The sequence below is a fragment of the Magnolia sinica genome, chromosome 17 (assembly GCF_029962835.1).
Source record: "Magnolia sinica isolate HGM2019 chromosome 17, MsV1, whole genome shotgun sequence".
In the NCBI taxonomy this organism is placed as follows: domain Eukaryota; kingdom Viridiplantae; phylum Streptophyta; class Magnoliopsida; order Magnoliales; family Magnoliaceae; genus Magnolia; species Magnolia sinica.
Window position 1 is genome coordinate 38,664,685 of NC_080589.1, and position 144,179 is coordinate 38,808,863.

At 38.9% G+C, this 144,179-nt stretch overlaps 2 protein-coding genes, 1 long non-coding RNA gene and 1 other non-coding gene across 4 annotated transcripts; 1 reads left to right on the forward strand and 3 right to left on the reverse strand.

Moving 5' to 3' along the window:
* Positions 1–2,563: 2,563 nt before the first annotated feature.
* Positions 2,564–2,670, reverse strand: LOC131231990 (small nucleolar RNA R71). Its single transcript, XR_009164601.1, has one exon. It is a non-coding gene; the product is annotated as a small nucleolar RNA R71 (small nucleolar RNA).
* A 30,796-nt stretch (positions 2,671–33,466) lies between these two features.
* LOC131230634 (protein trichome birefringence-like 10) lies at positions 33,467–59,613 on the forward strand. The gene is made up of 4 exons (XM_058226525.1): positions 33,467–34,557; positions 41,523–41,912; positions 50,723–50,881; positions 58,449–59,613. Exons 1-4 carry the CDS (start codon positions 34,163–34,165, stop codon positions 58,804–58,806), a joined length of 1,302 nt encoding a protein of 433 aa, XP_058082508.1. The 5' UTR covers positions 33,467–34,162; the 3' UTR covers positions 58,807–59,613.
* Positions 59,614–73,091: 13,478 nt separating this feature from the next.
* On the reverse strand, positions 73,092–74,228 carry LOC131231612 (uncharacterized). Its single transcript, XR_009164464.1, has 4 exons — positions 74,063–74,228; positions 73,846–73,976; positions 73,689–73,764; positions 73,092–73,609 (listed from the first exon to the last, which is right to left on the reverse strand). It is a non-coding gene; the product is annotated as an uncharacterized LOC131231612 (long non-coding RNA).
* A 41,612-nt stretch (positions 74,229–115,840) lies between these two features.
* On the reverse strand, positions 115,841–127,899 carry LOC131230926 (SWR1-complex protein 4). Its single transcript, XM_058226951.1, has 17 exons — positions 127,792–127,899; positions 127,628–127,717; positions 127,180–127,245; positions 126,601–126,660; positions 126,149–126,205; positions 124,572–124,701; positions 124,355–124,422; positions 124,111–124,203; positions 123,613–123,660; positions 123,218–123,370; positions 120,094–120,204; positions 118,811–118,906; positions 118,320–118,391; positions 116,596–116,659; positions 116,461–116,495; positions 116,257–116,341; positions 115,841–116,018 (listed from the first exon to the last, which is right to left on the reverse strand). The coding sequence occupies exons 1-16, from the start codon at positions 127,897–127,899 to the stop codon at positions 116,261–116,263; spliced, it is 1,332 nt and encodes a 443-aa protein (XP_058082934.1). The 3' UTR covers positions 115,841–116,018; positions 116,257–116,260.
* Between the last annotated feature and the right edge of the window lie 16,280 nt (positions 127,900–144,179).

The window sequence follows — 144,179 nt, forward strand, 5'->3', positions numbered from 1 at the left end:
TGGCGCGTGTAACGGATGGAAAGTCCATTTTTACGGACCGCTGTGGGCCCCACCGGTAGCACGTTCGTCTGATCCAAGCCATTCATCGTGTAGACGGGTTCAAGAGCTACAAACCTATGTTTACAGTTTGTGCCCATACATGCACACGTGTGAGATACAGAGGCCACAAGTGGACTGTCCTGTGACGTTCAAAATTGATTTTATTGTAATTTCTTCTATGGGTTGCGTCAATGGATGTTTAAAACCATCCATATCTGACCGAAATTTCGTCGTGCATCCAATGGACGAGGTGGATTTCTCCGAAAATGCTTATGTGGGGCCCACCGAGCATCGTCCGCGAAAAGCCGACTTCCGGGAGGTTGTGGCCCACCATCTTCGATCAGATGGAAGATCTGATCCGTCCATCATATAGAACAGCCAAAAACGTCTCAGGAGACGTTGATTTTACAGAAAAAATGCAAAGAATGAGGGACTTATGCAGGTATAGAAGTTTGCTGCGAAAAGGGCTTTCGCTGTGCATACGACAGCTTTCCAAACCCGATTTTCTCCATTCCAGCCACTCCAGCAGCTATAAGAAAGGATGCAAAACGTAGAGAAGAAGGGAGGAGAGCCAGGGAACAGATCCAGAGAAGAGAAAGAGAAGAAAAGAGAAGAAAAGAGAAGAAGAGAGAGAGGGATGTTTTCCTTGTATCAATTTTATTTTTCTTTCTTTTTATTTGAATTCATGGATTGCTAATCTTCTAGCTAGGGCTGAGATGAAGCCCCTAATTTGAATAACCCTTGTTATGTGTTGATTTAATTGATTTGTTTCTTTCTCTGGTGTACTTGACTGGAATTTCCGTACTTCTCCATGCTATGAGTTTAACCAAAATCTAGTTATGGATATTGTTTGGAATATTATTCTAGGCGCTTGTGTCTGACCATGAACAGGTTCCTATAGAGGAAGAAACAGGAATCTACATCTCTCCATGCATGACCATGGATGGAAAGATGTGATCCATATGCTTTAAGGAATTAGACATTCTGTGTGCCCGACCAAGGACATAGAGTGCGCTTTATTTATTTTGATATCAATCTGAATTAGGATGAATCAACAGGTAAAACAAGGTTTATGATAATTAAAGGTGGATTCGAAAGTCCTAGTCTTCTCCTTGATTGAATTTTCCTCATTATTCTCGGTTATTTTTCTATTGATTTTTGTTTAGTTTACTCAATTATTATCTCAAATACTTGTTGGATTAGTTAAGAAGAGTCTTTAATTTTGAATTGTGACAACCAGTCCTCGTGGGAACGATCTCGTAATACGTACCATATCTACATCTGATTCGTATACTTGCGAGTTTAAAATCATTTAAATTAGGTTGATTTAAATAAAACATCAAGTTTTTGGCGCCGTTGCCGGGGACTGTTTCGGTCCAATTGGATTTAGGATTCTCTCTTATCATAATTCATAGTCTTAGGTTTTTTTTACTAACTTTAGGTTAAATTTTTATTTTTAGAAACTAACCTATTTCCTGTTTTGTAGGGACCTGACATAAACTACTAATTTGGTAATCTCTTTCCAAATTTTTTTTTCTAATTTCTATTTTTAGAATTAGGGTTTTATTTTTTTTTTAGAAATTTTCTATTTCTAGGCTTTCTTTTTTTTTTTTTTTTAGAAATTTCCTATTTTTTAATTTTAGATTTTGATTCTTCTTTTAAGTAACTTTCTATTTTCTAGTTTTAGAAAATTTTTTTCCCTTTTTAGAAACTAACTTAGCTTTTATTTCTAAGATTGGAAACTTTCTTTTTTAGAAATTAACCGTTGCTTAGGATTTTTTCTAGCATTATTTTAGAAAATTTAATCTATTTTTGTTTTTTTTTGTTTACAGGAATTGAGGAAGGAAGCTGCTAAATAACATTGTCTTCAAAAGGAGGAGCTCTCAAATCTTCAGACATTCATCATCTCCTTTTCCCGGGTTCTTCCTTCCAATTCTCGTTTACATAGCTTTTTCTTGTTTTAGGAATTCATAACTTTTTCTTTTAGTTTTATTCATCTTAGGTTGCATCTTAGTTTAGTTTTCTTTCTTATATTGCAATAACATAGTTTATGCTAGGACGTAGATCTCTGAACATAGAGCTAGCACCTTTTGATCCTGAAATAGAAAGAACCTTTCGTAGAAGATTTAGAAACATCCTATTTGAAATGGCGGAAGAGAATGGAACTAAAGCTCTTAGAGATTATTCAGCTCCTGTCCAATTCAATGTGCCGTCATGTATAGTGTTGCCTGCCACCACGGCAGCACACTTTGAACTTAAACCTGGGGTCATACAACTGTTACCATCCTTTTATGGTTCAGATAAGGAGGATCCATATCATCATGTGAAAGAATTCTTAGACATTTACTCCACCTTTAAGTTCCAAAACTTTTCAGACGATTCGATCCGTTTGCGCCTTTTTCCTTTCTCTTTGAAGGATAAGGCGAAAGCATGGTTGAATTCTCTAGGAGTTGGGTCTATCACTACATGGGATCAACTGTTTAAGAAGTTCTTAAACAAGTTCTTCCCGGTTCACAAAACTAATGCTCTCCGTAGAGAAATTACAAATTTCACACAAAAAGAGGGTGAGCACTTTCATGAATGTTAGGAAAGATGGAAGGATTTACTTCTTAAATGTCCACACCATGGTTTTGAAAAGTGGCAACAGGTTTAATACTTCTATGATGGTCTGACACCCCAAAACCGTCGCATGGTTGACGCCACCAGTGGAGGGTCATTCATGACCAAAAGTGATGTCGAAGCTTGGAATTTCTTTGAAACCTTGTGTGAAAATTTTCAGCAATGGGACTACTCAAATAGAGGTGAAAGGAGTCCCCAACCACAGAAGAAAGGTGGTATATATGAGGTAGGAGTCACGCCAGATCTTTATGCTAGGATTGATAGCCTGACAAAGAAAGTGGATGCTTTAATGTTAAACAATGGACCTCCACAAACAACTCAAGTCGAGTCATGTGCCATATGTTCTAGTCTCGCCCATCCTACGCAGTCTTGTCCATCTAGTTCAGCATTTCCAGAATTTCTCTTTGAACAAGTGAATGCTATGAACACCTTTCGGAGAACTGAGAATGATCCTTACTCAAACACCTACAATCCAGGATGGGCTAGACATCCAAATTTCTCTTGGGCAAAAGGACCACAACAAGGAGGAGCATCTGGAAATCCTCCTATGCAATCTTACTCCCAAGTTGGCAGTCAACAATCTCAGCAGTTCCCACAGTATCAACAAGTGCCTCCACAATCTAGAAAACCATCTCTTGAGGATACACTCAATCTTTTTATGCAGAGTTCACTTCAATTTCAAAAAGACACCCAACATACTTTACTTGCTAACCAGCAGAGTTTACATGCAAATGCGCAATCCATTGCCAAGCTGGAAGTACAGTTGGGTCAACTTGCTGCCACATTGAGTGAGAGAGAGAAGGGCAAGTTCCCTAGTCAACCTGTGGTAAATCCAAAAGGACAGTATGAGTTAGGCTCTAATTCAAACCAAGAACAATATCATGAACAAGCCAAATCAATCATTACCCTTAGGTCTGGTAAACAAATCGAGAACAAAGTAGAGATGCCTAGGGAAGAATCAAAGTCTAATACGGAAGATCAAAATGAAATGGAAAGACATACTAGTGCATCCAAAGTCCAACAACACTCTGACTCTCCAGGAACCACTCATGTACCATCTTATCTGCCCAAAGCACCTTTTCCTCAACGTCTGGCACCGGTTAAGAAAGGAAACAACTTTAATGAGATATTAGACATGTTTAAGCAAGTCCAAATCAACATTCCGTTGCTTGATGCTATCAAGCAAGTCCCTGCTTACGCTAAGTTTCTTAAAGATTTATGCACTCAAAAGCGTAAGATGAATATTCATAAGAAGGTCTTCCTTGTAGAGCAACTCAGCTCCATGATTCAAAACAACACTCCTCCTAAATTTAGGGATCCAGGAGCTCCTACCATTTCTTGTGTCATAGGAGAGCATAAGGTTCAGAAAGCGTTGTTTGATTTAGGGGCCAGTGTTAATTTGTTACCACATTCAGTCTATGAGCAGCTAGGACTTGGTAAGCTGAAACCAACTAAAATAACATTACAACTAGCTGATAGATCTATCAAGGTGCCCCGTGGTATTATTGAGGATGTGCTAATCCAGGTTGACAAGTTTTATTTTCTAGTGGATTTCATCGTTCTAGATACTCAGCCTGTCCAGAATCCTACAAGTCAAATCCCGGTTATCTTAGGACGTCCATTCTTGGCCACATCCAATGCAATCATAAATTGCAGGAATGGAGTTATGAAGTTGTCCTTTGGTAACATGAAGATCAAGCTCAACGTTTTCAATACTGGACAACAAATGTCAGACTCGGATGATATATTTGAAGTGAACATGATTGAGAGTCTAGTGCATGACTCTTTCCTTGAAACTTCCGAAGACGCTCTTGAGACTTGTTTAGCACATTTTGGCAGAGATTTTGACATAGAAAGTTCCATCCAGGAAGTCAATGCATTGCTTGACTCTAATCCAAAAATGAATACAACAAAATGGAAAGCTAGAGTGGAACCTCTTCCACCTTCTGAGTCTAAACTGGTCCCGTCTATCGAGAAACCACCCGAAGTCGACCTTAAACAATTACCTGAAACTCTCAAGTATGCATTTTTAGGACCTTCTAAAACCCTGCCTGTCATCATAGTTGCTGACCTTGATAAAGAACAGGAGGGTAAGTTGCTTAATGTTCTTGGAGAACATAAGACAGCTATTGGGTAGACAATAGCGAACATAAAGGGATTAAGCCCCTCGGTGTGTATGCATCGTATTAATCTTGAAGAGAATGCGAAAACATCGCGTGAAATGCAAAGGAGGCTTAACCCTAACATGAAAGAGGTCGTTCGGGCTGAGGTGCTAAAATTGTTAGATGTTGGTATCATTTACCCCATTTCAGATAGCACATGGGTCAGTCCAGTTTAAGTTGTTCCTAAAAAGTCTGGGATTACGGTGAAAAAGAATGAGGATAATGAGTTAGTACCAACGTGCATGACTACGGGTTGGCGAGTTTGTATTGATTACCGTAAACTGAACCTGGTCACAAGGAAGGATCACTTTCCTCTTCCTTTCATAAACCAGATGCTTGAGAGATTGGCAGGGCATAGCTATTATTGTTTCCTGGATGGTTATTCCGGGTATAATCAGATTCCCATTGCTCCCGAGGATCAAGAGAAAACCACATTTACATGTCCTTTTGGCACATATGCCTATCGGCGTATGCCATTTGGATTGTGTAATGCGCCTGCGACCTTCCAACGATGCATGATGAGTATTTTTTCAAACATGGTTGAGCGTTTTCTTGAGATTTTCATGGATGATTTTTCAATTTTCGACTCTTCATTTGATGAATGTTTATACCATCTATCTCTTGTCTTGGAAAGATGTGAAAAAACGAACCTGGTATTGAATTGGGAAAAGTGTCATTTTATGGTTCAAAAAGGGATTGTACTTGGGCATGTTATTTCAAGTAAAGGCATTGAAGTTAATAAAGCCAAGATTGATTTAATTTCTAGTCTTCCTCCACCCAGAACGGTTAAGGAGATTAGATCATTCTTAGGGCATGCGGGATTCTACAGGAGATTCATTAAGGATTTTAGCAAAATTTCTCGACCCTTATGCAATTTACTAGCTAAAGATGTTGCTTTTGTCCTTAATGATGAGTGTCGGCAAGCTTTTGATAAGTTGAAGCATTTACTGACTTCTGCTCCAATCATCCAACCACTTAATTGGAGTTTACCTTTTGAGCTTATGTGTGATGCTTCGGATTATGCTGTTGGAGCCGTCCTAAGACAGAGATTGAACAAAATGCCTCATGTCATTTATTATGCTAGTAGGACTCTAAATGATGCACAGCTCAACTACTCTACCACTGAAAAAGAATTGTTGGCAGTGGTATTTGCTCTAGACAAATTCAGGTCGTATCTCATAGGGTCAAAGGTTATAGTGTTCTCAGATCATGCAGCATTGAAATATCTTCTCTCTAAAAAAGACGCTAAACCTCGATTGATTCGGTGGATTCTCTTGCTACAAGAATTCGATATTAAAATTCAGGATAAAAAGGGTTCTGAAAATGTGGTAGCCGACCATTTGTTTAGACTTGTCTTAGAGTCCATAGTGGATCCTTTGCCAGTGAATGAGTCTTTCCCTGATGAACAACTTCTAACTATTTCTCAATTACCTTGGTACGCGGACATTGTAAACTATCTTGTTACAGGTCAACTTCTTTTCATTGGACTAAATAAGATAAATCCAAATTTCTTGCTGAGGTTAAACATTTCTTTTGGGATGACCCATACTTATTCAAAATTTGTCCTGATCAGATTATTAGGAGATGTGTGCCTGAGAGTGAGTTTCATAGTATAATCTCCTTTTGTCATGATCATGCCTGTGGTGGTCATTTTGGTTCAAAGAAAACAGCTGCGAAAGTCTTACAAAGTGGATTTTATTGGCCTACACTGTTTCGCGACACCCATGCCTTTTGCTCAACATGTGATAGATACCAACGTACGGGTAATATTTCCCACAGGAACATGATGCCACTTACCAATATTCTCATTGTTGAAATATTTGATGTTTGGGGTATTGACTTCATGGGCCCATTTCCCCCGTCATTCGGTTATGTGTATATCCTTGTGGCCGTCGACTATGTCTCTAAGTGGATTGAAGCAATGCCATGTAAAACGAATGATCACAAAGTTGTGGTCCGTTTCTTAAAAGAGAATATCTTTTCTCATTTTGGCACTCCTCGAGCTATTATAAGTGATGGGGGTACTCATTTTTGCAATAAACCGTTTGAATCTTTAATGAAGAAATATTCCATCACTCATAAAGTTGCAACGCCATATCATCCACAAACAAGTGGTCAAGTTGAGGTATCAAATCGGGAGATTAAACAAATTTTAGAGAAAACGGTTCACCCTGATCATAAGGATTGGTCGCAATGGTTGAATGATGCTCTTTGGGCATATCGTATGGCTTTCAAAACTCCGATTGGAATGTCTCCGTATAGGTTTGTATTTGGGAAAGCCTGTCACTTACTTGTGGAATTAGAACATCATGCTTATTGGGCCATCAAAACTTTTAATTTTGATTTGCACAAGGCCGGATCACACCGTAAACTTCAACTCAATGAGTTAGAGGAAATTCAAAATGAGGCATATGAGAATACAAAATTTTCTAAAGAGAAGACAAAAATCTTCCTTGACAAGTCGATTCTTCGCAAGACATTTGAACCGAACCAGAAAGTATTATTGTACAATTCCAGGCTATGCCTCTTTCCTGAAAAACTACGTTCGCGGTGGTATGGTCCTTATCGAGTCGTAAAAGTATTTCTTCATGGAGCAGTTGAGATTCAAAATCTAACAGACGGGAATATCTTCAAAGTAAATGGTCAACGGCTGAAACCATATTTAGATGATTTGGTGAACAAAGATGTGGAGGAAATTTATTTGGCGGACCCAGGTTATCAAGATTGATTAGTTCATGGTCCACTCTTGTCTGGCTGAAGACGTTAAACTTAGCGCTTCTGTGAGGCAACCCAGTTTTTCATTCCATTTCACTTTTCTCATTCATGAGTTCAATGTTTGTGGGTAGCATTGCTGCAAACCCTCACGAGACTACAACTCGTCCACTAAGGGTAACCTAGGGGTTTAAAGGCTTGTTGCATACGCTAAATGCAATCAAGAGCACCTGCAAAAGTGGTATAGATAGGATTTTCTTTTTACATTTTTATCATTTTGCTTTTATTGATTTCTCTCTTATGCTAGCTCGCTCTTACATGGATATTTTTTTTGGAAAGCCTCTAGATTCTTTCATACATGTACTATTTGTCCATCACTCCTCTTTTATTTTCGTTGTCCCATATGCATTTCATGCTTATTTCTTTTACATTGAGGACCATGTAGATTTTAGGTTGGGGGTGGGCGATTAGATTACCTGCGATCAGATTACCTCATCAGTATTTTCTTGGTCTTGAGCACAAATTGTGAAAAATTTTTAAATTTTCTGGAATTTCTTATGCATCTGAAGTGATTGTGAAGGATAAGGGTGATTTTAACATTGCGAGGTATAGAATGTTGGTAATTTATAACTCTTGGATTCAGCCATCCGTTAGATTTCATAGTTAAGTTTAAATTGTTAACCCATGATTAGAACTTTTAAACATTGATTGAGTCATGATCTCACATATCACATCTCGGTTGCACATTAAGGTTCCGTTTCAACATTGAATGATTAACTTGGTAATCACTAAGCATGAAAGGAACTAGCCTGAAATTTTTAGCTTCAGTCTATAACTAAGAATTGAGAAAAAGCGTAAGTCATATAATCTTCACCATAGGTTTGCTCCCTATAGGTGTAGATTCGATTCCCTATGGTTGTCATTTAAAAAAGTTAGGTGACAAGTTTTCGCCATAGGTTTGCTCCCTATAGGTGAGGACTTGATTCCCCTCTTTGGCGTTATTATTCATAAAGAAAAGCAAAGGCTAGTAGAATGAAAAGTTAACCTATCAGGCAAGTGTTGGTTTCAGATGTCATGCATTCCGTTGTTAATTACTAATGATATCATGAAATTGACAATTGGATCTCTTAATGATAATAAGCCGAGATTACACTATACACTCATGGAACTCAATGTTTAGAATATTCTAATTAATGGATTAATATTTTGAAATTGATTATGAAGTTTACCGTGAGCTTGATTCTAGAAAGAAAAATTCTGTGCACCATTCATGAATCTTAGAATTCTCGCACCTCGACGATATGTTCACAAGTCACTCGGGTTCACAGGAATTCTCAAGTATTTCTGAAATTATTTTTCGCATGTTTTGCTCGGGACTAGCAAAATGCTGGTTGGGGGTTGTGATGAGGGTCGAATATTACATATCAGACCCCAATTATTACCTGATTTTACGTATATGATAATGCTCAACGGAGTATTTTAATTATATTTTTGTTGCAGGATGAAATCAGGAGCGTTGATGGAAAAAGAGTACTACAAGCATGAATTTGACACTCCGAAGTCACCAGAGCAAGGGACGCACTCCAGAGAACTAAGACTGAAGAATTTACATGCCAGGGATCCGAGGAAATCAAGCCATTCACATTAAAGAGGCCCGAAATTGGTGCAGAGTGCAAGATCACATGGTTCCCGCCATCCAATTGGCTCGAAACTCCATATATGGCCTGGAGGCCATAAATAAACCGTACATATTAAATTTCAACCATTGGATATCTCGAGAAGTGGGCCAACGGACAGATCAGCCCATTAATCTTCAATTTTAGGCCCACCTACAATCTGGATATACTTCAAAATTGACCCAGACGGTTTAAATAAGGTGAGAAATAGGATGGATGGATTGGATTTCTCTAAAGAATCACAGTGGACCCCATATGTATAACGTATGTACATAGTGCACATGTGCACTGCCCGGGCACCGAACGCACCTAAGTCGGTCAGCGCTGCTGACCCGACTTCCTTTTTCAAAAATGGCAGTTGCCGTTTCTGGCGCGTGTAACGGACGGAAAGTCCATTTTTACGGACCGCTGTGGGCCCCACCGGTAGCACGTTCGTCTGATCCAAGCCGTTCATCGTGTAGACGGGTTCAAGAGCTACAAAACCATGTTTACAGTTTGTGCCCATACGTGCACACGTGTGAGATACAGAGGCCACAAGTGGACTGTCCTGTGACGTTCAAAATTGATTTTATTGTAATTTCTTCTATGGGTTGCGTCAATGGATGTTCAAAACCATCCATATCTGACCGAAATTTCGTCGTGCATCCAATGGACGGGGTGGATTTCCTCGAAAATGCTTATGTGGGGCCCACCGAGCATCACAGCGCCGGACGTGTGAAGGCTTACGCACGTCCGCGAAAAGCCGACTTCCGGGCGGTTGTGGCCCACCATCTTCGATCAGATGGAAGATCTGATCCGTCCATCATATAGAACAGCCAAAAACGTCCCAGGAGACGTTGATTTTACGGAAAAAATGCAAAGAATGAGGGACTTATGCAGGTACAGAAGTTTGCTGCGAAAAGCACTTTCGCTGTGCATACGACAGCTTTTCAAACCCAATTTTCTCCATTCCAGCCACTCCAGCAGCTATAAGAAAGGATGCAAAAAGTAGAGAAGAAGGGAGGAGAGCCAGGGAACAGATCCAGAGAAGAAAAGAGAAGAAAAGAGAAGAAAAGAGAAGAAGAGAGAGAGGGATATTTTCCTTGTATCAATTTTATTTTTCTTTCTTTTTATTTGAATTCATGGATTGCTAATCTTCTAGCTAGGGCTGAGATGAAGCCCCTAATTTGAATAACCCTTGTTATGTGTTGATTTCATGTTGATTTAATTGATTTGTTTCTTTCTTTGGTGTACTTGACCGGAATTTCTGTACTTCTCTATGCTATGAGTTTAACCAAAATCTAGTTATGGATATTGTTTGAAATATTATTCTAGGCGCTTGTGTCTGACCATGAACAGGTTCCTATAGAGGAAGAAACAGGAATCTACATCTCTCCATGCCTGACCATGGATGGAAAGATGTGATCCATATGCTTTAAGGAATTAGACATTCTGTGTGCCCGACCAAGGACATAGAGTGCGCTTTATTTATTTTGATATCAATCTGAATTAGGATGAATCAACAGGTAAAACAAGGTTTATGATAATTAGAGGTGAATTCGAAAGTCCTAGTCTTCTCCTTGATTAAATTTTCCTCATTATTCTCGGTTATTTTTCCATTGATTTTTGCTTAGTTTACTCAATTATTATCTCAAATACTTGTTGGATTAGTTAAGAAGAGTCTTTAATTTTGAATTGTGACAACCAGTCCTCGTGGAAACGATCTCGTAATACGTACCATATCTACATCTGATTCGTATACTTGCGAGTTTAAAATCATTTAAATCAGGTTGATTTAAACAAAACATCAGAACTTATGCTCTTAAATGATTGATAAATAAACTTTTTTATTGATTACTTGTGTGATTCGGCTCTAGGTTTTCAAAATTGCACTCTCGCTCCTTTAGATTGTACTCATTCATACTTGATTGCACAAAAGACTGTTTTCTGAAAGTGATTTGAACATTGAAGATTGAAGATCACTTCACGCATATTTTACTCGAGAGTAACAAAATGCTGGTTGGGGTTGTGTTGAGTGTGAAATATTACATATTTCTCCCTATTTATACCTTGATTTTATAAACATGATAGTGCTTAATTGATTTAATTATGCACGTTTTCATGTGCGAGGTGATTTCGAGAGCTTACGGTGAAATTGATACCAAAAGGAGGATTTATGCTCAAAAGATTACTAAATAAAGACTTGAAGATTTGGAAGTCATTGATGAAGAATCCACATGCCAAAGACCTAAGAAAACTAAGTGATGAATGAAGAGAATTAAATATTTAAAGTGAAGAAAAAGAATCATAAAATTGTCCTGAAAACAAATATATTCTTGAAATTATCCTGAAAAAGTATATTATGAAACTCTGGTTTATTTTGAGAAACTGCACAGAGTGCGTAAATTTGAGGCGGTTTAAACTCTGAGTATATTTTAGAAAACTACTCAGAGTGTATAAATTTGAGACGGTTTCTATATTTTTCCATCTCAGTGCAAAAGTTGGAGTTCCACAACTATAAATAAGATTTCCTAGGATACTCCAAAGCATCTTCTAGGATTTGAAAAAGTCTTAGGGAGCATACACAAGGGTGGAGCAGCCGTCAAAGAGTTTTTCTTCTTCCCTAGTTTATTTTTCATGCTTTGTTTAAGAGATTTGGTTTCAATCATGTCTATGGTGGGCTGGGCTAAGACGTGAAGCTTATAACGTGTTTAAATGTTTATTTTGCTTTGATTCTTATTCTTATTGAACTTAATTAATTTTTAGTTTGATATTAAGGGAATATTTTTAGTTTTTTATGATTTCTTGTGACTCAAATTACAATAGATGTTATGATAGCTTTGGATATCTTCTTTTCTTGTTTTGAGATTGTGAGATTGGTAAATCGTGTTGTTCACCATCGTCTCCTGGGCATAATAGGGTGATGGAATCCCTTCCAATCATTACAATTATCCTCCATTGAGAATTAGGTCAATGAAAAGTTCATATTTGATTTAAATTGCTTTATCTTCCAATTGTGTTCCTTGAATCAAGTAATGTAGTATCTTGATAGCTACAAGTGGATCCTTGACACCTTAGTTCCCACCTTTAAATTTATAAGTTTTAATAAACATTATTCACCATTACTCTCAATTATTCAGATTTCAATTTAGATCTTTTTCTATTTCTAGTTCTAGTTCTAGTTAATTTCAGAATACATGAGAGTTTAGTCCTTATGGATTAGACCTCAGTCTTACCAAGTAATTACTACATCGCAACCCTACAGTTGGGGTTGTGAACACTGGGGTGCTTCAGGAAGCTGCCTCAAATGGTTCAGCCTGAGGTGCTCATTCGAATTCGGCCTCGAGGGAAATTGTCGACCTTGAGTCATCCCCAGCCCGCATTAAGGAGGAACTGGTAGAGGTCGCTGCATCTGTGGAGCCGAATGTAGCGGTGAGTAGTACTTCTGGACGCCAGGCTCTCGAGGTGGCTGGGGTGTCTACCTTAGCAGCTCCCACACCCCTCCCTCATCACATGGCAGTGCTGCTTGCTAGAAATATCACCACATGACTGAGAAGGAGGTTGGCTTAATGCTCTTCCTACAGCCCGAACCCTTGTTAGGCGGTGTGGCGTCGATGTTTACCAAAAATATTTTTTGTATATATGTTCTCCCTTTTTGTTAGCTGACTCCTGTTGTTTTTTGTTGTTTGCAGGGCACCACCAAAGTTCTCACCTCCCTCCATGTTATATGTTATGATGAGAATTATTTTGTCAATATATGTGCAGATTATGAAATGTAAACATACAAAATATAAGTCATGCCTTTAAGTACAAAATCGGGGTCGGATATACCCAGGTGTCGGATTTCGGGCCATGACAATCTATGTAGATACTTCCTTTCACAAATGTGGTGTGATTTGTAATGGTTTATTTGTGCTTGATTGTAATTATTCATATGATTATGTTGTAGATGCCTTTTTTATTTCAGCCGATACTGACCTACGCATTTGGCATGCTAGATTAGGTCATATAAATTATGATAGAATTCATAGACTTGCTAAAGAATGCCTCTTAGGTCCATTCACAAACGTAGTTCTTCTTACCTGTGATCATTATCTGAATAGGAAGTTGATTAGGAAACCATTCGGAAAAGAAATATGTGCTTCAGCTACCTTAGAGCTAATCCACTCTAAAATCTACGAACCCCTTAATGTTAGGATATGATACAATTAATCCTATTCATCAAATTTATAGACAATTACACACGATACAGTCATGTGTACTTGATATTGCTTAGATCTGAGGCACCAGAATACTTCAGAAAGTATATGCTTGAAGTTAAGAACTAGTCCAATAAAAGGATTAAGATCTTACGGACATATCACTAACACAAATATTTGTCTGAGCACTTTTCAAGCCTGTGTGAAGAAAAAGGTATTCTTAAATAATTGATTGTTCCTCACACTCCATAACAAAATGATGTTGTAGAGAGAATGAATAGAACCTGACTCGACATGGTGAGATTGATGATGGCACAAGCCAACCTTTCCTTAATTTTGAGGGGATGCACTGATAAATGTTGCTTATATTCTCAATCAAGTACCTTCTAAATCAGTTTCAACAATCCCCTATGAGCTGTGGTGTAGTAGAAAACCAAACTTAACTCATCTGTGCCCCTGAGGATCAGCTAGTTTCGTTCACATCCTATCTCAGAAAACTAAGAAATTTGATCAAAGATATCTGAAGTGCATTTTCATCGGACACCCTAAGCACTCCAAGGGTTATGTTATAATGCATGAACAAGAAAACTATGGAGCAATTGAAATGGAGTTACGAGATGTCGATTTCATCGAGAACAAATTTTCGAACAGGAAGAAGTCTCAGGACACTCATGAGTTCTTTGAGATGATAAACTCAAACTCTAACTTAGTCCCAGTCACTCAGCCATCACTCAATGAGGACAGGGATATTGATCACCCACTTATCAATCCAGCAGATCCAATGATCGTCAAAGACTGTGAGAGGGATCTTCTTTCATCTGGCTGATTTAGATATTTTTATTTAGATCCATCTTATTCAAGTTAGATTGGCTGTAAAAATCGGGTGGGCTCGAAACATGATGTGAGTTAGCCTCTAATCCACCAATAGAAATCTTAATTAGAGCTTAAATTAAACTTATTGACTCTTAAATGCTGATTTGATTATAGGAAACTTATTTTCTTCAAATTGCATAACTCAAACTACTTTCAATCAAGTTGCACAAAAATGAAAGTGAATTCCCTCTCCAAGGTGATGATTTCTCCCTTTAAGATTACTACCCTCTTATTAACATCAATACAGTCACAATTCTACATTAATCGTGATTCTCGTACTAAATTCCGTGTATTGACAAGTGTTATATCTGATAGATTCATTATTCAATTCAATCATAATTAATTCATGTTATATTCCCTTACGAAATATTGATAGAATTTGTGGCATCTTAAAGGATGAGGGTGATTTTCCCTACATACATGTGAAATCTAACTTGAAAGGAAATTTTGAATAAACCGAATGGGCCAACTATTTGAAAGGCCCATTCTCTTCCATAATGGGCCGACTATTTGAAAGGCCCATTCCTATGTATGAATGAGCTGACTATTTGAAAAACCCATTCTTTACTTAAATGAGCTGACTGTTTGAAAGGTCATTCTCTTGCTTAATGGGCGGACTCTTGCAATGGCCCATTCTTTTACTTAATGGGCCAACTGTTGGAAAGGCCCATTCTCTTGTTTAATGAGCTAATTGTTGGAAAGTGCCATTCTCTTGTTTAATGGGCCGACTGTTGGAAAGGCCCATTCTTTTGTTTAATGGGACGACTGTTGGAAAAGCCCATTCTTTTACTTAATGGGCCGACTATTGGAAATGCCATTCTCTTGCTTAATGGACCAGCTGTTTGAAAGGTCCACTAAGCAGTTATACCTTAGTACATTCTATGAATTGAAATGCATATATAGCCTTTTGGTATAATACTTTACTCATCTAATATAATGGTATGTAATCTTAGAGGGAATCCTCTCTGATTAACCACTCATTTTGAATATCCAATTATGTACACATGACACGGGTATAAATATAGAGAGAAGTGACTATAGCATGGATCATGAAGTAGACACAACCAGAGGTGAAGGAGAAACCCTTGGGGAGGATTACCCTCAGGAGGTAGCAGAGCTTTATGGAGTTAATCAGTAGATTACAGATGAATTTTATTGATTCCTAGCAAGAACATTTTCAGTTTTGTATTAATCCCCATTTGTGTGGATATGGATTTGGTACTACTTAGTTGTGATGGATTACCATATTTTGCTTATCTCTTGCACTCTGATTTGTTTATGCCAAGTACCTCGTCATTTAAAATTAACTCTCAGATTTTTGGGAATTTGGGCTTATACTTAAGTTTTAAAAATCGGGGTGTGACATTAGACTATATCCTTTTCAGTGTAACTGACACAAGTTTAGGGCATATTAGTGTTTAGGAAGATGAAGTACATTATACCAGTTGATGAAAACTTGGTATATTTGTTCTCTCCTAAGGTTATGCGCTTCACTGGTCGCACATTGTATTTCGTAGTATGAGGACTTCTAACACAGCTTGAATTTTGGTTATTAATTAAGTTGATGCCCAACTTGTTTGAATAGGAAAAGTAACTGTAACACGTGTTGTCCGAGTGGGCTCCACCTACTAGGAGATTGAGATTATGGGTTGTGGTGGTTTTAGGGTAATTTCCTACCCATTACTCAAGCAATTTTCAAACTGCGGGAACAATTTCTCATGTAGTTTATTACTCTGGTAGTTTCTAAACTGCATGAATAATTTCTCCTGCAATTTGATAACGGTCATGGCTGCATTTCTATAAGATGTGTCAAGGACTCGTGACCAAAGCATTGATTTTTTAGCACCAATCCATATAGTGTAGAGTGATCAATTAAGAGAGGGAATTCAAGCTCCATCTTTGCCACACGATTTACAGTGTGGATTTTATTTGAAGAAGAGTGTTCCTTTTGACCTTTTCTTACGCCAGTGAAAGCGATATAACCATCTTTCGATGATGTGAGACACATCTAGGGAGATCCAACAACTGAGCTTCCATCTTTCGTTGCTGTTAGATCCAAGGAATTGTTTTGAGGTAGTTGATTCCTAAAAAATTGCGTTTCTATCATTAACTGATCAGTTTGGAGGCCACAACTAGGAAGGTTATGATCATCTTGGCCAGATTTTTAGTCATCATCCATCCATGGGAAAGTGTAATAGAGTAATAGTTTAGATTATGGAAGCACTAGCCCCACTTTGTTCAAGTTAAAAGCCTGGATATGTTGTTAAAAGCACCTGTATAGCCCCCAAGCATTGATGTTTATATTATATCTACTCAGATCATCCATCCATTTCTCTAACTCATCAAAGAGCTAATTTTAGTGAAATTATGTGGATTGTCTACCACGATGCGTTCGGAAGCTTGGTAGAGCTATAGAATTATGGCTAAGTCCAAGAGGAGGGGATCACCTTGACTTCTATTACACAAAAAATACATCTAAATGCCCAAGAACCGAATGCCCATTTTCTATAAAAATATTTTTAACAACTATAAAATGGTTAGTTAATGGTTCCATCGATAGGATCGAAAAGGTCATTTGATAGGATCAAAAGGCCCTTCAATAGGATTAAACCATCCTTCGATCTTATCAAGAAAATCAAGAAAAATTTTGTATGGTTGTTGGATTGTTTCTTCGATTGTATCGAGCGATCCTTCGATTGCATAGAAACCAATCGATAGCTTGTCGATGGGATCAATGACCACTGAAAAACTATTGTTTTGGGTCGTTTGATTTACAATAGCTTTGTACCTCTTCAAAGCCTAACTAAGCATGTTCATTAGTGATCTAAGGCATGGATTAGATGAGTCAAATGTTTAGCTATGGGGATGATTCATCTAGATGTGAATTGTTTTGAAATGTAAAGGGTCCAAGGTTAGGTTTACCAAGGCACCTCATGGTTTACCTGTTGTATTCAGTCTTGATGCTTCAAGTCCTCAAGTCTTTGGTCTTTAATATCTACATATGGAGGCCCAACCTACTCAAGACACCCTAGCTTACGTCATTAACAAAACTAAGGCATTTGTAACAGCCCGACCAACATAGTATGATATTGTCCGCTTTGAGCTTGCGCCCGCACGATTTTGTTCTCAGGGTTTCCCCCAAAAGGCCTCATACTATGAAGGTGCCAACTCCACATGTAACCACCACAACTTCGAACAGGGCTTTCAATGTGGGACAACATTCCACTCTCACTGTATGCACATCAGCACAGTAGCCTGCCAACTACTGGTAGCTCGCCCAGGCCCTTAATGTCACGCCCCGAACTCGGAAACCGGGCTCACAAAATTCCCGATCGCCGAATCCGGCGCCGACAGCCTCCATAGAACCCCATTTTCGGATCCCGGCACCCATTCACCAGGTTCCGATCCTGGAATATTACAAGGAGGATTTCAAGTCATCAGTCTGATTCATAATGAGCATAACAAAAGCATAACCCACAAACAATAACCACAAGAACACCACCACAAAATTCACTAAGATCAAAAACTTTTGAGTACAATGCGATAGAAAAGGAAAATACAATACAACAAAAGAAACCAAAACTCCAGAAGCTCGGCTGCACGCTCCAACTATGGCCAGACTATGGCTGCGACTGCGTCCTGGCGTCACCTGCACGCATCAATCGTGCATAAGCTTATAGAAAGCTTAGAGGGTGGTGTGAGTGTGTGCGCAATATAAGCGTGCTCAAAATGCAAGGTCAGAGTGATGCGGAATCATGGTGATGAGTACATGAATGCAAATTGCCGTACCAAGGCTATGCGGTGCAAGATACGAATGCTATCGGCCATACACGGCCATGCGATGCAAGATACAACTCAAGCATACCAAACCTCAACATGTATCAATATAGTTCTCATTCTGGATAATCACCGGGGTTCAATACACTCCAAATGGCACTGTCGCTCTCCTAGCCGCACAGTCCAAATGAGCGTAAGAAACCTCACTATCCGCCTGACCAATAGTCTGCCAATACCTATCCGGCACGTCGATAGCGGACCCATTCGCGAGCTGGTCAAACTCAGCCTAGTATTGCCCCCTACCCTCGGGAGAGTAAGGCCACACTCCTTTCCAACCGACCATGACACAGTGGGAGACGCGGCCTCCTGGTATTCGGCCCTCGTGCGCTCATATATCCACTCGGTCTCGACGTTGGAGTCATCCTCTGGTACCATCGGGTTTAGGGATTTTCACTCAGGGACATCTATGGTGCCCGTATGCTAGAATCAAATATTTCCTGTCCAATCCCGCCATCCACGATGTCTCTGGAGGCTATGGCCCTGATGTCGCTAGGGCATATAGTAACTATAATCACACAAATGCAAGTGCATGAGTCACATTATCAGTCATGCAACAATCTGTATGTACCATGCACTTATATGGGGCAACTCCGCCTATCAGGGAGCCCATAAACAGTCTGCCCAAAGGCATATGCTATGATCGGTCACTCCTCACGTCAGGCATACATATGATGCGAATGATCATGAACCATGGATCTATACTAAACATGCATATAGGGATGGGCTCTGCGTATCACAGAAATGGGCCTAGACGGCCTGCAGAGTATAAGTATGAACCTATCAGTGGCCTTAAGGAGTGTGACAATGCGGACATTTAACCAACATTGTCCTTACAATGTGGACGTCAAACCAACATTGTTCCCAAGGCTTAGCCCGCCATAAAGCACCATTACACAAACCATAGGAAATCACACATTGCAATGGACTAATATACATCTCATTGGGCCTCGACCCATAGTGCTCAGATACATCAAATGGGCCATCTCATATGGGCCTTATATAAGTCAGGTGGGCAGCATTAGTGGGCCTTATGTACATTGCAATGGGCCATAACCCATGAGCCTTTGAAAACTTCACAATGGGTCTCGTAACATGGCCCTTATATATATCAGAGTGGGCCTCGACATCGGGCCACCAATACGTCGAATGGGCCTAACCTCATGGGCCTTATATATATATCAAGGTGGGCCTCCCCAACGGCCAGAAATACATCAATATGGCTCCACCACATGGGCCTAGGGCCCACCATAATATTTATTTGAAATCCAACCTATTCATAAGGTCACTTGGACCTTGGGTAAGGCCCACTGAAATGTTCATTTGGAATCCAACTTATTCATAAGGTCACACGGGCAAGGGAGGAGGGGAACAAAAATTTTCAGCTTGATCTGGAACTTCTGTGGACCCAGAAAGGGTTTCAATGGTAGAGTTCAATTCACACTGTTTCTTGTGATGTGGGCCGCCCGAGCGTTGGATTGGCCTGATTTTTGAGGGGGGTACATGTCAAATAGTGGCCCACCAAATGGACGGTGTGGATACAAAATATACATCATGGTGGGGTGGAAAGATGGTGGACTTTTGGAAAAAGAGGGAATGGGTGAAGTACTTTGAGGTATGGTTGCATTTATGGTTAATTAGAGGGACTAATTGTGTAGAGATTCCCTCGAAATCCGCAACGCGCGGTGTTTCTTCGGAATAAACGCTGATCGGCATCTTCTTACCTGGGTATCGGTTCGGTGCGCAAGTCACGGCGTTGGAACCGCGGCGACGACGCGATCGTCAAGACATAAGTTTCAGATCGAGCCGACGTCGGTGCGCGGGACCTGGCTTAGGATCGTGCGCAAACACCGAATTCGGTGCGAAGGTTGCCGAAATTTGACCGGAAGGACCGCGGAAGCCAACGGAATGGTACGGATTAGGACACGGGTCTTACACTTAAGCCTCGCCCACATCAGCGTCCTCCCATATGTGCAACAGTGACGGGGCATCGCACTATCCCCCACCAAGGACAGAGCCGTCCTCAGCTCTGATACCATTTGTAACAGCCCGACCAGCACAGTATGATATTGTCTGCTTTAAGCTTGCGCCCGCACGGTTTTGTTCTCAGGGTTTCCCCCAAAAGGCCTCATACTATGAAGATGCTAACTCCACATATAACCACCATAACTTCAGACAGCGCTTCCGATGTGAGACAACATTCTGCTCTCACTGTGTACACAGTAGCCTGCCAACCACTGGTAGCTCGCTCGGGCCCTTAAGCCCCACCCACATCAGCGTCCACCCACATGCGCCTGCCCACATGTGCAATAGTGACGGGGCATCACATTAACAATCTCCCCTTTTGTCAATTACGTGACAAAAACTTAGACCTTGTCATGGTCTATACCAATGATAATCTAGAATAACTAATATAATTACATGTCAAATATAAAGATTTACAACTCTATTACAAATAAGCCATGTGGACATTGTATTTCTCTCCCTTAAATGGTTTATTATCTCCATCAATTCCCTACAACAACAAACAAAAATTGTAAAACAAAATTCAACTTGTTTTGGTGGGACTTGATCTTTCTCCCTTGATTTGTCAGTATTTGACAATGACTTAATTTCATAGATATACCAATAAGTACAGAAAATGAAAAGCTTGATAAGTTATATATTTTGTTATAAGCACATACTGACTAGGGAATGTAATAGAGCATATAACATTAAAATATGGAGCATGCATATTATAGTAATTCAAACGATGTACCATTTGAAATATCAATGACCAGTGATAGCCTAGCAATAAACATATGATAGCAACAATAATGTTAAACTATCAAAACGTAAATAAGGCTATAATCCCCGAATCTTCCTATTAAGCACAAAAATGAGGCTTAATCTTCAAAATTTTCTATTGGGCTTACTCAAGATGTTAAACTTCTCATATTTATTTATAAAGCCCATAAGGACTTTATAAGCTCACCTATCTAAGGTGTTATGGTCTCTCAAGTCTTTAGGTAGGAAAATCACAGTGGAGGCCATTAGAACACGTAAGTGTCTAAGGTTTTCATCACCAGAGGAATATCTTAAATTAGATTTGAACTCCTTCATATCATCCCATGTTGCTATCATAGTCTAGCCTTTGGATCTTACTTTGCTAATGCATTAGGAGGCAACAAGTCCACAATCATCATAGTTGTGATATTGGATATCTCTAGTATTCTTGAAGAGTTTACCTATGCGCTTCTCAACCATTTTAACATTTTTGTCACAATTCTCCCCTCTATTAAACTTGAGGAATTTCTTGAAAATTTTAGACAATTTCTCTTTCTCATCCTCATCATCACTATCACTTTCAATTTCAACAATCTTTTGCCTATGTGGATGCCTATGTGAAGTTTAAAGGATGAATAGTTTCTTCTTACTAGAGGGGGTCTTAAAGTGTAAATCATATGTTTGTTAGGAACCTATAAGTTCTTCTACTTTCATCTCATTTATATTCCCATACTCTTCTATTGATGTAACTTTGGAGTTAAATCTTTCTAAAATGGACTTAAGTATTTTCCTACATATATGGCCTTGTGGTATTCTCTCTCCTAAACCCCACATGGAGTTGTAAATATCATTCAATTTGAAATAGAACTCCATAAAAGTTTCAGACCCTTCCATTTTAATATTTTGAAATTAGGTCATTAAGAGTTGAAGCTTGGAGCGCTTTATGGTGCCAGTTTCCTTGTAGGTGGTTTCCAATGTGTCCCATGCTTCCTTACCCATTTCATATGTACATATGCATTTAAATTCATTGGGGGAAACAGCATAGTAAATTGCATTGAGAGCTTTGGGATCATAAGTATATTGGACCCTCTCATCTACACTATATTTGAATTGGTCTTTAAGAGTACTAATATTTCTATAATCAAGTATGACTTGTTCTATACGTATAGTCCATCATTATTTGACAATAACCTAAACCATAAGGTCAAGGGATTTCAAGAATACCCCCGTCATAGCCTTCCAATAGGCATAGTTAGACCCATCAAAATATGGTAGTCATGCGATGGTACTCCCTTCATGGTTAGACATTATTATAGGGAAAAATGGACCGACCTATGGTTAAAAGTCAGGTTGGAACCCTACAAGCTCAGTCAAGCGAAAGACGACACGAAGCTCGGATCCCACAAAGGCCCACTTCCTACTTGCGGTCCATGGCAGAGTAACATGCCCGCAAGAGCACCATCTCCGTCAACTCCAAGATCTCTAGAGTTCATCAAGAGCTCCTGTTCTTCCGCTTAACTAGGAAGGCAGGTCGGCACGACCCAAGTCAGAATAACCTAGGTCGGCACTAGGTCAGTATGACTTAGGTAGGCATGACCTAGGTCTGCTAAGGCCACCTCGGCCTCCTACTCTCATCCAAGAGAGATCCGTCTAAGGTCTACTCCCAAGATCCTGGAGGATATCTTTGACACGATTAGGATCCTGGGATCTTCGCCGAAGATCTCGAAGTATCCTCCTACTAATCTAGGATCCGATTTCGCCTACAATACTGCCCACCAAAAAGGAAGATTCGTTCCATGCTACTGTCTCTCATAAGTTATAAATATAGAGGCCTCTAATGGTGAAAGGTACGCAAAATCTCTCACCCAAAACCCATCAATACTACTAGACCCAGATTCCTCGCCTAACTTTGGCATCAGAGGGTCCCCTGCTCTAGCTAGGGTCTTCTTTGGCTTCTTCCTGTGCAGGTACTCGAAAGTCTAAAAAGGGTGGATAGAATTTTTGCATCAACAGACATAATTCTAAAACCTTTATGGATGTTACTCTAGATGGTTAAGTCCTTGAAGAGCAAACTGCTTTGATACCAATTGAAATTGTATGGATTGTCTATCACAACACGTGCGAAAGCTTGACAAAGCTATAGAATTATGACTAAGTCCTAGAGGGAGAAATCACCTAGGCTTTTATTGCACCAAAAATCCATCAAAATGCCCAAGAATCGAATACTAATTTTATTGAAAAATATACTAATTCTTCGATCGCGTCGAGTGGTCCTTCGATTCCATTGAAACCCATTGACAGCCTGTCGATGGGACGAAGACCACTTGAAAACTGCTGTTTTGGGTTGTTTGAATTACAATACCTTTATATGTCTTCAAAGCCTAACTAAACATGTTCATTAATTGTCTAAGGCTTAGATTAGATGAGTCAAATGTTTAGCTATGGGATGATTCATCTAGAGATGAGTTGTTTTGGAATTTAAAGGGTCTAAGGCTAGGTTTACCAAGACACCTCATGAAGTGGAATCTAAAGGGTCTAAGGCTAGCCTAATTAAACACGTTCAGGTTTAATATGTAAGCATTTATATCAGGTAAGTTCAGATCATAGGAGTGGAAAATTAACAACTAGCACAAGTGACTATGTGATGGAGAGATCAAGTATCATTTGGCTTCAAAATTACAATTATCACTTAAGTAAACAAGCAAGTAGAAAGCTCAAGGGGAAGAAGTCATCACCTTACATGTTGAATCGCCTACCAATGTTGTCAGGAGGTGTGCGCACCCTTAGAATCTTCCCGAGATAAACTTAGGGACTGTTTATTAACGCTGAATTTTTGTACTTAACGCTGAATTTGGAAAATGTTCCATGTTTAGTGGTGTTTGTTAACGCAGAAGAAGGAAAGTGCTACACCATTTAATGCCAAAATTTTTCTGTGATAGGAGTCTAGCTTAATGGGGAATCAAGAATGTGCTCCATAATTTTTTTTAATATGCAAAATTGTCCTTTGTGACAAAGATTTTCTCCCTTACGTTATACACATCCCAACTTTTAACATGTGGCACTTATCTGAGCCCACCATGATTTATGTGTTAGATCCACACCATCTATCAACTTTTCTATATCATTCTAAAGCATGATCTGAAAAAAGATACACATCCAAAGCTTAAGTCAACCACACCACATAAAGTAGTGGGATAGGAACGACTACCGTTAAAACCTTCCTGATGTCCACCGTGAAGTTTATTTGCCATCAAATCTCTTTATAAGGTCACACAAACCTAGATGAAGGAAAAACACAAAAAATCAGCTTGATCAGAGCCTTATTTGGCCCCAAGAAGTTTTCAATGATAGGCACCCAATTCCCATAGTTTCTTGTAGTGTGGCCCACTTAAGCCTTAGATTTGCCATGTTTTTTGTCTTAATTTCTAAAATAATATGAAAAAATGAATGGACGGTATGGATAAAACATATATACCATGGTAGGCCCCACAAAGCCCTTAATTATCCATATTTAGGTTGATCTTGGTAGGGTAGTATGCAATCCCCTCCCAGATTTAGGATGCAAATTATGTGCAAATGCCTTTCGCAGGAAGTTCTTGTGCTGGAATCTTAGGTGTAGCCCACCATTATGCTTGTGATAAATCTAATTTGTCCATCCATGTTTTGAGATCATTTTAGGACTTAAGATAAAAAATGAGGAGGATGCAAGACTTATGTGGGCCGCACTAAAGGAAAAGGTGGGTAGGTAAATTCCTATTGTTGAAACCTCCCCAGAGTCGACAATGATGTTTACATGCCATCAATACTGTTCGTATTGTCATTCCTAGTGAGATGAACTCAAACCACAAATATTAGCATGATCGAAAACTTTTGTGGCCCCATGAATATTTTAATTATGGGCATCCAATCCTCACATTTTTGGCCCATTTGAGTATTGGATACGGCTCATTTTTAACACTATGTCCTAAAATGATCTCACAAAATGGATGGACGGCGTGGTTTTTACACAAACATCACGGTGGGTGCCACCTAGATTTCCAATAGTGGACTTCCTGGGAAAGGCTTTCCCATGAAATCTGGCTCACACCTGGGGACATTGTTTGGCCGGTGACGGTGCCACTAGCCGGGTGGCTAGTGGTTGGTGCTCTATGGGCCCACCATGATGTATGTGTTTCATCTACGCCATTCATCCATTTTTCCATATCATTTAATAGATCATCGATATAAAAAATGAGGCATATATAAATCTTAGGTGGACCACAACAAAGGAAAACAACGGTGATTAAGCGCCCACCATAAAAAATCTCTTAGTGACCACTGTAATGTTTATTTGACCTCAAACCTGTTGATTAGGTCATACACACCTAGATTGAAGGGAAAAACAAAAATCAACTTGATCCAAAGCTTTTGTGGGCCTAATAAGTTTTTAATTGCGGGCAATCAATCAACACTGTTTCCTATAATGTGATCCACTTGAGATTTGGACATACCTCATTTTTGGGGTCATGTCATAAAATGACATGTAAACATGGATGGACAAAGCGGATGAAATGAATACATCATGGTGGAGTCCACAGAATATTGACCAATAGCCATTGGCTAGCGGCAAGGTAACTAGCCAATTTGCCTCCCCAATCTGGGGGAGTGGATTTGGTGCGACCCCGGATCCACTGAGGTGGGTGGGACCCTGACTGTGGGGCCTACTGTGATGTATGTGACTACATCCATACCGTCCATCTATATTGAAAGCTTATTTTAGGGCATGATCCAAAAAATAAATCAGCTTCAAATCTTAGATGGACCTTTGCATAGGAAACAATGTTGATTAACCATTTAAAAATTCTTTTAGGCCACAAAAGATTTTGATCATGTTGATATTTGTGTCATCTCTCTGTCTAGCTGTTTGTGACCTTTTCAATAGGTTGGATGACAAATAAACATTTCAGTGAAATTCATGGAGTTTTTAAAGGTAGGGATTCAATCATAATTGTTTCATATGGGTAAATGTGTCAAATTAATATATTTCAAACATTTCAGACGTTAGTTAATAAACAAGTTATTCTAGATTCACTATTTGTTTTCTGACTTCAAATTCATATTTCATATTCAAAATTCAGATTTAGACTTCGAATTTTAGATTTAACGAGCAAGCCCTTAAACTCGACTCGCCCTCAGCTAGAATAAAGTGAAACCGAAAATGTGATATTAGGCTACATATTAATTAAGATTAGGAAATCAATTAACCAACCAAACCTTTAATTAGAACTCCAATACAAGTTTGAGAGAGAAACGCACCTAGTTGCTTTGGCTTGAATCAGCTCAACCCCCAACACGACTCCAATACCACTTGATCGAACTTAGCTAAACTAGTCTGAACCCAGTCGCACTAGGCTGAACTTGGCTGAATCAACCTACCACCGCCACTTCTCCTTCTCTTTTTTCTCCCCCTTGTTATTACTTCTTCCTTTCTTTATGTCTGTCCTCACTCGTGGCCAGAGATGGATGCTAGGTTTAACTCAGTCGAACGAGTCAGCAAGTCCAAACCCAACTAAACCCGATTCTCTCCCACTCTCTCTTCCTTCTCAATTTTCTTCTTCTCCTCACATTCCCCAATCAACTTGCTGGATTCAGGCCCGATCCAACTGAGTAGATTCAGTCCTCACTCACTCACTCTCTCTTGTTTTCTTCTTCTTCCTCTTTTTTTCTGATGTATTGTCCCACTTAGGACTGGGCATATTCTACCCAGTCGGGACTCATCTTGAGTCAAAGGGTAGCAAGTCGACACAACGAATCAACCCCACCAAGTCGATCTCTCTCTTTCTCTCATTCTCTTTTCTTTTCTCCTTTTATCCTTCCATTTTCATTTAGAAGGTTACGAGGGGTGTCCAACAACCTCTCTTGGACCACACCGGAGCCTCAACTCAGCTAAAGACTCGATTGAGTTGAGCCAGTGAGTTGATCTGACTCGGTCGGGTTAAGTGGAGTGGCAACCAACACGGATCTCTCCCTCTTTCTATCTATTTCTTCTTCTTTTTTTCTCCTTTCTACCTTCATTCTTTCTTTCCTTCTTTCCCAGCATAACTAACTATCTGTCCCAACTCAACTGCGAGTCGAGATGCCTGATCGACAGTGAGTGCAACGCTACCACCACCTGCACTCTCTCTCTCTCTCTCATTCTTCTCTATCTTCCCTCTTTTCCTCCTCCTCTCTTTCTTTCTTTCTTTCTTTTAACCATGGTCAGCAAGAGCTCCAACACGACCAGCACTCACCCTGACTCGAGATGACTTGGTGTGGCTCGAACGGGGAGGAAGAAGAGAGCCATTAATGGCATTTTCTCCACGAGCACTTCTAAATTCATTTTCTTTCTTCCGAATAGTCCGGATGGACTGTAGGGAGCTTGTAGGAGTGGCCCTTTGAAGCTTCGTGGAGATCTGGGTGGTGGTTTCGAAGCTTGGAGGTTACAGTGAATTATCAAGGTATTTTACAAGAAGACGAGGACAACCAGCTGTTGTCTAATCCTTACAAGCTACTTTGAACGGTAAAGATTTCTCAAGGACGTAGGGTTATGATTGAATAATCCCCTTTGATGCAGATCGTTAGAGCAGTAAAAATTGAAACATTCCATTTCCAAAAAGATAGTCGCACGCAGCGCCCTGTTCGTCCGAAAACACATGTATATACACACGTATTTCATCTCACATGAAGTGCCAGAGTTTGAACGGAATTTCCCATCCAACAAGATTGATGGTTCAGATCTCTCGGATAGACAGCAATGGTGGGCCACCGATCACAAAATACAGATGGTTTTCATTTAAACACCCACTTGGTGGAAAACTGAAGAGAGAGAGAGAACTCTATTGTTTTGAAAAATTATTGAGTTCTAGTCAGAAGCAATGTCCAAGGAAGATAGATGGCTTGGATCCTCCAAGCCGATCATGATGGTGGGTACATTTGTTACAAACAGACGTTGTTCGTTTAAACCGAGGATTTTGACCGTATTGGCCTAGTTGATGGTCAAATTCCTGAAAGAGGTTCCACCTTCCAAATATTCCAAGGGTGGCCTTCTGACAAGCTTTGGAAAATTTTTCGGACCAAAATGCCTTTGTCCTTAGTTTAGTAGTTGTATGGTTTTTGAGTGAATAAGAATTTACATCGTATTTAATACCACGAAAGTGATGTGGACGGAAGCCTTTTTGGGCATGGGCAAGGCCCAAGTCATGGGGCCACATTGATGTATGTGTACAATCCATGTTGGCCATCCTTTTTGCCATGTCATTTTATGGCTAGGGCCTAAATATTAGCCTGATCTAGAGCTCGTGTGGGCCACATAATAAAAAATAATGGTGACAATGGCACCCACTGTTGAAACTTTTCAAGCTCACTTTGATGTTTGTTAGAAGTGGACACTACCCAAGTCAGGACTTTTTAGGCCCACGACAAGCTGACCGACAAGGTGGACGGAACATATCACCCATTGTGAGCCTGACTCCTATTATTTAAAATAATTAAGTTATTAATTACATCAACCTGACAACCATGACCCTTACCATATTACAATCACAACCCATATAACATGACAACCACGACCAATACCCATATAAGATAGGATAAGGGCCGTGGTTGTAATGTGATAAGGGTCGATGTTTTTATGTTATATGGGTCGTGGTCGTCATATTATATGGGTTGTGGTTGTCATGGGCGTAAGCAAGGCCCAACTCGTGAGGCCCACATTGATGTATGTGCATAATCCATGCCACCGATCCTTTTTGTCGTGTAATTTTAGGGCTAGGGCACAAATATTAGCCTGATTCAGAGCTTGTGTGGCCCACATAATATAAAATAATAATGACAATGACACCCACTGTTGAAAATTTTCAGGCTCACTGTGATGTTTATTAGAAGTGAACACTGACCAAGTCAGGACTTTTTGGGCTCACTGCGAGCTGGCCAACAAGGTGGACGAAACGGATCACCCCATTGTGGGCCTCGACTCCTATTATTTAAAAATAATAAAGTTATTAATTACATCAACCTGATAATCATGACCCTTATTATATTACAACCATAATCCTTACCACGTTATAACCACGACCCTTACCATGTTATATGGGGTCGTGGTTGTCATGTTATATGGGTCGTAGTTGTCATGGGTCGAGGTTGTCATATTATATGGGTCCTGGTTGTCATGTTATATGGGTCGTGGTTATCATGTTATATGGGTCATGGTTGTCATGTGACGTGTGGAGTTCATAAGGGTCGAGGTTGTCCTGTTATAAGGGTCATATCATAATTTATGTGTCAAATGTGATCCGTCCATTAGATTTAGAATTTAATTTAATGTCATGGGTCAAAAAATGAGTTATATCCAGAAAATTTATGGCCTCCTAAAGGTTTTTAATGATAGGATTTCAATTTCTTTGCTTTCTATGGTGTGGTCCATATAAGCTTTTGATATGCCTCATTTTTAGGCTCATTCCTTAAAATGATCTTTCAAAATGAATGGATAGCGTGGATAAAATATATACATCATAGTGGGCCCAATAAGACCATCCATCTCTACATAGGTTCAGTTATCCTACCCGTGTGAGACCCGTATCCTTGATCGTACTACTCCATAGGCTTCCGCAGTCCTTCCCGTTGAACAGCGACCCGTAATGCGTAGATAGCATTTGCACGCATCTCTGAGTCGTACCCTGTCAATCTGAGTCGGCTCAACCCGAGACTTGTACCCTTGCGACTGCGCCGTCGCCGCGGTTCTGACGTCGCATTTCGCAAGCCGATGCATTACTAAGACCAAAAGATGTGGGTCCGCGTTCAGTTTGAGGAAAAATGTCCTATGAATTTAATCAAGCTGATATATGTGTTTTTCATTCGGCCATGTCCTCATAACCTTATCAACAGTTTGGGTGAATGATAAATAAATATTACTACAAGCCCTGAGAAGGACTCAACGTAGAATGTATGTCATTATCCTCATTGTTTACCGCGGTGTAGTCCACCTGAGCTCTGGATATACTTGGATTCTAGGATCACGCCTTAAAAGAAGCCCGAGAAATGGGTAAGACACATGCATCATGGTAGGCCTTACTCTCTGCGCAGACTTACTCCCCGTAAGCCCGCACGCCCACCCCGGTATTTTACTGCCCAAGTATTTTCGGGATGTTTCTGCCCATTGTCTTTCCACGTTCCCCCACACCAACCGACAAGAGCGGAATATAAAACAATTTGATACTCTGCCATTAGTAATGGATGATACGCAGACACTCAAAATTTACTTAAGATTTGCATGCTTAAATTACAAGTCAATCAAAGTAGACTCTCCAGACTATGGTCTCAATTTAGATGTCCAATAAAAAAGGAAGCTTTTTTGATAATCTAACCATTGGATTAGCAACATCTATTGGACAGTTAAAAATCAAAACATTCAATGGTCCTATTTCAGCTAACAAGTTTTCACGAATCAGCGGTCAGGATTGTTCAACCAAATCCGATTTCAGTTACGTGACTTTTCCCAGTTGAGCTACCCGATTTAGTCGTTTCAATTTGAATTAAGTTATGCCACGTGTACAATTTCTGAGTTCGAGCGTATCACATGCGGCTGTCCGAGTATCACATGAATCTCCAATGAAAACGACACGCCCTATCTCTCTAGGTCGTGTAGAGACGGTTACAGGATGCCGAAAGCGACAGTTTTGGATTTGTTAGATTCTGGAAGCGGATTCGTTGGGTGTGGTCTTGCTAAATCACATCAGTCATCCCTTTCTTAATTTCCTGTCATCTGGACCGCTCGTTTTTGGAATTTCTTGCCCCCCACTTCCGTGCTTATCTCGTGAATCCAAAACAAATACTATTTGGGACCATCCAAAATTGTACACCTCCGGCTCTTGATGCCATATTCGGATTCAAATGGCAGTCCAACCGTAGAGCTGTCCAGATGATCATGACCGAATTTGTTCATTTTTTTATTGTCTTCTTGTTGAATGGTTAGGATCTTCTTAATGGGGGTGATTGGCTTGTCGAAGTGGGGCCTACCATTTTTACCTGCAATGAGGAGTCCAATGGAGTGCTTTTGAAAGGTATGCCGCAGGACTCCACAATTGGGGCTGGGTCATCAGAACCGATCAGGAGGTGGGGCCACACATTATGTGGTCCATGTGGCAAAACCACACCGTTCAAATGATAATATTTTGTCCATTTGGGGAGAATGTGAATCATAACTGTTCTTCCTCCGGTGGGACCACTGTCATTGAACCGAGTATAAACTCAGTGGGACCACTGTCATGTATGTGTCTTATCCACGCCATACGGATTGGCTGCTCCCTCTGCCACTAGTGGCTAGTAGTCGGTGCTAATGTGGCCCCAATGGCTAGTGGTCGGTGGTACTTGGGCCCCACCGTGTTGTATATGTTTCAGCCATGCCGTCCATATATTTTTCTACATCGGATATATCCCAATCTCAAGTGGACCATATTAATAAAAACAATGTTGATTGATAAAAACTTTTTAGGGGTTATAAAAGTTTTGTTTCAAGTTGAATTTTGTTTTTTTCCTTTCTTTAAGGTCCATATGACCTGATCAACCGATTGTATGTCAAATAAACAGTACAGTGGGCTTTAAGAGAATTTTAATGGTGGATATCCGGTCACTATTATTTTCTTATGGTGTGGTCCACCTTAGATTTATATACCTTTCATTTTTGGGATCAATCCTTAAAATGATATGTAAAAATGGATTAACAGCATGGATAAAAGACATACTTCATAGTAGGCCCCGTAGAACACCAACCATTAGCAACAAGGCTAGTGGCAGGGGTAGCCAATCCATTTTCCCATTTTATCAGAAATCGGATAAACTGTGTTGGGCACACTGAATTCATATAATTTATCAACTCTGTTCATCCGTTTTCACCAATCATTTTAGGGGTGGAGCCCAAAATTGAAGTATATCAAAAGCTTTAGTAAACCCGCATTCACCTATCAATTTAAAGGTTGAGCTCAAAATTATAGTATATCAAAAGCTCTAGTAAACCATATCAAACGAAACAGTGGAAGGAAAAACACAAATATCAAACATGAATAAGACATATAATTTCCATTGTTTCCCGTAGATCAACTCAATCTTTTAAAAATGCTTAATTTCTGAACTCTTGTCTAGAGATAAGTTGAAAAAATTGATAGAGGTCATGAATAAGATACATACATCACGAGTTTACTCCGTGGGCAATCTGAGAACGTGACCACCAGAACCGTTGATTTTCATACGATGGCCTATCCATCGTGAATGGTTCTGAAACATCACATGTGCCTCAAGGTACAAAGAACTGTAGTTTGTTGTACACCGGAGGTACAGGATACCAGGAGTTGCTCCCGTAGCCGTTCATTAGTGGGGTACAGCATGAAAGTGTCCTGACCCAAATATTAGGATATAGCCAAAGCATTCATAAGTGAAGGCCGTGGGTCATTTTCCTTTATTATCATTCATCTTCCGGGTGAATGTGCAGCCCCCTCATGAGTCACGTGTCAGTCTTTTGGGCCAGGATATGTTTCCGATATCCCCACTCGATGAATGGCACTGATCACTCACGCACCGTAAATGGATAAGCCTGATTTCTCATATAAGTGTGGCCTACCAGTCTCTGCAGATTAAAGCTCCGTCGGAAAAAAAAAAAATACAGACGTGAGAAGGTTGGAGGCCGATTGCGTACCAAGTAAAATTTTTGGTCCCACTACAATGTATGTGTCTTATCTACGCCGTCCATCCGTTTTTTCAGCTTATTTTAGTTTGATACTTACGAATTAAAATATATCCAAAGCTCAGGTGGACCACACCACAGGAGCAGTAGGAATAATGACTTTAACCGTTGAAACCTTAGGCCCTGTAGTGATGTTTATTTGTCATCTAATCTAACCTGTTTATAAGATAACCTAGACATGAATGAAAAGAAAACACAAATATCAGCTTGATTTAAAACTTCAATGGTTCTGAAAAAGTTTTCAATGGTAAGCGTTCAATTCCTACTGTTTTCTCGCTATGTGGTCAACTTGAGATTTGAATATAGTTATATTTTTCATACATGGTCTAAAATGAACTGATAAAAGGGATGGACGGCGTGGATAAGAAACATAATACATTACGGTTGTCTCCACGGAGTTTATTCGGTACACTACTCAGTCCGCTTCAGCAGATTATAGCCCCGTCGACAAAGAAAATAAAGATAAAAATAAAAATTCAAACGTGAGAAAGTTACACTTTTGTGGCCTTTACGGAGACATATACCTATACGCCTGTCACACCCGGCTTTTAGTTTTTAAAACGGGGCGACGCCGTTGGGTGATCATAGCCGTTGGTACGGTGAGCCGCACCGTGGATGGATCATTTCAAAAGAATATAATCAAAAGGATAATCATAACCGTTAGATTTGTGTCCTCCAAATAGAGAGTCAAGAGAGGCGTAAATCAATGGTCGACATTCAACTGAAAAAAGTCAGGAAGATTGATCCACACGTGAAGGGAGATCAGCCGATGAGGTGCCCATGTCCCATTGTACGGAGTTGGAAACCGAGAATCATGTGCATATCCTCTTCCCGAGTTTTCTACGCTTCACTCCTGCGACTACTCAGAATCTGTGTCTAAAATGGAGTTCTGGATGAATATGCTCGTTCTTGCTTCCATGACAGTAACAGACAACCTCCTCTCTTTTTCTCACTCCCTTCTCTCAAAACCCCGCTAAATACTCTCTCTCTCTCTCTCTCTCTCTTAAGGACTAGTGAAAGCACACCTCAATGAATGCTATTATTGCTTGAAAACCTCCAAAACCCCTCTCTCTCTCTCTCTCTAATAAAACCAAGATAAACGAAAAGAATTTCTTCCAAGAAGTCTCACTCCAAATCCCATTTTCTCTCCTTCTCCAAATCATTCAAAACCAATCTCCCCAAGACCCCCATAACCCCTTCCAAAATCCATTTCCTGAAATGCCTCTCTTTCCTTCTCTAATGACTAAAAATCCACCTCCCCAGAACTCCCTATCTCTTCCTCTTAAACCCATTTCCAGACATGCTCATTTCCTCTCCTCCTTTAACTAACCAAACCCATCTCCCCAAATCCCTTAGATTCTCCTTCCCAAAATCCATTTCTAGAAATACCCCTCCATTTTTCTCCAAGTACTAAAAACCCATTTACCCACCCAAAACCCATTTCCAAACAGACCCATCTTCCAGACGCCTCAGATTCTCCTTCCACACCTATTTTCAGAAATACCCCTACCTTCTTCTGTAATTACCAAGAACCCATCAACGCCTCATGCCATGGAGCTCTTGAACAAACTCAAGAGACTAAAACCCGTGGAGCCATTGGGTATTTTGGGCTTTTTCTTTGTGACCATTTTCTGCTTCCTCTGCTGCTTTTTTTACTTAGACTACAGGGTCGTCAGCAGAGGATTCCGGCTTCGAGCACAGTCGCAGCAGCAGCTGCGTTTCGGGTTCGAAGATTTGAATGTGAATCGGCGGCCGGGGTTCTCCAGCGGAGAAGGGGATGGGTGCAATTTGTTTGAAGGGGAGTGGGTCTGGGATGAGACGTATCCATTGTATCAGTCGAAGGATTGCAGGTTCTTGGACGTAGGATTCCGTTGTTCGGAGAATGGAAGGCCTGATAAATTCTACACGAAGTGGCGGTGGCAGCCGAAGCATTGCAATCTGCCCAGGTTGTTCTTCTTATTCTCTTCTTTTGATTTTCTTTAGGGTGTCTTTGGATACGTAGATTCTATTTGATAATTTGCATGGTCACTCTTGAAAATAAGATTAAAAAAATGGGGTGCTTTTTTGAATAGCAATTGGAATCCTCAAATTCATTGGGCCCGTCTGGGAGCTTGGATTTAGAATGCATTGGAATCCAAATCACAATTATGTTGGGATCAAGGTGATTCCGAATTCTCATTTGCGTTTGGTTGAAATGCACTGGAATTCAAATATTCTATTTGGGAGCTTGTATTAGGAGGGCAAAGGAATTCTTTGGTATATTCATAGGACTTAGATTTGATTAACTAAATTAGTTTTCATATCCCAAATATATATATATATATATATATATATATATAGAGAGAGAGAGAGAGAGAGAGAGAGAGAGAGAGAGAGAGAGAGAGAGAGAGAGGAATGCTCATCTGCACACTAGTTCTCATGAGTTCTCGTGAGAACTTTTTCAGATCTCATCTTCCATGCTATCAGTGCAAAATCTAAACCGTCCATGTGATGCAGCACCCCATGAAACCCCTAAGGCCCAACTTTCACCCTGATCCAAAACTTTGGTGGGTTATGGCAAAAGGAAAGAATTTCCTCTCTTGATTTGCCTCTCTTTTGTCATGGCCCACCAAAGTTTTGGATGCAAGTAAAAGTTGGGCCATGGGGACTTCATGGGGTGCGGCATCACATGGACCATTTGGACTCTGGGTTCATATCACAGGTGATGAGTTCTGAAAAAGTTCTCACGAGAACCCGTTAAAACTGGTGCGCAGGTGAGCATTCCTCTATGTGTGTGTGTGTGTGTGTGTGTGTGTGTGTGTGTGTGTGTGTGTGTGTGATATTTGATAGAATGATTATAATAAGCCCATTAAAATATATACTTTAGCGAAAAAGGAGGAAATTCTTAGCCTTGGGTGGGCCACAAATGCATGGATCACAAACAAGTGACTCACAAACGTTTTTAAATGTCGATTTAGATGTCCGATGTTTGGATGGTTCAAATCATTCTATTGATGTGATTTTAGTGTTGCAGCTGATAATTGAATTGTTTTGGGGTATCATCAGCGTGTCATGTGTCTAATGGATTAGTAGCTTAGAGATGCCTTTGTTACATGTGCGACTCTTTTGCCCTTAAAAAAGAAGCAAAAAAGGCATTTCCTTTGCATTACATCGGAATCTCAGCATTTTGCTGAGATTTCAAAACACACCAAAACAGAAGATTTGAAATACCTCTAATTCCATTTACCTCAAAATCCAAGGTTGTCAAATGCAAAAAACAACTATTTGAATTTGAAATACATCCATTTACCACCAAATCCAAGGTGCCAAACGAGGTGTAAATGATTGTCAACTTCTTTCTTGTGCTAGAGAATTTTGACCATTGAAATCCGTGTATCCAAACAGCTCAACTGTCTTGTTAGTGGAAAACAAGTTCCATTTCTGCGTAGATTTCGTTGTAGCTAAACACACTCTAAATGTTGTCTTTCTTCTTAGTCGAAACAAATTAAGCAGGTTTGTCACAATCTTTCAATTGGTAAATTTGTAAAGGTATCTTTCTATTTGGGAAAATTGTTGGATATGCTTTATTTTCATTTTTATGGGTTTGTTTTGAAGACACTCTATTAGTATTTGTTACCTGATACAAAGTTATAGGTTGAGACTTTGTTACTTATAAGAGTTCTCCCCCAAACACCAACTGTAAGAAAGTTACCTGTAACTTTCGTACATTTTACTCAAGATACAGGCATCCAAATGGCCCCGAAAAATTCATTAGCATATTGCAACATTGCACTGTATGTGGTGTCTAAATTATCGGCGATATTATCGAATTACGCCGATAATTTCGGTATCGCTGGAGTTCCAACACCGAAACTCCCTTTTTTCGTTTCTCTTCCTAATATCGCCGATTTTTCAACGATTTTATCGATTTTTTTGGCGAAAAGTCCAGTTGTCAGCGAGAAATCGCGGGATAACTATAGGTAGTGTTCGCAATATTGATATTATTGGCCAATAATATCGTTATCGCATGCAAGCAATACGAAACCCCTAGAAATCACTCAGAAATTTTTTAAAAATAAGGATTCTTTGTATCCTGCGATATATCGCAGGATATCGCACGATTTTTGTCGATACATTCACATTTCGACGATAAAAGGGCCTGAGATGCTGGGTAACTACTGAAAAATTGAGAGAAAAATTTAAAAATAAAAATAAAAATCTTTAAATCGATGTGAGAGAAGGTGTTTTGGTGCCTGTAGAGAAGAAGATTGCGTAATTGGACCAAGAATTTGGTGGGCCACTCCATCGATTGATAGCGGTGCGCCATAATTGCATTTTCCTTTTTCTTTCTTTTTTTCCAATGGATAAAGATTTAACATAGTTTTCGGCGAGAAATCCACAAAAATCGTGGAGATTTGGTATTCCGGAAGGACTGGAACCCTCTTTCTTCAAAAATGGCAATGGAAACGAAGAAATTTCAAGGAGATTTGGGGTTCCGGTCCCGGAACCCTCTTTTCTTCGAAAATGACTTCGGCCGGTCTTTGTAGTAGGGAAATCCGATCCCTTTTAACCTGGAGTTTGGTCCATCGTGATGTATCTAGTCTATCCACGCCATCCGGTATCTTTAAATGGGGTATCCAATCCCTGACTTTGGGCCCATCATGAATGTATGTGGTTTATCCACACCATCCATCAGTTTTTGCAGCTCGTTTAAATGGTTGAGCCTAAAACTAAAGCATATCCAAACCTTAAGTGGACCATACCATAGGAAACAGTGGGAATAATGATTTCCACCGTTGAAACCTTGCTAGGGCCCACAGTGATGTTTACTTGTTATCCAGCTTTTAATAATACCACAATAACATGGATGAAGGGAAAACACAAATGTAAGCTTGATCCAAAACTTCTGTCGCCCTCGGGAAATTTTCAATGGTAGACGTTCAATTCACATTGTTTGCCGTGGTGTGGTCCATTTGAGCTTTGGATAAGCTTTATTTTTTGGGTTTAAGCCCTAAAATTATATGGTAAAATGGATGGAAGGAGTGGGTAAAATATATAAATCATGGTGGACCCCACAGAGTTTACTTAGTACGTTTGGTGCAATGGGTTACACCGGACGGATATGGATTCAAAAGCCTTTTCTACGGATTTCCTGCGCTGGAAACCTGTTTGGGGGCCAACGTGATGTTTGTGAGAAATCCATACCGTCCATCTGTTTTATGAGTTCATTTTACCATATGAGACCAAAAGTGAGCAGGATCCAAGACTCAAGTGGTCTGTACTAAAGGAAAACGTGGTTAGGGAAATTCCTACCTTTGAAACCTCCCTGGGGTTGACACTGATGTTTATGTGCCATCCATACCGTTACTCAGATTGCATGGGGAAATAAGATTGCATACTGAGTTACTCAGTACGCTCTTATTGTACTGAGTAAACTCTTTTAGGCCCACCGTAAATGTATCTAGTCTATCCACACCGTCCATCCGTTTTTCCATCTTATTTTAGGGGTTGAGACCAAAATTTAAGCATACCCAAAGATCAAGTGGACCATACCATTGGAAACAGTTGACATAATAACTTCCACCGTTGAAACATTTCTTGGGCCCACAGTGATGTTTATTTCTCATCCAACCTGTTCATAAGATCACACAGACATGGATGAAGGGAAAACACAAATACAAGCTTGATCCAAAACTTCTGTGGCCCCCAAGAAATTTTCAACGGTATATGTTCAATTCACACTGTTTCCCATTGTGTGTTCCACTTGAGGTTTGGATATACTTCATTTTTAGGCTCAAGCCCAAAAATTATCTATTAAAATGGATGGATGGAGTGGATAAAATACATAAATCACGGTGGACCCCACAGAGTTTACTCAGTACACGCTTAGCATACTAAGTTACTCGGTACGCAATCCGCTTCCTTTTAGCGTGGTGTGCGGGTGCGAACGTCAATGGTGTGTGGATGTCACCAAGTTCTGTGGACCCCACCATGATGTATGTGTTATATCCACATGGTCCATCCAGCAAAATCATTTTAGATAGTGAACCCAAAATTGAGGTAGATCCAAAGCTAGGGTGGACCACACCGCCAAAGGCAGTGGGGACAATGATTCCTACCGTTGAAACCTTCCTAGGCGCTATGGCCCACAGTGGTGTTTATTTGTCATCCAAGTTGTTCATAAGATCACGCAGAGATGGATGAAGGTAAAATACAAAAAATGACATGGATCCAAAACTTTTGTGGCCCCTAATGATTTTTCAATGGTAGGCATGTTTAATTCACATTGTTTCCTGTGATGTGGTCCATTTGAGCATTGGCTATGCTTCATCTTTGGGATCAAGCCTTAAAATTATCTTGTAAAATGGATGGATGGGGTAGATAAAATGCATAAATCACAATGGGCCCCACACAGTTGACTCAGTACGATAAGCGTACTGATTTATACAGTGCGTATGTGTCACTTGTTTGTATCCGTGGATTGATGGGTCGATGTTATATGGGGCCATCATAATGATAAATATTTTATCAATGTCGTCCATTTATTTTGATAGATAATTTTAAGGCATGAGTCCAAAATGAGACAGATCTGCATGACTGCATCTCAAGTGGACCACACTAAGGGAAACAGTGGTGATTAAATGCCCACCATTAAAAACTTCATAGGGCCATTGTAATGGGTTTTTTTTTTTGCCATCCAATCTCTTGATTAGGTCACATAGATCTTGATGAAGCGAAAACACGGTTTAGATTATGTTAGAATTTGCCACATGTACCATTTTCAAATGTTGGGTATCAAGTGTCATATGCAGCCAGAGTATCAAATACCACACAGATTGGATAATCTAATTCATCCTTGATTTGGCATCTTTGAGTTCATTTACTTTTACATGTCTTAATTACTGTATGTCAGATGCATTTGTATTATATAAACTCATTTTGGTTACTATTTGAGTGATTTCTTACTACAACACATGCCTTTTGGTCCCCATTAAATGGAATCTTCTAATTTAATGCATTCTTTTTGCAATTTTTTCATTCCTGAATATGTAAATATGTGTATTTAGGCATGTCCTGAAGTTTCACTAAAAAATTCCACCATTTTCTCCATGTTTCCCCCTTTTTCCCTACATTTCCAGTTATCGACGATATTATTGGCGATAACAATATTATATCTTTATCTCCAGCCAACGAAACTTCTAGCGATACCGGCAACTCGAACACTGACTGTATGATGGTCTTTTCTCTCTTTATGAATTTTCGTTAGGGCAATTTTGTAGATTTTTTTTTTCCTTCTCTTCAATCCTTGTATGCTGTCAAATTCATGTTTCCAATCAATAGTACCAGCTAGAAATCCACAAGAAGAGCATATCAATATTGATGAGTCTATATGCAGCTAGGAGAGAAAAACATATTGATATTAGTGGGTGTATGCGATTGCTAAGTACCCTTGCCTTTGAACTTTGAATTTTGTCAAACTAGTGGCAGTGAAGGGAAATTTGTCTACTCTCTTTTTGTCCTGGAGAGTATGCAGTGCCAAACACAAATGACTCCATTAGTTATGGGGCACTCAATGTCCGCAAATGTGGTTCGTGTGTGCAAATCTAGACCATTCATTTGTTAGGCCCAACCATGGATAGGGATACCCTTAAAATCACACTCATCTTGTAATGATAGCCACTGATTGAATGAATTGTAGCTAGGGTCATAATGTATTGTGATTTGTGGCATATAACCCATCCATTGTAGGGACCAAAAGATGAACAGTCTAGATCCTGCACATGATGCCCACTGCCAAGTACACAGATTCAGCGCTTAGTAACCAAGATATCTGTTTTTTGTCTTGGGGTGGTTCCCCATTTCTGTATATTGGAAGTATGGGCATGTTCTTCTTCTTCTTCTTCTTTTTTTTTTTTTTGGTTTTTTAATAGAGTTCGGTCGATTTTCTTCTTTAGAAGAAAAATAGAGCTTCCTTTGGGGCAGCGTGGGGGGTAAGTTGGAAAAGGATTAGGTGCATTGGAGAAATCTTGTGAAGGAAAAGGGAATTTGGCAGGTGGATGTTTGCTTCTTGTTATTATTTTGAAGGATTCTGTTTAGCAATAACCTTTTTTTTGTTTCTTGATGGTAGCAGGTGTCTAAAAGGTCCTTTCTTTTCCTTTCTTGCCTCATGCCATGGTATTTTATTTGGAATTTTTGTAGGTAGTTTTAGTAATGAGTAATGACATTCTTGTATTAGAAAGTAGCACCTTTTGTTGCTGTTTTACTTTATTTTCGTGTGAGTTTTTGAACATTTTCGGATGCTTGTCTGCATTGAGGGGTATATGTCCCTTTATTTTGATACTTTTCATAATAGTAATACATTCCTCTTTGGAGGCTTCTTGATTCTATATTTATTTAATTTCATGTTTATTTACTCCTAAATTTGTAAAAGCTTCGTTGTCATTGTTCAGATTTGAAACTCCTATGGTGTTATTTCAGAAAATTGTTGGGATTCTCTTTTTCTTTGTTTCGATAGTTTTTTTTTTTCCCCTCTTGTTTTTCCATTCAAAATCTAGGAAAAGATGGAGAATTTCCATTATATATATATATATAGAGTTTGGGGAACTTTTCGTTATTTTATGAGCTGGATGTGCTTGAAGTTTTGTGGCTGCTCTCTGATATTCTTTCAAATATTCCTTTTTATTGCCATCAATCTTTCTTTTTTTATATATCATTCTCTCATGCATACCCATGTAATTATCAAATGATTTTTCTCTTTTATGTTTGCTTTCTAATCCCCATTTGAACTTCCCAATACTTGTAATGGATGGATATACTAATTTCAATTACCAATGCTTTCAAAAGAAAAACATTCCTTTAATTTTAAAACACTTAGATGTTTTCAAAACTCAAAAGGACTTAGTTGAATCTCCTGTTCGTTTTTCTTTTAAAGGTTTGATGCAAAGACAATGTTGGAGAAGCTGCGGAACCGGCGAATGGTTTTCGTGGGTGACTCTATTGGAAGAAACCAGTGGGAGTCCCTTTTGTGCATGCTTTCCTCAGCAGTTGTTGACAAGGATTCGATTTATGAAGTGAATGGCAGCCCGATCACAAAGCATAAAGGGTTCTTGGTATTCAAATTCAGGGATTTTAACTGCACTGTGGAGTACTACAGAGCCCCATTTCTGGTACTGCAAAGCCGGCCTCCAGCTGGAGCTCCAGAGAGGGCGAAGACCACACTAAAATTGGATGTCATGGACTGGACCTCTGAACAATGGAGGGATGCAGATGTGCTAGTTTTCAACACAGGACACTGGTGGAACTACGAGAAGACCATAAGATCGTAAGTTACTTCTCTACAGATTGATAAATTCAGATTCTTCACCATTTTTACTAGGCATGTTCTGGAGCAAAGTTTAAGATTCAGTGTAGGAGCACATCCCAGTCAACTTCAAACTGATTCGTATTGTGTGGATCGACTGTTTCAGCATAGCTTTTAAGCAGTTTTTGTGCAATATCAGTAACACATATAGAAACACATGTATAAATGGGTTAGCAAGCCAGTAGGTATTGGGAGATGTGGTATGTGCTGGGTGGTATCTAAAATCATGATCTTGAGCAATACTCACTGTATGTGAACATTTCTCACCATTAGTCATTAGAAGTGGGCTCTACTCTACCTTCTTCATAAGGTGGCAGGATTAAGTGGTTCAATTTCCCATTATTTGGACAGTGATAAGGTCCATCAGCAATGAGCTGTATCTGCCGGTGTTTCCAAAAATATGGTTTACCCTTTTTCATGTATATTTATTGTTTGAATGAATCCATGAAACTACAACTGATATGGAAGCAGTGTTTTTAGTAATTTTTGGGATCTTTTCCTGAAGTATGTTCTCTTTCCTTTTTGAAGGGGAAGAGGGTATTTATTGAAGGAGGAGAGTTATATATATATATATATATATATATATATATATATATATATATATATATATATATATATATATATATATATATATATAAATTTGAATAGATGGGAACTCGAATTTTGGTTTTCTCAAGAAACATTTGAAGTGGTTACTTGGTCCACTTAAGGTGTAGTCTAGTGATTTTATTGCTTGGGAATTGAGGTGTTCTGGTACAAAAGAAATCATTAGTGATATAATTTTCTAGGCTATTTTGGTCATTTGATCCCACAATGAGACAAGATTTAGTAATTTCACCATTAAATTGCAAAATCAAAGGTTGAAAGGGGTTGAGTAGTGAGGGTAGAAATCACGGTTTCAAATTTCAAGGGTGGATGTCGAATTTACAATGTTCCAAAACTGGCATGACCCATTCTAACTTGGTCTTACACATTCATGTTTCAGAGGGGGTTACTGGTTTCATTCTCCACTGAGGTCTAGTTTAACTTGGTCAGGTCAACTGGGTTTGAGCGGACATTTAAAATCATGGCATATGGGTGAATTCTTTTTTTATTCTTTAAAGATATAGGGAGGATGATGCCTAGTAAAATAAATAGATAATAAGAAAGCATCTGGTGATCGAGTCTGCACTCTGGACCCGTGTATAGATATGCCGACCTGCCTTTGACCGATCATGGTTGTTGGATGGGCAGGATGTGCATTTGATTTTCAAGGCCCAAAAGCAACTTTGAGTGCAAGATGTTAACCATTTAATTTAAAGGTTGCAAACGAACGATCAAGACAAGGATCCACATTTGTCAGCCAAACATCCATTGGTTTGAAAACTGCAATTGCCCGATCTAATGTTCTAAATATCAATAATTTCTGTTGATATTATCATTATTCGCACATGCCTGAAACTGACAAGAAGTGATAAAATTCCCTGGTATTGCGGAAAATAATACGTGTTGTGTTATCGACATATATTGTGATATTTCAAAATATTACAAGATATCATCAGCCTGCCTTTGTAAAGTTCCCTGTTCATTGATACATGTGATGCATATAGACGTTATTGACGCAATGTGTGAGGGGGGGAAAAGCCAAAAAATTCGAAGAAAAATTTTAAAACTCATTTTTTTATGGGGAAATTTTTGGAGGAATATCTTCGTTGGAGGACTTAGGGAACTCTGTTCGAGTCGTTTTGAGAGAAATAAATGTTCAGGTTGAGAAATCGAGATTCAAGAGTGGAAACAGGCTGGAATCCATTCGGTGATTTTTATTATTTTTTTCTTTTTTTGGTTGTTTATACTTTCTTCTTTTATATAGATTTATTAGAAGCAAAGTAACTTATTAATCCATGCAAAGTATTCAGTAACGGTAACGGTGGCTGTAATGCCACCATTGTTACTGTTACGATACAGGCAGTAATGCCGTTTTATTTTTCATTTTTTTAAAGAAATCTTGTATTGGCCCCATAATGGACCATTATGGTTGTTATGGGGCCTTTACAGGCCATTTTCTTCATATTGGCTGTTACGGCCATTACGGCACAACATGAATCCATGTCTGTGTGTTTCGCATGCAAAATTATATATTGTATGCTTTGATTTTTTAATATGGGGAAATCAATAGAATTTGGGGGAAAGTCTGAAAATCTTCGGTTTGCACCCCTTTATATGGCAACTAGAGTGTGAAGAAGTTATATGACACTACTTGCAGGCTGAGCCATGGATTGGTGACAGTTTCTTCAATTGTGATTTTTTTTTTTAAATTAAACACTAGCTAAAAAGAGAGACAGAATTGGAGGATCGCCATGATGGCCGTTCTTTGGAGCATCTAGTTGGACAGAAATTGTAGATGCTTTAAGGACATGGGAGAAAATGTGGGAATCACAGTTAGAAGAGTTTTTTTTTTTCTTCTTTTATCAGGGATTGGGGTTTGTAATGTTTGATTTTTCTTTTTTGTTTTTGTCATTGCTTTTTTTTTTTTCAGCCCCTGGCTGTTGCATTAAAATTCTCATCTCTCAAAAGGAAAAAATAAAATAAAATTCACTTTTTTAGAAAAATGTTGATCAACCAAAATTAGCTAATCTTTGTGTCTATTGATGAGTGTAGGATGATCTATATATCAGCCGCAATCTTTTTCTTTTTTAAAATAAAATTAATTTTACAGAAGATTATTCTAAAATTGTATTTTTTACAAAATGCGTTGTAATATAGATTAATTATAGGGATAAAGACCAAACACTCCCTCTTTTGCTTACAGGACAAACCGCCCCTGCTTTTATTTTTAATCCAACTCAATCCTCAATTTTAGAAACTATCACACCAATGGCCCCTTCGATGAAAGAATTTTACGTGGTTGCAATTATACCCTTGCTCATGAGCTGGACTTTGTGATAGTCAACCACAATTTTATAAATGGTTGTGATGCTTGAATCATGTACAAAACATAGTTTTATGTCAACATAGACCGTCCTACTCATCAACCCGAATTTTAATGGAGCATAACCCAAAAATTATACAAAGAATACGATGGTTACCATCCAATTTTGGTCTTAGTTTGAATGAATCAGTACTTCTAAATTGGGATTGTCTGACCAATTTCTCTTTAGAGATATGCTTGACACACAATGTGCCCAGCAAATTGGATAGTTTGGATTTCTATAAATGGGTGACTCATGAGGATGAGTCACCATCATTTTCAAAATGCTGATGGACTATCATATAAACATTCATACTGTGTGCTAGGTAACTAGTAGGGTTACTTGTGCAAACCTATAGCCATGTGAGTGGAACTTCTATCAGATCCACCGTCCATCAGGTATGCTTCCATATTTTAACCACTGAACCTAAGAAGCATGCTAATCCAAACCTGAGGTATGGCACAACATACGAAACAGTAGGGACGTAATGCTCCCCACTAGTTTTGTGTAGGGCACACAATGGTGTTATGCTATCTAATCCAATCTGATGTGCCTTATCAGGTTGAAAGAATTACCCAAAATCACAGTATTCCAAGACTCGGTCGAGCCATACCACGTGAATGCAAAGGTTTTAGGTCTAATTCTTTTGAGGTGGCCTGCCTGAGTGTTGAGTCAGCCTGAAGTTTGGGATTAAGGCCAAATAAGGGGTGGTGTCCCTGATGGACGGCATGGATTTCATGCATGTTGAGTCATTTCCCCATGTTAGAGAAGTGACCCCTGTAGGTGGATGCAAGCATTTTCAGATTTTGAAAAATTACTACCTTTAGGTCTAAATCTAGTCGTGGGATCTGGGTTTGTGATTCTATATTATGAACTGTTTATATGATGGATGCCACTGTGGATGGGGAATAGGCCAAAAAACTCCATATTAAAATACTTTTAATCCTCTAGTCATTTAATTCTTTCTAATTGAATATGGACCATTACTTCAACCATTGTTTTTGGGTTCATTGACAAGATCTTACAATCCTAGGCCCTGTTTTGTTGACAGCTAAAAACGAGTTAATCTAATTTGAGCTAACAGTAATTGTGCGTCAGAGATCTTAATCTCTAAGACGCAATGAGTTGATGGTAAGTTGGTAACGGTAATTATGTATTAGCGATCAATATCTCTAACACATGATTACTGTTGACTAAAATGAGATGAACTCATTTTTAGGCACCTGCCAAATTGGGCCTTAAGATTTTCGAACATCATCCATACATCAAAGCCCCATCATATAAGTGGTTTAGATTGCAAAATGACCCAGATCCAATGGCTGTAATTGCGATGAAAAGATAGCAGTATGTTCCGATGTATTGTATGAAACTTCCAGCTCTGAACCCTTCCTTTTCCACCTTCCTCTCCTGAGAAATGCAAGTGCATTGCAAGTGTGCTAAAAGGCCATATTTAATGAAGTGTAATATACAAACCGCCCAACAGGTAGGCCTGCCATTATTGTTCCTTGGAATAAAAATCAAGCTGGTTTACTCATCTGTTAGGGCGCACCAGTACTTGAATGTGGTTTGTGACTGTATTTCTTTTCTGCACTTGCTATCTATTAAGACTAGAGAAGCTGCCCAAAAATTTCCCATTTGATCTATGTAGCATGGTCCACCCAATGACCGACTTGGATAATGCATTTTGGTATGTCCAAGGTCTTCTGTAACGGTAACAGTGGGCATAATGGCCACCACCGTTACCTTTACCATACGGGCTGCGTAACTGCTGTAACATTCTCTCCTTTTTTTTTTCCTTCTATTTTTTATTGAAAAAGAAACCTGAAAAACCTGTATCAACCCTGTCTTGGACCGTTATGAGGCCTTTTTGGGTGGCGTAATGGGCTGTTACGGGAGTTATAAAGGCCTTTACGGGTCATTTTTTCCGTAATGTCCGTTACGACCAGTGTTTTAAATAGCGTGTAGCATTTGGTCTATAGTGTGTGGCGTATAGTGTCAGCTACATGATACTTGATATTTTTTAATTAAAATAATAGAAAATATGATAAAATTTACAAAATGCATAATTCCTATGAGTTTTTTTTTTACTGCAAATCTGGATCGTCAACCGCATATTTCCATGCAAAATATCTTTCTCTTTGCCTTCAAACATCTCTAAGTGTGACCTCTTATTTGTTTCTTTATTGAAACATTGCAAATTCACAATATGGACCACAATTCGGGTGGTCCGGATTGATTTTAAGTGCTCTATCCATGATATGGACCACTATTTAGATGGTTCAGATTGTTCTAATGTAGTGCCACGTGTGATGGGGATGAGTCACCACCATTTTAAAATAGGTGTTGAACTAGCATAAAAGAAAAACTAAAGAAAAAAGAGAGAGGAGATTTCAGGTAGCATACGCTACCTGCACTATGCTACATGTAGCTTACGCTACCAAGGAGCTATGTAGCATTTTAGCTACGCTACGAGCGCTACCGAAAACACTTGTTACGACCTTTACGACCATGTAACATGTAATGGTTGCCATCATTACCTTTACGTAATGACCTTTACAGCCTTGTACCGGCTGTTATGGCACATCATGGGTTTGTCCAAGTGCACGCGCTAGTAATTCTACTCATATAAGTGCATGTCATCAGATCTCTAGTGCATGTGTCCATAGCACAAAACCTACCCTCATGCATTCTCATGGTGGATCTAATGAATGGATTGGATCCCTCCTATGCATGCCATGCATGGAGAATGTGCGGGGGTCTATTTGGGAAGGAGGTAAGACAACATGGACATGAGGGCACATTTGCGGGAGAAAAACTAGTGGCTATCATGTGTTCTCTTCAATGATAGAGGATGCTTACAACTGGTTTTCTAGACAGGGTTTTGTTGGAATCAGAATATATGAAGGGGTACTGGGACCATAAAGCACCAGGGAGGGGCCATTGGTCATTCTCCCTGAACTATAAGGAACTAGTTGATACAATTATTTTGGATAATTGAATGATATGAACTCTTTCTGGATATATACCTGCATCACTTCTGTCAGGTCCCTATACAATAACTTATTATGCTGACTTTTTTCTTTTTCGTTTTGTAATCTTTATGTAATCACGTCTCTTTTAAGAGTGCATGGAGTGTCATTGAAAAATTCCATATTCACAGTGTTTCCATCATACAATGATACATTCCCTGATAAATGAAATATTTCCTATGCAAGGCCAATATGTTTCCATATCCTAGGGCATGATCAGTGTTTTTAATAGCGAATAGCATGCAACGTAGCGTTCACCCCTCTAAAGCATGAGGTTAAGCTGCATAGCGCGTAGCTTGACACACGCTTCTTCTATATTTTTAATTAGAGTAACTTAACTGATTGAATACTTTGCCTATATTATTTTACTAAAATCATTGAAAAGATTAACTAACTTTTATTTTAAAAAATGCAACAAATCATTGAAAACAATAATTGATTTTTATGTTTTATTGAAAAATAAATTGTAGTGTAAGCTATGTAGCATGTAGCATATGCAAAATCAGCATGTAGCGCAGGCCTTCCTTCTTCTGTGCTGAACCTCCACACCCACCACCCAAGGACAGCTTGATTCATCACTTCCAAGTCCTTAAAAATCTTGCTCCTCCCTCTGACAAGGGCTTGCACACTTTCCAATTCAGGAGGCGGAATTTATGCTTCCCTTCTACACCGTTCCACAAGAAGTCTAATGTAAGTTTCTCTAATTTATTCAAAACCAACTTCGGGCCCCAAAATAAAGACATGAAATAGATAATCATGTTGGCAAGAGCAGCTTTGATGAGTGAAATTCTTCCTCCCATTGATAAATGTCGACTCTTCCATCTCGATAACTCCCTCTCCACCCTCTCCCTGACATCTTCAGCTACTTGTTTCTTAGGGATCAAAATGATCAAAGAAACATTCTTTTTTCTATCAGTAAAAACAATCATTCCCACTCTTTGAGTTGATGGCTTCATTGAATAATTCCTCAAAGACACTAAAGCCTTCATCTTGAATCAAGTTTGAACAGCTCTAATAAAATTTCAGGGTGCCAGTGAGTAGACAGGGTGTGATTTTCCCTCCATTCTAAACACCCTTTCCATGATCTTCAGGTGTGAAAGGAGTTTTCCTACTCATTTCCTAATCTGATATAAGAACAAGAAAAAATAAATAAATCCTCAAAGACCTGTAACATAGCGTCTTTAGAGAAAGAGTTGGTTGCACCATCCTACCATATCATGCATTAGGAGGTGGTGGTGATTGGGGGAGGGACTGGGTGATATGGTGATATTTAAAACCTTGCAGTCAAAAGGTTCAATTTCGTAACATCCCTAAATCTCTCTTAATTCCAGTTTTAAGCTTCTCCTTCTAACATTTCAACTTTGTCATGAATTTACCATGGTCTACCTACTTTGCCAGAAGAAACACCACGAGGACTTCATATCTATAGATATAGTAAAGCAAAACTTGTTCCCACATAGGGCTATCTACATAGCCATGCTCTCCATAGTATACGGTAGAACCAGTGGAACCAGAGTATGGTAGAGCCAACTCTCCATAGTATATGTGGCATGGCTATGTAATTGGGTCCATTCATAAAATGGGCCCTGGCATGGATGGTTTGTGCATAAAAAAATTACCCCTTTCGGAAACGTCTATCCAAATGATCAGTGGCCATCAATGCAATCTTACAAAGAAAGGTAATTCAATGAAGCAAGAAGGTGATGAATAGTATTATCTAATACATCTGATTTTTCAGACATAAGTCTTATTAGGGCCCAATAGATGCATTGATCCAAAGATAATTCAACTGACCCCGAAAAACAGCCCTGCTATTGTAGGTTCTTCAGGCTTTAACATATCCATCTTCCACTTCTTGGAAATTGGGATTCATAGAATATTATTTTCAGTGATCCGGTGGACTGCTCTGTGGAAGCTATTCTAACTTTGTGAGCACACATGCCAACATGATACACGCATTGGAGGGATGCCCACCATGAGCGGGCATGCTTGATTTTTGGGCCAGCGCATGTAGTAGTGGGTTCCACCCATGAATGTCCTAGATCTTATGAGTGGGATTCCATGGATTAATGGCCCCAGATTGAATACCACCAACATTCTCTTTCATGCAAGTGTGGCCAAGATGGAATCAACCTGATTTTGTGCCAGTTTACATACATAGTGGACCACCTACTGAATGTTTTGAGACCTAAATCAAGATGATCAATGTTGGCCAGACTTGCTTTGAAAGAGGGATGCTAACGGAATTTGTTGCCTTTAGATGAATGGGTATTTTGTATTAGATATCTGACCAAAAATCAAGCCAGCCAACTCATCAGGTGGTCATTGATCTGACACACATCACATTAGAATGTGTTCCCGTGTATTTAGAATACCTTAAGTAGCTTGCTGGATGTCCATAATAGTATTATATCTGTTATAAGTCATAACTAACATGTGTGTTATCAACATTAAAATAAGCAATAAAAAATGGAGAAACATGGCAAGAGCAGAGGAGAGAGCTGCCATGCAGGCTCCCCCTGTCCAAACAGTCTATAACTTCAATATCTTTGTGATTCTCTTTTTGAGTAGTGGACTTTGTTATTATTTGATGGTCTGATCAATCACTGGGACTTGTGGATTAAGGGGGCCGATAATATGCTTATCCTGTGATAGAAATGCTAATTGCTAAGGCCATGTGTGCAAGGAGAGAAATGGTAGAGCGGATTTGCATGAAGTGCTGATCTGTATACAGATGTGAGAATTTAGCTTTCAATACCATTGCTTATATTTTGAAACTGTAATTTTCAAACAGGGATTGTTATTTCCAAATTGGGGAGGATGTGAAGATGAAGATGAGTGTAGAAAGTGCTTACCGGATATCAATTGAGACACTTGCTGACTGGATCAATAAAGAAGTAAACTTGAGTAAGACCCAGGTCGTCTATCGCACATATGCTCCAGTTCATTTCAGGTTAGTCTTATTTTCTTTTCTTTTTTATATATATACACCTTTGATCTTTAATGTTCCATTTTGAATTTTCTATCCTCTTTGGGTGCAATTCTTATCTGTTTTTTCATGATTTCTTATTTCTTGGTGTTTGTGTTTATGTGTTTGGGCGAATGGTCTTCACCGTAGGTTTGCGTCCTATAGGTGAGGGTTCGATTCCCCTCCTTGGCTTTACCCGATACACGTGGTTGTGGGTGATTGTGTATATCCGCAAGGATTAGTCTCACTTCAAAAAGAGGTGGGGACACCTTGTGTCTTCAAAAAAAAAAAAAAGTGTTTGTCTAACTTGGCTTCTTTCTTGGGAAAGCATTACATGTGAGTATTCTGTAGGGGTTTAACAACAATCGATTTATTGGGTGGGGGCTGGGTGGGTTCTCTAGAATCCTTAGAACACTTACGATTTACAATGCTCTCTCCAAGATCCTGTGTATCTATTGAAGTGTATGGAAAGCAAAGTGTGACATAAAATAAGGATGTGCTTGGATTGTGGGTAAATTAGGGGAAGCATTCAGTTTACATCGACAAAACGTTTGCACTTGCTTGGGAAGCTGAGATGCCGTGGCACTGTTTGCCTTGGCCTTTCTCACTTGAATGAGGGAGTAAATCCTCTTCTTCTTCTTCTTCTTTTTTTCAAAAAGCCAAGGTGTGAGAAAAAAGGTTTCCTGTTGATGTGACATTTTAAATGGCAAACTTGGAGGGGAAAAGTAGTGTCCCTTTGTTATTGCAACCCAGTATATTGTTGAGGTTGGTCCACAGTATGTTGGCCTTGAGGGAAAATCCTCAAAGACCATCAAGGTTGGTCCATAGTTTGTTGTCAATTTTAGACCTTCTCATAGCTTCTTTTCTTTTAAAAGAGTCTCTCATTTTGAGGATTTGCCAAGTCATTAGTTTTTTTTTTTTTTGGAAATTTGCATTTTTTTTCCCCGTATGCATGGATCTATGGAGGTTTGGATTTTGGAATTCCACGGACTCGGCAATCAACAGTTTTGGCACCCCCCCACCCAAAAAAAATAAAAAATAAAAATAATTAAATAATTAAATAATTAAAAAAAAATGGGAGATTTGAAATCCATGGATTTCCCAAATCCCTCGTCCCAAACAGCCCCCAAGGTTTGTGGATATTTAGCATGATGCTGCATTTCCTTGAAATCAGGTAATCATCAGCTTTATCTTCTCGATTATTGTCAGGGTCATTGTACTATCTTAACTGTGTTGTGACCAGGTTGTTGAGGATTAGACCTTATTGGATTACTTGAAGTCTTTTGAGCTGGTTCTAGAGTTTTTCTAATCCCACATTCTCCACATGGCATGCCAAAGTGGCATGTGTGTGGGACATCGGAGTTGTGCATTACACGCGTCCACTCTGTAGATGGCTTCGCCTAAAAGCCAGGCTGGCCAACTCATCAGGCAGGGCCATCATACATATTGAATGCTAACCATTGGTTATTTCTACAAAAAAAAAAAAAACTGCCAGTTGCTTTTTGTACATGTTCAGCGCACCTTCTGAATTGACTAGCCTGAATCTTTGGTCCGAGTCATCTTTGCAATGCTGAGACCACCTGATGTACCACACTCAAGATGTCCCTGATACCTGCCAGGTTGATTTGTGCAGCTGCATGGTGGTTGGTACGTGCTTAGCAAAGCTCCCTAGTTACTTTTGGAGTTAAGCTAGTTCATCCTCATTATAGTGTTGTTCATCATCACAAAGTAGTATTGTTTATGCAGGCTGTCAGTCATTAGGTCATGCCATGTTTTCTTTTAAGAATACATTACATTGTATTTTTAGGATTGTGATCAGCTTCTTTGTTGATGGCAACATATTTCCATGTGGTATCCCTTCTCTTTCTTATTGCTTGTGAAAGGGAGGTGTGATGTGCTACCCAATGTGCATAAAAGAAACCAAGGCAAACACTTTCCTGGTCATTTAGATAGAAGCCTGCGCATCTTCTAATCCACCATATGGTCGACTCCACTATGCATGTAACATTGTGAATCGGTCACGCTGGCTCGCCAATCCTGACCACTAATTTGCAGCCTAAAGATCACATGGCATCCTTTTGTTATCTGAATGTTGATCATGCGGCAGCCCCTCTTTATTGTCTATAGCAATCATGGTATTAAGAAACAATGACAGCACGGCTGCAATGGCCATTATGTAACAGTAACAGTGGTGCCTGTTACACAATATGGGTTGTAACACCTGATTTGAAAATGGTGGCCCATAACGGGCTAGACTATTAATCTATTAGGCACATGGTCCACTGATGATATCCCAAAACAATCAAATTATCGATTGCATCACTATATGATGGGGACATCTCGCGCACACCCACGCCCCCCTTATGCATGTACGCAAGGTGGAGGGCCCCACCTTCGATCTGGATCGATGACGACATCCATGGAGGGCCTCCTAGTTAGAGGACTGTGTTTTGGTTCCTTGGGGTGGACCCGATCATCATGTGGATCCCATCATTGGATCTCATGATCGTGGCCCACTACCCTAGGTGACCTAGGACTTTGAGTTTTGCTTATTACCGTTATTAGGAACATCATGAACGGTTTAGATTGCATTGATTAGTTGTTATTTTTTATTACTTCATCTTTAAGTAATAGTATGTGCACATGGTGCGGCTTTTGGGGTATAGGTTTTTCTTATAAATAGGCAACCCCTTGTATGGTTTTTTCATTGAAGATGATTAATAAAATTCTGCGTTTTCCTGCTTCTCTAATTCTTTGAGTTGTGGAAACCTAATTAGGTGCGAAACCCTCCCTTCTTTGAAGGGCTAACTACCATGGTGCGAAGCCACACCCATCCCAAATCGCCCCCATCTCCTACCCTCCATATTCCTCATCTCCTACAGCCATCCCCTCATCAAATCCACCCACGTTTGCAGCTAATCTTTCCTCTACAGCAGATTTTCAGAATCTGGTCTTTCGGGAGGGCTGAAACTTCGGCGGAGCACCATGTTCAAACCGATCATCCGTTTGGCCTGAAATTTGGAGGGAAGGTGGCCTATCCCTGGCCAACCAGGCCCTAACTGGCCGATTCCAGATTCGTGGGCCCCACACACGTGCGGGCCACCATCCACGCACATGCGTCAGGCCAGTTTGCTGTCCACACATGTGGGCTGATCATAGGTTCCCTCTTGTCTCTATTTCACTCATCTTTTGCCTTGTTTCCATAAACCCTAACCCTAGATCATCTCAAATCCCCAAGTTCTATTTCACTTTGGAAACCATAGGTTTTCCCGAATTGAAACGTGAGAATCCCTTGGATTGGGAAATAATCATTTGCATGTGTGCATGAATCTACTACCCTTTGAGCATTGTTTGGTTTATAATTTTTAATTGATTCAACCTTAACATGTGTAGGCTTGGACCCCTGTAGATTTCCCTTGTTGAATGCTTGACTTTATGTGGGATGTGGAATTTTGTATGATTATTTTGAACTAGTGTGATCTAAAGCCTGGAATCTCGCGTATCATGTTTAAAATTTCATGTCCTGCATCACTATAATTACTTTAATATGATGATCCGTGCCATCCAAACATTGTCCATATAAATCAATGGTTAAAAATCGTTGGTTAGTGACTCAGATGTGATCTTGTGCTTGTGGCCCATCCAAGACTTGGAATTTCATTATCTTTGGGCAAAGTATATATTTCAACGAGCTTGTTACAACCATTGTGTTAAACATTACATATGTAGACTAATTAGAGATATTAAAGTTGATTTTGTAATTAAATTCATACCCTTGTAAATATACTATACATAGCTCCTTTTGGATTGCAAGGGATTCTGAATCCAAGGCTACACAACAGAAGGATTTCAAATCCAGGCAGTTCTAAATCCGGGGGGTTCCAATTCCACGCTCCCAAACAGGCCCTATGGCTGGCTGTTTCGACCACCATTACCATTATCGAATACCTTGATAGCAATGCCAATGCGTTGCTTCGCTTCTAGCCTTACATGGCACTTCTGTATGGATCAATCATACTATATTTGCGCATCCTTTTTTCATTATTTTTATTTGTTTTATTTTATTTTATTAAGAAGGGAGGGGACATAAATTTTTTTATTAGTAGTTCAAGGAATCCGTCCAAGGATAATAGAAACTCAAATTACCCCTAAATGGAAGGCTTTCGTATTTAGTCAATGATTAATGCTACAACCTTCAGTAGATTGCATATCCTATTGGAGGTTTTGCCAGCGCCGCAATCAATGTTGTCAAATCGCATATGCCATTGTATGCGATCAGCATATGCTGTTCGCCATGGCATATTTTTTATAAAATAATAAAAAATTTAAAAATGAAAAAAATCTTTTAAAAAAAGAGAGGAAAAACTTGCCTAATTAGTACACATGATTGGATTGAGTTGTTTTACTTATTTCATTATAGTTTGAGTGTTTCATTAAGTTATATATTTAATTACTTATATTATATTATATAAATTTTAACAAAACAATCAAGCTACATTAAAAGAGAACTAATTATTATAAACTTCGAGCAAAGAAATTTTACTGATAAATGGATAACTTGAAACAACTTACAAGTTATAACTTACAGCTTAATTTACAAAAAGTAAGCACAACTTATAAAATACAAAAAATAAACATACTTGAAGTAATTGTAGAGAGATTAGAGTAAGAGAGAGTAATAGATTTAGAGCTTTGGAGTAGAGAATATTGAAAATGGAGGGGATATGAGTGCCTATTTATAGGCAAAAGTTCTCCAAATTGAAAAAAATAAAAAATAAAAAAATTGCTTCCACTCTAATTATTAGTGCGATCGCATATGCAGTATGCGATCGCATATTTATCGCATATAAAAGTATGCCATGGCATACTTGCCAGGATCGCATATGCCATTATGGCATATGCGATTCGATCCACAGTATGCGCATATGCGATCACATATGTTTATATGCGATCGTATTTGACAACAATGGCCGCAATTAACACCCTCCTCTAGAAGGGTAGGGATGGATCGGGTGGGACCCTAATTTGCCTTTGGACTAGGCTTGGACGTATTAGCTTGGCCTGTGGGCTGGGCTTGGGCCTAGCATGCATGGCCTGATAATTTTTTGCGCTGGGCTTGGGCCGAAGTTGTTTTCTTCTTGCCCGGCTTGACCGGACTTCATATGTACTTATCTTTAGTGTTCGAAATATCGGTTTCGCGTTACATATCGCACCCTTGGGATATGGACACGTATCGGTTGTTGCATGGGATATATCAGTTGCATTGCATGATGTATCACTATTGTGGGAAACATAAGGAAACATTGGGAAATTGGTCGAATTTTTCAATGAAACTTCAGTGATTGCTAAAAAAGACATCAATATACAATTATAAATTAAAACATTACAAAAAAAAAAAAAAAACAAGTGCACATTAATAGGTTTTCTTTGTATGCGGTCCTAATCTATGCGCTGTCTAACTGAATTAATGCAATTATATTAAAAGTCTATTCATATAATTTATAAATGGAAGAAGACGTGTGGAAACACAAGCAATACATTCAAAAGTAAAAGAAGAATCACTAGATCAGGTTACATACATGTTTGATTTTATGTTTGAACACAAAGATTGCAACTGATTTGCGAGAAATTGAGAAATTTTGATTTTTTTTTTTCAATTTTCCGCAACTCAGTCCATCTCCTCCAAATCTCAAAATCAAAGCTCTCGATCCATTAATTTTCCTGCAAAACATGAAAAATCATGGATTTGTAACAATTTGACACTGATTTAACATGATTTACAGGAAAAAAAAAAAGAGGATAAAAAATTGAACATGCTCACTAGATCGAACATGCAGGATATATCACACTTATTGTGCGTTTCGTATGGCACAGGTGGGATACAAGATATATCATGGGATATATCGGCCAATATCATCGATACTTAAAACACTGCATTTCTTATATCCTATAAGTATTCCATTCTAATCCTTGAGTAGGCAACCCATGCATCTTGAATGTAGACATTGATTTCAATCCTCTAGGTGTCGTACATGTGTGGCCCACTTGAAGATTAGGAGCATTCAAGTGGAAAATAGGGATTTTTTTTATATCGATTTTCAGGCCAGGCCAAGTTGGGTTGGGCCCAGGCCCAGACATTTTTTGGGGTCAAGCTTGGGCCTAGCCTGGCCCCACGGTTCCCACCAACAACTACTTGTATAGAGACTTGTCATTTCCCACCTTTCAGTCACATCTTGCTCATTGTGGCAACAAATCTTGTTCTCAGAAATTTCTTGGGAGACTTTCAAATTCTGTTTTTTTTTTTTTTTTTCCTGCATGATATCATTGAGAAAATCTTGCTAAAAATAAAAAGTTAAACAACTATTATAAATTAATAAATTATTTTATATTGTTAAATAAATAAATATTCTTTAGGAAAATTTTTAAATAATTTCCATATTAATATCAGGATAATTTTGTGATAAAATCACGATTAATTAAAAATGCTGATACTTTGAAAATCTCGTGATATTATCACCATCACATCATTTAGCTGATTGTTTGTGAAAATATTGTGAGATTTTCAAAATCTCGGCGATTTTTGTCACAGTGATGGCTTCTTTTTTCTTTTTTTTTTGGTGATAAAATCACGATAAATTAAAAATGCCAATATTTTGAAAATCTTGCGATATTATCACACCATTACATTATTTAGCTGATTGTTCGCCAAAATATTGTGGTATTTTCTAAATCTCGGCGATTTTTGTCACAGTGATGACAGTTTGGTTTCTTGATATAATGAATTGCATGGCCATGACCTATTTACCTTTATGAATACAATTAGAAATGGATATTTTCTATATTTAATGCATGCTTCTATGCTCTTATGCATGCTTGTACGTATTTCTTTTTTGATCAATGATGCAATTTGTAATTGTCCAAGTCAGATAGCTAATATTGTCGAAATCTGTGCTTATATTCTCAATAATAAGTAAAATTAAAAAATTAAAAAATCTCTGTCAATTTTCTGACTCTTAAGTAAAACAAATCATCATTTGAAAATTTTGACAATTTGAGGGTCTGTTTGGCTGAGGTGTAAGGATTGAGCTCCTTTTTCTTGTCATTTCCAAGAGCAAGTGGGTTCTGTCGAGAACACAGCACTCAGATGTTGCCTAGTGGAAGCAATCCTCAGTCCTCACCTTTCCAGAATGCAGGCTTTCCTACTCCCCCCGCCCAACACACACACACACACACACACACACACACACACACACACACACTGTGCGTGCTCCACTTGCAGTTCAATGCCATACACTTATTTTTGGTAGGCTTTTCCCTGAATCTAGGGAAAGGCCCACGAGAAAAAAAGAAAAAAGAAAAGAAAAGGGCACTCAGGAACTATGGTAACATGAGTTAGAAAATGTCCACAGAGATTTGGGTATCATCAAATACTATTGTAGAAGTCAGTAAATAAATATCTTCAATTATTCTTCATAATAAATTAATCAAATTGCCACAATCATGTAATTTCAAGTTTCTGAAGATTAAATCTGAAGTAGTATGCTTGACACAGAGGTGGGGATTGGCGGACTGGAGGGAACTGTCATTTAGAGAGTCTGCCAGAAATAGGATCGTCTCAGCCATCATCCCGTTCATGGGCCCAGCTGCTGAGAACAGTCATGGCCGTAGTGTCGACTAAGGCTCCTGCGCTACAATCGGACATGTTGAATGTGACCCGGATGACTGCGTTAAGGAAAGACGGTCACTCATCCCTGTACTATCTGGGGCCCACAGCAGGCCCTGCGCCCCTCCACAGGCAGGACTGCAGTCACTGGTGCCTTCCGGGGGTCCCTGATGCATGGAACGAGCTCCTCTACACAGTCTTCCTCAGGCGGGAGACGCTGCGCCGGCAAAATTCATCAGTGTCCTAGGTGGCAGAAACGTAGTACAAGCACATGCAAGAGCAAAGAAGAAAGCTTTGTGCCTACTCTACGACAACAGGCGAAAGAAATGAGATTGTGCCAGTTATCTGGTGAGCCATTTATGAAGAAGATAACTAACAGCGTGATTTTCGGAAAGCTCAAGCAGGTTATTTTTGCATGAAAGCTGAAGGAAACCCAACTTCCATTGATGCTTGTATAGATTGGCTGGTGGCATGCCACCAGTTACATCTTGCCAGAATCGCATGAGTGTCCTTCTTGGTAGGAGTATGAGGAATATCTGGACAGTAAAGGAATCCATTCTTAGATGCAAATATCTGTAGTTATCAAGTGCTCTGATCTGTACTTGTGGCCTACATGTATGAGATCCAAATCTGATGGATGGTTTGTACCCTGAAACCTGCAGAGTTTGGATGATCCTGGCTGCTGATTGTAGGACTATTGTCTATTGGACTCATGAATTTTGATTTTTGGGGAATTTTCCATTAACTGTCAATTGGCGGTGTGAGAGCTTTTGGGGATCTGTAGATGAACGAATCTGGATATTAGATGTGGATGGTGGATATAGAATGCTTGATAATGAAGGATGTTTGTATTCATTCTCCTGATTAGTTTGTATGGGAGGAATATTGGGTATTATCTGGAACTTTTTTCTTTTTTCTTTTATTGTCTCAAGTTTACTGTTATAACTGCCACGAGGGGCAGATTTTTGAGGGTTCCTTTTCCCCTGTTGTTGGATTTGGCGATTGATATGTAAATACATTGGACTTCTGTTGTCATAGAGCTTCTTGTTTTTTCTTTTCTTTTCTTTCATTCATTCTTTATTTATTTATTTTAATATTTTTGGTCTGTGTGGGTGGGTGGGATGATTGCTTTGGCAACAGTTTTTAAGTTTTACAGGACCTTTGAGTTGCGTGACCCATGTCCTTGGTGATCTGAAACATTCATCTTACTGGTCTCACTAGGAATGGTGCATTATGCCATATGAGTGTATGACTAATTACTGGATTTGTCTAATTAATTTAGTTTGCCTTGCCAAAAATACAAGCAGCAGGCAGTAGTGTGTTTGACAGCTTGGATCTTTGTTTCGTTGGCATGGTAAGCCAATGCTGATGAGTGGCTCTAATTGAAATGCATGCGGGCCTCGTGCAGGGTGGATCATGGCTCCAATGTTAGGTGGGACCATGATTGTCTAGGTTAAGCTCATCCAGGTATTATGTTGTTTGTGAATAATAAGGATTATTTGTTGTGCATGTGCAAATTGAAAACTCTGTGAATACGAGCATGGTTATTGAAATTGTAAGGTGACGTGTTGTATGCAGGGGTGCTTGAGAATTTGTGATGTAGCACTTTGGCATGTGTATGCAGGGGTGCTTGAGAGTTTGTAATGTAGCACTTTGGCATGTGTATGCAGGGTTGCTAGAGAATTTGTAATGTAGCACTTGGCATGTGTTTGGTCAGTGCTTGATGATCTATAGTGCATGCTCAAAACTTTGGAGCATTTGGAAAATGATTAGCGGTGCTTGTGGCATATTGGTACATGTGATTTTGGTGTATTACAATAGAATGGCATAACTGTACTTTACTATCTATCGTAACAGAAGAAATAAAAAATATGTTCTTACAAGCTTATTATTATTATGGAATGAAATATTTATTAGTTAAGGATAGAACTTTTGTTTCTTCAAATCCATTATAATCATAGAAATGATTACCTGTTAGTTAAGGATAGAACTTTTGTTGCCGTCTCTTAATATGACTGACTTTGACATCTGAGCCAAAATGAAAGAAAAGGCTGTGATTTGTCATTGTAAGGCCCCCCCAATAGATAAATAAATGGCTGGTATCACCCCCACATCTAAATTGAAGAGGGCTTCGATAAATTCTTGCGATTTCTCCCTCTATACCAGAATGGCCCGAAATTCTTTTCGTTCGACTGAGGCCATAAAGGATAATCATGCATTTCTTTCTGACAATCAAATAGGCTAAGTCTCCACTTTTTTTATTCCTACAAACCGTTGTATGGATGTTGAATGATCCTGATCATCTGACACAAGGGAACGGACCGAACATCCACGTGATGTGGCAGAAGTCGGGTTCCTTCCAAGCATAATGACAAATCTCGTCCTCCAGCAATTTCGGTCGATTTTCAAATTTTGAAGTTTTTATTTAGAATTATCATGAAAATCTCGCCGAAAATAAAATCTTTGTTAAAATTTATAAAGGAAAAAAAAATTAAAATTAAAATATAGATTTATATAACAAATTTCTTACTGTTTTTATTATTTTGGGATAATATCGCCCCAAAACGCGATAGTTTAAAAATCTTCCGAGATTTTCATATATCGTATTGTGAATTTATCCCGTTATTTTCAAAATATTCATCTCACTGTTCCTATAATTTCCCCAATCAAATGTAACATAAAACATCAAAAATAAATAAATAAATAAAGCAATCAAATAAATCCATCAAAGGAATTTCTTTTAAAATAATAATAATAATAAAAAAAATTCCGTTGCATTACAATGCCCATATTCTTCTTCTTCTCCTTCCTCTTCTACCTAACTTCTTCAAAAGCAACCGAAAATGAACCCTACCAAACCCTAACAGATCTCCTTCCATCCATTCCCCCAAAATTAACAACACAAACGCCCCCAAAATCAATACCAGAATGATAAACCCTAGTTTCCACCTCTTAGACCCTCCTCCCCCGCCAAACCCTTTCTTCCAAAACCCTAATCCTCCTCCGCCCCTCCCACCACCGTCGGATAGGAGGAGAAGTGAACCCAACGGCTCCGGCAACAGATTCAGATTCTGAGCGACGAACAAGGCAATGCACTGCAGCAACGCGCTCTCTACTCCGTCTCGCCATCCGTTTTGCCTCCTCCTTCGAATCTTTCTCTTTGCTGCTGCTGCTGCTGAGGTGATCGAATTTCCTGCAGGATTTGGAATTTTGAGAATGGGATGAGAGATTTCTGAGATTCTGTGGAAAGAAGAGAGGTCTCCAGATATACGGAGATTGGGGATTCTAAGGGGAAGAAGAACAAGATGATGAAGAAAACGAGGAGACGATTGGAATTTGAGATGAGAGCAGAATGAAATCTGCGGCTGCATCTCTCTCCCTCTCGCACTCTCTCTCTCGTAAATTACTAAATATAGAAGAAAAAAAGATCCGTTAGGGGTGGCGTTTATGGGCTTAGGCCCAGATCTTTCTAGGCCGGTTTCTCTTCGAGGGTCGATGGGTAAATTTAGACTGGCCGCGGACTAAGCCAGCTAGAAAAGCTAGGCTCCGATTGGTTTTAAAAAGCTCAGCTCGGAGTCAAGCCCGTTTAAAAAAACAAACGAAGCTCAAATCAGGGCAGTATTGGCTCGGCTCTGCTCGAAGCTTGGCTTAATTTGGCTCATAGATTATATGCACATTGTTTCTTATGGTGTGATCCACTTGAACTTTGGATATGATTCAATTTTGAGATAATGTACTACAATGATATGTAAAAACGGATGGACGGTGTGGATAATACATATACATGAATGCACACTATTTCTTGTGGTTTGGTCCACTTGAACTTTGGATATGATTCAATTTTAGATCATGTTCTAAAATGATATGCAAAAAATAAATTGATGGCGTGGATAATACGTATACATGACAGTGGGGTGGGCCCACAAAGTTTACTTAGTACACTAAAGCGAGTTTCGAATTGGCTGTTGACCTCAACACTCGCCATGTAGCTGGTGTCAAAGCTCCGTAAGCCCCATCATGTTATGTGTTTTACCGTATGAAACAAAAAATAAAGAAGATCCAAAGCTCCCGTGGACCAAAACAGAATATCTAAAGTTGTTTGGGGGACAAAAGTTTCAGATCAATACTGTTTTCTTGTTGTGGGGCTTACCTCAATTTATGTGATGCATATCCACGCCACCCATCCATTTTTCAGCTCATTTCATGGCATAGGCCAAAAAATGTAGATCCAGATATCAGGTGAGCTATACCATATGAAACATTGATCATTGAACGACCGCCATTGAAATCATCATACAGTCAATATCAGCTTCATCCAAAACTTTTGTAGCCCACGGTATTTCATGGTCAATCACCTTTATCTACGTTTGTGTGACATTATCAGCAGTTTGGATGGTGAATAAACATTACACTAGACCCTAGAAAAGTTGTAATGGTGGTCGTTCAATGATCACTATTTTCTGTAGTATGGCCCACTTGAGATTTGGAACTGCTTCATTTTTTGGGCCCTTATCCTAACATGATATGGAAAAACAAATGGGCAGCGTGGATATACAAAACATACATTTAGATGGGCCCCACAGGAAAATTCAGATGGAACTAGTCCATCAAGCAGACTTGATTTCAATTGGTCAGTGCTGGAAAAGTTGTGTGGGCCCCACCTTGATTTATGTGTTTTATCCACTTCATCCATTCACTTTACAACATCAAGATAGATCCGAGTCTATGGTGGACCACACCAGAGGACATAGTAGTGATTGAATGCCCACCATTAAAAACTTTTTGGGGCCCATTGTAATGTTTATTTGCCATCCAACCTGTTAATTAGGTCACACATACTTGGATGAAGGGAAAACATAAATATCAGTTGGATTCAGAACTTTTGTACCCCCGGACAATTTTTAGTGGTAGGCGTTCAATCCTCACTATGTCTCGTAATGTGGTCCACCTGAGATTTGGATATCTCTCATTTTTGGGTTCATGGAGTAAAGCTATGTTATAAAGTGGATGGACAGAGTGGTTAAAACATATACATCATAGTGGAGCCCACAACACCGGCTAGTAACGAGTTGGGTACTTGAAGGGTCACTAACGAATCCATAACTCTCCGAGTCTCTACAAAAAATCCCCAGAAGGCTTTGGTTTCCCGCACATAGCCGCTCGCCTAGTCGCCCTTTCTCTCTCAATGCAATTTTCTCATCTTCTTTCGGGGGTTAAGATCGTGGCTCTTCAATCCGGGAGTGCAATCATGAGGTCTATACTTGTTAAATCTTTCTTTTACATCTGTTTATATTCTATTCCAGATTAGCTTAATATTGTATAGAAAGAAATCTCATGTATGTGTATCTCCTTTTGAAGTATCTTTGATTTTTGGTGAAAATAATCGATTATGATGTTCTTCAGATTTAGATTAGTTGGAAAAATTGAGTTTTATGTGAATTTTTTTTGTCACATAACACTCCATTTTCAATCATGCATGTTGTTAAAAGAATGATTTTTTCTGTCATATGCCAATGAAAGAGGGATTCCGTTGACTTTAATAGATCATGCATATTTCTATGTTATCAGAAAATCACCTTTTAAGAATTGCTTGCTTTAGATTAGTATAAGTAAATAAAAAATTTTAAATAAAGAAGAAATGGTCTCAAGATGTGTAGCTATTTTTAGTAGAAATGGTTTTACCGGGCTACATCAAAGAAAAATCTTCAGATATGTATATTTCATTTATTATATTGTGGTTTGTAAGATTGCCAGAAAATCTTTCATTTTGGTTGTGACTGAGATAGCCAGAAAATCTCAGTGTGTGAAGTTTTTAATTGTGGTAGCCCATTGAAAATACAATTGTAAATGTTTTAAGGTGAACCTTGCAAAACCTTCTTTCTTAGTGAAAGCCGATATCCCGTGGGTTGTGGATATTAGGAGTAGAGTAGGGTGGCTGTTTGAGAACAGTTAGTGTACACCCGAACCACTATAATTCTCGGAGTTTGGATAATGATGATGATGGTGATGTATGTGATGTGCTGAATATTATATTTATTTTCATGTACATGTGGTGAATGTTGTAATAACTAGATTTATTTTATTTGCCTTTGGTATTAGTTTGAGTTTTTGATCCTTACTAAGTTCAAGATATCAAGTTGTCCTATCATAAGCCTTAGTTTTTGATGTAAGGTTGTCCTTTGAACAAAGTTTGTATCAACCTCTCAAGACTAGTGCATTAGAGGTTGCAATTTATTTATGCTATCTGCCTTTATATTTCGCATTTAATGTTATTTACCATGGTCCTATTCACCCCCCTCTAGGACTGAGAGCTCACCCTTTTCAAAATCGCAAAGAAAAGATCATTTGTATAGATAGATTTTAAGGAAGTCACTATTCAGGGTGTTGTAAAGATCAAATGTCTACATTGCAAAAGTTTGTATGCAAAGAATCCAGATGGGGCAACTAGTCATTCAGATTTGTAAAATGAAACATAGGAATTCGGGGAAAGGCCAACAAAAACTTTCGTTTACCACATCTGAAGGGGATGAGTCTCAGGCCAACTTCTCTAACTACAAATTTGACAAATAAAAAATTAAAAGAGTGGTTTGCAAGACCTTTGATCGTCAAGAAGAAACCGTTCAGAATCATAAAAAAGTAAGGTTTTTAAGAGATCAAGGGATTATGCAAATTTTTTAATCCCAAATGTGAGAAAATCTACCGTGTAATAGTAAACAGGGAGTGCATGAAGATATATGCGTCAGAAAAAATTGAAGTTGAAGACTCTTTTAACATCAATGTCGCGAGTTAATTTGACATCAGATTTGTGGATGGCTTCAAATCAAAGAAAGGGTTATATGACATTGACCGCCCACTATGTTGATGCATAATGAAAATTATGAAGGATAATTTTAAACTTCCACTACCTTCCTCGTCCTCATAGTGGATGAACATTTTTAATTGTCTTGTTGATCAGGTCATTGTAAATAAAGCTTATACAATAACCTTCGATAATGCTTCCGCAAATGATAATGTTGTTCCAATTATATAAAAAATATTCGAGGCTGCTGAAAATTTATATCTTGGGGAACAAATATTTCAAGTGAGGTGTTATACCCACATACTCAACTTGATTGTAGTGGAAGGGCTTCAAACAATTGATAGGCGATAAAGAATATCTGAGAGTGTTAAATTCAGTAGGGGGTCACCTTCAAGGTTGAACATATGAAATGAAATAATCCAATAGTTAAATTTGAAATCACAGAAGACATTAAAGTTAGATATATGTACACATTGAAATTCAATTTATGAAATGTTGGATTCAGCCTTAGAGTTGCAGTAAGTATTCCCTTACTTTGTAGATCGTGATAAAAGTTATGTCTGTCTGCCTTCTAAAAATGATTGGAAAATGGCTAGAAAGGTACATAAGTTTCTTAAGATCTTTTATCAATATACCAAGATTTTTCAGGAAATAAATATCCTACAGTGAATATGTTCCTTTCAGAAGTTTGTAAGATTAAAGATACTTTACAAAAATAAGCTAATAGATGTCCGATTTTCTCCAAATAATGGCATCTAGGATGAAATTAAAATTTGATTAGTATTAGGATGATTGAAGGTTATTAATTGCCATTATAGATGTTATTAATCCTCGATACAAGATGAAAATGGTTAAATTCTGTTTTGCTAAGATTTATCCTGTAGATAGGGTTCAAAAAGAGGTCTCTTTGGTTCATGATTCACTTAATGAGTTATTTAATTTTTATGTTGGTTGAGCCTATTACGTTAGTAGAAAATGATTCTGATCAAGATGTCAATGATTTTAATTTTATGTTGTCTTACAAAATGAGAAAGTAATGGAACAGACAATTGAATCAGAATTAAACTTATATCTTAAGGAGCCAATGTATTAAACTCTGATTTAAATTTTAATGTTTTGGGATGATGGAAACTGAAACAAAGTTAAAAGTTATACCTAGCATTAACAATGATGGCACATGATACATTGTCAATTCCAATCTCAACTATAGCATCAGAAGCTGCTTTCAGCACAGAGAGTAGGGTTATGAGCAAGTATCGTAGCTCACTTACAAAAAAAAACAATTGAGGCCCTCATATGCTGCCAAGATTGGCGGCATCCGGTTTGGGGAGGTAGTAGTTATGATTTTGAGAAGGATGTTGAGGATGGGCACGAGCACGAGGGTTAAGGTGAGACTGTCTACATGAAGGTCCCTTCTTTTCCTGCATTGAGATGTTCCTTCTGTGTAATTATATTACTGACTTTGAGACTCATATATGCTTGTGTTTTAAGTCGTAACTTTTTATTCATTGTTATGGTCATATGAAGGATATTAAACTTTGTGTTACTTTTTAGTGTTGTTACTTTTGTATTAGTCTTTTTTAATGTTATTTTATAGTTTTATCTTTCTATAAAAAAGCTCATATTATGTATATTGTTTATTTAACAAAAAAACGAGCCGACCCATGTTCGAACTTGGCTTGGTTCAGCTCAGCTTGACTTGGATATTTGGACCAAACCAAACCAAGCTCAGGCTCGTATAATCTAGACCAAACCAAGCTCAAATAGTAGGAATGGGCTCGAAGCTTGACATATTGAAGTGTTGATATTTTTGAAATAGGCATTGAAGTCGCTTGTGAGGGAGTGTTGGATTGAAATGTGCATGCATCATCAGATAATCTTATTCATGCATTTAATAAGAGTATTTAAGGAATGTTTGATTTCTTGTTTTATCATTACCTGCGTTGATTGAGTCGATAGCATGTGTAATTTAGAACTAATGCAACCACTGAGTTAGCTACTCACTCCTACCTGGGATGGTGTTTTAAAACACTAACTAGGCAATATTATTGATGTAAGTACTAGCGAGCCCTCAGACGGGTAAGCATAGATCGACTTCTGTTAACGTTGTTAAGTTTTTGAAGATATGACAAAAACTGAAAACTTTATACTTCAATCGTCTTGGGTATGTATATTGTGGCTTGTATAATCCCCTTTCTGCACAATCACCACTATTGGAATTGCATTTTTGCTCTTAGCCCTATATTTATTGACTATTGTTATCTCCACATCACTTTAGATCTGCTAATTTGAATTATGTTACTCTAATTGCTCGTGTATGAAATGAATGTGAATCTGAATGAGGTTACACATACATTTTCATTTGGTTAACACCTAGGAACTCGGGATCAGAGTCTATGTACTCGGGTGCCGATTTTCAGGGCGTTACAAGTTGGTATCAGAACGGAGGATTGAGATAACCAGGACCTTATGAATGTGGACTATACAAACCATAATAACTTGGTGTTAAGAAACTTAGGGTTTGAGGTTTGGACCTTAATGAGGTTTTCCTTGATTTTAGGAGTATCCGTTTGAAAAAAAAATAAAAAAAATCTAATAAATTAAAGACAATACACCCTAGGACCAAACTCCCTAGTTTGCTACGCTTTGAAAGTCGAAACTCATAAACTGAACTCTAAGATTAAAATTCCTATTGTGTTGATGATTTTGAATTTAAACTTAGAAATGAAGAATAATAGGATCAAATCTTCGATTTTGTGATGCATTTGAACTTTAACTTAGAAATTGGAAACTTAGGACCTACACGAAGTGTTTGAGTACATGTGATTCCGACTTGGAATGAATAAATTTGATTAACCCTTTTGGGGAATAAAATTTAGGGTAGGGATTCAAAGGCTCCGTAAGATGAGTTATACGAACTCAGTAAGAACCTGACCAACAAGTACGAAGTTAAACTTTTACCGAGAGAGAGAGAGAGAGAGAGAGAGAGAGAGAGAGAGAGAGAAGAAAATAGACAGTGGGACTCAGTGTCACCAAGTAACAGTTAAGAAAATTTCTTTTAAAAAAGAAAAAGAAAAAAAGAGGGGGTTTGAAATCCTCAATGAGAGCTTGGATTACATTTAATATGCTTCCAAGAGTTGCATGTGTAATATGTGTGTCACTAGACTATTAAACTATTGGGCACATGGCCCACTAATGATATCCTAAAACAACTAGATTATCAATTGCATCACTATAATTACTTTAATATAATGATCATCATTGTTCAAATATTGTCCATGTAAATCAACAATTAAAAATCATTTGTTAGTCACTCAGACATGATCTTGTGCTTATGGCCCATCAAATACTTGTAATTTCATCATTTTCGAGCAAAGTATATATTTCAGTGGGCTATACACCCATTATGTCAAACATTACATATTCACTAATTAGATATATTAAAGTTGATTTAGTAATTAAATTCAAACCCTTGTAAATATACCATGTATATCTACTTTTGGATTAAAGTTGATTCCCAATCTAGGGTGCCAAACACAATAAGAGGATTTCAAATCCATGGGAGTTCCGAATCCAGAGGTTTCCAGATCCATGCTCCCAAACGAGCCCTTAAGAAAATGGAAGAAAACGAATAGAAAATAAATGAATGATGAATGAATAACGAAATAGAATGAATAAAAAAGAAAAAAGAAAAAAGGAAATGATGAATGAATAAAGAATATATATATATAGAGAGAGAGAGAGAGAGAGAGAGAAAGGTGGGAAAAAAATTTGTATAAAATAAAATAAAATTCCGGCAGTGGTGCCACCACTAGGGTAGTGACGCACTGCTAGACCACCAAGCGGTGCCGGTGGTGGTGACGTCACAGCTGGACCACCACCACCGGAGCGGCGATGCCACCGCGGAGTGGCAGACCGTGGTGGCTCCACCGTTGGAAATTTTGAGAATTTTTTAAATTTTTATGTCAACTTCAAAAATTCATATCTCCTTTAATATAACTCCGATTGGGGTGATTTCAAAAGCTATATTGAATCTTGATGAGTCTAGTTTTATATAAAAATAAATTAAAATTAAAATATAATTAATTTCAAGGTGTTTTAATAACTGTAGAAAAATCATTAGTTTTGGATAGCTGTTACTTCTAAAAGTGACAAAGATGTTACGAATAATAGAAGGGTTGAAATAAAAAAATAAATTTGCAACTTCGAGTTGTCGATGGACCGGACGTATATTTTTTATATTAGAGTTTTTGAACTTTGTGTCTTTTTAAAAATTATTTCTAATCATGCCAGGAATCATCCTATATGATTAAATTAGATTATTTTTAGTATATATATTTTTTTATTTCAAGTAGTTTCTAGTACAATGGAACTACGACTCTTGAGTAGGGTTGAGTTTGATTGTTTAAGACTTTGTACGTTCGTATTCGAGGTGAACTTCACTAAAATAGTATGAGTTCCATATTCTTTTGTGGATTCAAGGTTCATACCACATTGAGGAGACAATGTTCCTCCTCTTTCCTATCCGCGCCCTTCTTAGCATCGTCAACCCTCCAAACCTCCAAAATATCTTAGAACTTTTGATTCTTCATTCCCTCTGGAAATTAACAAAACTGAAGTGTGATTTGCTCATAACCCATGCCCATAAGATTGAAACGACAATATAGAGATAAAATTTTAGGCCATTAAAAACCTTTCTAAGATGATTGTTGACCATAGGCACAATGGGAGATTTTTTATCACTAAGTTGTACACGAACTAAAATGAGAATAATCTTTGACCGAGACCCGAAGGACAACTTTCTAAACATGAGGCTTGAACCTCCTAATGAATTATAATACTCCTTAAATACTCAGGATGATCGTATTACGAAATTACATAACTATACATCTGTGAGGTATTCGCGGCTTGACCCAATTCTCAATCTTGAGTGACTACCAATGGACTCAGTACTTTGACCAATCAGAAGACCAGGATCTACTAGGACTAAGAAGGAATACAATGAGCTTTCTGCCCTGGTCAGGCAGAAGATCAACGTATCAAATTTGAGCCTACCATAACTATTTTTCTGTATTAGCCCGATCATAAAGAGGATAATATATCACCCTTAAGTAAACTTTGTCGTCGATCACTTAATGCGACAATAATGATTTTGATGTCTGTTCTCAAACCTCAAAGGTGAAAACTTTTAAAGGGGTAGACTATAATAAGCCAGGCTCGTGTACTTAGTATACGTCCTAACACATATATAAACATGAAATCAGCGGAAACTTAGGCGTATAAAATTAGAATATCTTTACATATTGACATTAAGCAATTTCAATGATGAAATTATTTTTAAGGGGGGTAGATTGTAATGTCCTAGATTTTTTCTATTTTGAATTTTAAAAAATCTTTAAAATTTTTTAATATAATTAACTTACGTTGTCACTTATTGACCGTTAACACTCGATGTTAGCGTATACGTGGGTGGTACCAGTAAAGATCCATATAAATCCGATTAATCAACCGTATGAAGCCAACAAATTTGCCCGATCACATAAACCTTAAGTTTAACCTCGTGATTTGTTCACATACAGCCCAAATTTAGCTGACTTATCACTAACTAATCAAGACAACCGCAACTAAATAAAGACCTAACAAAAGTCGAGACAACTAGGGGTCAGATCTTAATTAACAATCCAAATTAACCTAGTTGCTCATTTTGCCTAAGAACCAATAGTTTAGAGTGATCACGATCGAATCGTCATTTTCGCTAATTTCAAATATGTCACACTATTAACTTAGCTAATTTAAAAACTAATCATTGTGCACAAGAAATATCCCTACCCAATTCATTCCAGAAATGCTTTGAGTATCCAAACAAACTCTACACAGCTCATTAGTGGGCCACTAAATCCAAGGTTATAGAAAGACATTCGTCTTAGTGGGCTTGGCGTCCGTCGTAAGTGGTGACTAAGAAAATGCCCAGAACTGTTCAACTTGGGCCAGAGGCCAAGTGCTTAAAATAGGCAAATGCCCTAAGCTGTAACCTGAAACTTAAGTGAAATAGATATTCCGCTCTTTCGTGAAGTTGTGGCTTTCTGACCATTAGATCATAACCAAACTTGATGTGCAAGTTAAAGATATTTCCCCACTCATATCCGTATAGTCGCGGCCCCGATTGACCATCGACGGCCGTCAATCATAAGTGGCGCTACCGCAGCTAATCGAAGCATCTGATCATCGTCCGGTTGTGATGAAAGGTATATCTCATGGCGGTGCACTTGCCCCTGGTGTAGATATGTTGGTGGGCCCCCGGAAAGGCCCTGTAAGTTAAAAACAACCTTCCCAAGGGCAAGTTTATTGAAAAAATTGACACCAGGGCTATTTGTGTACATTCTGGTACTATAAATAGCCCTTCATTTCCCCCCTCTCACTCCCACACGAATTTTCAATTGCAATTTGAGAGATGGAACGAGAAAAAGGAGAATAAAGAGAGCTTGGAGTGTGAGTGTTGGTGCACCTCCACCCAGTGTTCGATTTGTCGGTATCGCTACAAGTTTCGCTGGCCGGAGATAAAGATATAATATCGTTATCGCCGATAATATCGCCGATAACTGGAAATGTAGGGAAAAATGGAGAAATATGGGAAAAATGATGGAATTTTTCAGTGAAACTTCAGGACATGCCTAAATACATATATTTACATATTCAGGAATGAAAATTTTGTAAAAAGAATGCATTAAATTAGAAGTTTTCATTTAATGGGGGTCAAAAAGTATGCGTTGTCGTAAGAAATCACTCAAATAGTAACCAAAATTAGTTTATATAATACAAATGCAAGCTTACAACAATTAAGACATGCAAAGGTAAATGAATTGAAAAAAATACACATTTCTGGCCATGTTTCATTCCCACATAGAGTGACGAGGTGGCTCGTAATCATTATCCGAATCCCGTGGCAGTTGAGAGTAGTACTGCTGCCCAACAAATTGACAGTACTGTTCCCAGGTCATCCTCTGCTCGTACCAATTGAGGAACTCTCTTATGTACCTCTGATAGTCATCCTCCCCAAACTGTACGAGTATGCCTAGACGTGGGAATTGCGTGACATACATTGACGGCATTTCCTGAGTAGGGTACTGAGGGAATAAATCAAGTCCAACCCCGACTCCTTGATAGTATTGCTGCCAGTCATATGGATACCCCGAATATCCTCCTGTCAAAGGGTCATGACTTGAAGAACTATCTTCTAGCTGCTTGTACCCATGGGTAGATGAGCATGACTGAATGTCAGAGCTGTCATGACCATACCCGTGATATCCCCCATAAGCATAAGGTGGGATAGAGGTGGAGCTTCCCTGATCTAAACTTATGTCCATAGATGACAAGCTGCGTGTGAGAGCATCAGCCGCGGCGCGTCTGGCTTTCTTCTTTGAACGACGCTCGAACATATATCTGGGCTCTGATGCTCTCGCCCTGGATGGTGGACGAGATCCATGATCCTCGTCCTTAGTGGCATGGTCAAAGCTTTGCTCCTCAGTGAACTGGCCAACGGATTGTTGGCTTTGAGCTGTCGTGTACCCCCCACCACTGCCACCCCCACCCCCACCCCCACCCCCACTAGTACCACCTATACTAGTGTCGGTGCCTCCGTCCCCTCCCTCATCACCGTCGTCATCGTCGTCGTCATCCCCAGGACCAGTGTCAAGTGGTGGTTAAGTCTCATCATCATCATCACTCACTACGACTTGATGATGAGGACGGGGCCGTGAAGATGCTTCCTCACCCTGATTGGAATGTGCCGAACTCCTCACCAAAGGATCAAAGGAGTCTGTATCCGCCTTTTGTTCCTCTACTACTTGATCGACATCGATACCCAGAGCCGCTGCTCCCTCGGCTACCTGTGGGGCAGGGCCTCCCTCCGCATCATTTAAATCAGTTGATTTGACCCACTCATAAAGTGGGTCCTCATCATCATCACCTATCTGTGCCATGTTATCTATAGACAATAGGTCTAACGGGTCTTAATTTTCCTCCATGTCTCGATCTACCCGCAATTGTCTCTCTCTTAACTTCATATTGTAATGGCAGTAAACGAGCTTTTACAGCTTCTCATATGCTAGTCTGTTCCTCTTGCTGGTGTGTATGAGTGACCATGTGCTCCAATTCCTCTCACACGGTGAGGAGGATATAGTCTGTGCGAGAACACGAACTGCCAATAACTACAGTGTTGGCGTGTCGACTCCGTACATCGCCCACCACTCACCTATATATCAATGAGGAGCTTATTTTAGTTTGAAGTTTAAACAAAAAATGTAATTACCTAATTATGTTACCATACTCACACGGCATCATCATTTTAGTCGATGCTTTTGCTAGTGCGGATGAGAATGTACCCCTCGCATCCCTAAACCGCAACAACTGTAAACATGGATTCACAGGTCATTATTTTTAATCACCCATATTTCTAAAGGCTATAAGGAAGAAATTTTATTACATTACCTGGTTACCGAAATCTGCTTGCGCTGTTGATTCTGGGAATAATCGTTCGAACGCCTCGTGGACGGCCATCGTCAAATCTTAATTCTCATGGAGCCGACGTTTATAATGAAATTTGGGATTTAGGTAGTATGCTAAAACCCGAATATTAGTTATCCAGTTGTATTAACATGCAAATAGAAGTGATACTTAAAGTACTCAATTGTATTAACAAACTTACCAGCTTGGTGGAGTGGATGCTCGAGAGTCCCAGTCCATCAACGATTGATGATATCAATCACCCACTGATATGAAGTGGGGATTATAGTCATTATCCCCTGTCTCATAATTCTCATAAGCTCATACATTGACCCCATTGAAGGCCACGTCTCATTATTTACGGCTCGTAGGACCTTATACATCGCATGCAGGAAGGAAACGGCGTTGTGAACTTTATCCCAGAAGGAATCAGAAAGCACTATATTCGAACAAGTCCTTGCACCGTCAGTCCTCCTTTGATTCCACTCCATGTATCTCTCAGATCTGAACAAACTTCTGAGACCCACGCGATGCCTGTATAAGCTGTCAAGTGCAATGAAGTTCGTGGCGAATCGTGTTGCGCCTGGTCTAATGATGTCCCCTCCACAACACTCACGCATTGCAGCCAACAACCATGAGTGATTGTATATAAAGTTTGTCACTTTCCTCGCATCCTGGATGGTTTTCCTGACAGAATCCCTCTGGCCTATCTCCTCGAGCATTAAATCAATGCAGTGTGCCGCATACGGGGTCCAATAGAGATTGAACTTCCGCATCAATTTCTTCCCTGCCTTAATGAACGCACTGCCATTGTCCGTCACAACTTGGACAACATTCTGGGACCCAACTTCTTTAATCACTTCTTTCAGGAGAGCATATATGTATTCATGATCTTTTATTCTGGCCGATGCATCAATAGATTTGAGGAAAACCGGTTGTCCTCTACAATACACCATGAAATTGATAATGGACAATTTTGTAGGTCCTGTCCACCTATCACATATGATTGTTACCCCATACTGCTTCCAGTTTGGCTTGAGTCCACGTACCCAAGCCTGCATCTCCTCGTACTCCCGATTAAGGTAGACGCCAAGAATCTCCTGTGGCGTGGGAGGCTTCACGTCGGGCCCGGCACGCTGCACCTCCTCAATCATATTTTTGAAGTGAGGACTGGCTGCTGCATTTGCCGGTACATGGCTCGAGATGAACCACCTAGATATAGCGTCACCCACTTTCTCCCCGAGCCCCTTGCTCCACATATTTTTTAATCTTTTTTTATTAACGCCTGCGATGGGTGCATCTGGGACACGAGCGCTTTGCATGCGTTGTAGGCCATGCCTGCTGCCTCCCTCAAATCGTCTGCTGCTCCCACCAGCCTCATGTCGGGACGTCCCAAACGACGGCCTACTTTCATCAATCCGTCTTCTTTGCTCCCCCTCCCACTCTGAAGCCCGAGACTCACGAATCACTTGTCTAAAATCACTCCTTTCTCGAGCTGTAACACAATCATCGGGGTACACGATCCCCTCATCGTCGTCATCATCATGCTCGTCGATAGCACCTAGGCTCCGTCCAGTGCCTCGTAGCTCCTCCCTCATATCCCTCTCCCAATCTTTTTGTTCCAGCTTGCGTGACTTTGCTTCAGTCAACACTCTTCTCATCTCCTCTCTCACTGGCCTTGTTACACTTGGACAGTCTTTCACATTCTTGTATCCCCCTGCCAAATGTTCCTTTAGCCTAGACACTCCCCCACTCCGTATCACTTGGCCACAATAGTTGCATATGGCCCCATATTTATTCCCCTCCACTGGCCGTCCGTGTTTCCATCCAATGTCCCTTGCTCCTCCTTTTCCCGATCCAGACGACATTTTGCTCCCTACTAGTATACAAATTTGCAATAATCGACAAAAAAAAGTGCATCGGCTAGTATTCAGTGTAATAAGCCCAAATCATTTCAAGGGCTAAGATGTTAGATCAAATCAAAATTTCATATAAATTACAATTGAGAAAAGAGTTTGCAGATTACATACTAAGTAAACTTTATGGGGCCTATTGTGATTTATACATACAACATGATGGGTCCATGTAAATAAAGGGTGGACGTTATCTCCCAACTTGTTCCCTCTGGTGTAGCCCATTTATTTAACTGATCATCCTGATTTTTGGAAATTTGATGTATTTATTCTATATCTACGCCGTTCATCTATTTTTGTATTTAATTATAGAGTACTTGAAAAAAAATGAAACAGATATAGTCTCGAGTGGACAATGCAAAAGGAAACAATTGTGATTGTACGGTCCACTGTTAAATACTTATTAGGGGACATAGTAGTTTCCGAAGAAGCTAATATTTTTGTTTTCACTTCATCTATCTCCATATTAACTTATGAATAGTATGGATCTCATAAATACATCACTGTGGGCCCTAAAAATGTTTCAACGGTGGGTGTGACAGCTCCCACGGTTTTCTGTGGTGGGCCACTTGAAATTTAGATCTATCTCATTCTCTTTGTAATGCCATAAAACCATGTCTACAAATGGTTGTACGATATGGATACAACACATGCATCATGGTGGGGTCCACAGAGCTTGGTGACGTCACTTCAGTAGCCATTTGGCCATTGGCCACTGACCTTGTTAGTATTTAATCCGCGCCTGAGTCAAAGTTTAGGCCGTTTGGCGGTCGGTGCTTTGTGGGCCACCATGATGTACATGTTTCATCCATTCCGTTCATCCATTTTTACAGACCATTTTAGGGCTTTATACTAAAAATGATAGGAATATAAATCTCAGGTGGACCACACCACAGGAAAATAATAGTGATTAGATATCCACCATTAAAATCCTCCTAAGGATGGTTGTACTGTTTATTTGACATCCAATCTGTTGATTAAGTAATAAAGATCCAGATGAAGGATAAAACCAAAGATATTTTTGTTCCAAAACTTTTATGGCCCTCAAAAAGTTTTTAATGGTTGAAGTTTATTCAACACTGTTTTCGATAATGTGGTCCACTTGAGATTGTTATATACCTCAGTTATAGTATTATTTTATATAATGATGTAGGAAAATAGATGGACGGTATGGATGAAACACATTCATCATGGTGAGGCCCACAGAGCACCGACCACCAACCATTAAGGGGGGTAGGGGCCGTAGCCAGTCCGTTTCTTATGGCTACGGCTCTGGCTACGGCTCTTATCAGTAGCCAATCCACCCCAAATCACCTTGCGTACCGCGTATGCTCTTATTGTGTTGAGTAAACTCAGTTGGGCCCACTGTGAATTTATGTGGCTTATCCACACCTTCCATACATTTTTCCATCTCATTTTAGGCGTTAAGCCCAAAAATGAATCTTATACAAATCTTAAGTGGACCATACCACTGGAAACATTGGAAATAATGATTTCCAACCGTTGAAACCTTTCTATGCCCCAAAGTGTTGTTTATTTTTCATCCAAACTGTTCATAAGATCAAAAAAACATGGATGAAAGGTAGAAACAAATATAATCTTGATCTAAAACTTCTGTGGCCCCCAAGAATTTTTTAATGGTATAACTTCAATTCACACTGTTTCATGTGGTGTGGTCCATTTTAGCATTTTATATCCTTCGGTTTTTGTATGAAGCCATAAAATTATCTTGTAAAATGGATGGACAGCTGGATAAAATACATAAATCACGGTGGACCCCACAGAGTTTACACAGCACGCTTAGCGTGCTGCCTGTACGCAGTACGCAGTCCGCTTCCAACCACTCCCCTTTCAACGGCAGCGCGGGACTCTTCCTTCCTGTGTTGCAAGCTCAGGTGGGGCCCACTGTGATGTTTGTGAAAAATCCTCCCCGTCCATCTGTTTTGTGAGTTCATTTTAGGACTTGATGCGAAAAATGAACTGTATCTAAAGCTCAAGTGATCCTGAAATGTGATAATTAAATGTCCACAGTTGAAATCTTCGTGGGGCCACAGAAGTTTTGATTCATGCCAATATTTTTGTTTTTAGTTCATCCCAATAGTAACAACGTTATTAACGGTATGGATGACATCTAAACCTCATTGTTGAACCAGGAAGGTTTCAACGGTAGGAATTTGCCTAACCACATTTTCCTATAGTACGGCTCACTTAGAGCTTTGGACACGAATTGGCTACTCCCCTGCCATGCACTGTGGGCCCCACCACGAGGTATGTGTTTCATCCATGCCATCCATCTATTTTTATAGATAATTTTATATTATTATAAAAAAAAAGAGGTATATCCCAATCTCAATTGGACCACATTACAAGAAACAGTGTTGAATGAACTTTGACCATTAAAAAAATTTTGGGGGCATAAAGGTTATGGAACAACTTGATCTTTGTTTTTTTTTCTTAATCTGGGTTTGTATGACCTAATTAACAGATTGGATGTCAAATAAATTGTACAGTGGGCCTTAGGAGGATTTAAATGATGGATATCCAATTACTATTATTTTCCTATGTGTGGTCCACCTGAGATTTTTATACATCTCAATTTTGGGATAAAGCCCTACAATGATCTGTAAAAATGGATGAACGGAGTGGATAATATACATACATCATGGTGGGGCCCACATATATCATGGCTGGACCACACTATAGGAGACAGTTGAATTGCACGCCTACCGTTGGAAATTTTTTGGGGACCACAGAAGTTTTGTATATGCTTCAATTTTGGGCTCATCCCCTTGAATTAGATGGAAAAACGGATGGACGGCTTAGATAGACCACATACAATCAAACTGGGCCCAATTGAGTTTAGTCGATACGATAGGAGCGTACTCCTCAGTTGCACCAATCCATCCGTCCCCTTCTCCTCCCAGGGCGAGAGAAGCTTTCGCATTCACGGGGTTTTCATGAGAGGGATTTTCGCGCGAGAGGGATTTTCGCTCGGGGAAATCCGATTTCCCGGTGCGACTTGCGAGAGCCATTTTCGTTCAGTAAGAAATCTGATTTCCCAGTGCGAGAGGGATTTTTGCTCGAAGGAAGAAATTAAAAACCCCTAAAGAGGGGAGATGACGAGATAAGAGGGGTTTCGCATACCTGTTCCAGCTCCGGTTCCGACTTCCGATTAACCAGGTACTCTGTAATTTTTTTTCCCAATATTCCCGATATTTATCAGAGAAAATAGGGAGGGGTAGGTAGCTACAGTTTTCTCGTGGGGTTAGTTGCTACAGTCGAGATTCCGAAAATATCGGACGGACGCCGATAATATCTCCCGATATTTCGTCGATAATGCATATTCCGATAATATCGCCCATCTCATAAAAGTCGCCGATATTTCACCGATTTTTCGCCGACAACTGGCAGAGAAACGAATTTAGGGGGTATCGGTGTCGCAGCGCTAGCGACACCGATATTATCATCGATATTATCGACAATTCGCCGATAACTAGAACACTGCCTCCACCCTCTCTAACCTCCTTGTTGTAACCGGAGCCGTCTTCGGAGGTTTCCCAGCAACGATTGGAGGTAAGTATTGAATCTCACTTATAATATAGGGTTTCAATAATTGTTTTTCCCTAATCTCACAAACTTGTATGCTTGTTTAGGTCTTTCAATGATTTTCTCTAAAACCCTAACCGTAGGAGCGCAGTGAATTGGGTGAAACGTCATAAGGTGCGGACAATTATTCCTATATTGCCATTTATCAACCCTTGAGGGTCCTAGATAATGATTTTGTTATTTATAGATAGGTTGGTGCATGTTAACATGATTCACATTTTGATTTGACGCAACATGTGTTATTACTTGTTTATGGATACTCACATGTTTGATAAAATGCCTAACTGATTGAATGTGTTGTTTCAGTGATGTTTATATGTTTGATGAAATGCCTATGTGATTATATTGTCATTGATTCTCACATGTTCAATGAAATGCTTGAGTGATTATGTCATTAAATTTAGGCTTCATATGAATCTTATCATGATTGTGTAGAAAAGATTTAGGACAATTAGAACCAAGGGGAATCTGTCACGCCCCAAACTCGAAAAACGGGCTCACAAAATTTTCGATCACCGAATCTGGCGCCGACAGCCTCCGTAGTGCCCTATTCTCGGATCCCGGCACTCACATGCCTGATTCTGATCCTGGGATCCTACAAGGAGAATTTTCAGTATGAATTTTTTTTTTTGTAATGGAGCATAACCACAAGCATAATCAAGTCACAAAACAACATCATCACATATCCACTATATCAAAAACTTTAAGTACAATGCGAAAATAGAAATACAGGGTGGTTAAATACTCTAAAATGATCTGATGTGCGCTCCTGCCTCAGCACTGCTGCTGTCCAACGCAACCTGCACGCAACGGTCGTGCATAAGCTTACAAAAGCTTAGAGGGTGGTGTAAGTGTGTGCACAAGGCAAGCGCCAAGTGTACAATATCAGAGTAATGCGGAAATATGCCGTAAGTCCATGAATGCTATCAGCTGTACCAAAGCTATGTTATGTAAGGCATGAATGCTATCAGCCATATCAAGGCCATGCGATGCGAGACATGAATGCTATCGACCATACCGATACAATGCGAGGCCTAATAGCCGAATGTCATATGCGAGATGCAATACAAGCATGCTAGTCCTCATCAAGTACACATATCAGTACAGTTCCTCTCTGGATATCACCGGGGTCTAATACACTTCACACTGACTGCCTCCTCCCTAGTTACACAGCTAAGCAAGTGGAAGAGACCACACTATCCGCCTGACTAGTAGTCTGCCAATACCTAGCCGGCTCGTTGATAGCAGACTCATTTGTGAGCTGGTCAAACTCAGCTTAACTTATAGCCCCCTCACTCGGGCAGATAAGGCCACACCCCCTTTCAACCGACCACGACATAGTGGGAGACGCGACCTACTGGTATTCGGCACTCGGGCGCTCGTGTATCCACTCGGTGTAGACGTTGGAGCATCTCCTGGTACCAAAAAGGTTCTGAAATTTTCACCCAAGGACATCCTAAGTGCCTACAATGCTAGATTCAATATTTCTGGTATCCAATACGACCATCCACGATGTGCCTGTAGAGGCCACGGCCCTGATGTCGCTAGGGTGTGCAGTGATCACGACACATAATGCGAAATGCATGAGTCACACCGTCAGTCATACAGCAATCCTGCGCGTACCCCGCGATCATGTGGGGCACTCCATCTTATAAGGAGTCCCATAAATGTCTTAGCCCAACGGCTTATCCTATTATCAAACATTCCTCATACCAAGCATACATATGATGCGTATGGGCATGAATCATGGAGTTATACTAAGCATGTTATAAAGTGATGAATTATCAATAAGTATGGGCCTATCAATGGACCCTTAGGAGAATTACAATGCGGACATTTAACCAACATTGTACTTAGAATGTGGACGTCAAACCACCATTGTTCCAAGGCACAGCCCGCCATAAAACATCATTACACAAACCATGGGAATCACACATTGCAATGGACCCTAAGGACATCCGTTGGGCCTCGACCCATGGGCCTTAGATACATCAAATGGGCCGCATCACATGGGCCTTATATTGATCAAATGGGCCCACCAATGGGCCTTATGTACATTGCAATGGGCCATACCCATGGGCCTTGAATACATCACAATGGACCTCATAAATATCAAGGTGGGCCTTAACAACAGGCCACAAATACATCAAGATGGGTCTCCTCAAATGGGCCTTATGTATATACCAAGGTGGGCCTCAATAGATGGCCAGAAATATATCAAGATGTATAATATATATATATATATATATATGAATGAATTATATCAAAAGATGAACTAGACCGCACTCCAAATAGTAGTGACAATGATTTCCACTATTAAAAATATCCTACAGGGCCCACAGTTATTGAATGGAACTACTGTGGCCCTTAAGAAATTTAAATGGTGACTGTCACTGTTCCCACTATTTTTCCATGGTGGGGACCCATTTAAACTAGGGATCTGACTCATTCTTTAGCCCTTGCCATAAAATGGGCTTCCAAAATGGTTGAACAGTTTGGATGCAGCACATGCATCATGGTGGGTCCCACCGTCCAGGTGTGGACGGTGTGGATAGAACACATACATCATGGGGTCCATGCTGCACTGACGCAGCCGCACACAGGGGGGTGGCAGGCGTATGTAAAATACTTACCTCATGGTGGGGTCCACACGTGTGGCCCACCATAATGTTTATCTACCATCCAAACCGTTGATAAGGTCACACGGAACTTGGATGCAAAGGAAAAACAAATTTCATATTGACCCAAAACTTCTGTGATACCCAAAAGGGTTTCAATGGCAGACGTCCAATCCCACTTTTTCTTATGATGTGGGCCACCTGAGCTCCTAAAACGGCTAATTTTTGGGGGGCCCATTGTCCCAAAGGGGACCCAACAAATGTACGGTGTGGATGTGGCCATACATCACGATGGGGCCCACGGCTTGGACTGTGGTCCCTGCCTCTTCGTCCACGACGTAGCAGCGTCCTGTGCTGCTGACGCTACAGCAGTAGGCATTGCTGTATATATGTTATATTTTTTTTTGAAAACTTGTTTTTCTAAAGTTTTTCACAGGTGGGGCCCGCATCAGGTAGATCCACCCCGTCCACTGGCTCCCATGGCCCTAGACAAGCCAAACAAGCCCAATATTCAAGGTGTTTTGGAGTATATAAACATCAGGTGATTTTTCAATGGTAAAAATCTCAGTTTTCTGTGCTGTGGCCCGCCAGAAGGTCGAATTAGCTTCATTTTTTGGCTCAACGCCTAAAATGAGTTGGGAAATAGGATGGACGGAGTGGATTTGATCCTTGCATCAAGGTGGGGCCTGTAAGAGTGGCCCTTCCCAAAAAGCTTTGAATCTAGCTAATATTTGTATTTTCATTCCACGTCCAACGTCCCTGGACGCTGGACGGTCTGGGCCTAACACATGTACAAGGTGGGCCTGGATTGGGTGGGCCTCCAAATGCATGGTTGGTGTGGATAAGACATACACCAAGGTGGGGTCCATCCGAGTAGGCCACACAATCACATCATCACACACAAAATAAATAAAAAAGAGAGGGAGAGAGAGAAAGAAGGAGGGACACGTGTGATGGAGGGCTCCGCCACTATGAGCCCTCCCTTGTATTCAATCATACATCAAGTGGGTCCCAATACATGTGGGCCCACCAAATCAAAGATCAACGGTGGAGATTCCTTCTCCACCCAAAATGGATGGTCTAGATGACCTCTTTTCATGCAAGGAAAGTAAACATCATGATGGGGTCCATGGATAATAGCCCCATCATGGAATGATCATGAGAATCAAGGTGGACCATCGGCCACATCTAGGGTCCAAAGTGAGATCCATACCATCAATCGGTAGGCTTCACTTAGCCCATCATCAAAACATGAAAAATCTAACCTATAAAGCACACACCGTCTGATCTTCTTGGTCCGATGGAATGTCGGTCTCCTTGTGCCTCACTTTAATGGTGGAAGATGAGAAATGAATGGCTAAGATGAAGGTTTTTGGGGTGGGAAGTGGGCCACACAACTCACATTTTTCTCTTGGGAAAGGCTTGGACATGTACCATTTTTGGTTGCTTGAAAAGTATGTTGAGAAATGAGAGAGAGAGAGGGTTGTAAGGAGTGATGGATGTGAGATGAGTGATGTACTTGACATGTATGGGTGTGTAAGAGAGAGGGTGAGAGAGAGTTGACTTGGTGGTTGCTTGACTTGTAGAGAAAGAAAGTATGGTGCTTTTGTACTTGACATGAGGTGATTGATTGATGGGACATGATGTAGAGATTTTCTTGGGATTACAAACACGCGGCATTTTCTTTGAAATAAACGCCAGCCCACATCTCCCTGCCAGGGTATCGGATCGGTATGCAAGACACGGCGTTGGAACCGCGGCGATGGTACGGTCGCAATGGTACAAGTCTCGGATTAAGCCAATCCAAATCTTTAGGGTCGCGCGCAAATATCGATTATAGGTCGCGGATTGCCAGACTTCAACGGAAAGGATCGCGGGAGTCGACGGAACAGTATGAACTAGGATACAGGTCTTACAGAATCGATCCTACGACAATTTTATAGTAGGACTTCAAGATCCGGTCATCAAATTATCAATTAATCAAAGGGTTTGAGATTGGTGATTAGAATTAGACCTCACATTATTCGATAAAGGGTCTGGCCATTAAAACCAATCATTAGATTCATCCAAATGCTTTAAAGGATTCTTGGACCATAGAAGATCTATTCTGAACTAACCTAGTCGTCTAAACTCGGGCTTGCCCATTTAATCAGGTTGTAGAATTACCAAATCTACTCTAAACTAGACTACGAACCCTGATGACAGTTGATGATCTATTATGAAACAATTTAACCATTCAAACTCACTAGAGTTCATGCACTTGAGACGTAAGGTCATCTATATATATATATAGGAAATTTAAATAGCAGCTAAATTTCCCGAAATTAGATTAAAAACCTTATAATCGTTAGTGATCAATACAATTAGACCATTGACGGACCATTTAAAAACAATTCAGCCATTAGACGTTGAAAACGTCCATTAAATCTTAGGAGTAACTGTTAGTGTAGATTTTGAGCCCGTTTTACCACAAGAATGGCTATTTAACTATCCAATATGGACCATGAAATGTCTTGACCATTGGAACAACTCCTGGAGACTTTTTGTGACCATTGAAGCAAAGATTAAAATCAACCCGACCATTAGATTACTAATAATCAACACTTAATACAAGTTCGCTTGGTATGGCCCACCTAAGCTTTGGATTTGCCCCATCTCTGGATGGATGTCCTAATACGACAAGTGGAATCACATGGACGGACTGGATTATCAAGATCATCACTATGGGCTCCACATTTGTGGTGTGTGTGCACACTCGATGTGCATCGGATCATGAACCCAGTCAGGATAGGCGCTGACCCGAAACATTCTGAAAAGGAAGCTTTCTTCCTTCCTTTCCAGTTTACGCCATCGACGGATGTCATCGGTTTGTTTGAACTGCAGCCCACCACCAGTGATCATTTCAATGATCTAAACTGTCTATCTTGTAGAACGGTTGATTCTGTCTAAAACCTAACTCGTCCCGTTCCGCTGAAACGTGTGTATATGCACATGATTTTCGGTGTAAATAGGGTGTGTGTGTGGTCGTTTCTAGAAACGGAAATCCATTTCAGTTCCACGTTGGCAATCCGAGTGAGAGAGTTTTCTCTCATCTCAGACATTGATAAGGGAGATCCCAGCCCTCCATTTCAAAAGAGCAGACTGCCAGCTGTACAACCAAACAAACGAATCAATTTGAGGAGAGAGAGCGCACAAGTAGGAAACCCTAGGTTGAATATAGACCGTGCATTCTTTTCATCCAACGGTCTGAAATAGTTAGGGCAACGATATAAATGAGATGGGGATCGTATGCAATGGTTTTTCCTTCTGTCTTTTACAGAAACGCTAGGAATCTGTCGTTTTTCTTCCAAGCTCGAATCCACTGGCCCAACCTCCTCCAAGCTTCGAAAATCCTCTTTCCCAAGACTCCTATAATCAATCAGAATCAACCAAAAGAACCAGATCGATGAGATAGCCCAACGTTTGGAAAACGCCATTGGAGCTCTATCATCTTCATCGGCAGGCTGCAATGTCGGTGGATCGTCATATGGCCAACAATTTCAGATCTGATATGTTTATCGAGTGGCCCATTCGATCATATCAGCATTAAAAGAGAGAGAGAGAGAGAGAGAGAGAGAGAGAGAGAGAGAGAAAGAAAGATCGAAAGCAGAAGAAAGAAAGTAAGAAGAAAGAAGAGAGAGAGAACGTACGACGAGAGAGAGAGCAAGGGCCGGGGCCGGGGCTGCTGTTGCCGTTCCACACCGGGGCTGGTCCAGTCCAGGTTTCTTGCAGGGTATTCCCAACGGTGAAAGTAGAAGGAAGAAACGGGAGAGAGGAAGGAAGAGAAACGAGAGGAGATGGAGGTTGAGGCCTTGATTGTTGCCAGTCGGGTTGACTCACCCGCTTGACTCAGGGCTGAGCTAAGGCCTGGTCGGTGCAAACCAAGCAAAAGAAATGAAAGGAGAAGAAAGAACAGAAATGAAGAAGATGGTGAGATTGAAGAGAAGACAAGAGGGAGAGAGATTGTGTGGGTCACCGCCGAGTTGGGACTCGCTGACTCGACTCAGTTTGTTCTCTGAGTCACCCTCCAATCTTCGGTTTAGATCAGGACTCATTCGGGCCTTCCCTCAGGGGTACAGAGAGAGAGAGAGAGAGAGAGAGAGAGAGAGAGAGAGAGAGAGAGAGAGAGAGAAGAAAGAAGAAAGTCAAGGAGAAGAAGAGCTCGATTTAGCCATGCCGCACTGAGTCAGCTCAGTTCGGGCCAAGGCTATCGAGTCAAATGCAACTTGACTGAATTCTGACTCAGTCTGAGTCCTTTCAGGAAGAAAGGGAAGAAAGAGGAAGGAGAAAAGAGAAGCGCGGGAACGAGAGAGAGAAGGAGAGCTGATCGGGGGCTGTGGCATTGAGTCGGGTTGAGTCACGGTCGAGTCAAGTCGTTGGATTGCTTTAACTCACTAAGTTGAGCAAGTTTTGAGACCTGCTTGAGTTCAAAAAAAATGTGGCTGGACGCTTTAGCACTGAAGGAAAGAAGAAAGAGAAGAAACAAGAAGAAGAATAAGAAGACGCAGAAAGCAGTGTAGTACATAGAGTACTACCGAGTCAGATTCGAGTTTAGCCAAGTCGACTCGGTGACTACCAAGTTCGATCAAGTTGTGTTAGGCTTGGTCCAGATCTAGGTGTTGGGCACGAAATTCATCTATGGATTTTAAGCTCGGACCTAGGTGTAGCGGGCGTGATGTTTCAGCCTGTTGATTGAGTTGAGGTTGTGTTGAAAACGAGTCGACTCATATTTGAGGTAAGTTAAAATCTAAATCTCAAATTAGGCTGTTAATTAGAGTAAATTTCATGACTAATAAGGGCCATTAAATGCACATTTTATTAGTGATGTAGGGATATATTTTCCTAATTAGTCTTTATGCAATTTCGTATTGTTCGCCCTAATTAATGTCAGGTGCTTATCAATCAAGTTGGTTGCATCTCGAGGACTTCATTTCTTCATATATTCCCACATTTAGAGCTTATTCGATTCAAGGGAACCTCTCTTGAAAGGTGAGGATTACCTTCAAGCTTTTCTACGTCACGACAATTATCTTAGTTTATTTAATTCATCAATTGCTTAATTTATTATTCAATCAAATTAATGATGAATGTTAGTTTTATTAGAGTAATTATCACGCCCCAAACTTGAAAACTAGGCTCACAAAATTTCTGATCACCGAATCCGGTGCCGATAGCCTCCGTAGTACCCCATTCTCGGCTCCTGGCACCCATTTACCAGGTTCCGATCCTGAGATCCTACAAGGAGGATTTTCAACATCAGTTTGATTCATAATTAGCATAACCAAAGGTATAACCCACAAACAACAACAAAAAACTCTATCACATTTTCACTATGATCAAAATTTATAAGTACAATGCGCATAATGAAAATACAATGATGATAGACAAAAGCTCTAAAATGATCTGCTACGCACTCCTGCCTCAGCACTGCTGCGATCCAACGTTACCTGCACGCAACGGTCATGCATAAGCTTACGGAAAGCTTAGAGGTGGTGAAAGTATGTGCGCAATGTACAATACAATTATGCAGTATTAAAGTAATGCGGAATATGCTGATGAATCCATGAATACTCATACGATGCAAGGCATGAATGATGTTGGCCATACCATGGCCATGCGATGCAAGATGCAATCCAAGCACATCAATCCTCATCTAAGTCCACATATCAATACAGCTCAACCAGATTGCCACCCCATCGCGTGCAACAAGATGAGTGGAAGAGACCTCACTATCCGTCTGCCAATATCGAGCCCAGCTCGTCGATAGCGGACCCATTCCTCAAGCTGGTCAAACTCAGCCTAGCTTTGCCTCCTCCACTAGGGTGGGTAAGGCCGCGCCCCCTTCCAACCGACCATGAGACTGTGGAAAGCGCGGCCTCCTGATATTCGGCATTCGGCGCTCATGCATCCACTCAGTTTAGACGTTAGAGCAACCTCCTGGTACCATAAGGGTTTAGGGACTTTCACCCAAGGACATCTATAACACCCCATGTAGAATAAGATTTTTGATATCTAATCCTTCCAACCACGATATACCTGTGGAGGCTACGACCCTAATATTGCTAGGGCCTACAGTGTACATGTCACACAATGTGAGATGCATAAATCACGCAATCCAGTCATACAGCAAACATGCACGTACCGCGCGCTTATGTGGGCAACTCCCCTTACCAGGGAGTCCCATAACAATCTGCCCAATGGCATGTGCTATGATCAATCACTCATCTTATCATAGGCATGCAGATGATGCGTATGGGCATGCCATCATGATACTAAGTTGTCACATACTCATAATCGGTATCGATAACTGGCACCGATAATCAGCATCAGCCTCGATAATCGACATCAATAATTAGCATCGATAATGGGCACCGATAATCGGCCTCAATAATCGGCACCAATAGTCAGCATCGATAATCGGCACCGATAGTCAGCATTAATAATCGGCACCGATAATCGGTGTATAAGTAAGGCAGAGTCCATATATGAACAGTCGATCGAATCATAATATAAAGATCGGCCCTCGGCCGTGGCTATAACCAATCTGATAGTACGGAGCCATCCGTCTATGGCAAATGGGGCCCACTTATTTGGGTTAACCCACGAAGAGAATGGGCCTAACAAGGCCTAAAGGAAGGTCACAATGAGGACATCTAACCGCCATTGTCCATCAATGTGGACATCTAACCAACATTGCTCCCAAGGAGTGGCCCACATAAGGGATTCATACACAACGTAATAGCCACACATACATCACATCGGGCCCCGCTCATGGGCCTCACATACATCGCATCGGGCTTCGTACAAGGGCCTCGAATGTACCACAATGGGCCACGCCCATGGGCCTCGAATACATCACAATGGGCCTCACCCATGGGCCTCAAATACATCTCAATGGGCCACACCCATGAGCCTCCAACCTATCGCAAATGGGCCTCATCAAATGGGTCGTAAATGCATCACATACAACAAATGGGCCATGCTACTTAGGCCTAACAATACAAACAGGTGGGCCCCGCCCATGGGCCAAAATACATCAAGTCGGGCCCACCCTTATGTATTTTGAGATCCGACCTAATCATAAGTTAACATAGAGATAAATGAAGTGAAAACCAAATATCAGCTTGAGTGGAAACTACTGTGGCTCCTAAGAAGTTTGAACAGTGGATGTCACTGTCCCCATTAATTTTAGATGATGGGGGTCCGCTTGAACTTTATATTTGACCCATTCTTTTACTCATGCCATAAAATGATATCTCAAATGGTTGGACAGTTGGATACAACACATGCATCATGGTGGGTCCCATAGATTAAGGCGTGGATGAAACAGGTGGGTCCCACAGAACATGTTGTCGTCAGTACAGCAGCTAGGCTGCTGCTGCTGCTTCACGTAGCACAGGTGGGTCCCATGTAGGGCCCACCACACATTTAATATATATATATATATATATATAATATATAAAAATATTATATTTAATAAAATAACAACGTCCAAGCCCTGAACGGCCTGGACAAACGCATAGCTCAAGGTGTAGCCCCACACGTGGGGTGGGTCCCAACAACGTCCAGGCCCTGGATGGCTTGGACAGACACATACATCACGGTGTAGCCCCACACGTGGGGTGGGTCCCACCGTTCAAGGACAGTGGATACATCACATGCATTATGGTGTGGCCCATCTAAATGGATGGACGACGTGGATGGGTCCCACGGACCCCACTGTCAGTTCACACTTCACTGTTAGCCACACCCCACCATCAGTTCACACTACATTGTTAGCCACACCCCACTGTCAGTTCACACTCCTCTGCTGGCCACGTCCAGCGTCCATGGACGCTGGACAGACCGTGAGGATATAATATATAAAACAAGGTGGGTCCCACATGGACATGGCCCACCTAATTTGGATCAATCTAATATTTATATTTTCTCATCATCCAGGCCCGCAGGATGGCCTAGATAAAACAAATGGATGGCATCGATTAAGATACATAATCATGGTGGGCCACACCATTGTGTATGGATGGACAGAGTGGATTAGAATAAATACATCAAGGAGGGCCCCACCCACACGTGTGGGGTGGGCCACGTCCTAGATGGACGGTTGGGATGACATATAAACATCATGGTGTGTCCCACATGGATGGGGTCCACCGATAGATGGCATGGATGTAAATATCATTGTGGGCCACACACCTCATCATCATCATCATCATTACCATACAAAAAAAAAAAGAAAAGAGAGAGAGAGAGAGAGAAAAAGGAGAGCTCGGATAGTGATGGAGGGACCCCGCCACTATGTGCCCTCCATGATTACAATACATACATCAAAAATGGGTCCCATCACAAGTGGGCCTTCTAATAGAAAATCAACGGTGGATCACCCACCTATTGGCCTCCTTCTTGGTCCGATGGAACGTCGAACTCCTTGGCTTCAATCTTGATGGAAGATGATGAAAAATGGAGGGTTGAGATGGGAGATGAGAGGGTAGGAAGTGGGCCACACACAAAACTCTCTCATGGAGATTTGGGAGAGCTTGGACGTGTGATTCTTTAGTTGCTTGGAAATGGGTTTGAGAAATGAGAGAGAGAGGGTTGTAAGGAGAGAGAGGGATGGGTGATGGAGTAATGGGTGAGGTGAGTGATGGGTGTGTAAGAGATTTGTTGACTTTTAGGGTAGTTTGTATAAGAAGGGTATGGGTTGTGTAAGGGATTATTAACTTATGGGGTTGCTTGGGGATGGGGTGTGAGGTGATTTGTACTTGACATGTACTTGACCCTTAATGGGATTGATTGATTGATTGAGGTGACATTTAGGTAGAGATTCTCTTGGGTTTGCAACGCGCAGCGTTTTTCTCAAACTGAACGTAGCCTACATCTCCTGGCCTGGGTATCGCCTCGGCACACGAGACGCAACATCAAAACCGCGGCGACAGCACGGTCACTACGGTACAAGTCTCGAGTTAAGTCGACTTGGGTTGACAACGTGTGACTCAGGGTCGCTCGTAAATGCCGGTTACAAGTCGCGAGTTGTCGAAATTCGACAGGGAGGATCGCGGGAATCTACGGAATTGTACAGACTAAGGTCAGGTCTTACAGTAATCCTTTATAAATCCAACATGTTTAGATTTAAATTTAAGTAATTTAGCATGCTATGAATCTCTAATATCCTTATTTTGATTTAAGATGCGCACTTTATATACGTAAGTGTTAATGACATTGTATGTGGCTTGTTCTACCACTTGTGCTTGCTTGATGGTGTTTTTAGAAAATCCTCAAACTAGTGGCCACTTGTGTAATGAATTAAATAAATTTATATTGTAGACTTATCGCCTTGTGGATCATTTATGCCTATGTGGCTCTTGAGAAATAATCCCTTTTTATCCCACCATTAGGTGGAATATTTAGTCGTTGTGGCTTTTATGGAATAATTGCCCCACGTGGCTTTAATGAATTATTTTATATAACTTTACGGTGGTAACTTCCACTTTTGGACAATGGTTGGTCACTAGTTGAAGAAGTTTTTCTTAAAACATTATATTTGTTAATCTTGTGAGCCAGGGATGGTGGAATGGGACACTATGCCTGAGCTGTCGGCCTATGCTGGGTGACAAACCCCCTATAATGACCTTTGAGCTTTTTAAAATGGTTGTTTGAAATTGGAATAATAATAGTTGGGCTAATCATGCTTTTTCATGGTATGTGATTTTTTTCAGGTGGTTAGTTCTCCTTGGGGGTACCTTTATGTACTTTTTCGGATGACTAATTCTCCTTAGACGATCTATATTTTATGGTCTTTTCCGGGTGGCTAGTTCTCCTTGGGCATACCTTTGAGTACTTTTCTGGGTGGCTAGTTCTCCTTGGGCGATTTATATATCATATAGTCTTTTCCGGGTGGCTGGTTCTCCTTGGGCCTACCTTTGTGTACTTTTCCGGGTGGTTAGTTCTCCTTGGGCGACTCCGTTGCATAGTCTTTTCTGGGTGGCTAGTTCTCCATGGGTGTACCTTTGAGTACTATTTCGGGTGGCTGGTTCTCCTTGGGTGACTTTTTACCAGCTAGATGTGCATCCCCAAGTCTATGAGCATGTGCATGCATCCATACATTTAAATAAGATTATCTTGTGTGATTTATTTAATGAATGCGTATTTGATGAACCTTATCTAATTCCCATGATAATCATCGTGTAATATTTGTTATATACTATCTCTGATAACTTTGCTTAATTACCTAGATGATACGATAAATCTTGGGGGTTATATCTCACTGGATAGCTATTGATATTATCAAACCTTATTCAATGTGCAGGAGACACAAATGATGCACATATTGGTGTTCATGTAGATTAGGAGCTAGAGGACCTTGTGACTCTCTTTCCTGATTTCAGTACACTATAATTTGTACTGTCATATTTTGTAATAAGTTAAGACATTGATTTGTATAAGTTTGCGGGCAACCACTCGAATATTTGACTTATATATTTGGACTCCCTCTTACACTGGAATTGTTTTATTCTGCTAGTTTGCTAGCTCTAATAAAGAGAAAAAAAAATGTACATGAAATTTGAGTTACAGTTAAAGGTTAACACTTGGGTTTTGGAAAACAAGTAGTGTACTCAGGTTTCAAGAACTGCGGTGTTACATTTTTTTTCCAAAATATCTCAATATGAAGATGAGTTAGCACAAGAATTAAACCATCAAAAAGCAAACTTTCCTAAACAGCAAAAAGTAAACTATCTTAAACAGTGAAAAACAAACTATCATAATCCTAAATTCTTTGAAAGAAATAAACCTAAGTAGGAAAACATGAGAAAGCTACTTAGTCATGCCGCAAGGTTCCTCCTTCGGCTAATATCTTGATAAATTTCTCAGTAGGTTTCGTTACAAGATCATCTAAAAGCCCTTTTTACAATAAGCTTGGATGCCCTGGAGCATGATTTTCCAGAGAAATTTGTGGACCTCAGCATAAAGTTTCCTTTTAATCTCCTGGGTGTTCAAATTACATATGATTCACCTGAGACAGAAAGTTTCAGAGTTGCGTAACATGGTGAATCAGAGACTACAAGTAGATAAAAGTCAGAGAAATTCTCAGTAAGTGATATAGTCTCAACATATTCTAAAGTTTCAAACTTCGGTTCAACTTTCAGTTCCTCCTCCCTTAATGGTAAATATTCAAGATCCATGGAAGGAAGGACTTCAGAATAAGGGTTCTCTCGGTCAGTAACAACCACTGAGGTATTGTTTTGCAAGGCATCTATTATTTCTTTTATCATGGGATCATTTGAATCTACAAAATATGCCAAGCGATCTTTCAGAGAGTTGAGATAGTCTCGATCTTCCAGAGAGTTGAGATAGTCAGTTGAGAGAGGCTCATTTTCTACATTGAGGTCTGTGATGATATGCCCAATGATTCCTTCGTCTTCTCATAGAATAGAGGTAAACATGATCTCTTGCTCTTCACCTTGGTGAGAGCCAATTATCGTCGGATACATCTCGCTCTGCCCTGCATAGACAGATAGTGGATCAGTATGCGCATTGATGTGAAGATTATGTTCATTGTTACTACTCAGTAAAGGCACTATATTGTCAAGGGTTAACAACTCAGATGATGGCCTTAATTGGGTGGTTTCAAATTCCAGAGTCATATCACACGACTCGTCTATCTCCCTAATCATATTATAATCTAAATTGGGAGAATAGTCTACACACGCCTCAAAAGAGCTGGAAGGGTCAATTGGAAGAGGCTCATCCTCCATATTTAAATCAGATGTGTTAGATGGATGGATTAGATCATTATGGTCGATAACTTCCTGTACCTCGTGATCACTTTCCTGAAGCATAATTGAAATCGATTCCAGTGAATCTTGGGCTGTAAACTCATGATTCTCATCCAAAAACTTATCATCTTCCAATTCAGTGCAATTCAAAGTAGGATGAGATCACTTTCCTCACACTGTTTTGCTAGGTTGAGTTGAGGCTCGAATAAACTAGCCTCTTCCTCCTCATTGAAGTCAAGTGTGTCATATGACTGGAGTGTGTCAGTATCATTATATTTGAAAGACACCCATTTCTCTTGATCATTCCTTTGGACAGTCATCGAGATCGACTCTTTGAAAAATTGAATCGTATGTTCATTAACACAATCCAACTCTTCATTCTCAATTTTAGTATACTCCATAATCGTATCATGTGAACCTAACTATTGTACATCTTTTATAAGTTCTTAAAATCTTTGGAGTGTATCATACTGGATGAGCTCTAGAGTTTGTGTGGAATTCTGAAGTGAATTCTTTTGGATCATTTCTTGTTGGATCTTAGAGGTATAGGACCCAAGAGAATTGTCACTATGATGCATTATTGATTCAACTTCTTAATCTTGATGTTTCCACTGATTATAAGTAGGGAGTTGGGAATGAAGAATTGGATTAGGTTTAGGTTGGGGTGAACTAGCCTCCTTTAACTTATCAAGGCGCGATGCAAGTGCTTCTATTGTTCTTCTGATGCCAGCAAAATTATCTGTGTAACCCTGAAGTGACTCCTCTTAAATTGTTTTTGGTTGGGTTTTAAAGGTAGAGGACCTAAGAGAATTGTCACTATGATGTATTGCTGGTTCATCTTCCCAACATTAATGTTTCCACTGATTATAGTCATATGGGTCATAGGTGGGAGAATCTGGTGGTTGTTGGTACATATTATCACCCATAATATAATCTCTCATTGTTTTCTTCTTTTCTGATGGGTGATAATAGTTCTCGCTCCCATGATAACCCCAACACTCACATACTGTTGTCTTAATCAGTGGGGTGTAATTGTTCTCCCGCATATGATCGCATAAGGACTTCTTAACCAGTGGAGCATTGTATTTCATTTGGTTCTCGATGATGTTTCCCGAAAAATTTTGAGACATAGGTTGCTTTCTAACATAATCATCTGACAACCCTTCACAACTTCTCACATTCTCTAAAATTAGCTCAACATATTGATGTTCCCACTCTTGTATATACATGGTAAAACCCTAATTCTGAATATAATCCTAAAATAGAATAAAAGAAAAATCCTACAGTAATATGGAAAGTAAGTAAAGGATAAGTTAGAAATAGGTTACCGGTTTGGAGAGTTCCATGTTAGGATCCTACAAAACAGAAAACAATGTTAGTTTCTAAAAATAAATAAATAAATAAAAAAAAAAAAAAACCCAAAAACAAAACAAAAAGTTAGTCCTCAAAAAAATTAATTTCTAAAAAAAAATATAGTTTTTAAAGACAAATTAAGAAATTTTTTAAATCTAGAAATAGAAAAAGAAAAAAAAGAAAAAAAAAAGAATTAGTTTCTAAAAACAAATTAGGAAAGTTTCTAGATCTAGAAATAGAAAGAAAAGTTAGCTTCTAAAAACAAATTAGAAAAGTTTCTAAATCTAGAAATAGAAAAAAAAAGTTAGTTTTAAAAACAAATTAGGAAAGTTTCTAAATCTAAAAATAGGAAGAAAAGTTAGTTTCTAAAAAAAATAAGAAAGTTTCTAAATTTGAAAATAGAAAGAAAGGTTAGTTTCTAAAAACAAATTAGGAAAGTTTCTAAATCTGGAAATAAAAAGAAAGAGAATTAAAAAGAAGTTACCAAATTAGAAGTTTCTATTTTGGGATCCTGCAAAAGAAAAAGGAAAGTGAATTAGTTTCTAAGAAAGCAACGTAGTTTCTAAAAAAGGAAAAATGAAAGTTTCTAAAAATAGAAAGTAAGTTAGTTTCTAAAAATAGAAAAATGAAAGGAAATTAGTTTCTAAAAATGGATTAGGAAAGTTTCTAAAAATAAACTAGGAAAGTTTCTATCATAGAATTAGAAAGTAAATTAGTTTCTAAAAATTTTAAAAAAAAAAAAAAGCAAAAAAGTTTCTAAATGTATAAATAGAAAGCTAAGTTAGTTTCTAAAATAATTCTGAAAAAACCTTAACCTAAAAATAGAAAGTAGAAAAATTCTAATCTTAACCTAATTTCAAAACTAATCAAATCCAGAAAACGCAACCCTCAATCCCCAGCAACAGCGCTAAAAACTTTTTCACAACCCCAAGTGTAGGGTCGCGATGTAATAATAATCTTGGTAAGACCAAGGTTGAATCCATTGGGACTGATATTGTGCGTTTCTGAAATTAACTAGAAGTAGAACTAGAAGAAGATTTAAAACAAATTCGAAAGTGATTGAAAGAGTAATTGTGAATTAAGTAATTAAAACTAAGAATTTGAAGGCAGGAACTAGGGTGCTAAGGATCCACTTTTGGTGATCAGGGAGCCATCTTGCTTGATTCAAGTAACACAATTAGAATTAAAGTTTTATCCTATCCAATTGGAAAATATATCAATAAAATCAAATCTGAACTTCCATTGACCTAATTCTCAATGAAGGAGAACTTGTTACATAGCACGCCAACAACGCTAATGAACCGAGATCCAATCTCCGGTCTCACTCACAAACGATAAACAAGAAGAAATATAATCTAGAAGTAGAATCAAAGGATACCAACAAACCACAAGACAGAATATACATGGAAAAACCCAAACAAGGGTAAAAAACCATAAGTGCAAACTTCCACTATGAAGAAAAACGAGATAACAAACAATATACTAACTTTTTGTCCTTAGATGTATAGAAAAAACCCTTTGCATACACCTTAGAATACCCCAGAAAAGCCCTAGGAACCTCTATTTATAGCTTAGGCAACTCCCTTCCGCAACTAGGCGAAAACCGCCTCAAATTTACGCAGTCCGTACCAAATCCGGACCTTGACTAGTTGAGCCAGGGCCTTGACTGGTTGAGCGGCTCACTCGACCGGTCGAGCATGGGCCTCAACTGGTTAAGCATCACGGACCAAAAATAAATTTTACATGTCGGACTTTGAGTCAAGCGAACCCTCGACTAGTCAAGTGGTCCACTCGACCGGTCAAGCAGCACTGTCCAGATGTGGCTCCACATCTCAACAATCTCTCACTTAGAGACACATTGTCATAAACCTTCGTCTTTTACATCCGGAGTGCACCACCTCCCCGTCTTCAAGCCTGAAGACCAATTAAAGCTGAACAAAGCTTCAGCTTCTCCCGTGTGACCACCTTGGTTAGCATATCCACAGGATTCTTACTTATATGGATCTTCTTCAGAGCAATCGATCCATCTTCCAGTAACGAACGCATAAAGTGATATCTAATGTCAATATGCTTGGTCCTTGAATGAAAGGCTGAATTCTTAGCTAAGGTATTGCACTTTGACTGTCACTGTACAACTTGTAATCTGCTTGCTTCTTTCCCAACTCTTCCATGAAACCTTACATCCACACCATCTCTTTGCACGCTTCTGTAGCTACAACATATTCTGCTTCCATTGTACTGATGGATACTATCTTCTGTAACTGAGAGACCCAACTGACTGCAGTACTACCCAGAGTAAAGACATACCCTTTAGTGCTTCTTCTGTTTTCGATCCTCCATAACACAGCCCTACATCCACAGTACCTACCAGGTATCTAAGGATCCACTTCACAACTTTCCAATGTTCCTTCCCAGGGTTGTTCATGAACTTGCTAACAACTCCCACTACTTGAGCAATATTTGGCCTTGTGTTCACCATAGCGTACATGAGACTCCCAATAGCTGACGCGTATGGGACTTTAGCCATGTAGTCTTGTTCCTCCTATGTTTTCACACCTTGCTCCTTAGAAAACTTGAAGTGGTTGGCTAAAGGAGTGTTAACCAGCTTAGCACCTCCCATACTAAATCGATCAAGTACCTTGGCTATGTATTCTGCCTGTGACAAAACTAGTTTCTTGTTTTCCTTGTCACGCTTTATCCTCATGTCTAAGATTTATTTTGTAGCTCCTAAATCCTTTATGGCAAATTCTCTAAACAGTTGTCTTTTGATATCTGAGATGTCCTTCATGCTTGATCTGGCCATAAGCATATCATCAACATACAGAAGGATGATGTATGACGTATCAAACTTCTTCAAATAGCAACAGTGGTCTGCATGACATCTCCTAAAACCGTTTTTCGTCATGAAACTGTCGAACTTCTTATACCACTGCCTCGGGGCCTGCTTCAGGTCATATAGACTCTTCTTCAGTCTGCACACCTTGTTCTCCTTTCCTGGTGCCACGTATCCTATCAGCTGATGCATGTATATCTCTTCTTCAAGGTCCCCATGAAGAAAGGTTGTCTTAACATATAGTTGCTCTAGATGTAAGTCCTCTGTAGCCACTATACTCAAGATTATGCGAATCAAAGACATTTTCACCAATGGTGAAAATATTTCGGTGAAGTCGATACCTGCTTTTTGTTGGAACCCTTTCACAACCAATCTGGCCTTATATCGTTTCAAACCATTGTGCTCCTCCTTCAGCCTGTAAACTCACTTGTTATGAAGAGCTTTCTTACCCTTAGGTAGAGTGACTAGCTCCCACATACGGTTGGACTCAAGAGAGTCCATCTCATCATCCATGGCCTACTCCCACTTAACCCATGTATCTAACTGTAATGCATCTTCAAAACACTCTGGTTCACCATTATCTATCAGCAGTAGATAATGTAAGGAAGGTGAGTATCGAACTTTGGGTCTTCTCTCCCGAGTAGTCCTCCTCACAATCAGTGTATGTGGCTCTGCCTTGTTGTGCTCTTGTGCATGCTCATCCTGTGGCACTATAACACCCGTGTCCAGTAACTCTTCCAACTCTACTAATTCTTTCTCCTCGGCCTTATTTTGTTGCACACTGTTTTTATGCATCACTTTTTCATTGAAGACTACGTCTTTGGTTCTAATGATTTTTCGATTCTCTATATCCCAAAAATGGTAGCCAAAATCATGCTGCCCATAGCCTATAAACGTGCACTTCCTGGACTTCGCATCTAGCTTATTTATATGCTCTGCATCAATGTGAACATATGAAGTACAACCGAACACTTTGAGATGTGTAAGGTTCACTTCTCTCCCAGTCCACGTTTCTTCTGGTAGCCCACCATCCAATGGTGCTGAGGGACTTCTATTGATGAGATATGCGGCAGTATTCACAGTATCTGCTCAAAACATCTTAGGCAACCTTGCATGTAACCTCATGCTCCTTGCCCGCTTAAGAATAGTCCTGTTAATGCGCTCAGCCACACCGTTCTGCTGTGGTGTCCCTGGAATCATTTTCTGATGTTTGATTCCATTTGCTGCACAATACTCCTCAAACCTCTTATCATAGTACTCTCCCCCATTATCTGATCTGAGACATTTTACTGTTTTACCTATCTCATTTTGTACCATTACTTTTCACTTCTTAAATACATCAAATAGATCAGATTTGTGCTTTAAGAAATAGACCCACAGTTTTCTACTAGCATCATCAATAAAAGAAACAAAATAACGTGAACCACCAAGAGATGATACCTGTGTCGGTCCCCACACATCAGTGTGTACAAGCTTCAACAGATGCGTCTTTGAGCGCGTCTTGTTTTCTTAAAACTTACCTACTTCTTGTCATACACGCAGTCCTCGCAGAATTCCAAGTCAATAGGCTTTAGCCAGGTAGCTTCCCTTTTGACAATAGCACTTTCATCCCTTTCTCACTCATATGTCCCAACCTCTGATGCTATAATTGCCCATTCACTCCAGTTGATGCGACTGCGAGTGAACTGTACGATCCGAAAGTCACATATAAAGTACCTTCCTTCTTGCCTCGAGATATCACCAAGGCACCTTTGTTACCTTTCAGGAATCACTAGTGAATGTCGTCACATATCCGGCATCGGCCAACTACCCCACTGAGATCAAATTCAGTCTCAAACTCGGTACATGTCTGACATCCTTCAATTTCATAACCATTCTATTTTTCTTACTTAAATGAACGTCTCCCTTTCCAACAATACTGCACGGCTCATCATCACCCAGGTAAACTTTTCTAAAGTCACCTGACATGTAATCACGCAGAACTTTCTTACACGAAGTGGTATGAAACGAAGCACCTGAGTCTATGACCCAAGACTCATTCCGCGTACCAAGAAATAAGATCAACGCCTCTATGTCACTCTCCTCAGATAGATTCACTGAATCCTTCCCACCTTAAGCGTTTCCTTCTTGTTTCTTAAGCGCCTTGCAATTACGTTTCATGTGTCCCTTCTTCCCACAATGCCAACACCCATCCTTGTCTTTCAGTCCCTTGGACTTCTTCCTTGACTTAGAACGTCCGTGTTTATTGCCTTCTTTGTTCTGCGATCTTCTTCATCCTTCAACGTTTAGAGCATTCCCTGAATCCCCTAAAACTCTCGATTCTTTCTTCTAGATTCTTCACTGAGAATTAGACCAACTACATCATCGAATTTCAGTTTTGTCGACCCTGAAGAATTGCTCACGGCAATCACCAAACCATCCCAACTGTTTGGCAAACTGGACAAGATCAATAATACCCTAACCTCGTCTTCAAAAATAATGCCAACGGATTCCAATTGGCTCGTGACTATATTGAACTCGTTTAGATGTTCAGCTACGCTCCCATCATTTAACATCTTTATGTTGAATCGTCGTTTCATGAGATGAACTTTGTTAGACGTTGAGGGTTTCTCATACATCGTAGTTAGAGCATGCATTAATTCTTTTGTGGCTTTCACCTTGGATATATTGAAGGCGACGCTCTTAGACAAAGAAAGTCAGATCATTCCTAAAGCCTTTCGATCCAATAAAAGCCATTCATTATCTGTCATCTTCTTTGGTTTCTTCTCTTTTTCTTCTAGAGGAATATAAAGGTCCTTTTGATACAGATAATCTTCCATCTACATCTTTCAGAAGGCAAAGTTTGAACCATCAAACTTCTCAATTCTAGTCTTCCCTTCTTTCACCACCGCTCCCACTTGAACTAAACCAATAGCTCTGATACCAGTTATTGCACAGTACACCAACAATGCTAGTGAACCGAGATCCAATCTCCGGTCTCACCCACAAACGATAAACAAGAAGAAATATAATCTAGAAGTAGAATCAAATCATACCAACAAACTACAAGACAGAATATACGTGAAAAAACCCCAACAAGGGTAAAAAAAACCACAGGTGTAAACTTCCACTATAAAGAAAAATGAGATTACAAGCAATATACTAACCTTTTGCCCGTAGATGTATAGAAAAAATCATTTGCATATACCTTAAAATACCCTAGAAAAGCCCTAAGAACCCTATTTATAGGTTAGGCAACTCCCTTTCGCACCTTAGTGAAAATTTACATAGTCTGCACCAAATCCAAACTAAAATCTGCATAACCTCGACTAGTCGAGTCAGGGCCTCGACTGGTCAAGCGGCCCACTCGACCTGTCGAGCATGAGCCTCAACTGGTCAAGCACCACGAACCAAAAATAAATTTTGCATGTTGGACTTTGAGTCGAGCGAACCCTTGATTGGTCAAGTGGTCCACTCGACCGGTCGAGCAGCACTGTCCAGATGTGGCTCCACATCTCAACAGAACTATGATAATTAGCAGGGATTCCATCACTAAACCATGCCCAGGAGACAATGGCAAACAACAAGATTTACCAATCTCATAATCTCAAAGCATGAGAATTATGAAGATTAGGAAGGATTCCATCACCCTACCATGCCTAAGAGATAATGGTGAACAACAGGACTTACTAATTTCACAATCTCAAATCAGGAAAAGAAGAAACTCAAAGCTATTGTATATTTACTATAATTTGAGTCACATTAAACTATTAAAAACTGAAAGTATTCCTTAAGTATCAAATTAGAATCCATGGAGTTTAACATAAACATAAATCAAAGCAATAGAAACATCTCATCATGCTACAAGCTTCACCTCTTAGCCCTAGCTAAGAGGTTTAGCCAACCATAGACATGATTAGACTGAAGTCTCTTAAGAAAACATGAAAACAATTAAGGAAGAAGAAGAAAAACTCTTGGCAACGGCTTCTTCACCCTTTTGCTCCACTCCTTAAACCCTAAAAGATGCCTAGGAACATCCTAGGGAGTCCTATTTATAGTTGTGAAACTCCAACTTTCACACTTAGTTAGAAAACTCTAGAAACCACCTCAAATTTACGCAATTTTTCAAAATAGACTTCACTCTGCGCAATTTCACAAAATGACCCAGAGTTTCAAAATATGCTTTTTCAGGACGCTTTCAGGATTCCTTTTCTTCACTTCAAATCTTTGATTCCCTTCATTGCTCACTTGGTTTTCTTAGATCTTTGGCATGTGAATTCTTCAATCTTGGTCTCCTAAGATCGATCCCTTGCCTTGTTGATTCTTGAGCATCAAATCCATGCTTTTAGCACCCTTTTTAATCCAAGCTCTTAAATTTACCTTGCAACATAAACATGAGTAAAATAGAATATTAATCATTATCATGTTCATAAAACCAAGATATAAATGGGGGATAATATGTAATATTTAACCCTCAGTAATGTCCGAGCTGTCGGCCTACACTGGGGTGACAAGCCTCTCCGTAGTGAGCAGTGAGCACTAATGAAGATGATAGATCATTGTTCGAACGGCCCCGTCAAATTACCTGACTGATGGTTCCGTGCTGGAGTACCGTTCGAACGACCTGGGCGTGAATGGAATTGGGTGACGAGCCCTTTTCCTTTATGATGACTTGCTTTTATGTGACAAGTACACACCTCAGAATTGAGTGATCATACTCGGTGTTTAAGTGACAACTCATACCGAATTGATACTTATACCTTCGGGTATCATGTCGTACCTTTAGAATCATTGATTTGTGAGATAAATGGGTGATACCTAAATTTAGATCAAGAGACACTGGTGAAGAGCCAATATGTGCCACAACGAGCCACGTGATCTGGATAAGGACTCGTGATATAATGTTGGTATCCTAACTTCGTCAATATATTGGATGAATGAAACTCAATAATTACTTGGCTAACATACACATTCACCGCATTGCATTAGATAGGATTTTACGATTTTGCGTTGAAGTCGCTTGTAAGGGAGTGTTGGCATTTGCAAAATAGGCGTTGAAGTCACTTGTGAGGGAGTATTGGATTAAAAGGTGTATCCATTATTACATAATCTCATTCTGCATTTAATAAGAGTATTTAGGGTATGTTTGATTTTTTATTTTATCATTACCTACGATGATTAAGTCGATAGCATGTGTAACTTAAAACTAATGGAACCACTGAATTAGCTACTTACTCCCACCTGGGACAATGTTTTAAAAAACCAAACATGCAATATTATTGATGCGGGTACTAGCCCTTAAATGGGTATGCATAGATCAGCTTGTGCCACAGCTGTTATGTTTTGAAAGATAGGGCGAAAACTAAAAACTTTACACTTTAATCATCTTGGGTATGTATATTGTGGCTTGTATAATCCTCATTTTGGGCAATCACCACTATTGGAATTGCATTTTCGCTCTTAGCCCTATATTTATTGACTATTGTTATATCTACATTAGCATCCAGGACCAAAAGACATTGTCATCCAACAGCATGAGTAGAGGGTGGAAGCCTTTGGGCATTAGAAATGGTCCCCATTCGTGAGACTCACTATGATGTATGGGTTTTATCCACACCGTCCATCTATTTCACTAGATCGTTTTAGGACAGGGGCCCAAGTCTCAGTCAGATCTAAGATTCAAATGAACCACATCATAAGGAAAAGTAGGAGCAGTGAACGCCCACCATTGAAAGCTTTGTAGGCCCCACATGATGTTTATTTACGTTCTACCCTTTTTTGACACAGAAGAAGGGGCTAACTAAAATTAACATGATTCTTGAAGCATACGAAGCCCACCATTGTAAACAACGAGGATTTGATACCTACCATTAAGATCTATTGGACTGCAAGATCCACGGTCGTGTATCCATAAGTTTTCAGCTTTATTACTTGCGTCCCACTAAGGTGTGGGACCCACCGTGGTATAGATGTTGTCCAATCACATAATCCTGATGCGGAACCTACCACAGCCTATTTTCCAACCAACCTGTTGATAAGGTAAGAGAGACCTGGATGAAAGGATATCACATATCGGCTTGATCAATCCAGTGGTGGACCCCACTCTTACAACTATAACTGGTGACAATGCCTTTCACTGTTGAGCCCTTATTATAGTCCGTCGTGATGTATGGGTTTTAGCTACACCATCCACTACTCAACATATACCTAGGGCCTGGTGCTCTGTGTGTGTTTAGCCACACCATCCACTGCATGTGGGCTACTATGTGGCCACCTTAATGAATGTATTGAATATCTATGATGCCTATTTGTATTGTCAACTCATTTTAGAGCTTGAACCCAAAATGAGGTGAATCGGTAGCTTAAGTGGGCCACACCACGGAACCATGGGTTGTTTGATTGGTCAAATTGTCATCCTTGTTTGCGGCACCATGGTACTTATCTTAATGTATATATTACATCCTCACCAAACATTCATTTTGCTAGATCATGTTATCACACCGAACATTCATTTTGCTAGATCATGTTATGTGCAAAGGCCCAAGTGTGAGACCGATTCTATTCTCGAGAGGACTACGCCACATGAACATCTGAACTTCTAATAGGGACCATCATTCAACTCCCATTTTCTTCATATTAAGCCATTCAAAGCGGATTATCACATATATTATGTACCCTACATTATATACATGAATGAGAGAATATCAGTGTATGTGCCAGGATTGGTAATATGCTAGTATATCTGGCCCTAATAAGGTCGACACTAATAATATGCCTAGTATAAGGCAACCATGCTCATTTATATGCCCACACGCAACATTTGTATGTTTGTTATGGATTTCGATTGATCATAGCGTACGCTTTTCGGCTTGATATATTTAGGGAACCCGTATGAGATTGGGTCGCCCGCATGATCATCATATGATTTTATGCATGACTTGAATAGTGTGATTCATGCTTGATACATTATGTATGACACGTTGCATCTACTCCTTAGCGACACCAGGGATGTAGTCCTGCAGCCGGGATGTGACTGACGTATATGAGTATGGACACCAAAAAATATTAAGGTTACAAGACACCACAAGTGTTCCTAGGTGAAAGTCCATAAATCATGTGGTACTAGTAGGATGCTTCAATGTTTAAACTGAGTGGATTTAAGAGCGCACGATGGTTGGATACTGGTAGGCCGCGTCTCCCATCGTGTCGGGGTCGATTGGAAGGGGGTTTGACTTTACCAGCCTGGGTGAAGAGGGTTATATGCTAGGTTGAGTTTGACCAGCTCTTGAAATGGGTTCGCTATCAATGAGCCGGGTGGATTTTTGTATACTACTGACGAGGCTGATATTGAGGTCTTTTGCATTCGCTTGGTCATATGCATGATGGGTGGCAACCAGTGTTGGAAGTGTATTAAACTCTTGTGATTATCCAATTGTGAACTGTTCTGAAATGTGAAATAGACATTAGGATTGACATGTGACATATGGTAATCATACATTCATGTAGCACTTGAGATTGTAGATGTGTAAATATAATTCAGTGTCATACAATCGTGGGCCCATTCCCCAATAGGTATGAGACTATTCGGGATCAGGAGTCTATCATCTTAGAATTACATTACATGTTAGGTATGAGATCACATGTATTGTAACCCTGGGTGTGAGGCCCCTATCGACATACGGTATTACACACTACGACTCGTTCATTCATCATGAGTTTTTGTATTGCATTATTGTATATGACATTAGGCTCGATGAGTCTTTTACTTTGTATAACTATGGTATGACCATTAGCATTCATGGACTTGATAGCATAGCTTTCCATCATTTTTGCATACTTTGATATCATTATACTTGTCATACCTATTATGCACACACACACGCATTCTCTAGACTTCGTAGTAAGCTTACACATGTTGTTCACATGCATGTTATTCTAGACAATAGCAGTAGTGAGGCAAGAGCACATGTCTGACATTTTGGAGTTTATATATATGTATTATATTTCTATTTCCAGTACTATACTCAAATCCTTTTATAGTGGATGAATGTGATGATGTTTTGGCTTATGGTACATTCATGGTTATGCTTCCCTTTTAAAAAAAAATTACCCTAAAAATCCATCTTGTGGGATTCCATTTTCGAAAATTAGCGCAAGCTAGGAATCGAAATTAGGGTACCACAGAGGCTGCCAATACTGGATTCAGTTTATGGCGAATGAGCGCCGGAAATTGAATTTGGGGTGTAAAAATTCTTCTAGAAAGATATCCCTGGATTGACTCTACACATGCCATCCATGCATGATGTTTAGGTTTCCACCATTTATTTGTAGATTTACAGTTATAACATATTGATCAGCATATACATGTATGAGAGTCAGTTCACAATTTTTAAGTGTCTACACATGTGAATAAATATTAACATGAATAGTAGTATAATTGAAACAATTATAAAAAAAAGAAATATTAAATCAGATATAAAATAAACAACATCTTGATTCAAATGGAAATGAAATAAGATAGGGACCCTCACTTGAGGATTCGATGAGGCTAATCGACATAAATTAATTAGGCTAGAAAGATTCAGAAATTTTCTAAAATATAAATAACAATCATTCTTTTGATTCATATTAATCTGTATAGTGAGGCCTACCTACGATTGATCAAGATCATGATTAGGGTCCACAGCATCATTAAATTAGATCCCTTCATATCCAACCCTTGACACAGGGTTGGTAGTCCTCACAATCTCATGTGGGATTCGCTGAATCAATCAAAGTGATCCCCATCTTTAAATCGACATTTAACAACCCATCAATTACAAAATTACTTAAGGATCACAAATTAAACGATCTGATTAATCAGATTCCTCATAATCGAAGTGAAAGTATTCCAACTAACCCTCTAGGTCGAACCATCTGTCTGTTGGTCTGACCGACAAAGCCTCTTGAGTAACAATTTTGCCCTTTTTACCACCAACGACCCTATGGGTCGAACCAACAAAGTCCAGAACTCACTTCAGTTTTACAAATTAAATCAAGGTTTTTCGAATTCTTATTAACTTAAATCTAGGTCCATTTGAGGTACATAGGTCAGATCCAAACTGATCAATAGTCCGCCAATGAATGGATAAATATGAGGGCCATTTATTAGTTTGATCCGATACTCCTATGGGCCCAACTAGTTTTTAAATGTTATTTTCTTTAACAATCACCATCTGATCAGTATGATCCACCTGATGGTTAGATTGGCCTGATCTTTGAGGTCACAACATTTCGATCTCTACAATTGGATGGACCAAATGGATGAAACCCTACACATTATCTTGGCCCAACACAATTTCACATGCCAAAAGCCAAAGAAGAAAATATCTACGCAAAGGGTTGGTTTCATGTATACGATGCCCTCTTGTACACCAAACAGATGAATCATGCCTCTACCTACTTGCATGTGATGGATCTACAGCTAATTTGAACAGTCCATCATGCAAGGCCCAATAAATAACAAAATAAATTGATAAATAAAATAAAGATTACTAACCTAGAGGGGCTTTCTCCAAAACCCTAGAATTCTCTCTCTCTCTCTCTCTCTCTCTCTCTCTCTCTCTCTCTCTCGATAGATGTTTGGAGAAAATCTCCCATTCTCTTTTTAAAAAGGGAGATCATGATAGGGGGGAGAGGTTGCAACCAATTATCCTTTCTTCCTTAAAAATTTTGAATTAATTTCAGGATTTAGCTAAAAGGATACTTTATCGTGATTGCGAGTGTTAATCCTTCAACCTGTTCTACAAGCCAATTTTGTTTCTTAAAGACATAATTAGATTTTTAAACTCTTTCAATTATTTACGTGGAAGCTACACATGTATATTGCCTATGTATGAAATTTGGGGTTGTTACATCATCTGCTAATAGATAATAACCTCGACCCTTAGCACATGCCAACGTCGACCCTTAGTAGATGACAACCTCAACCCTTAATAGATGACAACCTCGACTCTTAATAGATGATAACCTAGACCATTAGTACATGCCACCCTCAACCCTTAACACATACCATCTTGGACCCTTAACACATGACAACCTAAACCCTTTTTTATAAGCATAATAATCTCCTATCTATTTTTTTTCAAGTTAACCCATATTAGAATATTATGGTTCTCTGGCCCATCCTATGCTATTATGACGGGAGTGTGTATATGAAAATGAGAGCTTCTCGTGCAAAGTGGGACTGAAAATGTGTTGTTGTGAGCAATGAAATTACGCATCAAAAGTTTGTAGTTAAAATGCATAAGATTACGAAGACAACACCAAATGAATTTGATTTGAGAATAAAGGTTGTATATGGTGAAAAAATTCATGAATTATTCCTTCCACATATAATCAAATACGACAAGAGATGTCATTGTGTATATGCTCTTCTACAGACAAAGTTTATTTTTGCAGATATCACTGTATATAAAGAAAGTGAGGTGTACACCTTTTGTCCAAGCAAACAGCATACACCTTATACATTCGAATATATTGTGTCTTGATATTTAACTTGTTATTTAGAGTACCCCTGATCCTATTTTCGTTCATGAACCCGTGATCGTAGATTTGAATGAACAACACCTAATAGTGGATCTCAAGCTTAGTGTGGGATTGGATAACGAGGATAGTACAAATATCCCATGTACTTTAAGCAATACTCTTTGTCGTGATCAAATACTTAATAATTGCGAGCTGCCATCGTTTTGGTTGCTAGATAGTGAGAATGCTACAGACATTTCCTTCCGTTCAAGCAATGCTCTGTGTCGTGATTGAAGACTCAACAATTGTGATCTGTCATCGTTTCAGTTGTTGGATAGTGAGGACGTCATAGATATCCCCGACCCTTCAAGAAACGCTCTGTGTCATGATCGAAGACTCGACTGTTGTGAGTTGTCATCGTTTCGGTTGCTGGATAGAAAGGACACTATTGATATCCTTGGCCATTCAACCAATGCTCAGTTTCATGATCAAAGACTCGACAGTTGTGATTGGCCATCATTTTAATTGTTGGATAGTGAGGATGGTACCAATATCGATATCCCTGACCCTTCAATCAATACGCCGTGTCTTGATCATTTAGTTTAATTCACTTCATCATCTATTAACCTGAATTTAGGCTTACCGGTGAACAAAGAATATGGAGATGTTCCTGGATCATCAATTCAATCGATACATACTTCAGTGGATATCATGGTTGCTCTATCCAATATCATTCCACTAGATATACAACTAGTCGATGTAGCTTTCATTAATGTAGAATATGAGGGATATTCAGATGTGGTGGATGACCCCATTAAAATATTTGTCGAAAAAATGTGTAAGGACAAGAGCCAACTAAAAATTTTCTTTATAAGTATGTGATGCATCACCACTTCCAGTATAAGGTCTTGAAATTTAAAAATTACCAAAAAAAAAAAAAAAAACCAAGAGATATCAGTTAGGTGTCTTGTAGGAAGTTGTATTTGGAGGATGCATGCATCGATAGTAGACGACGCATGGTTTTTCAAAATAAATACATAGAGGTCCAAACACACATGTAGTGTGTCCTATAAGATGATAAGTCATTTCAATGCAAGTATTGAACTTCCAAGGGAATGGGAAGATATCATCGCCAAGTAAACAGTATGATAAGTATTGATTTTGTCGTTAGCCGCAAAAGGTTGGGACTAATTTACCAGTCAAAAGACATTCAATATCGAATGTCTAAGACATACAAAGTTAAAATCAACTATATGACAGCATGAAAAGGTAATGAGATTAATTACAATGAAACATGTCTTGGGATCTTACGAGGCGTGTTATAACAAGCTTCCGGCATATCTGCATGAGGTGACAAAGGTAAACATATGGACTATGATGAATTTGTAGGTGAACAAAGAAACAAACAAGTTCGAGAGATGCTTCATAGCAATCGGATAGTGCATCTGAAGCTTTCAACTGATGTTTCAAATGATTTTGTGTGTTAATGGGGCGCATTTAAAAGGAAAGTATAAAGATGTTATCTTCATAGTTATGACATTGATGGAAATAATCATATCTTCCCAGTAGCATACAAAATTCGAGAATTGAAGAATAATAGCAGGTGAAACTGGTTCCTCCGCAATTTACATAAAGCAATCAAAATCCTTTCAAGACTTGTTATAATATTAGATCGTCATAAAGGGTTGGTCAGTGAAGTTCATGGCTATCGTGTGCACCATGTATTCTCAAACATGATGAAAGTGTGTAAGGATAAATTGTTGAAGAAGTATTTTTGGCCAGCTGTTAAGACATCTAAGACATCTAGATTTGGAAAGGTGATGCAATATATGCAATTGACCAACCCCACCACATATCAATGGCTTACAAGTATAGATAAGGAAAGATGTGCATGTATATTCTTTCCGGCCAAAAGACATACATCATAACCACCAATATTGTCAAGAGCGTAAATGCACTGTTCGTAGAAGAAAGAGAGTACACTGTGATCAAACTCCTTGATACGGTGAGAAATAAAATCCAACAGTTCTTCCTCCATAAAAGAGACGAGGCTTCGACATTAATTCTTAGGAAGCTTGACTCCGTGGGTGGAGAAAATGTTGAGAAAGCTTTATCGAGTTACGCAAAAGACATAATGTAGTGAGATTTTTTTAGGATGAGTTTAAAGTGATGACAGAGGGTATTAATGACATAGTTTGCATAAGAGACATGAAGTGTACATGTGGTGACTTGAATATGTTGATGATGCCTTGTCTATGTGTAATCATGGCTTGTGATAAGTATTGGCTCAATTGTTATAAGAGTTGGTCTGCCCAGTGCTTGACAAGAGCCAATGGAACACCCCGAATGAAGTTCAAGCAATGAATGAAATGATTGAACTCCCAAAACAAAAAAGATTTGCAGGAAGACTAGGAAAAATTAAAATTACATATCAAGGAAAAAATAGGCCAACCGTTAGATGCTCGAGAGCAAGCAAACAGGTCACAATCGGGTCGGGTGCACATTTCTCTATATAGGCATATAAAATTAATATTGTGTATTTTCAATATTAAAGTGACTTTATATTTTTATACTTTCACATGCTTTGGAACTTTTAGGCCACTTAATTGTATGCTTATTGTTTAATTGTAGGTATTGTGAATGTGAAAATGATATCTCCATATTCAATAAATGTGTCGCTATTGTATTATGACAGCCTTGACCTAAACATAATGGATGATAATCTTAACCATTTCAGAATGGCTAAGAGTCTGTTTCATTATATAATAGATAATAACATCGACTCTTAATGGATGATAATCTTGACCCTTACAAATTGGTTGACAACATTAACCTTTAATGGATGACAAGCTCAACCCTTACAACTACAACAAGTGCATATTGCATTACATAATGAATAACAACCGCGACCCTTACAACTGCAACAAGTGCATACTGCATTACAAAATAAATAACAACCTCAACCCTTAATGGATGAAAACCTCAACCCTTACAGGTCAGTTGAAAACCTCGTCCCTTAATGGATGACAACCTCAACCCTTGCACTTGCAATAAGTGCAAACTGCATTACAGAATGGATGACAACTTCGACTATTAATGGATGATAACCTCAACTCATACAACCTACATGACAATAAGCTCCTTCCCACAATACATCTACGTGTGGCCCTTACCATGGGGCCCACCTTGATGTGTGTATTATACATCCATGTCATCCATCCGTTTTTATAGATCCTTTATGGCATGAGCCCAGAAACAATGCACATCCAAATTTGCACAGTAAACAAGCGAATCTAGGCCAAGACTAAATGCCCCCCCTCCATATATATATATATATATATATATATATATATATATATATATATATATATATATATATATATATATATATATATATCCCAAGGCCCACCTTAACGTTTACGTGGTGTTTACCTTAACGTTTAGGTAATGTTTATTTTATATTTTAACCCGTTGATAAGGTAAGCGGAAAGCCAAAGGAATATATATATATATATATATATATATATATATATATATATATATATATATATATATATATATATATATATATAAAATTGATTGAAAATTTTTGTGGCCCATAAATTTTTTAAATGGTCAATCATCACTGTTTCCTGTGGCATGGTCCACCTAAGATATGGATCTGCTTCATTTTTGGGCTCATGTCCCAAGATTATCCGGAAAAACAGAGGGGCAGTATGGATGTAGAATATATACATCAAGGTGGACCACACGGCCGGGCCGCACCTAATCTGCCCCCCTGGATCATGGGTCACTCCAGTACATGGTGGACTTGAATGGGTATGCCTTGTGCTACTTTTTCCAATACATGGTATGCTAAGGATCGGATGTTGTGGGTTGCTCCAACATATGATATGAAGCATGCGCTGTATAGTTATATGTATAAATTGATATTCTGATGATGTAGCTAGTGCGTGTGCAATGCATGTGCGTATCAAATGATGAATATTATTACTATACATTCTGTGTTCATGCCATTATATGCTTACTATTGCATAAATCAGAGAATATATATATCTCTACATTCTCAGTAGAAATTTATATCACTACATAACCAATTATAAGAGTAAAGAATTATCCTTGGGAATGGTAAAAATAGCGATCTAGATTGCAAATGACCAATTACTTAGATTGCATGATTTGAACGAAAAATGTAGTGGGGATGATGGTCTAGCTAACATTGGAATGGAGCACCTGTTGCAGTGTCTGAGTGGTAGACTCTCTGGAGTTTCAACACGAGGTAATGGGTTCGAGCATTTCTTGTAGTGAGTGCGTGAAAGTGTGTAGGGGTGTGAGTGCGTGAGTGTGGAGAGTGTAAGTATGTGTTAAAAAAATAAATAAATAAATAAACCCTAACATTGGAGTGTCCTTAAACCAGATTAATGGGAATTTGGCAGTCACTCTCTATCTTTCTTTATATCCCTTTGCTTAGCATCAGTGCGTTTGGGCGTAAGCTACTGCTATAGAAAATGGAAAACGCAAGTGTCACTCGTCCAAGTTACACGGAGGGCGTTCCGCGTTCCTACCACTTCTGTGCAAGGAACGACATTATCTGCGTGAGATCCACCGTGTTTGGCCTGAATACCAAACATCAGGCTGATCCAACGCTTCATGTTATCCAACCCATAGAGGATGGCGTAAGTTCATATGCCTAAAACCTCTTATTTCACGTGATGTGGTGCACATGAGCTTTGGAGTAGCATTAGTTTTGGAGTGTTCCTTCATCTTGGGGAGACATGTAAGATGATGGATTGGATGGCATATCCATGCACCACAGTGGGCCCAGTGTTCAAACTATCGGTTTCATTATGATTGGAGATTTGGAAACATGTAACGTTATCGCCAACATTATCATACTAGGAAAAATATCATTATATAAGGAAAACATTGGGAAAAAAAAATGTAGACTTTCTCAGTGAAACTTTAGAAGATGTCAAAAGACATGTTTACACTAGTTGAAATCAAATTATTATTAAAAACAACCACATATATAATAAGTTTCTATATTATAGGGCCTACCTATGTGTTGTTGAAAAATATATATATATTATAAAATAAATATATAAATTTTGCCGCCAATCAAAAGATTGGTAAACACTCATTAATATATAATTTTTACATTATGTAACATTTAAAAAATATTTTTCAATATAAAATTGGAAATATTAGAATTTTCACAATTTCTTCCATTTTCACTTGCATGTTAATTTTTTCACCATTAATCCACTTCAATGCATGAGAATCCTGTATAGACATGGATTTTTATTATAATCCATTCTAACATTTGAAAAGGTTTCTATAGATTTTTTGTTATCTTTATATTTTGGTCCATCTTCATTTCGAGTTCAGGCTTGTCCCCGAATCCAAACTTTTATTCAATAAAAATTAAGAGTGATCGAGAACATCAAAGAAACAAAATTTCAAAGAAAATCTTCAAAATTAAAAACAAAAATTGTTATTTGAAATTTTTTTCTAAATTTCTATCAATTTTCACCCATTTACAATGTTTATGTGGCATTAGGAATGTCATCGATAGTTAGCTTATAAAAAAAACTTTTACGAGAGATTCTTATCAAAGTATCATTGATATTGATAATATTTCTAAGTGTTCCTGATGTTATCCAAAATATCAGTGATGTTAGAAAAAATTTGTACTTTTAGCAATTTTGGTGTTTTCGACCCGGCGATACCAATAATATCAGTGATATAATCAATAATATCGTTGATATTTAAAATACCGGGTGGGCCCCACACTAAACTAATTGAGGGCACATGGAGCGGATTAGGTGCAACCCTAGCCTCACCTAAGACGGTGCAACCCTTACCGTGGGGCCCACATTGTTGTATGTATTCTAAATCACCGTTGTCCATCAATTTTTCTAGATCATTTTAGGGCATGAGCCCAAAAATGAAGTGGATCCAAATCTCAGGTAGGCCACAGGGGCATGCGGGTGCTGTCCGATCGAACGGACCTGCAATCAAGATTTATGGGGGAGTGTGGTTGTCGTATCTCTGGACGGCTCGGAGATTGCCACGTCAAGTATTTGGGACCTGAGTCCCATCGGGTCAGGAATCAAAGCAGCCATCAAGGAGATATTCCCAGACATTGTCAATGTATCATTCACTAGATAATTTAGCATTCACTAGCTAGGCTTGGAGCCTTCGCATGCATCCTACCCATCTCAATACATTGTATGTATGATACATGCTCAGGCGCCTGTGCATTGGTGGTAGTGCTTGTATATAATCAAGTTGAATTCTCTCAGCCGCTCAATGGCATTTTTCATTGGACCATTGATTTTCTTCTTTTTATGTATTGTGTAATTGCTTAGGAACGAAATGTTTATTTCCAAGGAAATCAATTTTGTTCCTTTCAATTTCAAAGAATCCAAAAAGCTGAAGGTTATATTTGTATTGACCATCCAATCAATGGGCATTGTAGGCTACCAAGGAGTGGCCATTCCAACCTAGGTTTCCAGTAGCGGTGTCCATTTTAATAGATGCCTTGGATTACTTGCCTACAGATATATTGAAGCTCCCTCTCTCTACAGCTGTTGGGCCTTTTATCCAAAGCGTGATGAATTACCCTGGTGGGCCCCTCAAAATTTGTGTTTTTTAAGTCCTGAGAAAGCAGGGTATAAGAAATCCCCTCAAGAATCCAAATTCCAAAATTTGTCACTTTCACTATTCCCATCTTTACTATCGTTCGCAAAATAAATGGAATCCCATCCAACGGTCATAATTTTGGAAAATGATAACAGCTTACTCATTCCCAGCATATCCAAACACAAAGGATTATTGGGAATAAATTTCTCTAAGCAAACCCTTTTAGACATAATTTCTTTTTTTATGGGAATTATTTCTAGAGGCAGATTCACAACCCCTTTTAAAATTCAGGGGAGTCAAACGACACGTAATGTTTCATGGGGGCCCTGTTTCAGTAGCTAGTGTTCAATGAAAGCTGAGAATTGCGACTAGCTGTGTAGTCGTGATGGACCGCTAAACCATGCATGGTCCATGGGTCCCAACGGACTGACGGCCTGGATTTCTGAACAATGGATGCCACTTGCCCAAAATGAAAACCTGAAGAGGCGAGTTTATGGATATCTTCAGGCTGACGATCACATCTTCCTCTTCATATACAGAAATCACCCTTTTTTCATGTACATGACTTATATATAATCCAATAAACATCTCAATGCAAGTGGATGCGGAAGCAATTCCACAAGTAGATTAGAATGCTTCCATTCTCGTGGACACGTGGATTGTGATGGACCGTAGAAGATCGGATTCACAAGATTGCAGAGCTGGAGGCACATCTGTCGTTTCAAGAACAAAGCAATAATAGGCATGAAAAATCCAAAATATTAGGGATTTCATCAATTGGGCCCACTTGTTTCTCCCCTGAATTCGACATATATGAGATCACCACCATTCATCTAGCTCCTCCAGGGGCAACAGCGGGATCTTCCGCTTTCTCAGTGTAGTAATTCTAAGGCTACACAAGATAAAAGAATCACGTCAGCTTCTATCTTAGGGGGAAGGGGTCAACCAATGATCCCCGCCTTTGGCAGAAGGCATGGACCCACACCCCAAAAAAATGATGGGGCCTGGTGAATTTTTGCGTAGGCCCCCATTAGTTAAAGCATTTGAGAAGATGCACATACCTATGGAGGCTCCTTAATCATGGTGCATATCGTAGTAAAGAAATTAAAAGAGGAGCGAAAGAAAACTACCTCATTAGTCAGAAGCTTTTAATTTTCGAGCCCTCTTTGTCGACTGAGGGGGTGATGGTGGTGCTTCAGAATATCTTCCAGGGGCCTTGAAAAACCATAAGAGTCATAAGGAAATAACAGCATAAGCCTCCAAAAAATAGTCAAAGGATCACTGCCAACAAATACAATAACTGCAAGAGGAAATGAGTGAAGAAGGTGATTTACCTTGCGTTTTTGCTCCCGTTTTCCAACTCTTTCACCTGAAATCTCAACCGGAAACAAGAATGTGGCCACAACATTAAAAAGATTTGATGCTGGGTGGGTAGATCAAGTATTTCTGGCAGAAGATAATTTGCTTACCTCCAAAAGCAACAGAATCAGGAATGACAAATGGCCGATCTTGATCTCCTCCACGGTGAGAGCGCTGTTCACATTTTATAGATTCTGCCTTCAGATATTTTTATAATGCAACTAGAGATGGGCAGTGTTTTCAGTATCTTGCGATATCACCAATATAACCCACGATATATCTATTATCCTAGCTGAGCGATACGAAACCCAGCTTTATCTATTTTTCAATATATCACACGATATCGCGATATTGTGTGATACATCCACACTTCCCCTTTATAACTTCTTAATGTATCATGTGATATATCAATGTCGAGTGTGATATCAAAAGGGGTAAAAGGAAACTGGCATTGTTTTCTATAGAAAATTCACAAAAGTCGTTAAATAAAAATAAAATTTAAAATTTAAAATTATAAATTATAAATAAATAAAAAAAAAAAAAAAAAACAACGACAACTTCCTAGTACATTGTAAAGCAATTTCAACCAATCCATTCTAGTTTGTTGGAAAAAAATCTTCAAAATTTCTCCAAAATCGTGATACAAAGCTTCTTGAGGTCAGATTCTAAAAGGTGCTTGTTTTTTGTTTTCATTCTTCTTCTTTTTTCATTTTTCTATGTTGTAAAGAGTGTCTAATGGTAAGAAATCCATGATTTTTCATGTTTTCCATGAAAAGGTATGGATTTGGAGCCTTGGAGCTTCGATTTTGTGATTTGAGGGAGATGGGTCTAATTGCGGAAATTTGAAAAAAAAAAAAATCAAAATTTTCCCAAATCGGTTAACATCTTAGTGTCCAAACACAAAATCAAACATGTATATAACTTGATCTACACATTCTTGGCAATTTGGGGTTTTTCGGAAAAAAAAAAATTTTATTAAAAAATCTAAAACAATAATTTTTTTTTAGAAATCCACAAGTATATTTTTAGTTTTCTACATCTTATTTTGCTTTTGAATGTAATGCTTGTGTTTCTATACATGTCTTCTTAAATTTATAAATTTTATGAATTGACTTTGAATACAGTTGCATCAGTTCAGTCAAACAGCTTATAGATTAGGACCCCATACAAGGAAACCTATTATGTGCACTAGTTTTTTGTGACTTTTTTATTTCTAAGTGTGTATTGGTGTCTTTTTTAACAATTCATGAAGTTTCATTGAAAAATTTGACCAATTTCCCAATGTTTCCCAACAACAACAATAAATTACGCGATACAACCGATATATCTCGTGTAATTACTGATATGTATCCTTATCCCAAGGGTGTGATACATTACATGATAACGGTACAAGAAACATTCGAGATAGGTGTCCAAAATAAAAGGCAAGCACATATTTTCATAACTCGATGGTTTTCAAATATGTTCTCACACCAGTACAGCCCCAACACCTATATTATTGCATGGGCACGGCATGGGTGCACCATGGAGTGCTACAAATTACAGTTGGTGGGGTTTCCAAGCATATGGCTTGGAAAATGGAGCCTGCAAGGCAGTGTTTTCCTGCCTTTTGTCCTCAAGTCACAAACAAGGTAAACTGGGAAGGAATCCTACAGCCTATGCTACCGTTTCTGACCCAAACATGATTTGGCAGTACTGTATACCGACACCCTTTGGAACCATGACAAACCAAACATGCGCCAGGTCTCGGACAGATTGCAGACGGTCACGTATCATTCTGTGAATGATCTAGATTATTGTTGCATGCATGATTGAAACAATCATATTTCCTTACCTTGGGAGTGCCTGGTGTTTCAACATATGAACTGTCATTGTGACCAGAAGCTTCCGCCTCCTTATATTGCACCTGATTATAAAACATGAGGAAGTCATAAACATGAAACATTTAGGGTAGCACATCAAATGGAGCAGGCATGTATATGCATCGTTGTCTGTTATTTTAGTTATTTCCATTTACTTTTAGCCTATTTCCCCTTTTCTCATCCACAAATTGAAACATGATGGTTTTCCACTTGGGGAGCAATTTCTCAAGATAATCGATTGTGATGCTCAATTCAAGAAGCATGATGCTAACCTAATGAAATGTATGGACTGATATGATGCAAACCCAATCAAATGTATATATGAACTAATTCACAGTAAATTATGAGTTCTTTCTTTATCTTGCTGTTATCTTTCTGCATATCAACAAACCTTAACTCAAAACAAATGAATGGGAAAACATCAGATAAATATACCACACATTGAGTTCCCAAGGATAATAACCTGTTTCTGGAGGTTAAGTAGAGTAAGTATTTCTTTTCGTAATTCCAGGTGCTCTGCACAAACTGCTTTGGTCGGGACCTTTGGTTTTAGATGAATCTGAAACATTGGCAAGCGATCTGTCAAAAGTGGCATGTTTAATATAGATAAACTTATTGCAGATGCTGTTGCTGACAGAATTAACAATAAATTAGATGTTTAATGCGCAAATAGTTATGATTGCAACATTTCTGGCAATGAATAAAAAACCTAAGGCCCTGTTTTGTAGATGCCTGAAAATAAATAATTTCATTTTAGTTAATCAGAATTTATGTATTAGAGATCATGATCTCTAATACATAGTTCAATGATCGCTAACATAATTTACATTTAACTGAAATGAGATGAACCCATTTTTAGTGTCCACCAAACAGGTCCTAATAATATAGGGAAAACTAAGTTAGAAACACTGAGCCTGGTGAATAAAACATGGTAACGGTGAAAAAAGTGAGGTTCATAAATCCTCCAAAAACAGCAACCACAACTTCAAGTAATTTTTTTTCTGGTAGGTAAGCTGGGCTTGAACCCAAGACAGAGAAGAGTGCTTTCGAACCACCAGCTTCAAATAATTTTTTCTCTTCATTCAAAACAAACCAAATACTTATCACTAGGAAGGAAATCGGCACTTGAATATATGTTCCAAGCACACAATGTGATTCAGCTCCTCAGCCAGAGAGGGTGTGAATAGTTCATCTCATTGTGGAGGAAACACCCTCCTTCTAATGCAACATTATTGTTTCCCTCTTAATAAAATTTCAGCACTGTGTTCCAGGCACAGAAACATGCTTCAGCCCTTTAGCCAGAAAGGGTGTGAATCCCTCCCTTCTTGAATATATGTTCTAAGCAGACAGACATGATTCAGCTCTTTAGCCGGAGAGGGTGTGAATCCCTCCCTTCTTGAATATATGTTCCAAGCACACAGACACGATTCAGCTCTTTAGCCAGAGGGAGTGTGAATCCCTCCCTCCCTTCTTGAATATATGTTCCAAGCACACAAACATGATTCAGCTCTTTAGCCAGAGAGGGTGTGAATAGATCATCTCATTGTGTAGGAAACACAATCATGTTTTGATGTAACATTATTGTTTCCTTCTTAATAAAATTTCAGGCAGCCGTCCCTCCCACCCAACCACTCACCCTCCCTCCTTTGTTCCTCATAACATGAACAAAGGGGGGAAAAAAGCATTATAAGTTATAACAGTGAATATATTAATTGCCACATAGTTTTGAAGCAAAAGAAAACAAACCCCAAGCTCTTGTAAAGTCTGTTCAACCCTCTTGGTAGTACGGAGTCCGGCAGATGTGCTTGCTGCTTGCACCATTTGATCAAGAGCATGTGTTCTCAAATATACACGGAGCTGAAATTTTTTTCAAATAAGTTAGACATGGTATAAAAAAATCTTCTGATAATTGATAATATCTGAATACAACCACAATTATTTCAAAAGTCAAGCATATGATTTCTATGCATGGAATATTTTTCAAGAAGACAGCTAAACACAAAAATAAACTATTCCAACCCGATTATTCAAACAAACCTCCAGACAAAACCTTAGCATTCTGGAGAATGTATTGGACCATTCTTTGATGAGAATGTTGTCTGTCGGTTTGACTTGTTGAAGGGCAACTAAATGGGCCCTAATTGAACACAAATCAAGCATGATTTGGTGAATAAAGGGCACAGTACATTGAAATACAACAAAAAGAAGATGAAAATATCAAAAAGAAAGTGAAGGTTTGCCTTTCTGATTTTTTCCCTAATGGTCCACTTCACGTCGATTTCTCAAATCACATTCAAATCATTTGTTTTAATCCCACAATAGATCTAGATCAAGCCTAAAATGAGTCTTCAAGTTACCTCCATGATTTAAATGGAAAAAAAACAAAAAAAAAAAAAAAGGAGATGAGTGAAATTTTGAAGAAAAAAAAAAAGGAGACATGAGTAAAATTTTGAAAAATAAAATAAAATCAAAATTAGACTTTTATGGGGATATCGGCCTTGTATCAATGTCGATACACCCTGTATCAGCCAATACGGGCAGATACAGGTCAGTTTTTTCGTGTCGGGCTGATATGGCCCCTTATCATGTATTGTCTTGTGCCAATACAAATATGATACGGCCGTATCGGCCGATACGATACCAATATTTAGATCTATGACTCTAACGCCTTGAACAAGACCATGAAATGCTCCATTGCCATTGCATCCTGATTTCTTACCACTTTCTGAAAATGCAATGCTAACTGACAATAACGCTCTATTGAACAAGTTGAACTGTGAACATTTAGTTTAATCAAGAACAAAAAACCGTTCATGTTTCATAGCACTCATATGAAGAAAGTAACTCTCAAATTGTGGTTCTGTTTCTTTCTTATCCTTTTTCTTTCTTTATTTATTTTTCCCGCCTTTTTTGAATGGCACTCGTCTTTCTTTCAAGTGCAACTTGAAAGTAATGTTAGCTGCAAGTTGGAGCACCAACTCTCGATGTCAATGAGAAGGAGGTTGAAATACGATTACTTCCTGATGCAAGACAATTAACCACTTGCTCTAAAAGCTCGAACTGTTAAAGCATGGTAAATCAATCCATTTATCTCATAGCCCAGGCCCCACATCTCATTAGTTAGGACCTCAGTCAAACCCCCCTTGTGGGCCCCAAATCACATAGGTACCGCCTCACACAAGCCACTCGCCTCATACGGGCCGCCCACCCCGAGTATGCCCTTGCATCCGACAGGCAACCCCACTCGAACCCGGTGTGAAAATGCCCCTGCATTAATCACTCCAGGTGAGGAGTCTCGAACACGAGACCTCCCGCTCTGATACCAATTTGATGCAAGACAATTAACCACTTACTCTAAAAGCTCAAACTGTTAGAGTATGGCAAATCAATTCTTTTATCTCATAGCCCAGGCCACACATCTCGTGGGTTAGAACCTCGGCCGAACCCCTCTCATGGGCCCCAAATCACATGGATACCGCCTCACACGAGCCGCCGACCCCGAATGTGCCCCTGCATCCCCCAGGCAACCCCACTCGAGCCCAGTGTGAAAATGCCCCTGCATTACTTCCACTTTATTAGTAGATTAATAATTGCAATTCAACTCACAATGCGCCAAGACACCCTCAAATTGCAACTAGGATCCTTCATAAGGAAAGTACTCTTGTATGTTTATGTGGTCATCTAGGCAATTTTTTTAAAGCCACTATTTTAAGCAAACTGCACTTAAGAAAAGATCTACATATTCATTGTACCATTCCTTCTTTCAAGTTTCAACCATATCAACCATAAGCCACATTTCAGGCAAACTGCGGTATCCAATGGATGAAGGTAGTTTGCTTTCTGTTTTTTTTCTTTTCTTTTCTTTATATGCATAGTGAGTAAAGACTAAAGACATAAGTTTAGAGAAAACATCAAGGGGAAATTGGCTCTAATACGAGACAATTAACCACTTGCTCTAAAAGCTTGAACTGATAGAGCATGGCGAATTAATCCCTTTATCTCATAGCCTAGGCCCCATATCCCATGGGTTAAGACCTCGGCCAAACCCCCCTCATGGGCCCCACTTCACATAGGTTCCACTTCACATGAGCCACCCACCTCACACGGGTGGGGCCCGCATCACACTAGCCACCCACCCCAAGTGTGCCCATGCATCCCACAGGCCACCCCACTCCAGCCCGGTGTGAAAATGCCCCTGCATTAGGGGCCCTACACATAATCAGATCCAACAGACAAACTTTGGCAAACGTGCCATCAATCTCAGTAGCTTATCATTGTACATGACAAAATGAGATGCTTATTGCCTCTTTTTGTTTTGAACAGAAACACTTGATTAAAGAAAATGAAAAATAAATGGCTATACAAGAGGGAGGGAATTTCCAATCACAAAGTTATGGAGACTAGATCCTTTTCTAGCCAAATCATCCATTACATATTTACATCCTTACAAACATGAGAGAAGGCAACCAAGATGCTAACCATCTTATTGCAGGTTTGAAATCACAAATTTCATCAGCAAGTAGTGGAAATTTTCATTAACAATTTCCACAGATGACAACTTTTGGAGTCCCAACATTTGCAAACTCATTGGAATCAAGGATCAAGAGTCAAATCAACCCACCTCCCTCCTTGATAGAGTGGAAAGGGGGAACAGGATTCATGCAGCCAACAGCAATTAGCTGGGATAAGTCTTAGATGATGACAATGAGGGATTATAACAGCTAAAAATATATTCATGTGAATCGAGCAAAAGAAATGCAACAAATAAAGTACTGAGATAAAAAGAAAGGATAGAAAGGAAATATGGGTGTATTGCATAAATTTTCATATGTTCAGAAATGGTAAGGAAAAAGTGAAGTGCCACACTTACCATGCGAAGTGAAGCAGGAACAGAGGCACTATCTTGTGTAGTTGTAGGCTGAGCATTGGAAGAAGGTGAGACAGATTCAACAGGAATAGCTGCCTTTTCAGTACTTTCAGGACCAACAGTTTCATCCACTGGCAACTCAGCTTCTTCAGCAGCCTGCAGAAGCAATCAGAAATAAATGTAAATTATAACCATCTGATAACCTGCTAGAAGGCAATGGTGACATCTATTACAATATTTTAAGGTGGTGCCTCCAATAGTTGCGATTAATCTTAGGAATGAGTAATGAAAACCTATGTATAATAGACTAGCCTCCAGTAGTTGTGAACTTGTGATTAGTCTTAGGAATGAGTAACGAAAACCTATGCATAATGGAATATCCAATACAGGACTCTTACCTTGCTAAGCATGCGTGACTCGGCTATTCTCTTTGCTTCAGCAAGAATCTGAGGCAAAAAGAGAAAGAAATCCATAATATGGCAAAGCCCCAAATTCCACAATTTTAAATGATTGGAAAGCATAACACAATCAGGCAACACTCATATTCAAGTTGAAGTTATGTGGATTATTTGACACTGTTAAAAATGCAAGATTGAATAGAAAAATTGATAGGATTAAATTAGGAAACATAGGCTAGAATTCTTGGCAATGGGATTGTGGAAGTCTTCCTTGTATGATTGTGTTGCAACTTGAAACGAATATTTGTAGTAAGAGTTATATTAAGCAAACTTTTCTTTTCCACCCTTTTCCCCTGCTCCATCTTCTCCTTCATCTTCTTCTTCAATATTTGAGAGGAGGCATTTATAGTAAATAACTTTTTTCTAGTGTGTTTTGCAACGTTTGTGTTCTCTGCATGGACTTTTTTTCCATAGAACAAATACCCTAATAATTTATACCTCAGCATCTTTTCGCTCCTGCTGCTTTGTTTGAGAGAAAATCATAGACAATGCACGCTTGCGTTCAACCTCCTGTGACATATTGTATGATTCCTATAGAGAGAAGGAGAATCTTAAAATTAAAAGGCCAAATATCAGTATCAACTACTAAACCTCACATTTTAGAGGCCAAGATTTCTTAAGGAAATAGTTTGGTATAAAAATATAATTTTATTTAAGGACGCATGAGTAAACGAGGTCAGACCTTAACAAGAGGATGACCAGAGACATCACCAGGAGATGGAGCTCTAGCAACCAAAAGCGCTCGAGAAACTGTAAGCAGGAAAAGAATTACTAAAATGGGCTCCACACATTGTAAACTTGAACTTTGCACACAAAGGTATAACATAATCAAGGCAACTGATAGAAGTATAAGGAAACATAGTATGCAGCAGTCCAAGATGATGCAACATAAGCATTACCTGCATAATAACGACTCTTCAATGCCTCCACGCTTCGAGAGGATGGAAACCTATCAGCTATCACTATAAAACGTAGATCGAACCGTTCACACAAGTCAAATAACTGATCGGTCTCTTCCTTGGTCCACATCTAAATAGACAAGTATAGGCAAGTGAGATGTTCACTCTACAATGACTATAACATGTCAAGGTAACTCCAGAAATTCAAAAAGAATCAGTTCCTTCAAGGCAATGGGAGGCTGTAGAGTACATTCAATAGTTCGGACCGATACCATAAAGATTCAACTTTAAAGCAATAATGGCAAGAAAACAACCACATTCATGATAGAGCAGCGAAAGTTACATAGCAATATAATATACTCAAGAAATGCAAGAGGACTCATAATGTTGCAGCAAGGATACAGGAGTACCATGTACAACGTCAGAAATTAGCAGTTGGGAAGCTTTTTTTTTCTTGTAAATATCTATTCATTCGTAAATCTTTAAAGACTTTATCATCAACTAGCAGCATAGATAAATTTACAATACTGACATAATAAAGATTGCAAAATGGCAATCCAAAATTTCCATTATTAAAGCTTTTGGACCCATCAATGCATTTATGCATGTGTAAGCAAAATGAACACTTGATCTACAGGTAAGTCACTGTCAATGGTGGAATGATAGGAAGAAGAAACATTTTCAATAGGCTAAAATATAATCCCACCAACCATTGAAGGCATTTTATAGGTATCCAATAAAGCAGGTGTAAGTGACATGTATTGCATCTTATTTAAAAGTATTGTTCAGAATATGTCATTTGCCCCTGCAATACAGAGAAATGAGGATTGCACTGGAAAAAGGAATGAGACAAGGGAGATCCCCCTTCTTTCTCCTGTCTTATGTTCTCTAACTTTTCTCCTTGGCAAAGGAGATTCTGATCAAATAAATTTTCCTCCCACAAGGTCACCCTACCCTCCCCCCAAATGGAGATAGGGATTCAACCAGTTCCAGAAATTGCGCATGATGGATGAGGCCTAGTTTCCAGTAACATTAGTTGATGGGTTATTGACAGCTCCTCTGCATTTGGTAAACTATTAAGATCCACAACTGAAGATCAGAATAGCTCCAAATTACAGCATTAGCAAGTAGAATGCCAGTTGATAATCAGTTTTGTGCACTTAACCACTTCCAGACAGATATGAGAAATAGCAGCAGACATGAACAGCAAGGAGAGATTGTCTCCAGGAAAGGGTTGTGAGGGTTTCTTGTACCTAATGGTTTATTCAGCTCGTATTTTTTGTTTTTCATCAAAACTTGTTACTTGATGGAAAAAAAGAAAACTGAAACATGGCAAACTATTCAACATTAAAAAGAAGAAGAAGAAAAGATTGAGGAATAGACAAAGAATCTCCCCACACATATGAAACATGAAACAACAAGAACAAGAAATGAACAATAGATAAGAAAATTAAGGCCAAAAATGATATTTTTAAGGTTCGCAAGCGTAGATGCATACCTATTCCACACAAAACTTAACTTGCACATAGATAGTGATGTATAGAAAAATCAAAGATGCTATAGTTATTTGTACCTACAGGATCAGTCAAATGCTTCTCGTATTCCTCATCCGTGTATTTTACAATATCTACAGACTGCATCCATATTAACAAACATTTATAATTTTCTCAACTAAAAAATAAAAAGAAGAAGAAAAGAAGCAATAATAGCACTACATATACAAGAAACCAGTAAGATGATGGCAGGGATTAAATATTCATTCACCATCTTTTGCATTTCTGGCCTAAATGATGCGAAAATGTTCTTCAGCTCGAGATGGCACTATATATGGAAAATTTATGATGTTACAGATGGCATGCTACATGTATCATCTGATATGTACCAAAATGAATGGTTTTAGATGTCATCTGATGCATGCGCTGATGCAAATGCTGTGAATCATGGATATGAGTCAAGTTGAATTTTTTATTTTTTTTAAAGGCAGTGTATTAAATTATATTATGGTATGCTTGATTACCCTTGCACATACCTTGTTATACTTGGCAAAAGAGTAGTCGCCTGTTGGAGGAATACTGTTTACGACCCTGACCTGGAAAAATGAGATGCCAAAAGCATCATATTAAAATAAATGATTGTGGCGGTCAAAATTTTCAGGAAATCATAACCAAAATAAAGTTAAGTGCATAGACTTATTCTCTTAGATGTATCAACCGATCCTCAGCCTTTTTTAACTATGGACAGAATTCAGGGCAACGTGGGCCCCACTTTTAGTGAAACAGATTGTTTATTTGTTGGACCCCACCACCGATGACCAATAGACCAAAATATTTTCTCCATTGAATAATCTCAGCAACCCGACTGGAGAACCTTTTCCAATTGCATATGAACTGTTTGCTATCTTTTACCACTAATTGTCCGTTTCCATACCAACAATCTAAATGCTGGATAGTTGCCAACCCATAGCATGTCCCACCAGATGAACAGTTTGGATCATTCAAAGTTCAGCCTTACCTGCACGAAATCTGGCTGAACTAAAATGGCACCAGTTCAGGCTGATTAAATGATTGAAACTAACTACATACAATCGTACGAATGACAAAACATTTACCCAGTGATAAAGCTGCAAAGTATCCGCCCGAGCAGATGACGTAAAAGGAAGCCACTGCCATGTGACCTGCATCATAAATATGGTACAAGCCCCAATATAATCATAAAATAATGCATATGTCAAAGCTACTACACGGAAACGATTGCTTACAACATGAGCTGCGGAAGGGCACGTTTGGATGCACAATCAAATCGAATTGCAATAATTAGTATGGTCATTAGCACTAACATCGGGGCGATCATGCTCTATATCACAATTACAATAGTTTGAGGTTGGATTTCAAAATGGATGTAATCTTCTAAGAATTTTAGGGCTGTCACTCACTACACCATTGCGATATGGCCCGATTTCCTATTGTTTAAACTGAAATGTTCGCAATTCAGTTCACTCGTGTATCCAAACGCAATCTTAATGAAAATTCAATTTGGGTAGGGCAGGAAGACCCTGCCTTTTCCTTGTCAGACGGAGGCCGGCGTTTCAAGTGGGAGGCGTCGAGAGAAGGCATGAGTGGGCCCAATCCGCCCGTAAGCGCGTAAACCTAATTTCAAGAAAAAAAAAATTAGGAATCTGTAAGAGAGAGAGAGAGAGAGAGAGAGAGAGAGAGAGAGATGCCTCGCGAGAGACGCCATCTGGTTTGCGATGAGAGTCTTTCTGGGAGCGAGGCTTCTTATCCTGAGGCGTTGCTTTTGGAATAATTCCCAATATGTCCTTCGCATCCATCTTTATTTACTAGTTGCACCACACAGACGGGGAGAGAGAGAGAGAGAGAGAGAGGTTTGTAGAAATGACTAAGATAAAAGTACAGAAGTGGAGAGAAGATGTTTGTAGAAATGTTTGAGAGAGAGAGAGAGAGAGGATCTGCGATCTAGGGCTTTTTTCCCTCTCTTTTTCTTCTATTTGGGAGGGTTCGGGTCTGACGGGAAGATGGAAGACAATGTCGGAAATACCCTTGGCTTAAGCTCCCGGGCGATGAACGCGGATTGCGTACTACGCCGCCCGTCCATACCTAGGAACGGACAGAACCTTTGAGGTGCCACCGTGTGTAAGAGTTTTATCCACACCGTCCATCCATTTTTCCACGTCAGTTTGTCCATCCATTTTTCCACATCAGTTTGAGGAGTCGGGATCCTCTGTCATCTGGTCAACGGAGATTTCCTGTTACCCTAATCCTCATTAGTCCACGTCACCATCACTTTAAAAAAATAATAATAAACAAAATATAGCTTCGGACGCCGAACCATTAGGGTAATAGGAAATCCCTGTTGACCAGATAACAGGGGATCCGGACTCCAGTTTAAGATACGAGGCCAAAAATGAGGTACATCCAAGTCTCAAGTATACCACAATACGGAAGAAATGGTGCTTATGATACCCCGCCCCCCCGTTGAAACTCCTAAGCCCACCGTGATGGTTGACTGTCATCCAACCCGTTCAGAACGTCACACAGGCCGCAACCAAGGGAAAACAAAAATGTCAGCTTGATCCAATACTTTAGTGCCTACCAAGAAGATTTCAATGGCAGGTGTTTAATCTGCACCCTGTGGTCCACTTGATCCTTGGGATCTGGGATGCGGATTGGGTATTACCCCCACCTGTTCTCAGCTCGGAACAGGCTGGCGTTATGAGGGGCCCACCGTGATGAATGGCTTTATCAACAACATCCATCTGTTACAAGACAAAAATTGACGCAGTTACAGAGCTCAGGTGAGCCACACGGTGGAGATTAAACAGTTACCGTTGAAAACTTTTCGGGCACAAAAGTTTTGGATCAAGCTGATAATTGTGTTTTGCCTCAGTAAAAGTCTATACCACTTATAAATAAGTTGGATGGCAAATAAACATTGCAGTGATCCCATGAAGGTTGCAACGGTGGGAGTCATCACCGCTATTGGGATCTGCATCATTTTTAAGCTCCCGTTCTAAAATGATATAGCCAAATGAACATATGCTCCATAAATCATGGTAGGCCCTCAGGCAGTACTTAATGGGCGTCCTTGGATCTGCTTCATTTTGAGCCTATATCCTAAAATCATATGGAAAAATGGATACATGGCGCACATAAAAACCATGATACATCATCATGAGCCTCAAAGACTAGATGGTTCCTAATTGAGATTGGCTGATGGTATGTGATGTGTTGTGTGTTGTGAGGCCCACCTTCATATGTATATGTTTTATATTCATGCAGTCTATTCGTCTTTCCAGCTCATTTTAGGACTATGTGTCTTTCCACCTCATTTTAGGACATAAACTATGTGTTTATACTTCCAAGTTAACATTGACAAAAATACTACTCATGCCTATGAGTATCCTTGCTTGATCTTCCTTCTGCATTATACATTTCATTATTAATGCAGAGGCACGGATCCTTATGCATGCCTTTAAAGGAGCAAATCGATAGATGTCACGTGGGCACGATTAAAAGTGTCAATTAATAAGGCAACGATCCTAGCACGTCTATAAAAGACTCGCTAAGAAAACGTGTCTTATCACATATCTGGCTATGATACACTCAGCGAAGCCATCTCTCATGGTCCTTTTACAATGGGAGATCTTCCCATAGACGTTCAAAATGTCTGTAGTGTTCAGGAAGGTCCCGAATATTAGGAAATTGGACCGATTTTCCAAGCAAACATGGCTATGATTTGGACCCAAATTGAGATAAAATGGACAACGGCTATATCAAGTCCCAAGCTGTATATTGATCAGAATAAAATGAATGGGAGAGCTTGAGGATCTTATCCTATGGTCGTGGTCCAATAGGAATCAAGAGAATGGAAAAACTAGATGGAAGATCTTGTTTGACCCATCTCCGATAACAGATTGGTATTTGGCAAATTATGCCCATCTATCCTCTCGGGCACTTCAAACCATCACATTGTGGATGGTTAAATGCGGGTGGTGGTTCAATTTAGACCATCCAACACCTCGATTGGAAGTGCATGAGGTGGGCCATCGGGTGAGTAGCTATGATCAATTTGAGGTCCAATCAGCGATCTCTTAATCAATCTCGAATCCGAATAGTGGGCCATGAAATCTCCCATCAAAGAATCATTTACGAGAAGATCCTATAAGAAAGCGGTCTAGGAGATTTTCTTATCCGAAAAGCACGTCGTAAATGCGAAGGATTCAAGATCAATAAGGAAACCTAATGCAAAGACATTTTCACACTAGGCTCCAGTGGGATAACCTGTGGAATGCGAGGGACATGCTCGAAGTGGGCGGCCCGTGTGAAGCGGACGGCTCGTGTGAGGCGGTACCCATGTGATGTGGGGCCCATGAGTAGGGTTTAGCCGATGTCCTAACCTATGCGATATGGGACCTGGGCCATGAGAAGAAGGGATTAATTTGTCATGCTCTATTAGTTCGAGCTTTTAGAGCAAGTGATTGATTGTCTTGCATTAAAGTGGTATCAGAACAGGAGGTCTCGTGTTCAAGACTCCTCACCATGAGTGATTAATGCAGGGGCATTTTCACACCGAGCTCGACGAGGTAGCCTGTGGGATGCAGGGACACGCTCGAGGTGGGCCGCTCATGTGAGGCGGGTTGCTCATGTGAGACAGTACCCATGTACGGCTCCCGCTACAATACCATATGAGTAGATTAAATATCCACAATCCCAAGTTGTTGGATTATGATCAACTAAGTTTTGATTTAAGTCATCATACCAATCCAATCACATCCTTATAACCATCCGCCTCGATTGTCTATTTCGATAAACGAATCAGGTATTTTTCTCTCTTTTATTTGATTTATCTAATTATTTGATATGTTGTCGATCGTATGGGTTATTCATTCAAATATTAATAAAATTGACATTTTTAGCCTTCTTTTGTTTACCCATTTATCTCTATTCATTTGAGAAATATCAAGCTAAACAGTATTGTTGAAAGAACAACTCCTTAAATCCATTGACATAAGGTAAAAAGAATTCATTCATAATGGTTAATTGAAAGATGAGCTACAGATGTCCTAGAGGGGGTGTGAATAGGACCAAATCAATTCTTGATAATTAATCACGGAAAATATATTCTCAATCACAAAATATATTGAAATATTGATTTTAACCAAGTCATATGACAACCTTCACCTAAAACTTTAGGCAAGATAATATTATTTCACGACGTCCTTGAGACCAATCTTTCAAAATAATAAAAGCAGAGAATAAGACAAAAATCACCACAATACATAAAAAATTATACTGGTTTGGTGTTTAACACACACCTACTCCACTCTAAAAATTACTACTCTACATAATTTTCGATTTCCATTATTTTCAATGTTTCCACAAGATCAAATCAATAACATCTTACAATTCTTGTGATTTTCACATGCTTACCACAATAAAACCTCTATTAATTTTCACGAGCTAACTACTACACAACCCGATGAGATTTTCTGGCAATCTCAACAAACCTAATTGACAATAATTTAATCAAAACAAATACTTATCTTCTTAAAGACCAAATATCAATGTGAGTATATTGATGAAGTCGACACTTCAATCAATGCAATGATCTTCTTTCCTGGATGATGATTATTCAATCAATGCAACGATCCTCTTTCCTGGATGATGATTATTCAATGTATGCTAAATAAAAAATGATCTAGGGATATATAATTTCTCAAAGAATAAAATCTTAAAAGTTGCAGATTCAATTCTCTAATCTCAAGTTGAGTATTGCTTACTCTCTAATTGAATTTAAATCTAACTTGAAAAATGAATTGAATAAGTTATAAATAAAATAAGAATTACCACACAAATAGCTTGGAAATGACCAGAGTTTCTCTCTTTGCTTGAGGAAGAATTATCTTACTTTTTCGTATTTAAAACAATGAGAGAATATCTCTATTTATAGCTAAAGGATTTGGTTATTCGGTCAACCTAATAATAGCTTCGGCTGGCTGAATTTCAACGATATTGTTCCAACACCTATCAGATTTAACGGGATTTTATTTTATCAAAAATTCGGCTGACCTGAGCAAGATTTGACTAGCCGAATATAGGGTTCAGCTGGCCGAATTCCTCTAAAATTTGAAAATATACATTGCTGGAAACTTGACCCGGGTCACCTTCGAGCTGACCCGAGCTAAGTTCGGTTGGTCGAACCCCGGGTAGGGCTGGACGAACCTTGCAACTGTTTTTCCATTTCAAGTTGCTGGAAACTTAACCTAAACTGCCGTCGGGCTGACTCAAATTGAATTTGACTGGCCGAACCTAAGATTGGGCTAGCCGAACATCATCAATTTTACATTAAAAAAAAATTACAAATTTTAAAGTTATGAAAGCCATGATCAAGTACTCTATCCTATAGTCTTTTCTAAAGTCAAATTACCTAAATGTTGGCATATAGGTGATCTTTCACTTGAAATCTTTCCAAGACCTTCTGTACTTGAGATGTTGATTCGTGTTCTTGAAATGTCATAGAGGACTAAAGTGTGTTAAAAATCCAACCTGTGTGTTGTCTATGAAATTTGACAACTATATGTGTGCTTAGAAAATTAACACTTACAATCTCCCCATTTGTCAATTTCATGACAAAACTATACATACACATCACATCCTACAAAAACATCATTTTATGATTAATTAAATTAGACACGTGTACTCAATCATCAAAATAAAATTGTGGTTTCGGTTCAAATATTTGAAGATCAAATCTATTAAATGCTTCAACTGCTGCTCCCCTTGAGAAAATATACTCAAGAATATGAAAGAAAATCTTGTTTCCAAATAAATATGAGATAGCTAGTTACCAAAAAACATAAGTTTTTTCATTTTCCATAGAAATATAGATGTGTAAATCTCTCTCTCCCTTTTTGTCAAAAGTTGACAAAGGAACATAAAATATAAGAAGCGATAAAATATGGGAAGATAAATCAAGGAACATTGAATAACTAACCAATATCAAAATAACACATACTAATCAATATGCTATAAGGTTTCAAAGTATAAAGCAGATCCAAGTAATATAAGTTATTACAAACCATTTTAATAAAACTCATTCTGATTAAGAAGAAAATGGAGCAGGCAGCTCAGGATCAATGGTTTTGAAGCTCCTGCTAAGTCGATGAAAGTATTTTTTCATGTATTTCATATTTAGCTTTTAATGTTGTGCTAGAGCTTCCTGAGATACATGTAATGCATCCATTCTCTGCTCTAAGGAATATAATCGCTCATCAAAATTAGAATGATGATAGTCCGAGTCATCTTCATCTCTTGTAAATTCTTCCTCCAACTCATAAAAAATGTCATCCATATTCATGTCCACTTCATGTCTTTCATCATAAACTCCGCGTTGCTCAAGTAGAGGCATTAAATTCATCATATATAAGTAGAAAGAATTAAAGGAAAGCTCGGATTCTGGTGCCTCAATTAATAAAATTTGGACATGGAAAGACAATGTGAGTGACGTCACAAGATGAACAAAATGAAGTGAATAATGCCTAGGATGCATGTGATACTGAATGATAGAATAACATATGAGTGTAGGAAAGCAAATCTTGACTCCAATAGCGATAGCATGAAGAATACGAACCATAAAGGGAGTAGATCGGTTTTATTACCTGCTCTTTGATAGATATTAGAAGTGAAAATTCGATGAAGAATGTATTACTTTAGAAATAATTTTTTTAATAGGAAGGGCATTACTCGATCTCCAGTCCGCATCAAAACCACACAAAATGCATGTGACAGACCCTTTCTCATAATTATACATTTTATCTAAAAGAGTCACAATAGAAAATTCATCTTCCGCTAATTTGATTTCCATCAAAGATGTGATGGTAGAATGTATAACTGATATTGTTTCCTAAAAAAATAAATTAAAAAATTTATTTCATTTTAAACAGATAATTATAAAATAAATGCATACATTCCTTATATAATATATTGGTATGTAGTCCCTCTCCATTGGAGAATTTTTTCTCATCCTACCTCAGATAGCATATCAAATAATCCATATTCAACAACATGATTTAACTTAACCGATCTCTCAATAATGATCCCTCTCATTTTAAAATTTTGAAGATTTTTGGAGTCATCCTCTGGTGGACGAATGGACCGGACATCACGGGAACCGGATCGGGATGAGGAACCGACTTATACTTTGCACACAACCCGTTTAGGTCGATGTTCCATGAGTTAAACAAGAATAAATCAAGGAGAAAAGTAAATCATATTCTATTTGAAAAACTCACCAAATGGGTTTAAAGATTAAAGGAAAATGTGATATCAAGATGTAAATGCAAAGATTAACTTGAATCAACAATAATAATAATAATAAAAAGACTCAAATGCACTTATAATGAAGAAATGGAAGATGGGTTGGTCGAAGGAAGCACCAGTGAGCTAAAGAAGATAGAGTGAATTTAAGAAAAATGAGTTTTTTCAATTTTTTAAAAGGAACCGCACATTACTTGGCTAGCTAGACTTCATGTTCAACTGGCCGAATAAGTCGGTCACCGACCGGCTGGCCAAAAATCCATTTATTTTATTTTATTTTATTCTTTAAAAATAATGATTAAAAAAATAAAACAAACAAAAAATATTAGCATTTGAAATTTTAAATAAAACACAAGCCAATATTATACCTTGAGTTATAAAATTTAACACTGTCGAGCGGCTTAGTTACAATACCCACAAGCTAATTTTCAATTTGAATGTATTCCAACACAATCATCTTTTCTTAAACTAATTCTCATATATAATAATATCTTATGTCAATGTGTTTTATAAAAAAGTGTTGGATAAGATTTTTGATATATTAACATCACTTGTGTTATCGCATTATAAAATCATTGTATTTTTAACTATGTTGTAATTAGCTAGCATTCATTTCATTCACATAAGCTAAGTATATGAATTCCCTACAATGATATATTCCGCTTCTATAGTGGATAAGGATACTGAAATTTACTTTTTGCTCATCCAAAAGACTAGACAGTTTCCAATATAAAAACATCTACCACTTGTGAATTTTCTATCGTTAATATTTCATATCCAATCTGCATCAGTGTATCTTGCTATTTGAATAGACGTATCATGCGAATATTATAAACCAATATTAGTAGTGGTCGTAATATATCTGATTATCCGTTTAATAGCTGATAAATGTGATTCTTTAGTGTCGGATTGATATCTCGCACAAATACCGACTCTAAATAATATATTAGGTCTATTGGTAGTCAAATAAAGTAAGCTACTAATCATGTTACGATAGAAACGAGAGTCAAAACTTTTACCCGATTCATCTTTACATAAACTGAGTGTTGTACTCATCGGAGTATTGAAATTTTTACCTTTTCGAAATTAAACATTTTAACTAAATTTTGCGCGTATTTGGTTTGGGAGATAGAGATCTCATCTTTGAGCTGCTTGGTCCAAGAAAATAAGTTAGCATGCCGATCATACTCATTTCGAATTCTAATTTTATAAGTTTTGAATTTTGATTTCATAAGTTTTGTAAACTCAGATGAAAGATTAACACATGTAGATCCATAGATAATGTCATTAACATATATTTGCACAATTAAGATATCATCATTTGATTTTTTTTGACAAACAGAGTTTTGTCAACACTAACCATCTGAAAGTTATGACTAAGTAAAATTTTAGTCAACTTTTCATACCATGCTCTAGGGGCATGTTTCAAACCATATAGGGCTTTTTTAAGATGATACACATGATTAGGAAGTTTGGGATCTTCAAAACCCTTTGGATGTTTAACGTAAACTTCCTCATTCAGGTCACTGTTTAGAAAATCACTCTTAATATCTATTTAATAAATTTTAAATTTTTTATAATAAGCAATATAAATAAATAACCTGATGGATTCAAGGCGAGCAACTGGTGCGAAGGTTTCATCGTAATCTATTCCTTTTATTCGAGTATAATCTTGCACAACCAGTTGTACCTTATTTCTGATAATATTTTCAAGTTCATCATATTTATTTTTGAAAATCCACTTGGTTCTAATAACATGTTTATCAGATGGTTTGAGAACAAGATATTATACGTCATTTTTTACAAATTGATTCAGTTCATCTTTCATAGCCAAAATCTAACTTTCATCATATATAGCTTCATTTACATTTGGTGGTTCTATTTGGGAAGTAAAGTGAATATGATTGCAAACATTTTTCAATTTTCTTCTGGTTTGAATACCAGTATGAGGGTTACCAAGTATTTAATCTGTTGGAAGATCTTTTATCAACCTTAACTCAGTATAATCTGATTTGGATGATGGTTCACTTTGATTAATCATAATAATATCATCATCTTGGTGAAGACTGAGATTAATCGACTGATCATCGATTACAACATTTATTGATTCTCAAATTACCCTCGTTCTTTTGTTTAGAACACGATACACACGACTATTTAATGCATATCCCAAGAACATTTCCTTATCGCTTTTTGCATCAAACTTTCTCAGATTTTCACGGTAACGTAAAATGTAGCACTTGCTTCTGAAAGTAGATAAATATTTTACGTTGCGCCTTTCCCCAAACCATATTTCATATGTTGTTTTATTTTTTTCAACTCTTATATAAACACGGTTAATTATATAGTAGATAATATTTATAGCTTCAACCCATAAATATTTAGTCAATTTCATGCTGTTTAGCATTACGCTTGCATTTCTTGTAATACAATATTCTTTCTGCAACTTCATTCTGCTAATGTGTTTTTGGAGCTAAAAATCAAATAATACACCATGATCATTGTGGTATTTCTTAAAATTGCTATTTTTGAATTCAGTATCATGATCACTTCTTATTCTAATTACAAACAATTATTTTTCAGTCTAAATGCGTTTAATAAGTTTTTGACTTCGTAAAAAAAGCATTTAACTTTTCTCTCAATAATGCTACCCAAGTGTGTTTAATGTAGTCATCAATTACAACTATAAAGTATTTTTCCTCCTCTATTATCTATTTTTGTTGGTCCGACTAAGTTTATGTGGAGAAGTTGACGAGGTCTAATAGTGGTTGTGGAGTTCATTTTCTCGTGATAACTCCTAATTTGCTTGTCAACCTCACAAGCACCACATACTCTATTTTATTTCTTTCTTAGATTGGGTAAGCCTTGCAAGTGATATCTTTTAATCAATTTGTAAATATCTCTATAGTTTATATGTCCAAGATATTAGTGCCATAATTCAGTTTCATCTGTTTGGACCATGTAACATGAATGGTTTGTTGGGCAAGTGTCATCAATGATATAACAATTTTAATAAGTTTTGTGACCATTCAATATGCATGTCCTTCTTTATTTATTATCTCACATCCATGATCATAAAATTTTATACTATGATTATTATTACAATTTTGAGATATACCAAGAATGTTATATTTTAATCCTTTAATATATAACACATTTTCGAATATATGTGAGTTGAGAAGATGTACATTACATTTGCCGATGATTTTTCAGTTGCTACCATTTCCAAATGTAATTGAGCCGCCATCGACTTGGTTGATATTTGAAAGAATGACTTTATCACCCATCATATGTCTAGAATATCCAGTGTCTAGGTACCATCTTGAATGGCTACTCGCTTTGAAAGCTGTGTGGATAACAAAACACTTTACCTTAAGAACTTACTTCATGACAGTTTTAGGCTTTAGAAGGTCTCTTTCATTTCGTTGTTTTTTTTAAATTAGGATTTCTTATATTTGTTAGACAGGCTCACTTACCTTGTATAGTTAGTTTCCATATGTAGAGGATTCCAATTTTCGATTTCATTATTTTCCTGTATAGATGATTGTAATCTCTATATATTCAACCCATTTGGGTTATCTCAAATACAGAAAAGCTTCATCTCCTCTTGGTTGTCATGGTATCAGAGTCACACTGATCCGAAACCGCCTTTGCATCGTCCGGGGCCACCCTTGCTACGTCCGGCCCCCATCTCTGCTGCGTCCGACCGTCCCTGCGTTATCCGACCGCCCCTGCTATGTCGTCTGGCCATCCCTGCTGTGTCCGGCCACTGTACTTGGTCGTTCGACCGCCCCTACGTCGTTCGACGACCCCTCTGCTCGTCCGACCCCTCTGCCCTCTGAATCGTCCGGTTCCTTTGCTCAATTCCTCTGCATCTGTGCATTTGATTCTATTCATCTGCGTCGCCCGGTGTCTCTGCTCGACCCATCTATGCATCTGCATCGTCCCGATCCAGATCCAGAACCGAACATGTTGCTGTTGGTCCCGATCCAGATCCAGATCCGATCCGCTTTAGGGCCCCTCTGATCATCTCGCGCCAGATCCAAATCCGATTCGCTCCAGTGCCCCTCTGAGCATCTCGCTCCAGAACCAGATTCAGATCCAGATCCAGATCAGATACAGATACAGAACCTATTGTTGTTGTTGTTGCTGTTGTTGTGTGGTACATCTAAAACTTTCTTTTATTGCAACTCCTTGGGTGCTTTATAATACTTCAGCTCAATAGACAAGAACTCATCACGTCAAGAGGCCCCACGTTGTAGTTTTGATGGCACCAACTATTCTTTATGAGACATCCATTTTCAGAACTTCCTTAAGGGTCGTGGTTTGTGGGGACTAATTGATGGATCTGTTATTATCCTCACTTCCACTGATGCCGACAAATTAGCTAATTGGGAAATAAATAATAGACGGATTATTACTTGGATTCTTGATTCAGTCGATCGTTCCATTGCTATTGGCCTCACACCTCATCGCACTGCTAAGGCAATGTAGAAGCATCTCCAGACAATTTATCAACAGAGTAATGCGGCCCAGTTATACCGCCTGGAACAAGATCTCGTTAACCTTACTCAGGGTGATGACAGTATTCAATCATTTTACTCCAAAATTGTCACTATTTAGACGGAGATGGCTATGATGGATCCAACATTTCCTCATGACTTTAAAATATTCCAATCTATACGCGAGAGTGCGCAAGTAAGACAATTTTTTATGAAGCTGCGTCTGGAATTTGAGCATTGTCGGGCTGCTCTCTTGAACCGTAGTCCTCCTCCTTCCTTGAATTCGGTTATTAATGATTTATTGGTTGAGGAACAACGACTGAAAGTTCTTTCTCTTCCTTCCTCAACTCCGGGATCATCTGATATGGTGCTTGCTGTGTCCACTACTACACGTGGTTCCACTCCTCTGACTTGTTGCGGCTGCAACAAGGTGGGACATGTTGTTGCTCAATGCAAATAATTGTGCGCTTATTGTCGACAGATTGGTCATGGTATTCAGGACTGCCATATACGTGCCTATGCATCTTCTTTTGGCTGTGGACGTGGTGGTCGTGGTCGTGGCCATGGCCGTGGTCATGCTCTTTCTGCTACTGCCACCACTATTTCTTCCGAGCCATCTGTTAGTGATTCTGTATCTATTGTTTTGGCTGAAGGTCTTTCATTACCTTTGACTCCTGCGATGCTCCAGCAAATCGTTCAGGCTCTTTCTGCGGCCGGGATGTCAGGTATATCCCCATCTTCTACATGGTTCTTTGATTTGGGTGCTTCAAATCATATGACTAATGTTGTATCCCATCTTCGTGATATTCGTCCATACATCAGAAATCAGGTTATTTCTACTGCGGATGGCACTATGTTACCTATTCAGTTCGTTGGATCATTGACTTTCTCTCCATCTGCCCATCGCCAGTTCACTCTTTATGATGTGTTTCATGTTCCTAACCTCTCCTCCAATTTAATTTTAGTTGGTCAACTCACAGCCAATAATTTCTTAGTCATATTTCTTCCCAACTGTTGTTTTGTGCAGGATCTGGCAACGGGGAAGGTACTTGGGATGGGTAGGCGGCATGGTCGTCTGTACGTGCTGAACTTTGATCGATCTGTCACTCCGGCTCATTGTTTCTTTTCTCCATCTTCATCAGATATTTGTTCGGCAAATAAATTGTGGAAACTGTGGCATTTTCACATGTGTCATCCACATTCCGATTGGTTAATTCAGTTATTTTCTTCTAGCATGTTAGGGAATGTTTCTCTAAATAAAAATGATTTGGATTATTCTTGCTCATCTTATTGTCTTTAAAAAAGTAAGTGTATTCCTTTTCCTTTAAGTATTACAAAATCATCTTCTATGTTTGAACTAGTGCATACAGATGTTTGGGGTCCTTCACCTATTATGTCTCTTTCTGGGTTACGTTACTATGTTATATTCATTGATGATTTCACACGTTACACCTGGATTTACTTTCTGCACTCAAAGTCACAGGTTTTTGAAAAATTCAAGATATTTCACTTTATGGTGAAGACTCAATTTCGGGTTCTAGTAGAAACTCTTCGTTCTGACTCAGGGGTTAATATCTCTCAATCGATTTTCATACATTTCTTCAGAGTCATGGGATTATTCATCAGACCACCTGTTCTGATACTCCACAACAGAACGGGGTGGCTGAACGAAAAAAACGTCATATTGTTGAAACCGCCAACACCCTGATGAAAGCTATGAGTGTTCCTCGTTCTTTCTGGGTGGAAGCAATGTTACATTCAGTCTACTTGATTAACCGGATGCCAACCAATGTTCTGAACAGTAAATCTCTATACTTTGTTCTCAACAGCTCACCTCCTACATATTCCACATTTCGTATTTTTGGTTGTCTGTTATGTTCACTTAGCTTCATGTGAGCGTAATAAACTATCTCCAAAATCGATCAAATATATGTACTTGGGATTTGGAGAAACTCAAAAGGGTTTTTAATGTTATGATCTAGTCGCATGTCGTGTTCGGGTTTCACGACATGTTGTTTTTCTTAAACATATTGCCTTTCATTCAGATCTTCCTCCTGCGCACGCCACAAAATCTCCTGGTCTAACCACCTTTCCTGATATTCCTTTTGCCTCGAGTACTCTCCCTCGTCCATTGCAGGTTTACTCACGTCCACCACGTACAGATACGCCACCTATTACTCAACCTGAACCCATTGTACCTGTTGCAGATCTTGAACCTACCTCGATACGTCGTTTCGATCATGTACATCGAGCGCCTGATCGCTTGATATGCTCTATGTCTGCCATGAATGCTACTCTGGGTACTGTTTCTATTTCCACTTCATACTCTTAGGCAGCCACTCATGATTGTTGGAAGAAAGCTATGGCAGAAGAACTTGCGGCATTGGATGATAATCATACATGAGACATTGTTACTCGACCTGCTGAACAACAACTAATTGGTAGTAAATGGATTTATTCTGTCAAACTCAAGTCTGATGGATCATTGGATAAATACAAGGCTCGACTTGTCGCTCAAGGATACAAACAGAAATACGGAATTGATTACGATGAGACATTCGCTCCCATGGCCGAGATGAAAACTGTTCGTACTCTTATGACAATATCGTTCGTCTGCTCTTGGACACTTTCTCAGATGGATATGAAAAATGCTTTTCTTCATGGAGACCTCAAAGAAACAGTATATTTGAAACCTCATCCTGGTTCCTTAATCCCTGTCAATAAGGTATGTCGCCTAAAGAAAGCCCTGTATGGCCTCAAACAGGCACCTCGGGCATGGTTCCAACGCTTTCACAATGTTGTTATAGGTGCCGACTTTATTCAAAGTGGTCATGACCCATCATTATTTTTGTGCACCACTGCTCACGGAATTGTCATTGTCCTCGTCTATGTTGATGACCTACTTCTGACTAGTAGTGATGCGACCGACATCTCGACTTTAAAGGAAGTTTTGCAATCCTCCTTCAAGATGAAGGATCTCGGCCATCTCACATACTTTCTTGGGTTTCAAATTTTACGTTCTAAACATGGGATCCTAGTCAGCCAGCATAAATATACCAAGGATCTTCTTGCCCTGACATCATTGACGGATCAGAAGACGGTTTAGACTCCCTTAGAACTTAACGTTCAATATGGCCGTGATGATGGTGATCTGCTCACACAGCCCGACTTATACCGCTGTTTGGTTGGGAGTCTGGTTTACTTAACTATGACTCACCCTGATATTGCCTACGCTATCCAAGTCGTCAGTCAGTTTGTTTCTGCTCCTCAGACTTTTCATATGACTACGGTGTTGCGCATCCTACGGTACTTACGTGGAACCCTAGATGGACCTCTATTCTTCTCCTCCACAGCGACTCTGGATCTTCGTGCTTATTCGGATGCTGATTGGGCTAGTTGCGCTCTCACACGACGATCTACCACTACCTACTGTGTTTTTCTCGGCACTTCTCTCATCTCTTGGAAGTGTAAGAAGCAGGCAACTGTTTCCAAATAAAGCACAGAAGCCGAGTATCAGGCGATGTCCGCTGCGTGTAGTGAGCTTGTCTGGTTACGTGGACTTCTTTCTGACTTGGGTGTTCCTCTGCAGAATCCTACTCCGCTCCATGTTGATAATTTAAGTACCATTTAGATTGCCTCTAACCCGGTTTTTCATGAGCAGACAAAGCATATTGAAGTTGACTGTCACTTTATTTACGAGAAATTTCGGTCTGGGCTCATTTCTCTTCCACGTGTTGCATCCCATGATCAGATTGCAGACATTCTCACCAAATCTCTTACTTTTGCACGTCACTCATTTCTAGTTGGCAAACTATTACTTGTCGATGACCAGCATTAGTTTGAGGGGGGATGTTAGACAGGCTCACTTACCTTGTATAGTTAGTTTCCATATGTAGAGGATTCTGATTTTCGATTTCATTATTTTCCTTGTATAGATGATTATAATCTCTATATATTCAACCCCTTTGGGTTGTCTCAAATACAGAAAAGCTTCAGCTCCTCTCGGTTGTCAATATTTATCTTTATTCCTTTCTTACCTAAGTTAGATTTTAACAACTTTTTGAGCAAGTTCACAATTTTATCACCAAGAGAAGGATTTCTATTTTCTTTCCTTTAATATTTGTGGTTGTTGGAAAATGTTTTCACTTTAGAAAATTCTTAAAAAGATTTTAAATTTTTGAAGACATTCCTTTTGCGATTAAACTCATTTATAGTTAGAGCATTCTTCTTTTACAAAGGTAGGAGTAGAATTCTTAGATTTTAGATTGTTATCTCTAATATAGCTAAGTCAAGACTTGTCACCATTCCAGCAAGATGAAGTTAGCAATTTTTCAAGTTTCTAGTCTCCTTTGATATATTTCCAAGTATCCTTTGAACTCTAAAGTAAATAAACTTCAATTTTCAATTTCTCATTCTCATATTTAAGATTTTGCAATTATGAAAATTTCAAACTTAAATCTAGTTTTGATTTTTCAAAACAGTAAGAAAAATGAGATTTTTCCAAAACAACATTTTCAAGTTCGAAATGTAATTCATCGCATTTTTACTTTTGAGTTTTTAATTTTGTTGCGATCTTGTAACTCTCTCTATAAAGAGCATGATAAGCTTCTTGAAGATCTTCTTCATTTTCAAAGTCACTTTCAGGAGTTTTGTAATCAAATGTTTTACAATCTTTTAAATAAGTGACTTTGGCTATAGTCATAAAGGCTTTATATTCTTTTACATCTTCTTAATATGATTCATCGGTTTCTGAATTAGTTTCATATTATGATGATTCATTCCAAGTAGCAATCATGTCATTTATCCTCGATTTATCCTTTATAGGACATTTTAAAGCAAGATGTCTAAATTTAGAGAAGTTGTAGCATTTGGTGTCTTTAAATTTAGATTTCCAATAGTTTGAATTTTCTTTTCTTTTATTAAACGGTTTTTTAAAATAATTTTTCTCTTATTTTTTAAAATTTTATAAAATTTCTTTGCCAACAAAACCATATCATCCTCATTTTCTTCGTCATATGAATTTTCATTTAAAACATTTGATTTGGACTTAGAGGATTTAAGAGTAATGGACTTGATCTTATGAGCTTTAAAATTTAACTCATAAGTTTAAAGAGATCCAACCAACTCCTTAACCTTCATTATGTCAATATCCCCCAATTATTGTATAGAAGTTTTTTGTACAAACATTGCTTTTAGGGATGCTTTCACCAATACCCCACATAGAATTAACTATGTCGTTTAATTTCGTATATAAGTCCACAAATGTCTCATTT

Excerpts from the sequence above, each read along its gene's own strand:
- LOC131230634 (XM_058226525.1), top strand. The coding sequence starts at position 34,163 with ATGGAGCTCTTGAACAAACTCAAGAGACTAAAACCCGTGGAGCCATTG. Across the intron at positions 34,558-41,522 it reads AAGCATTGCAATCTGCCCAG|GTTTGATGCAAAGACAATGT; the intron begins GTTGTTCTTCTT and ends TTTCTTTTAAAG. Across the intron at positions 41,913-50,722 it reads TACGAGAAGACCATAAGATC|GGATTGTTATTTCCAAATTG; the intron begins GTAAGTTACTTC and ends ATTTTCAAACAG.
- LOC131230926 (XM_058226951.1), bottom strand. The coding sequence starts at position 127,899 with ATGGATGCGAAGGACATATTGGGAATTATTCCAAAAGCAACGCCTCAG. Across the intron at positions 124,204-124,354 it reads CTGGTCATCCTCTTGTTAAG|GAATCATACAATATGTCACA; the intron begins GTCTGACCTCGT and ends TTCTCTCTATAG. Across the intron at positions 116,660-118,319 it reads AAACACCAGGCACTCCCAAG|CGCTCTCACCGTGGAGGAGA; the intron begins GTAAGGAAATAT and ends AAATGTGAACAG.